Genomic DNA, 141,079 nt, shown 5'->3' with positions numbered 1-141,079 from the left:
AGACAGCAGACAGAGACATGCAAACACCGGACACACGGGTTACAGTATGAGTTAACGTGAAGGAGCTTCTCACGTTCAGGTAGGATTTATTTATTCACCTGTGTGTGTGTGTGTGTGTGTGTGTGTGAGAGAGAGTCGGTGATGATGCTCAGATCTGATGCTAAAGCTAGCACACAGGCAGTTAGGGCTAGCTAACCAGACAACCTCGCATTAAAATAACTTTTAGAACTGTAGTGTGAGATTTGAACACATAGTGAGTGTTTCAGTTCAGTAAAATAATAATAACCTTTTGTTTTTTTGTTTCTGGAGTAAGGCTTGTCAGAGATGCTAGCTTGTTAGCTTAGCAGCCTGAGGAGAGGCTGAGAGTCAGGCCGGTGCTGATGCTGAGAGCTAACTCAGCTAACTGACGAGGCTCAGACTCAGTTTCAGGTTTTAAATCAGTGGAAACATCAGAAATTAATGTTTGGACAATGTCAAAAGTCTTAGGAGTCTACTGATTAAAGACCAGGTTGGGTGATTTTTGATGTAGACCTGATTGATGTTGGCTGCAAGGCATTGATAAAGGTGTCTGACACCTGATCTGACACAGATTTAAAAGCTTTTAAGAGATATGGTCCAGGTTTAACACTTTTAACTGCTGTGGCTTTACATCTGACCTGGTCTGATGTGGTCTTGATGGCAGGGGCGTCGTAGTGGGGGGAAAGTGGGATTGACTACCTAGGGCCCAATTGGGGAGGGGGGCCCTTAATGGTCCTGAAATAAAATGTGTTTTCTACTTTTCTTTTCTTTTCTTTTGTTATATCTGCAATAAGATAACTAAAATTGGCAGAATAAATAAACAAACATTCAGAATTTCCTTTCTGGAAAGTTTGGAATTGTCATATTTTCACAGCATGAAGTGTGGCTGAATCTGATTGAAAGTTAACTGTAGGTTTTTAGAGTTTTATTTGACTTCACAAGGTTAGATTATACCAAATAATGCCCCCTTTTTGTCACTTGGCTTCAAATAATCTTGTTTAAAGAGGTGGACAGTCTGGAGGTCAATATTGTGCAGTTACATTTGGAGAAATTGTAAAATAAATACTATTGATATGTAGCTTAGATTTGAGTCAGTTAACCAGGATAGTTTTAAGCATGTATTTTTGTTTAATGCAAATAAACCAGTATTATAGCAGCAATGTTATATTTTGTAGGGTTGGCTGTGGTGATGGGGCCCACTGAGATATCTTTTCAGAGGGCCCAGGATTCCTGGTGACGCCTCTGCTTGATGGTAAACAAGCAGGGAAATGTGCTTTTTAAACCTGATAATCTTGCTTTTTAACGGCCTTTGATAGTTTAGATTAAAGGAGCAGATGTGAAGCAGCTTTTAGTCTGATGTGGTCTTGTCAGGAAAGCCATCTTTTCTAATACCTAAAAACCTAACACAATCAGGTTTCACAGATTTCAAGTCAAGTCAAGTCAACTTTATTTATATAGCACATTTGAAAACAACCAGTGTTGGCCAAAGTGCTTTACAAGGTAAAAGGTAAAACATACATGAAGACAATAAGAAACAACACAACACATCAGGATATTACTGTCCTCCTCATGAGGAGAAGGCCAAAGAGAAGAGATGGGTCTACAACAAAGATTTAAAACATTCAACAGTAGGGGCCGATCATGGAGTGGCAAGCCATTCCAGAGCTTGGGGGCCGCTGCTGCAAAGCCTCGGTCCCCCCGAGTTTTAGGCACATCCAGGATCAGCTGGTTTGTTGACCTCAGTGCTCGAGCTGGGTTGTGAACATAAAGGATATCGACCAAGCAGGATGGTGCCAATCCATTTAGGGCCTTGTACATTAAAAGTGCAATTTTAAAATCAATCCTGTGACGGACTGGGAGCCAGTGGAGAGCACGCAGCACAGGTGTGATGTGCTCCCTCTTTTTCCTGCCAGTCAGGAGGCGAGCAGCAGCGTTTTAAGCTAGTGTGTGATCGATTTAGAGCCTTTTTGTTTAATGAGACTGCGTATGTTGAGAATTAATTTCGATCTTGCCTGATGGACTCCTGGTTTGACAAAAAAGGGATTCCCCCCCCCTGCTCTTAGAAACTAAATTGATGTACCTAAAAACAGAAACGTAATCTCTCTGCAGGGTTTGGATGCCCTGATGTATTCATTACACAACGCAGATATTTGCCCTGTTGACAGACATCGGCCCATCAGCAAATAATGTGCTGTTGCATATTCATAATGGGTTTTAAATAACCATGTACCCGTGTCAGTGGAGTCCAAGTTTGATGCGATTAACTGAAGTGGTTTTGATGTAGACCCGGTCAGAGTGTTTTATGGTAGATTGTTTATGTTGCCTTAAAACATCTGTGTGCAGATGGAGAATATGCATCTCTCTACCAGAATGCTTCACCTACAGGGGGCGCTGTTGTAGAAACAAAAACATTCACGTTTCAGTGGATCAAAATAAATCTTCTAAGGCACCTTCTTGTGTCACGCACTTAAATGTTATTCCACTTATTCTCAGGTAAGATAGAAATTACAAAAAAAGGTGTTTCTTAATTTAAACATCAAAAAATGATGATGACTCATTCTGCACTTTAGATCATACACTAAGTTTGCTTTCTAAGTTTTCCCTCCAAAAAGTTCCTCCTTCATGGTTTTAGATTCACATACTCCCAGTTGATCCACATGTGTGTGTTTTCGTGTGTTTCAGGAGGATCAGGTGTGTGTGACACAGCAGCAGGATGCCCATCCCTCCCCCTCCTCCCCCTCCACCAGGGGGACCCCCACCTCCCCCCACCTTCAGCCAGGTAACACGTCACAAAGACATCACTGTCATCTCTCTCTCTCTCTCTCTCTCTCTCTCTCTCTCTCTCTCTCTCTCTCTCTCTCTCTCTCTCTCTCTCCCCCGCCTCCTCGTCCTCTTCACTGTGTGATGGTCACATGATGATGAAGAGCTGCGGGCTGAATTGTGTCGTTCTGAGTTTGTCGGTGCTCTGAGCTGAGTCCTCTGCACATAAACTGTTATTGTGAGTTCCATGGGGGGGATTCAGTCATTACAGTTGCTCCTATACACAATAAGTAAGAATACCCTCCTTTTCATTCTGTACATCCTACCCCTTGGTCACATCATTCGCCATCATGGACTCCAATTTCACTGTTACGCCGACGACACCCAACTCTACCTTTCCACCAAAACAATAATCGCTGCCACTGTTTCCACCCTCACCACCTGCCTATCTGCAATACAATCATGGATGACCACGAATTTTCTAAAACTCAATAGTAACAAATCTGAAATCATCATCATCGGCCCAAAATCCCTCCTCCCCTCCGCCCAGGACTTCAAGCTCTCCATAGACGGTCACTCAGTCACCCCCTCCCCTCAGATCAAAAACCTTGGCGTCATCATCGATCAGACTCTCTCCTTCCAACCCCACATCCGTCACATCACCAAAACTGCCTTCTTTCACCTCCGCAACATCGCCCGCCTCCGTCCCACTCTCTCCAAATCCGCTGCTGAAACCCTAATTCATGCTTTTATATCCTCACGACTCGACTACTGTAATAGCCTCCTGTATGGTCTTCCCTCCTCCCATCTACAAAAACTACAATACGTACAGAACTCTGCTGCCCGGCTACTCACCCACTCCCGCTCCAGAGACCACATCACCCCTGTCCTTCAACAGCTCCACTGGCTCCCCGTAAAACAGCGCATCCACTTCAAGATCCTGCTCACCACGTACAAATCCCTCAATAACCTGGCCCCCCCATACCTCACTGACCTTCTCCAGTACTACCACCCCTCCCGCCGCCTCCGATCCTCTGACTCCAACCTCCTCACTCCCATTACTAAATCCAAGCACCGTACCTTGGTGGACCGGGCCTTTGCCATAGCCGCCCCCACCCTCTGGAACTCTCTCCCCCCACACATCCGTGCTTCTGACTCACTTCATTCATTTAAGAAACAGTTAAAAACTTACCTTTTCAAACAGGCATTCCCCACACATTAATTATTCCACCTCTTCCCTTGTCGTCTGCTTGTCTTATATGTCTTTATTGTATTTATTTATTGTCTTGTAAAGCGTCTTTGAGTTATTGAAAAGCGCTATATAAAACTTAGGTATTATTATTATTATTATTATACCAAATATTATTAATAGACATAAGAAATAAATAAGATATATATCCAGATGCAGCCATGTTTCCATAAAGCACACCATGCAGCTTGTAAACAAAGTGGGGTTGATGGACAAAAGTAATGCAAGTAAAAGATAAAGTCGGTGATTACATTGTGGAAAAACAGTCCACAACTCTCACCAACGGCAAGCAAGAGGAAGCCACAACCCAAACAAAGTGCCAGAGAAATATCTGAAAAGTATGATGAAGAAACACGAAGAGAAGAATGAACGGACAGGAGTGACTGTGATACGGTTGACGCATGTGCACAGAAAAAAACCAAGCTTGAACACACTAGAGTGTTCGCACATGTGGATTTTGATTCACATCCCAATTCCACCAGATGTGTGTCCGATCCATCGCAGCACCATATCTGATAGGTTTCTATTCTAGTCAATGTGTTAACTCCCACTGGATCCACTCTGTTGTGTTCAGGCTGCATCTCTGATCTGGTAGGTCAGAACGCAACAGATCAGATATGCAAGACTTCTATTTTTGCTGGATGCCTGAGCACGACGCATCAATCACCAGAGAGCAGATGGAGTGGGACAGGGAGTCAGGCACCAAAACAAAATGAAAACTTCCTGTTAATTTTCAGAATAAAACACTCTGTGTTATCACCAGAACATTTTAACTGAACTATGACAAAAATGTCATAGTGAGCGGAGGCAGGCCTGGAGTCAACAGTTCAGAGGTTTTCAGAGGACGATAAAGACAACATGGATGAGGAGAGGAAGAGGAGGAGAATCCTTGATTCAGTAATTGCCGCGGGACAACCTCAGTCACATGACTCTAGTCGTCCGGCGGTCCTGTTCTGTGCTGCGTTCCGAAAACGCAACCAGTGGGTGTTGACGGACGAGAGAGAACGGAGCTGGACCGCAGCGGATCGGAAATGGTCCGGACACGGATCTGGTTGAAGTCCTGTGTCAGTCTTCATTTCTCCAAACTCAAAACCAAACCAGATACTCTCAGCTTTTTATAAAGACAGTGGTCTTCGTTATTATTTAATTTCACATTACTCACATTTTGTTCCAGCCTCTCTAATCCTCCCTGTAAAAGTACATCATATTACCTGATGGTGTTACTCCCACTCTGCTCTTCCCTTTCACTCCCCAGGCCAACACCACCCCCCCAAAGCTGAGCAGAGACGAGGCCAAAGGTCGCGGGGCTCTACTGTCGGACATCTGTCAAGGCACGCGGCTGAAGAAGGTGGCGGTGGTGAACGACCGCAGCGCTCCAATGCTCGACAGTAAGAGCCAAACACCAAAGAGCCAAACACCCCCCACAGACCACCCATACATTCGCTTATTCCAATACCTACAACAGCAGCAAGGCCAGCCCAGACAGCAGGGGGCGCCATCCGAGGAGCCGCTGAAGACTGGGGGAGAAACGAGCTCTGTTCTGTCGCTAGAGAGTAAGACCACAAATACACTGTAATGTTAGAGGACGCCTGCAGGAGGCAGCAGGGTCGCAGCCAGCCGCCAGCTTCCTGACCTCACACACGCAGAATGTTGATTAATTGATCCAAACTTTTAAAACAGCTCCAGATGAACTAAAACATCAGAACACAGCAGGTCTGAGTCGTTTCTGGTTGAGAGCTCTGAAATCAAACAGACAGAAAGTCTTAACGCATCAGTTTTCTCTCCTCTCCCCTTCTCCTTCAGGAGCCAATTGGAATGGTTCAACGTTTTTTTTAAATCAATCTAGAATTTAAATAAAACGATGGAGAAAACTGGACAAACAATGCAAAACTTACACAACCAACCAGAACATACACTACCAGTCAAAAGTTTGAAAACACCTTCTCATTCAAGGGTTTGTATTTATTTTAATTATTTGAAACACTTTAGATTAATACTGAAGACATCAAAACTATGAAAGAACATATATGGAATTATTTAATGAACAGAAAAGTGTTAAACAAAGCAGAATATGTTTTATATTTTAGATTCTGTAAAGTAGCCCCCTTTTTCCTTCATGACAGCTTTGCACACTCTTGGTATTCTCTCAGTCTGCTTCATGAAGTGGTCTCCTGGACTGGTTTCTAATTAACATGAGCCTTGTCAAGAGTTCATTTGTAGAATGACTTGCCTTCTTAATGTGTTTGAGACCATCAGTTGTGTTGTTCAGAGGTAGGGTTAGTACACAATGGATAACCCTATTTGACTACTGTTGTAATCCAGATTATGGCAAAACCAGATTATTTCCTAGTTTTGATGTCTTCGGTATTAATCTACAACGTTGAAAATAATTAAAATAAAAAAAACCATTGAATTAGAACGTGTGTCCAAACTTTTGACTGGTAGTGTACAAGTATATATTTCATGAAAACAGTTACATAAAGATGTCAATGATTAATTCCCTGAGATGAGCACAAGAACAAGCTCTTTAAAAGGAATACATCCAAGAGCTTCTCTTTCCTAGAGTAAAGCTGCAGATTCTGTGTGAAGTGTTCACAGCTGCGGACGTCTTAGTCAAGCCTAATGTTGGTGTCACTATCTGTGAGATTAGGCACAACCTTTTATCTCCTCTGTTCTCAATCAATCAACCTTTATTGGTATAGCGCCAAATCACAACAAACATTATTTCAAGACGCTTTAACAAACAGCAGGTCTAGACCACTCTGTCAAATTATAAACAGAGACCCAACATCAAGACAGGGTAAGACTCAGTATTATCTCATCTTAATCCTCCATGAGCATTGCACCTCGCAGTATTTAGATAGTTACAGTGACAAGGACAAACTTTTAACAGAAACCTCGAGCAGAACCAGACTCATGTTAGACAGACATCTGCTGAGACCGAGTTGGGGTTGGAAAGAGGGATAGAGGAGAATAAGAGAGAGAGATATGATAGTGATGAGACGAGTAGTAGTAGCTGTTTCAGCTGGAGTCTGGAACATCCACAGCAGGAGGAAGTCTACAGCTGCTCAGAGGAACCTACAAAACAAGGGAGCTCAGGGACTCCAGAAAGGTCTATGGTTAGTAACTTTAATGGGACAGGGAGAGTTAAAGTAAGTGATGAGGGGGTTGCGGGGAAGGGGATGAGATAGGATCCCAGTGTGTATTCTCATACAAAAGTCAAATTTTTGTACTGAGGTGACAAAAGGGGATTTGAAAGAGACTCACAGGCACATCACACACTGTCACCTTTTCAATGTTTTAACTGGACCAAACCTCAGGACAGGCCCTGAATCCGCTGATCTCACTGTCTGTCCATATATTTCTGTTCTGTTTATGTTCCTCTTCTTACCGTCCCACCACATCAGAACTGTTCCTGTCACAACCTTAACTTTGAAAATACTGATTTAACCCTGCTTTAACTTTCCTTCCCTCCTCCGCTCACCCCCGTACGAGGTGGAGGCGACGATGGTTTGCAGATTCAAACATCAGGGTTTAGATAACTGTTAGTTAACACAGGCTCACACAGGAACACTGGAGTCCTGTAAACAGATGGATAAAAGACGTCATCATTAAACTGTATATATAGACGCGCAGGTGACGGAGTGGCTGGTTCGATCCTGCAGCATACTGCAGAGCTCCTGTTGGACTGATGATGTTGCAGCTGTGTCAGTTATTTGATTTAAAAATGTCTGCTGTCCAGTTTAAAGTTACATTAAGTAATTAACGCACTGCACCTCGTTAGTTTTATCTGACTTCTAGAACCAATCATAGTTTGAGGCAGTGTCACATGTTGGAACTATTTTTCTTGATTCATTAATAGCTGACAACGTTAACCAACAGGACGTTAACTCAGTTATCATTATGCCAAAGGAATGTAATCCTTAAACCTTCCCCTATACAGTCAGACTGCCTTTAAAACCAGTACAGTCGCCCCCTGCTGGACACATCGAATAGCGCATACTTTCCATCTGTTTTTCAGTAACAGATTCACTCATTTCCAAGACGGCCTAAATGTTCTCATCATCTTCAGACATCGCTCTCTGTGACATCACATAACTTGGCTGTTTGACAGTGTTTAATGTCTCTTCAGTCTTTAATTGTATCACCCCAAATCACAACAAATGTTATCTCAAGACGCTTTATCAAACATAGCAGGTCTAGAGCTTACTCTATGTGAAGTTATTATCAGAGACCCAACACCAAAACAGGGTAAGACTCAGTCTGATCTCATCTTAATCCACCATGAGCATTACACCTTGCAGTATTTAGCTAGTTACGGCGACAAGGACAAACTACCTTTAACAGGCAGAAACCTCGAGCAGGACCAGACTCATGATAGACACACATCTGCTGAGACTGAGTTGGGGTTGGAGAGAGGGATAAGATTATTAAAATTATCTTAAAATCAGCATCATAACTCCTCTTTAGCTGATCTTACTTCTTACATGCTTCTTATGAGCTCCTGTGCTACAGACAATCACCATGTCTCTCCATCCCCCTGGTGCTGTGGTTGTGAGTGACAGCTGGTGATGATGTCACACTTGCTTTACAGATAAGTGATGGCAACCACTGCTGAGAAAGAATACTGGCATTGAATCACTATGGTAGTGTGTCCACTGCCGCCGTTTTTTGCACTGGGAGCGCCCATAACCTCAGTTTCATCAGCGTTTACTGTTACTAGGTAAAGGAAGTCGAAAAAAAGTCACTTCGGCGTCCCATTAGGTCTGTTTTAAAATGCTCTGTATGCCTCATACATGCTTTCATTCAACAACATTTCAACATGAAACTTTAAAACATATTGATAGAGATCGTGTCAGAGCATCAGCAGCAGCTCTAAACCAGGAAATCATATCTCGACAAAACGAGTGTGATGACTTTTCTCCTCCGCCATTGTGTTGACAAAGATGATTGCGGAAGTCCCGCCCCTTCTTGATTCTGATTGGTCGGTGATCAAGAAGTGACATTGATGAGCGCTGCGACAAAAATCAGTTGATGCTGAGAGCGTTTTTGTGCTGATGGAGCTGAGTGCTGAAAATGCTGAATCACATAATTTTGAATAGAAAACCGGCGATGCCAGCACAAAAAACGCCGGCAGTGGAGACGCCCCCTAAACCAAACCTAAATCTCAGAAAATTGGAAATATTCAGTCAAAAAAAACTGAAATTAGCCGTTAAAATATTCTCAAATGTGGAACCAGAAGTCTCAAAGAAATTGCCCGAGAGATCTCCTTGTTTGCTTGTTAGCTTTCTTGCAATCTGGATTGATGATTTTGGGCCTCAACTTCTCTGTATCCTGCTCACAGTTTTACATATTTCTCAAATAGGTAATTCCATCACCTCACATAGGGTGCACCAGGCCTTTATTTAAAGCAGCCTTGTATTAGAGAAAGACTTCCTGTTTTAGCTACACTGTAGTTAGTGTACTGTAGTGTAACACCTGGCTGGACGGCAGACATCTTTGATAGATACACTGACAGCATGTAGTTATGTAGAGCTGCACGAAATCTGACAATTCTGATTTATTCCAACTGAGGACTTGTTTTGGCCATGTTGTTCGTCAGTTGTAGACATTCAAAAAAAAATTGGCGTCATTAAGTTTGTATTTGACATCTGTGAACGCAGTGACCTCATTGAACATCTGGCACTGGACTCGTGTTGGAATAAACCACAGCTGTCTGCTCAAAGCTCCCACACAGGTGTCTTCAATCCCTCTCATTTATCAGACGACAAAGGTCTAATCTGGGATTGTAAGTGAACTCCCCTGTGAAGGTGAACTGTGGATGTGCAGGGGCTGTAAATTAACTTCCTCTCAGTGTTCAGACACAACGTGAAACTGAAGCAAAGGTGCGCAGTGGCTCCGCCCTCAGCTCACATTCACTTGCCTAGAATGGCAATGAATGGGACGCAAGCATTCACCAGTATTGATTCCACTAATGTGTGACCGTATCCTAAAATGAAATATGTTTGGTTTGCAGGCACCAGGAGTTCTACCACCCTTGTTTTCTCCCCTGGCCTTTATTTGAGACCAGGCTACTATTTGAGTATACAAATTCTGTGCATATATATCACACAAAATCACTGAAAGGCTTGCGATTGATGAAGTTAATTTCTGAAAGGACTCAGACTGTGACTGAACTGAACATAAACAAAGTGACAGTCACAGTCTGTGTCTGCAGCTAGCTTACGGCTATAGTCCGCTAATGCTGCAAAGCTAACAACCCCCTTCACTTTCTGTCTGAACACTTTGTAAAATGTACGTGAGGTGAAGTTCTGATGAATAAAATGCAGATTGTTGGATTGATTCATGATGTAGCCTCACAGTTCTGTGATGTCGTAGATTATAATTTAACGTTTTTTTCGACTGTCTGTCTGTCACTCATATTGTGCTGTCGATGATGTCATCGGAGCTGCGTGGGAGCGTAAACACTTCATTTAATTTTACCGTTCACCTCACCTCGTCTCACTTCACCTCACCTCACCTCACCTCAGTGTTCTACTTAGTCACCTGACCTCACCTGCATCCCCCCCCCCTCACCTCACCTCCACACATTAAGCCATTCAGTCTGTGATGTCATCGTAGTGTCATCGTAGTGTCAGTATAGTGTTGTTACATCACACCAGAGGCGGCAGAGCCTTCATTTACCTGTGCGATGGTTGTGGTTCTCAGAGCCCAAAGGAGGAGGTGCAGGAACGGGAGGAGCCAATGGCAGCACAGCAGGAAGTCCGTCAGGTTCTGTTCCACCAGTCGGAGGGCTGTTCACGGGTGGAGTCCCCAAACTGAGACCAGTTGGAGGTAAGGAGGGGCAGTTTTAACTCAATCTATAACTTCAGTTTTAGAAAATGTCTAATTTCTAGCGTTAAATATGAAATGTCCTTCATGTTTTTCTCAGATGGTTCCTCTGGTCGATCTCCCTCCACCCGAGCTGCAGCGCCCCGCCCACCCAGCCATCGCCACGATGACGCAGAGAGCCCCTCCCCTCAGGCGTTATCGCCGATGGAGACAAGTCGTTCCCAGCGTCCTTCTCTCCCCAACCTCTCCTCCTCCCCCTCTCCCTCCACTCCCTCCTCTGCAGCTTCTTCCCCCTCCGCCAGCATGAAGCACTCCTCCTCAGCCCCGCCTCCACCTCCACCAATCTGTCGACGTGGTAACGCCCCCTCCCCGCCCTCCTCCTCCGCTTATAACCGGGAGAAGCCCCTCCCCCCGACCCCCAACAACACCCCGCCACTGCCATCCAAACCTCCTCCATCACCTGGCAACAGCAGACGCCCTCCCACCTCAGGTGGAAACCCCACCTCCTCCTCTACTTCCTCCACTCTGGCCCCGCCCCCTCCCCCGTACCGCATCACAAATGGTCCCACAGGTGGAGGTGGAGAGTTGGCTCCGGATCTCCCACAGCGTCACAACTCCCTCAGCAACAAGAGGACTGCACCGTCACCTGGAGGCCACACCCCCACCAGAGGTCCCGCCCCTCCTCCTCCCCCTGCCTCACCCACGCCGTCTCAACAGGGAGCCAACAGGCCGCCGCCCCCCCACAGAGAGGCGCCAGGTAGAGGAGCAGGTGAGGCCTCAGCATTCGCATCTTATCATTTGATGAATATGAGGTTCAGAAGTGTTGATCTCATGATTGATCTCCTTATTGATCTCTGTCCACAGCTCCTCCTGTCCCCGCTCAGCCTTCAGCCTCTTCAAGGGCGGGGGGCAGAGAGGCTCCGCTCCCCCCTCCCTACAGGACACACGGTAGCCCCTCCCTCTCCTCTGATCCTCCTGTCAGAGGGAAACCTCCTCCCCCACCAACCCGCACCCCTGCTGCTCCTCCCCCGCCTCCCCCTCCTATCCGCAATGGCCACTCCACCTCCTCCAACACCTCCTCCTCCATCCCTCGCTCATTTGTCGGTGAGTCCCGTCCCGCCATCATCTCTGATCCAGAACAGAACAGAGTCTGTGTCACTGAAACCACATTCTAGTCCTGAGTTTACCATCAGTTAACCACCATTAAGAAATATTAGAAATAAGAAGAGCATCAGAAAGACTCGATCCCTCACAGTGTCTCTTTATTTTGATAGAAATCTTCAGAATCTGATCTTTCATATTTCAAAGTGCTGATGACTTAAAATCCACCATTCTGAGCAGACCGGTGTTTTTATTGGTCCACATGCTCTGATTTAAGAGTTCAGATTGATCAGGGATCCAATCAAATCCTTTCTCTGCTTCATTTTTTTCCTTCATCAATCTCCTCTTCGTCCTCGTTCTTCTCCTTTCTCTCTCCTCCTCCACAGTGTCAGTTTAAGTTCAGCTCTGTTTTTTTTTAGCAGAAGAAGTAAACAGACCTGATGTATCATCACACTCTCTTCTTCTGCAGATGATTTTGAGTCCAAGTATTCGTTTCATCCTCTGGACGACTTCCCTCCTCCTGACGAGTACAGACACTTCGCCAAGATCTACCCGAGCAAGGCCAACAGAGGTACGTTCAAGACTAGTACTAGACAAACTGTGTCAGTGTACTTCTATAAACATGCTCCACAGTGGCGTGTCTTTGTAATTGTTGATGTTTGTTGTCATGAACTTATGGTTTTCTTCAGCCTCTAAAGTCTCTGTTCAGATGGATTACCAGCTCAGCTTTAACAACATTGGTTTACTAGGGTGTCATCCTCAACAGAACACTGTCATTCCAGTCCCACATCAATAATGTCACTCGGTCAGCACACTTCCATCTCCGTATCATCTCTCGCCCGCGTCCGTCTCTCTCCCCCAACAGTACTTCAATTTTGGTTCACACCCTGGTCACCTCCCGCCTAGATTACAGCAACTCCCTTCTTTTTGGTTTACCTGACAAATCCATCCATAAACTTCAACTGGTGCAAAACCCCACTCACCAAAACCCCCTCCACCAGCCACATCACACCTGTCCGGCAGCAACTCCACTGGCTTCCAATCAAATACTACATCATTTTTAAGATTTGGTTCCTCACCTACAAGGCCATCAACAACTTAGCACCTCAGTACCTCAATGACCTCCTTTATACCAAAATACCAAACCTACCGTAGTCTCAGGTCCTCCTCTTCCATCCAACTCACCCTCCCACCTGCTCGCTTGACCACCATGGGGTCGAGAGCCTTCAGCCACTCGGATCCCCCCGCCTCTGGAACTCTCTCCCACCACCATCAAATCCTGCCTAAAAACTCACCTTAACCGCCAAGCCAACTCGCTTTAATCTGCCTTTATGGGACTAGAATGACTTCACTTTCATCATGACTTCACTTTCATTTTTCTAGCATTGCATTTTTATTCTGTTGTATTTATGTATTTATTTACTGTTGAGTGTTGTTTTTACTGTTGATATGTTGTAAGGTGACATTGAGTGTCCAGAAAGGTGCCTATAAATAAAATCTATTATTATTATTATTATTATTATTACTAGGATTTTGTCCCAGTTGCATGTCAGTGATCTGACTGGATTGAATCTTGAGTCTGTCTAGGATAACCAAACACAAGATGAAGATGAAACAGATGAAAAGTGGATGCAGATCAGATTTAAACATTAAAGATAACAAGCTGTTTCTGTGTTTGTTTGTTTGCTGCAGTGATGAGAGGAGCTCCCCCGCTGCCACCTGTCGGCAGGTGAACAATGATAACGGCATCACAGCTGGACCACACTCATGCACACACACACACACACACACACACACACACACACACACACACACACACACACACACACACACACACACACACACACACACACAACCCTCCATCCTGTTTCATGACATCACGTCCAGCTTTGTCATCATTGTTGCCTCCATTTCTGCCTCAACTACGCTCACAGCTGATTGACCGAGGAAAGCTCTGATCTGATTGGCTGATGCAGCGGGACAGCGTTAGACTGACTCAGGACGTCGTGCTCAGAGTGTCCAGAGCGATGGTGATGATGAAGATGATGAAGAGGAGCTTCCAGCTCTGCAAATTTATGTCAGCTTCTTCTTCTCTCAACACAGCAAAGCTGCAGTTTTTATTTTGTTTTCTGGTTTTTTTTTTTGCACTCGCACTTTTAGTTTGAAAGCAGCCGCTCCACCTGTGACCCGCTCTGAAGAGGAACGTGAAGAAGAAGACTTTGTGGAGCTGAAAGCTGCCGCAGGGACTCCTTAGACTTAAACTAACCACTGAGCAAAACACTGAGCGCAGAGTAGTTAGTCGTGGAGCTGAATCTGTATTATGAACATAACAGTTCAACATTTTTTGAAAAAAGAGAAAGATGTTTGTTATTAGATAGTTTAAACTCTCTTTTCTTAATCTTGTGCTCTCTTTCATTAATATTTGAGGACATTAACGCTTCCTCACCTGAAATCTGTCTTTCAAACGCAGCAGAAAACTTTATTTTGATATATATTCATAAATATTTTCTTAGATTTGCGCTGATGTGAAAGATGACGTATCTCTTTAAATTTAAAAGCGAAGCAGGAAGTGTGATTAATTGTTCCTATAAACCTAATGAGGATTTCTTATTTTACTAAGAAATTATTTTTTTACACAGAAATCAACTTAATATTTCTGAAACATTTACCACATGTTGAAAAATGGGAGGGAAAAAAACCCATTTGGACGTTTAACATTGTCGCTGTCAGGCAGGAACTTGTACCTCCATATTTCATCATTTTCATTTATTTCCATTTATTAATGCTATGAGAAGCTATGCTACTAAACTTCCTTTGGAAAGTCTTAAAAACAGCTTGTGGCTGAGTCTCATGCTGTTTAGTTATGTGAAAAACTTTTACTTCCTGGAAAGATTTTTGGAGATACAGGGTTTCTGCCTGACGAGGATGATATTTGGATTCCACTGATCAAATTAGACATCATGATAATAAAATAATAATGCATATAAAAATCATCAACCATCTTCTTGTTTCAGCAAAAAAAGGAACAATGATTTTGTTTTAGGTAAATTGTAAAAATTAAATCGTTAAATCAGAGAAAATAACACAAAAGGAGGAAATTCGATCTTACGCTAGTGACGACCTTTGTAATATATTTTTTTAAAACATGTGGGTACAAAGTTTTTTGCTTTTTTTTGCTTTTATTGGAAAGGACAGATGAAGAGAGACAGGAAGTGTGGTGAGTGGAGAGTGGGTGAGGACTTGCAGTAAATGGTCGAGGCTGGAATCTAGCCTGCGACCTCTGTGACGAGGTCTATACCCTCTGTATGTGCGGCGTGTGCTTAGACCGCTAGGCCAACGGTGCCCTTAAGTTTTTTTTTTAACATTAGACAGAGCCAGGTTAGCTCTTTCCTCTGTTGCTAGTCTTTACGCTAAGCTAGTGTCAATACATTTGACTCAGCGTTAAAAGGTCCTCTGTGGACTTCTTCATTCGGGTAGCATTTAGCTGTTTCCTGTGTATCTTGCACTAGCATTCACAGTCCTCCTGCTGAGTTTAAGCAAACAGTTTATTGTGGTAACATGTAAATTAATGGAAGAGAAGAATAGAGAAAGTCAATACACTTGTGGATAAAAGGCATTGACTTTATAAAGATGTGAAACAGACACTCACGGTTATGAAAAGTTCAATGACTTGTGTTAATTTTCTCCTTAATTGTGTTAAATAAATAATTATTCCCTAAGAAGAATAATGAAAACTTAAGTATACATCAGCACAAGAAGTAACTATGACAGAAAGACTTGCGAATAGTTTGTTTTTGTATATTAACCCAGCTGTTAGCATAAATGAGATGGGATTTATGACCTATACTGCAGCCGGCCAGAAGGGGGAGCTCTAAATATTTTGGCTTAATTTTGAGGGAGCTGCAATGTCAATGTTTCACAGTCTATGCAACTTTAAAATGAACGTAACAAAGGCATCAAAAGCAAAATGTTGAACTGTTTTTTCAGTGTTCAGAATTCAGTCGTCCTGCTAAACCACAAAAACAAACGTACATAGGTTCAGCTTCTACTGAGGGCTGGATCTGAATGTAGATCTGGATCAGGATCTACGTAACGTAAACAAGAGCGTCAGCGGAATAGATGTCCTCAGACAAAAAACGTTTTTAATTAATGTTCAGGATTCAGACGTCCTGATAAACCACAAAAACAAACGTACATAGGTTCAGCTCCTACTAAGGCCTGGATCTGCATTAGGATCTGCGTTAATTCAGATGTCCTGATAAACCACAAAGACGAACTCAGACTGGTGTTGGCTCCTCCTGAGAGCAGTATCTGGATGTGGATCAGGATCTAGAAGGTTCCCGAGAAAGCTTCACTCTGACACTCTGAACCAACATGTAGGATTAACAGTTTACAGACGGATGGACGTGTGACACCCCTGTAAATACTTCAGCTCACCTGCATCATATCAGCTCTATGACGCGCATTACTTTATGTCAGGGTGTGACCTGATGATCGCCAACAGACATGGATCAGTTTCTGAGGAGGTCAAGTCTCTTAAGTGCCAACATGGACAAAACAAAGTCACCTGACCCCCCCCCCCTGACTCCGCCCCCGACTCCGCCCCCTGCTGCAGGTTGTCGCGCAGGTCGTACCATGTTGGTGTGATGTGGGGGGGTTGAAAGGACAGACAATCACAGACAAAGAGGTCTTCTGCCTGCAGCAAGGACTTTTATATCCTACCTTCCTTCCTTCCTTTATTCCCTCCTTCTTTAACTCTTTCCTCCAATCTAAGCTCCACTGCTTTCTTCCTTTCATTTTCCCTTCCTTTATTTCTCTTCTTCCCTCCTTCCTTTCTGCCATCCCTTTCCTTCTTCCATTCCCTCCTTCCTCCCTTTCCTTCCTCCCTCTTCATCCTCACCAGTACCCCGTTTCACGCCGTCTTTATTTGAGTGTTTGTGAGCGTGACAAAGAGGCCTCCCCACTCTACATGCAGTGTTAAAATATTACCCAGAATTCTTAGTGTTTCATGTGACGAGAGAATATCAGAGTGACTGGTAGCTGTTATTATTTCACAGGTTTAGTGACGCTGTAATGAGGAGAAGTCTGAGTTATTGAGGATAAAATAAAAAGTCATTATTTGGAAGAACCTTTTTAATATTAATTTGAAAAAAAAAGGAATTATTTCCTGAGCTATTTTTTATTTATTTGTTTAGATTTGATAAAAAAGAGAAGAAACAAGATGAGATGAAGTTTAGTAATCATTTTATTTTACCATTAAATCTTGTGAAATTTAAATAAAGTAACAATTTCAAAAGTGAAACTTAAAATTTAATGAATTCACTTGATAAGGAAAAGGTTACGATAATAAAAACAAAGAAATTCAATTAAAAATCATTTAAAATTATCTTGAAAAAACTGTAATTGTAGTTAATTATTACAACGTTTCTTTTATGCTTATAAACTTATAATCATAAAAACTGAAACTTGTATTTTATTTTATTCCTTATTCATTGGTAGAAATATAGTGACATCATCTGCATAAAGAAGAATACCTTGGGTTCAATAATGACTTCATTATGTCTTAATTGTGACTTTTCTCATCAAATTAGAGCCGGTTCTTTTCTCTTAGTGTATCTTTGTATTCTCAAATGAAGATTTTAAACTCACTAACCAACAACCTTAGACTTATAAGTATGACTCAAAGATAATACCTTATCTTGGTGACATCATCATCTCTTCGTGTCTTAATGAACCTGAACGGAAGAAATGAATGAACGCATTTCTTCCAAGCGGCAACCTCCGGCCGTGAGAATTGAAGCCAATGCGGAGGTGTTAAAAACTGCAGTTCATCGAGTGTCCACTTGAGGCTGGCTCCGAAGTATCGGAAACCACATACACACAAATTCAAAAAAGCCGATCTTTACAGCAGAAATAAATACGTTGACATTGACAGGCGGGAACACTGCAGCTGTTGGCGAGGAGGCTGAATGCCCGCCTCTTTACCTCACACTCGCTCCACAGCAATTATATTGAGTTCAACATTTCCAATATGGCCGCCGCCAATTGGCTACAAAAGAGCGCTTCAGAAACAGATGGGTGACGTCACGGAAACTACGTCCATTATTCATACAGTCTATGATTTCTTCTCTCAGTGCCACATGACATCATTTCCTGTTAGATTCTTGTTTTTCTTCTGGATTTGTTCGGATCATGTGACCAAACTGGTTCCTGTGTTGCCGGTGTAAAATGTTCAGTTTAGTTTGAAGGCGTGTGACGTCATCACCCCCCTCGCTAATGTTACTGAGTATTTAATGATGTGATGAGGAGCTTCAGTTGCAGTTTAACATGGATCACGTCAAACGTCATTAACCTCCACCCTTCAGTCCTTCCTTAACATTTTCCAGTTAATGATACGTGATGGAGACTTCAGTTTTCTTAAAAAAAGTCTTGTTATGTTTCTCTCAAAAACACATGCACAGTGCCCTGTTATTAGCAGATCATGAAGTAGCAACATGTGAAGAAGGTTTGATGAGGAGGCTTGAGAAATGAGTTTTCCATCATATCAAAATGTGTTTTAGTGACATGATAGTCACAACATCAGACATGACATTGAATTTAAGTTAATTTTTGGAATTTCACTTCAGATTTAAACCTTGGAGAAACAAAAATAACTCATTCATTATTTTGGTACCATGGAAAAATCATTTTGCTGAAGATTTGACCATTAGATGTTGTCAGGTTTGTTTACCCTCAGCTTAAAATAATTTGTAATGACATTAGATGAGTAATTGAGCATCTTCACTGGGCGTTTTATATGTTTTTGTTGTTACCTTCAGCGGCATATTGTTAAAGTTTTCAATTGTTATTTTCAAATTTAGCTGCACTTCATGTCAGTAGGGTGTAACCTTAAAATCAAATGTCTAATTTCATCTGTTTGCCACCAGAATCCATTTAAAATTATGCTTTTTTAACCTTTTCTTCATCCTGAACAAAATACATGTTGGTGCATTGTTAGCTGCAACATGAACTCCCCTCCCCCCTCCCGCACCCCTCCTGTTTGCCTTACAAACTGTTTGCTGTAAAACTTCAGTCATAAACTGTAAAAAGCTAACATGTTAATAATGTTTAAAGTGACTTATTAGGAGGACAGACTGTCGTTCTAACCGTAGTGATGATCCTAGCTTTAGACTCAAACTGGGACTGATGGTTTGTTGGATACCCAGTTTAACAGCATGCTCTCTCTAACTGCTCTCTGTACTTTGACTGCAGCAGAAATAAACTCTCAAACATGTTTCTCTTTCTTCTCATCAGTTTCTTTTAAATTTGAAAGGATTTGCACACATTACAAGACAGAACGACGCAGAATTGTTAAAAACTGCAGTTCATCGAGTGTCCACTTGAGGCTGGCTCCGAAAGTAAAAGAAACCACATACACACCAATTAAAAAAAGCCAATCTTTACAGAAGAAATAAACATGTTTACAGCCTGGTACAAAAAATAAGTGTAGTCTGGATAGCTCATTTATTGATCAGCACACACTGTATGGGGGGTGAGTTTTTTCATAATGCAACAATTTTGAAGATATTAAGATTACGAGTTTTCCATTATGAGAGGCACAGCTGACTTGATTGACAGGCAGGAACACTGTAGCTGATGGCTAGGAGGCTCAAAGCCCGCCTCTTTACGTCACACTCGATCAATAGCAGCAATATGGCTGCCATCGACGATTGGCCTCAAAACAGCGCTTCAGAAACAGAAGATGAAACATATTTTATTAATCCCCAGGGTGGAAATTCAAATTTCTCCAGTTTCAGTTGTTTTTTTTCGGTCATGCTACACGCACAGTTTCTTTTTGGTATATATACATACAATCATGCACACACATGCAGTGGACATGCACTTTGGGAGAGATGACAGAGTGAGGATACTGCCATCAACCAGTGCACCCCAAGCAGTTGGGCATTCGGTGCCTTGCTCAAGGGCACCTCAGCAGTGCCCAGGCAAGTGAACCAGCACCTCTCTAGCCACCAGTCCACTTGCCAAACTTCATCCATACTGGGACTCGAACCGGAGACCCTTCGGTTCCCAAGCCAAGTCCCCATGGACAGAGCTACTGCCGCCCAACAGATGTGTGACGTCAAGGATACTACGTCCATATTTTATACAGTCTATGGCTCCTGCCAATCACAGCTATATCTGATTTGGAGTTTCAAAATAAAAAAAACATTGGTGTTTTGCATTTAAATGTATTCTGAAATTCAAAATCAGATACACTATGTCCTATTACAGACGTCTTTTATTTTGAAAATCATTGGTACACGACTTTTCCGTGTTTACAATGTCACAATGTGATTTAGCAGACGCTTTTATCCAAAGGGACGTACATACGAGAACAAGAACAACACAAGCAAAGATCTAGACAAGAGGAAACAAGATCAGTAAGAGTAACAAAGTGCTTCAAGTCAATTTGGGTGCAGGTACTGCCAAGCAGTGTGAAGGCAATGCACAAAAGTAAATAAGGATTTTTACAATGAAGCAACCAAACCATTTAAGACTTTTCGTTATCATCATCAACAATTAACATCACCACAATAATGACCAAAGTACCAAGTGCTGGGTCACTCAAGAGCTGAACACAGATTCCCAGAGTAGAGCAGGTTTAGTGTAATTCTGTTTTATAAAATGTAAAAATGTTTTCCAAAATATAAATTTGCCTCCAACTTTGTAAAAGTATTTCATCCTTTGTAAATTTGCATTGCACTTCTCAGCCACTGTAGGATTTAATCGAAATTCAAAATTGATGCTGCAGTTCCACCAGTCACCGCTAGGGGGCAGACTTTCATTTCTTCCACGTTCAGAGGTCATTCCCCCGGAAGTACATGAGGAAAACAGACGCGTCCACATGGGGAATGTTTAGAGCTGAATGTGGATAGCAAAATAGTTTACAGAAGAGTATTTCGCATGTCTGTTCACGAGAGGCTGACATTTCAGATTTATGTTATCAGTTTTGTTTAGTTGACTCTTTAAAAACATGGAAGATCTCAGCCTTATCAAGCTACCAGAGACCGAGGACGGAGAACCGGTAAAGACCAGCAAGAAGAGGGTCAGACCCCCGAAGATAGAGCCCGAAGAGGAGGAACGGAAGAGGCAGAAACACGTGAAGAAGCTGTCGGTGCTGGGGGAGGAGGACAGCTCTGTGAGGCTGCTGGAGGAGCTGGTGTTCGGGGCGGAGGACGAGCTGGTGGAGAGACTCGTGGAGGTATCCTCTCACCAAACCCTGTTTAGAAATCTGCTGATTTAGTGTTTCTCTGATTAAAGTTAGTGTGACATGAAACTTAGAGCAAGCTATGACTTCTACAAGCTGTTCAGTTGTTTTGGGACAATTCGGCTTGTTTTTGAAAGTTATTGAGAAGCATCTGATACAGAGCTTTGATACAAAACTTAATATTTTCAAGCACACTGGAAAAAATGTCCCCTCCAAAAACAAGAAAAAAAACCTTGTTTCAAGGTACTTTTACTTTGAAATAAAAAAAAAAATCTGCCAATAGAACAAGTGAAAATTTACTTGGTAAGATTTCTTTCTGTCCTAAAATAAGACATAATATTTAGAAAACTGTGATCTTCAAATTAGCAGGGAAGACTTATTTTAAGTTATATTCAAGTATTTTAAAGCTTAGTGTCTCAGAATAAGTCAGGAATGATAACAATTAATATTTTTTCACTCAAAAAAATATTTTTTCATGTCAACTTCTTCATTTGAGATATATTCACCTTAATTTGAGTTGTATTATAGCGGCACTTCTCTAGGGTTGAGAACATCTTGTACTTGAAATAAGATGACAAAGTTTAATTTTAACATTTTGAGATATAATGTCTTCTCATAGTGAGCTGGATGTACTAATATTCAATCATGTTGCTTTTTAGGATAAGCCAGCTATGCTCTAAAGTAGGTGTTTCATTGTGTGCATGTAGTTTGAGGATGTATATTTTTATCTGGTTTAGAAGAAATAGTGCCTGAAAACTGTAACCCACCCTTACAAATAACAACTTTTCTTTCTTTTATCAATGGAGCTGTTTTCTGATAGATTCTCCAATAAAATGCATTTACTTAAATCAAGTAAAGGGTTTGTCTTAAATCAAGATTATCCATCTTCTACAAATAAGATCTCAGCTTGAAAAATGTATGAAATGTAAAATAAACCTTGTTTCTTATAAATTACAACTCAAAACAAGATCATTTCAAGATTGTTTGACTTCACAAGATATTAAAGATGCATTGTCTTAAAACAAGTCCCTCTATCTTGCTCAAATGTTACTTTTAATTTATCTTAAATCAAGTGGGATAAGACATTTTGACTAAAAATGATGTCACTTGGTAAGATTTTGAGTTTTTGCAGTGCAAAGCTGTCGACTTCAGAGAGCTGTTTAAGTCTCTGCACTCAAATAAAATGTGAAACCGGTTCATGTTTGTCTTGAAGTTTAGACTGTTTCACTCTTCAGTGATGATCAGCCATGCAGAATAAAAAATATGAATCTTAAAATAATCTTCAGAGAGAGAACTTCAGAGATTTTTATCCGCATGTGGAAATGTTTCAGAGTTGTTTTCTTCAATATGATAAAAAGTTAGATGCAGAATCAGGGAAAAGTTATGGAAAGTCAATCTGTAATAATTCTACTTTAAAACTTAATTGAAGATTTCCAGATACTGCTTAATTCAGGTGACTTTATCCGGCTCTTCCTCTGACATCACTTCCTGTATTTCAGCAGCAGGATGAGAAGCAGAAAGGGACTCTGTTGGAGGAAGACGGAGACGAAGAATTGGATGAATCAGACACTGAGGATGAAGCTCGACGGCAGCCGAGGAGAAAAGCTCCTGCCTGGGTGGACGAGGACGATGAACTGGAGGAAGAGTGAGTGCCGAGTTGTCAGTCTCTCCATCTTCTTCTTCTTCTTGAGTGGACTCAGTTCTTTAGGCCCATTCAAAGCCCCCGTTCATAGATCCACAGGTGTGTCAGATCTCAGGTGTGTCATGTGACCGTGTGTGTTGCAGGGTGGACATGAAGCATCGGTTCCGGAGAGACCTGATCAAAGGAGAGGCAGAGTCAACCATGTCCAAACAGAAACTACAGCAGAGGATGAGAGAGCAGTGAGTACACACACACGCATGCAAACACACACACACATAATATGTACCTCTGTGCTGATCAGGTGTGTTTCAGGTTCCAGAAGTCCATGGGAGGAACGCCGTCGTGGGCGGATAACAGCGACAAGAGGAAAAAGAAGAGAGGTAGGCAGACTGCTGTGACGCCTCCTTCTTTAAAAAAAAATGGTTGTAAGTAAAAGATTATGAAGCCACTCTTACTTTTGTTTCATGAAGATGAGGAAGACGAGGACGATGAAGATGAAGAGGACGCTGAGCTGCTAAGGAGGACAGGGAACTTTGTGGCGTCGTCAGACTCTCTGCCCAGCGGCATCCTCAGGGTACGTCACCTCGACCTGGATCCAAATGAGGCCTGTGCCAGTTTGGTTCACTGCTTCATCCTAGTCAGTCGGGTCCAGGTTAAGTCCTCGGCCTGTTTGTCATCAAGTTTAACTCTGGAGAGGATCTGCAAAGCCAATACACAACTAAGAGAATGTAAAAATCAAGCATCAATCAATCAATCGTTATTCATAAAGCACCAAATCATAGCAAGGTTATCTCCATATTCTTTCCATTAGCAGCAGGTGTAGAGTGTATTCTTTGATATATTATTCCCAGAAACCAACATTAATCCACCAAGAGAAGGAAAGGTTCCATTAACAGGCAGAAACCTCAAACAGGACCAGACTGAGTGGATATTTATTTAATACGACAAAACACCAAGATATGAGCACGTTCAAATCAAGCTGCAAACTCCAGTCTCAAAATATGAAGCACATGCGGAAGTGTTAGCAGTTCATGGAGCGTCCACTTGAGACTGGCTGCAGAAACACAGGAAACCACATACACGCCCATTTAAAAAAAGACGATCTTTACAGCAGAAATAAACATGTTTACAGCCTGGTTCAAAAAGCGACATGGGTCTGAAGAGCTAATTTCTCTATCGGCACACACTGTACAGGGGTGAATATTTTTTCTAACGCAAGATTTCATAAGATATTAAGAGTTTTGCCCATTTAAGGACTTGACTGACTTGACAGGCGGGAACCATAGACTGCATAAATAATGGATGTAGTATCCGTGATGTCACCCATCTGTTTCTGAAGCGCTGTTTTGTAGCCAATTGGCGGTGGCAGCCATATTGGAAATGTTGAACTCAACATAACTTCTGTTGAGCGAGTGTGAGGTAAAGAGGCGGGCTTTGAGACTCCTCGCCAACAGTTACAGTGTTCCCGCCTGTAAATCAAGTCAGCTGTGCCTCTCATTGAAAGACCTGTAATCTCAATATCTTCGAAATTACAGCGTTATAAAAAAATTCACCCTCCGTACAGTGTGTGCCGGGAAATGAGCTATCCAGACTAGGGGTGACCCCAAATAGTCGACTATTCGACGATTCGTTCTAACGAGCCTTAGTCGACTGCCAATCTCATAGTTGAATATTTGCATATGAAATGTGGATCATTCCATTCAAACCATGGGGGTGCTCAATGTCTAATTTTACATTATTTTCCTGTTTCCCGTAAAAATAGTTTCTCGTTTAGCCTATTTTTATATAAATACAGACTTATTTAATGTAATTCTGAGAACAGCTCTTGAAGTGTTAAATCTCCTTAAAGTGGTAATTAAATCTCCCCTGGTAATTAAAGGTGGACTCTCCCATTTAATGGGGACCTGTGGAGCAGATGTACCTCAGCTGGTCTTTCAATCTTTCTACGTTCATGGCAGCTCAAAATGTCAGGAAATAAAACTTCAGTCGATCCTAAAAAATAGTGATGAAGATGAGGAGCAGCTTCATGAAGAGGGCTGTGAGATCAAGGATTACCGGACCACACAAAAACTGTACGGGGCCAAACGAACGAGGAGGGATACCCAAAGCTGTCTGAACCCTCAAAAACAATCCATAGCATCCCATCCACCTCCACGCCATCAGAGAGGATATTCTCTGTAACAGGATTTACAGTCAACAAAGCAAGGAGCGCACTTCTGCCCGTAAACACGATGGTTTTCCTCACGTACAATTTGAAAAGACTCAAGCGGACAAAGACGCAATGAAAGACTGTTTTTAAAGGTTCTGTTCAGAGATTTAAAAACCCTTTAGCTGGTTCAGGTTTGATTTTGAACATTATACAAATGTTTAGCCTTAAGTTGGACAAACTACCCTCCGCAGTGCTGCTCTCTGCTGTGCGAACACTGTTTAAATATCTGTGGCGCGTTGTTCCATGTTTAACGGTTGGTGGCCTTATTTGAGTTTTCTCTCCTTCATCACCTCGTTGTTTTTGCAATATAGATTTAAAAAATCTAAGTTTTATACTTATAATATTCTGTTGTCCCTATTACTTTAAGCTACAAGTCTCTTAATTGTTAAGGGTTATGTGTAATATTGTCATGCGGTCACCATCCTGCAGACTTTGGGTCAATAAGGAAAAATAACAAACATTCGACTATTCGTCGACTATGGGCAAAATCTGATGAATCAGTTTCGACTAAGCAAATCCTTAGTCGGGCTCACCCCTAATCCAGACTACACTCGGGGGAATTTCCGGCGGTTGGCTAGGAGGCTCAAAGCCCGCCTCTTTACCTCACAGCAGTTAGGTTGACTTCAATATTTCCAATATGGCTCCCACCAACGATTGACTTCAAAACAGCACTTCAGAAACAGATGGGTGACGTCCCGGGTACTAGGTCCATTATTTATACAGTCTATGGTTCAAACACGACACTGGACCTCAACATAAGACAGATTATTCGTCTGATATTTACATGAAAAAGAAGTTCAAACACCTGAAACATGACGCAGAGGTTTAGCTCAGTGAGTGAATTAGCTGAAGTGATTATTGTAGTTGATAATAAAGATACAGAACTTAAAGTTTAAGGCTCTAATTAGTTTTAAATTCCTGATTTTGATAGATTTAATGACACTCCCTGCCCTCATCATGTGACCTCTGCTGTCCAATCAAACACCGTCTGTTTACTTTGTGCCTCAGATGAAGAAATGTCTTCACGCTAACAACGCCCGCCCGTCAGAAGACCGACTGACCACCATCCAGTTCCACCCCTCCGCTCAGGTCGTCATGACGGCCGGCCTGGACCAATCACTCTCCCTCTTCCAGGTACACTCAGCCAGTCAAACCAATCGGATCTCTTCACATCCCACAGGAGAGGTAGAATCATGTTGACACTTTGCTGCCGTGCGTGTCTCCCCCTGCAGGTGGACGGGAAGACCAACCCCAAGATCCAGAGCATCCACCTGGAGCGTTTCCCGGTCCACCGTGCGGCGTTCACTCCCGACGGCGAGACGGTGATCGCCACCAGCCTGAAGAACAAGATGTTCTACCTGTATGACATGATGGAGGGCAGAGTCACACCTGTGCACTCCGTCAGAGGTGAGCAGGGTCACACAGAGATCTCTCTCACCTGAACAGAGGGTGGAAACGTTTCGATGAGGTGTCTGAGACGAAGATGTTGTTTGTGTTTCAGGTCTGAATGAAGCCAGAGTGAAGGAGTTCTCAGTTTGCCCTGATGGGGGCGCTCTGCTGCTAACTGGAACCAACGGATACCTGCACCTCCTCACACTCAAGGTCTTACTACTTCTGCATTGGCCTCCCTTTTCTACTCTTTCTTCCTCTTCTGCTTCTTCCTGTTTCATTTTCTTTTGCATCATCTGCTCACTTCGTACGACATCCCTTTTTCTCTCTCTGTTTCTTCCACCATCATTTTCCCCTTTTTTCTTCCTACTTCCCCTTTTCATTCTTCCCCTGTTCTCCTGACTTCTTCTTCTTTTTTTTAACTTCTACTACCTCTACTTCTCCCCGCCTTAGGTTCACATAGCCCTGTACCTAAGCCTGTGATTGGTCCATTGGGTAGCATTGTCATTTCCTACATTTAAAACCTTCACGTTATCACTGACTCAGCAGTCGTACACTACAGCAATACCAAAAGCAGTTTTTAAAGATTCATTAAAACAGGAAGTTCATAAATTGATGTTTTCTGTCGTCAGAAATGTTAAATATAATGCAAATATTGATTGTCGCAGATATTTAAAAGATGTTTTTGATTATAAAAACAACAATATGAGCAACCGAATAATGTAAATCTATAAAAATGTAATAAATATTTTTTATTTATTTTTCATAGATTTGTTTATTTGATTTTTTACATATTATATACAGAAGATCAACAATTTAGGCAAGTGATGCTTTTCTTTTAAAAGAAAACAAATAAAAGTAGTGAATAAATATGTCTGAAAATAAGTAAATGAATAATAAGAATACATTCTAATAATCATTTAAAATTAAAATAGATAAAAAGAAAAAAGAAACATAATAATAAAAAGACAATAAAAAACCACATGATTTGTATATGTTATAAAAATTAACTTGAAATGAAAATCAACAGAAAAAAATGTTTAAACTGTTAAAATATGCAGAAAAAATATTTGTTGTAATGTGTGTGTGTGTGTGTGTGTGTTAGACTAAGGAGGTTGTTCGCAGTATGAAGATTAACGGTGACGTCTGTGGCGTCGCCTTCTCTCACGATGGAAGCAAAGTCTTCGCCAACTCAGGTGAGTCAGCGTTCAGAGAGTGTGACATCACAGATCAACCTCATGTCATGTGACTAACCTGTGTGTGTGTGTGTGTGTGTGTGTGTGTGTGTGTATGTATGCGCAGAGGAGGGGGAGGTGTATGTTTGGGACATGCGCAGCAGTCGGTGCGTGAACAGGTTCACAGACGATGGCTGTGTGAAGGGAACGTCCATCGCCGCCTCACGGAACGGACGCTACCTTGCCTGCGGGTAAGACACGCCCACACACAGTCCTGCTCTCTGATTGGGCTGACAGTCTGTCAGTCATTTGTTGTATCCAGTTATGTCAGTGTTGATGGTCTCTGTGTCGCAGATCTCAGTCGGGCGTGGTCAACGTTTACTCCCAGGAGGCGTGTCTTAATTCAGCCAATCCCAAACCTCTGAAGGCCATAATGAACCTGATGACCTCAGCGACCTCCCTGGCCTTCAACCCCTCGTCTGAGATCCTCGCCATCGCCTCCCGAGCTGAAGACGAGGCTGTGCGGCTGGTAAGACGATGATGATGATGAAGATGATGATAATGTTATGATGACTTCAGCTCTGAACCTGAACATGTCTCTGTCCTGGTTTTCCCCCTCAGGTCCACATGCCCAGCCTCACCGTCTTCTCAAACTTCCCCGTCTCAAAGAGGAAGATCGTTTATCGAGCCAGCTGCCTCGACTTCTCCCCACACAGCGGCTTCTTCTCATTGGCTAACAACAAAGGACACGCCCCTCTCTTCAGGTGAGACAGCAGATCAGCTCCTCTAAAGCAAATCCGAGGTGTGATGCTCAGTCTTATGGACCAAATTTAACAAAGTGTGTGTTTGTGTTTGTGTGTATGTATTCAGGTTACTGCATTACAAAGACTTCTGAGGAGGACCCCGACCTGACTGAAGGACCAGCCCACTGTTCTTTCTCCACTCTTTCTCCCTGCCTGCTCCTCTGTAAATCTTTTTATTGCATCTGATTATTTTTCATTCATTACATGTACAAAACAAAAACAAAGTTTCAAATGTCTGAAAGTTTATTTTTATGAACTGAAATCTGCACATTTTTAAAAACGAGGAGAAGGAGCTGAACGATTACAGGATTTGTAGCTCTTGAGCTGAAACTTAAAAAATCGTGGTGGGGTTTGGTGCGGGCAGCAAGGACGTGGACGTACTGATGGACTTAGAGACAGAAGCTCAATAACCACATGAACTTCTATAACCCATATATGAGTTTATTAATGTGATGTGATTGTATAAAAAAACTTGAAACACGCCGCATGTCTTTAGCTTCTTTTATTTTTTTATAAAGAATTAAAAACACAAAGGAGGGAAATCACTAATATTAAATTGCGTCCACCAACATGGGACTTCCATCAGATCCTTGTCCGGTCCGTTTCCGATACGCTGCAGCCCGGAGCAGGACCCCGGAGAGCTGGATTCATGTGATTAAAGGTTTCCCGCGGTCATTACTGAATCCTCCTCTCCCCATCCATGTTCTCTTTATGGTCCTCTGAAAACCTCAGACTTGATGACTCTAGGCCTGCCTCCGATCAAAATGACGTTTTGTTGTCAAAGTTAAGTTAAAAACGATAACAGTGTTTTTATTCTCTTCTGGGAGGATACAGAGGCGTTCCCAGGCCAGCTGAGAGATATAATCTCGCCAGTGTGTCCTGGGCCTTCCGCGTGGGCTCCTCCCAAACGGACATGCCCGAAACACCTCCCCAAGGGAGACGTCTGGGAGACATCCTGACCAGATGCCCGAACCACCTCATCTCTAAGGCTGAGCCCAGACACCCTGCGGAGAAAGCTCATTTCGACCGCTTGTATTCACGATCTTGTTCTTTGGGTCACTACCCACAGCTTGTGACCATAGGTGAGGGTTGGAACATAGATTGACCAGTAAATTGAGAGCTTTGCCTTCTGGCTCAGCTCCCTTTTCACCACGACAGACCGGTACAGTGTCCCCATCACTGCAGACGCCGCCCCAATCCATCTGTCAATCTTGCACTCCCTCTTCCCCTCACTCGTGAACAAGACCCCAAGATACTTAAACTCCTCCGCCTGGGTCAAAGACTCTCCTTCAACCTGGAGTGGGCAAGCCACCCTTTTGCGACTGAGCACCATGGCCTCAGACTTGGAGGTGCTGATCTACCTCCCCGCTGCTTCACACTCAGCAGGTTTATCCACAACTAAAATATGAACTACTGTGAAATGATTAAATTTTAACAACAATAATTGAATATACAATACACAATATGTCATGCTGTTATATTGTAATGTGTGCATTCATGTGAAATGTACATTATATTACATGTAGGCCTATGGAGTTCAGGGTTCGTATGGGTGCTTGAAATCCTTGAAAATGCTTGAACATGAAGGTATTTTCAAGGTGGAGAACTGGTGGATTTTGGATACAGTGAATGAAAGTGCTTCATAATAAACAGAATAACATTATGAATAGTTTTCTGATGAACACATGGACAAATTAAATTAGTGGGAAAGTTTCATGTAAAACAAGCATCACTCAGTCTATCTGCAGCGTCTCCACCATGCATTAGATCAGAGATCTGAGAACCCCTCCCCATGATGGCGGCAGCGTAGATGCATCTGACTGGCCCAAAAGCGTTACATATTCATATCTATGGCTTGTCTACATGTTGACAGTGTGACCTGTCCAGGTGTAACCCCACCTTTTACCCAATGTCAGCTAGAATCCAGCACCTGAGACCCCAGAACAGGATAAGCAGTGTAGATAACAGGTGAGTGATACTGCCTGTTGCCGGAATGGAAAGTCTTTTTACATTCAAATTAAATTCACCTTGAAATCGATACTCAAACCTCACCAGCTCATTTCTCTTTTGGCTCTAACGGGCTTCCATACAGGGAAGAAGGAGGAGTTGTTTTTTTGGTCTTACATAAAGTCACAGTTAACAAAACAGGAAATTAACCAGCCAATTGTATGTCAAGAGGACGATCAGCCAAACAGGATTCACAGCCTAAGACCTGACCCACATACACACGCCTTTACTGTTTCACACACACACGCCCGTGCAGCAGGAATGTCCTCGGTCCTGTCCGTCCTCAGGTTTGTCCTCAGGTGTTTACAAGAGAAACCTGCAGCTCTCCCGGCAGTTTAACAGTATCTGAACCCTGATTCTTTAAAGTGTTGCCCATGGACAAGAAGGTTATCATCCAGGCTGTAGAGTCTACAATTCATACATTCATTTTCTTGTTTGTTTGTTTGTTCCATTGATGTGTTTTCAAAGCATTGATAGGGTTTATTTTTTGAATATTTTCTGACATGCATGATACCTCTAATCTGTCAAAATTATTCTTATTTTTTTTAAATCTAATATTAAATTGTTTTTTATTCCTAATCCAGTATATTTGAAGAGTTCATATGCAAAAACAGATCACTCACTTTAAAAAAAAAATTCAATTGTTTCAAAAAATATATTTTTTTCTATTACTAGTGCTAGGTATAATCAATCAACTGAAGTTGGGTCGCTTTGACTAAGTCAAAATGACATTGCTAATAGAGGTATCTTTGAAATGTAACTTTTTAAAATATGTATATTAAAAGAAATATGTTTTTTGAAAATTTCTAAAAACCGAGATATCTGTTTTTGCAAATTAACTCTTCATTTATTAATGTATTTAATTTATATTTATTTTAATTTTTAAGGGAAAGTTTTTTATTTAATTATTTATTTAAATATTAAAATATATACTTACTATGTAAATATATTGTATTTTTGCATTAACTTTCTTTTGAACACTTTTTTAACTGAATTTTTCCTCAAAAAAAACCAACAAGATTTCTCTCAAATAAAGTGTTCAAATGCCATAAGTACAAAAACTGAACATATGTTTTTATTTCGTTTTTTAATCTCTTTATTTAATTAATTTCTATAAACTGAAAGCCCCTGATAAGTAATATTTGTAAAATAATAACATAATGTAAAATATGATAATATATGTAATGATGAATTAGAAATGAAACAAGATCCTTGGAAAGTTAAACCAGCATAAACAAAACTCTCATCCTCCCAAAACTCACCTGACAACTTTTGGACACCAGCTGTCAATCAATGGGGAAGCCCCGCCCCCTGGTGACATCACAGGCTAACCTGAGTTTCTGCATTTCACAATCAACATCGACTGTCAGAGTGAAAGGTAAGAATCTCCTGCTGTTTGAAAGCTTCTCTTTAAAGAAAGAGTAAACTCTAAGGAATAAAATCTGGTGAGATTTGAAGTGTATCTTAAATTTACCCCAAACTTGAAATGCTTGTTGAGAGAACTTCTTCTTTCTTTGACTGAATCTCTCTACAAGTCTGTGTTCTGGTTGATTTACCTTCTTTGATCAGCTGGTTTCAGGAAAACTCCTCAAATAAATCTAACTTTATTTTTAATTCAGTGGTCTGTTCTATCTAACATTGATGTAGAATATTCCAGACTGGACTCAAACTCAGCTGCTGGGATTACCACTCACCTGAACTCTTCAGGATTTGATAGATACTTCAAACTGAACCTGTAAGCACTTAGTTAAATCTGTGTTTCTCTCACTAAGAGCTTCAGGTAAATCAGCTCACCTGCTCCAGCAGGTTCATCATGCTTGTTGTTTGATGTTGTTCCCTGTTTTCTGGTGTGTGCACATGTGTCACTTAAACTTCTGTTAGAAGGATCAGATTATCTCCAATCTTCTTTTTCCTCTTTAATCCTGACAGTGAGATGTTTCATGAGTGTGTTTATGTTGAAAAAAAAAACTGTTTTTCATGAGTTAATCAAACTTTAGTGCAGATGCATACAAACATATTTACATTTTACTTTAAGATTGCTAAACTAAGCTAAGCTAAGCTTGTTAAGCTCTTCTGATCATTCATATCCTACAAAATAAATGTTTAAATTCAATCTGCTCCAGTATCACAGAATACAGGGGCGTCGCCAAGAATTCTGGGCCCCCTGAAAAGATATCTCAGTGGGCCCCATCACCACAGCCAACTCTACAAAATATAACATCGCTGCTATAATACTGGTTTATTTGCATTAAACAAAAATACATGCTTAAAACTATCCTTGTTAACAGACTCAAGTCTATGACAATTTCCCACTTTAGGCATGAGACGTGCATCTCAAGGAGTAGATTGAACTGTGAACTGTGTAGTTGTGCCCACCTTTCTTTTGAAAGAAAGCTGTTTTCCCTCAGCTTGCTTTCTTTCTTTCACCTTTTTCTCTTCTTTTTTGAAACGCCGACCTGGCTTGGGGGGGGGGGGGGGGGGGACACATGGTGCTGCAGCACCCCTCTTTTCACTTGACTGACCGATCAATCCAGTCTACAGGAACGGGACAAACTAAACCATTCTGTGCAATCAGAAGGTGGAGGGGGCTTTGAGAGAGGCTCCCCTTTTCTGAATGTTTGTTTATTTATTCAGGCAGTTTTAGTTATCTTATTGCAGTTATAACAAAACAAAAGAAAAGCGTAGTAGAAAACACATTTTATTTCAGGCCCATTAAGGGCCCCCCTCACCACTTGGGCCCTAGGTAGTCAGTCTCACTGTTCCCCCCACTACGACGCCCCTGACAGAATATAAACACACACAGTAACTCCTGTAGTTACTGAAAATACTCCTCAGCAGAGACACGTTAGCATCATTCAGACGCTAACAGGCTGTAGCAGCTAGCTACAAACTAGCTAAAAGCACTGAGTCCTCTGTATTTTTGGTTAGAAGCTTCATTTCTGATCACTCATTTATTGTGGTTCCTGTTAATATGAGTCTATATATGTGTTTTTTTTTGTAAAGGAGACACCAAAAGCCTCTTTTTTTTTAAATGTAGCTGTTAAAAGCTCTGAGGGATGGATCACACTAGCAATGCTGCCTGTATAATAACATGTGATTCCATGCCATTTTCATGCTGTGGTCAGACTACACAATCTGTTTGTCCAATATCACGATCCTTGTGTCAGATAAGGCGATCACAGAGATGAGGATAAACAGTCATGACAGACGACATGACACGGTGGTACCCGAACAATCATGAACACTGATGTGATGACGTTGGAAAGAAGAAGGGCAACACCTGGATAGAAGACTGTTAACTCCTAACTGATGCTGTGTTCGCCGATCTAAACCTAATGATGAACGATCACTGAGTTGCTGAAGGACGTACATTTCTCGCCAGCATTTCTCTTCTTCCATGTCAGACGACAAACTTTCCCTCACTCTCACAATACAAACTTTTTCTAAGTTATGTTTTTGGGGTATTTTTGCCTTTACTGGATAGGACAGCTGGAGAGAGACAGGAAATGTGGGGAGTGGAGAGTTGGGGAAGACATGCAGCAACTGGTAGAGGTCGGGAGTCGAACCTATGACCAATGCGATGAGGACTGAAGCCTCTGTTCATTGGGCGCTTAGACCGCTAGGCAATTGGCACCCCTCTACTTACACTTTGCACTCATGACTTTTGTGCATGCAGAGTTAGTTAACGTCATCGATGTGACGGAACACATCGTAGAAAGCAGAGAGAAATCAAACATGTGAGGCGTCCCAGATGTGGCCTTGATTATCTCTATGACACACTCGATAAAACAATAGGTTTTCAGGGCTGATGGGAACCGATATGCTAAATCTGCAGGATTCAGCCCTAATTGTGTTCATAACCTGTAGTCTGACCTCATTATACAGGACGTATTTTCATTTCACCAGCTTCCACCTCCTCCTATTGTTAAAAAAGAAGAGATGCCAAAGCACAGCTGTGATGAGCGCGGGCATTCAGGTCAATGACATCATTTGGAACCAGAGTATTGATGCCCTATCCCTTTCTCCAACCAAAATACACATTAAACTTCCAGATAAAATGTCAAAGAGTCTTCAGGTCGGTCCACAGCAGGACGGATTCTTGAGTTGATTTGAAGCAGACACTCTTGGTTATGGAACGCTGGATGACTCTTGTGGTAGTATTTGTTGCAGTTCCTCCTCTTCTCTGATAGTTCGGTGCACATGGTCGTGCAGGAGTTTTCAATCACGCCCTTTTGGGTGACTAATGAAAGGAAAATAAACCTCAGACACGTAACAATGTCAACACAAACCAGCATGATGATAGCAAACTGTGATAACAGAAACCATGTTTGGGAAAAGTTTATTTGTTGTGTATTTTAGTTCCATAGATTGACCCAGGTACCATCTGTGTAGGTAGTGGGAGCTCCAACTACTTTGCCTTCACTTTTGGAGAGCTGTCTTGTTGCCTATGCTTTCATACCGTCAATGCAACTTAACATTAATGTATTAAAAGCAATTATACACATAAATGTTAAACTGTTCCTTTCCTGATATTTAGAAACTAAGTTAACTCACAGAGACAAACGTACATGTCTTTGTGCAGAAGTCAGACGTCCTTATAAACCACAAATACAAACACACACTGGTCTCTGCTCCTTCAGAGGGCAGCATCTAGATCCAGATGATTCCAGAGAAAGCTTCACTCTGACTCTCTGAACAAATGTGGAGGATTAGCTTCATCACGTATCAGTCAGTCAATGGAGCTCCAAATGTTTTGGCTTCACTTTTAGGGGGGCTGTAATGTCATGCATCTTTCTATAGGTAAATTCTGCAGCTACTTTTATTACTTGAAAGATAGTTTAATCGTCTTACATTGGTCACATTATTAAGATAAAGAACAGACCCTGTCAGCAGAAAACAGAGCAGTGGATCTGCATTCATTGACGGAAAACTCTGCCTCACTTCTCCTCAGCTGAGTGAATGTTCAGTTTACACAGACGACCAACAGAATAGCTTTATCACAGGAGGACACATTTCAAATATGTGTGAGAACAGGAAGAATAAAAAGAGAGAGACAAATGTTTGAGATGGTAGTGATAACATTTGAAACACCACACAAACTGCTTCAGACTTTAAACTCATTTTATACAAATTCTGGTTATTTTTAAAAAGCATGTAAAGCAAAAATAAAACCACGAAGAGGTGTTTCTACTAAAGAAGGGGAAATATATGATTTTTGCCTTTTCAAGCATTCCTGAAAATTAGTATCCTGAAGCTCCAATAAAAAGCAGATTAGTTTAGATTTTACGTTTTTTTAAATGAAAAATAACCTCATTAAAGGAGAGATATCTATTTGAGAGCTGTCAATTTAAAGATAACCAATAATATGAAATACTTATTGACCTCAAACTAGAGAATCTGCTGAGTCATGTCTAATCTGTTATTTTCTACAAGGTGTCACATTGTCATTCAGTACATTGAGAATTGTAGAATCTCTATTAGGCCACCTGTTAACCTGACAATGTGCTAATACTCTCCACATTGTCACATTTATGTGAATTAATCCCATGTTTATACTTAAAGTCCTAAAGTAATGGATTATTTGTATGAACCCTTGTATTAACTCTGCTGTGTTGTGTGTCTGCCCGTACACCTGTCCGTCTGATCTCAGTGACTCACCTGCATTCTGTTTTGTTATTATTGGCTCTTGGCTAAATCTTTTTGTGTCCGACTTTTGGGAGGAATGTAGTCTGGCCTGGTTCCTTTTAACACTTACAGTTTGTTTTTTTTAGCCTGTGAGGTGTGATGAATCAACATTTTCTAATCTGTTTTAATAACATTTTTTTTTGTCAGCAGTAAAATTATCTGATGAAAATTTTTGTCATCGCACCTCCAGTTTAAATAAGTGTGGATCAACTGATTAAAGCTCCTGTGAGGAACTTTTCGGATTGTGTGATTTTGGCGCCCTCTGTGGACAAGGTGTTACATCTTATCTCTTTTCTGACCTTGTCCTTCAGATCTAAGGTGCATTTTGACCAAGAGTTCTGGGGTCTTTTAGCACCCAGAACTACTTTACACAGAACTAAAAGGTTCCTGTGCCCCTATTGTTGTCTGCGTTTGGACCGCGGGCTGAAGCCCCAGGAAGATTGTGCAAATCATGCCAGTGACGTATAGAGAAAGAAAAAGTAAATGCACTACACCACCAGACCAGTAGAGGGCAGTAAAACAAAGACGAATGCCATTTATCACAGATAGCACCATAGAAGTAGACGGACAGGCAGGTATCATTATGAGCAACACAACAGTTAGCCCGTTAGCATGAAGACACTCAGCTGGCACTGTTTTAGATGGTGCTATATTTCATCACAGATGGATTCACTGAATCAACACGTGAGAGGAGATAAGTGCGAGTAGCAAAGACGTTTCAACACGGCATTAAAATCGATTTTAACTCAAAAAGCCGTGGCAGACATCGTCCGGTGTTTTGGTTTAAACCGTAACCCTGTTAACTGCCGACTTTCAGCCAGATGCATCCCTCATAAACGTCTTTAGACGATCATTAAATATCTGATGAGGATATGTTGAAATCTTTATAAAGAACTAAACTAGTTTGCATTCCCAGGAACTCCCTTTGACACTTTTCAGATTGAGTACATAGGTCTTATTATCTCTGAAGAACATCGAGAATAATTCTAACAAGAGATTGATCTTTGTTTTCTCCAGTATCAAAGTAATCCAAGGATAGTAATCTGGATATCTAAGTTACACCGCTAAAGGAGATGCTAACTGGGGTCTTTGAAGTGGATGATGTAAAAGCTGTATCATTTTCGTATCCCTCAGTGGATGAATTTTGATCAGTCAAGAAGTATGTTGTTACAGCCCGTTTCACTGCTGCAAGCTAAAGAAGTCCAGACAAGAAAGAACCTCAAAAGTGAAGAAGTTATGCAACCTTTTGCACAGAGTAGTCGTATAAATCACGATGTACCTAAAAACATTTCCCTGTCGTCTGTCCTGCAGCAGTGAAAATGGCGGAGGCCCCAGACCTGTTCTCCGAGCAGGAGATGACATGCTCCATCTGCCTGGATGTATTTGATGAGCCTGTCTCCACCCCCTGTGGACACAACTTCTGCCAGGTAACATTTAAACACACAACACCTGACTCCAAGGGTGTCCTGTTGTCCCAGATAAGACTGTGTTTCTCCCTGTTTGTCATTCAGGGAAATATTGGAAACTTCTTGACAGTTTATGTGTTATGAATCTCTGTCTTCTCCTTTTTTTTAAATTTAAAGGCATGTATTGGGGGTTACTGGGCATCCAGTGCGGTCTGTACCTGTCCGCTCTGTAAACGCCAGTTTGATGAACGACCTCACCTCAGCGTCAACAAAGTCTTCGCTCTCATCGCACTTAAATACAAAGAGGCCCAGTATAGCGCCGCAGGGATACCGATGCCTGTCAGGAATGGGACACCAGCAACCATCACAACAGCCCCCTCCAGCACCAACCCGTTTGCGACATCATCCGGCGATGACGTGGTGTGGTGCGACATCTGTACAGGTCTGAAAAAACCTGCCGTCAGCTCCTGTCTCACCTGCACCGCTTCGTACTGCACTGAGCATGTGCAGCCTCATCAGACCACACCCTTTTATTCCAAACACTCGCTAATGGACCCCCAGGAGGCTCTCAGGGGACGCACGTGCTCACTACACAACCGCCTGATGGAGGTGAGGCGTAATAGTGTTTGTTGTTTAAGTGATTTAATGATTCAAAGATCAACAACTTCTTATTTTTACAACACAGTCCATTATATGTGGCTTTGTCATATGGAGGACACATATCAGAGACAATGAGAGTAAAGTATTGAAATCATAAGATGTATATAAATAAGCAGAAAATGTGTTTGGTAAACTCAACAGGTTTTACTCCAAATTATATCACATATGGTGATCCTCAGGGCTCAATACTGGGCCCACTATTCTTCTTGTTTAACATGTTTCTAAACACAATGCAGATCAGATATTTGAAATTTGAAACCCAAAGTGATTGTTATCGCTGATTGTTACTGTTGAGTTTCTCCGGTCTGACCCCTAATGTGTCCACTTGACTAGGTGTACTGTCGGACATGCCAAAACTGCATCTGCGCCATTTGTGTCCTTGAGGAACATCGGATGCACAAAACCGTCTCCGTCCAGACTGAGAGACTCAGCAAACAGGTAGAGAGCAACAGAAATTATGGTTACTCAAAAATCATCTTTCAAAATAAGTGTTTTGTTTTTCGATTCCTCGAGAAGACATCAAACCAATGACACAGACTCTTTCTTGGGTTCAGAAACAGGTAGCGAGGACGGAGCAGGAGATCTTGAACAGGATCAAAGACAAAGCGTTTCAAGTGACTCAGCTGAAGAGGAAACTGGAAGGAGTAAAGGTCAGACTTCTTGTTTTGTGCACATTAAAGCTGGGGTTGGTAGTCAGATTTAGATACACTTTTTGTTATACTGGTTAAAATGATCTTTATGTCCCGATGGTAATCAATACATAATGTGTTCTTAAAAAAGAGTGAAAAAAAGCTGCTATCTACAGCCGGAGTAAACCTGGGAAAACACCAACCAATCCCTGCCATCAGGAGCCAAATTATGAAACCAATCAAATCCTGTCCTGCCGTTCTGCCCGCCTCCTGCTCGTACATTTCATGTTTGTTTGTGTTTTTAACTTTCACTATAATAATGTTTTGGTGTTTTCTTACTGCTGAGTGAGACACGTAGTGCAAAACAAAAACCATGTGCTGAGGACCGGTTTTGAATCAGTCACCATCATATGGTCGGGAATCAGCGTCGCTCGTGGATGTGAGCGGGGGCGTCGTTTTGTAGGAGCTCCAATGGGAGGGGTTAGACGGAGTCCTGAGGAAACGCTACATTCAAATTCATGCTAGTTTTCTGTGACTACCAACTAGGGGTGAGCTCGACTAAGGATTTGCTTAGTCGAATCTGATTCATCAGATTTTGCCCATAGTCGACGAATAGTCGAATGTTTGTTGTTTTTCCTTACTGACCCAAAGTCTGCATGATGGTGACCGCATGACAATATTACGCATAACCCTTTACAATAAAGAGACTTGTAGCTTAAAGTAAAAGGGACAACAGAATATTATAAGTATAAAACTTAGATTTTTTAAATCTATATTGCAAAAACAACGAGGTGATGGAGAGAAAACTCAAATAAGGCCACCATCCGTTAAACATGGAACAACGTACCATTATAGAGAAAGGAATCAGGAGATATTTATACAGTGTTCACACAGCAGAGAGCAGCACAGCGGAGGGTATTTGTCCAACTTAAGGCTAAACATTTGTATAATGTTCATAATCAAACCTGAACCAGCTAAAGGGTTTTTAAATCTCTTAACAGGACCTTTTAAAACAGTCTTTCATCTTTGTCCACTTGAGTCTTTTCAAACTGTACGCGAGGAAAACCATCGTGTGTATGGGCAGAAGTGCGCTCTTTGCTTTGTTGACTGTAAATCCTGTCTTTGAGAATATCCTCTCTGATGGCGTGGAGGTGGATGGGATGCTGTGGATTGTTTTTGAGGCTTCGGACAGCTTTGGGTATCCCTCCTCGTTCTTTTGGCCCCGTACAGTTTTATGTGGTCCGGTAATCCTTGATCTCACAGCCCTCTTCATGAAGCTGCTCCTCATCTTCATCACTATTTTTTAGGATCAACTGAAGTTTTATTTCCTGACATTTTGAGCTACCATGAACGTAGAAAGATTTAAAGACCAGCTGAGGTACGTCTGCTCCACAGCTCCCGCTAAATGGGAGAGTCCACCTTTAATTACCAGGGGAGATTTAATTACCACTTTGAGGAGATTTAACACTTCAAGAGCTGTTCTCAGAATTAGATTCAATAAGTTTATATTTATATCAAAATAGGCTAAATGAGACACTATTTTTACGGGAAACAGGAAAATAATGTAAAATTAGACATTTAGCACCCCCATGGTTTGAATGGAATGATCCACGTTTCATATGCAAATGTTCGACTATGAGATTGGCAGTCGACTAAGGCTCGTTAGAACGAATCGTCGAATATTCAACTATTTGGGGTCACCCCTACTACCAACCCTACCTTTAAGTTTCATATTGGATTAAAATATCAATGAGAGCGGTCTCTCTGACATCTGTTGTTTAAGTTTGCATATTTCAGACAGTTTAGGGTAATAGTAGTAAACCGTTTAATATCCTTAAGCTAACTTTTTCATTACGCTATGACTTTAACCTAGCTACTGTTAGCTTAAGTTCAAGGGTTTATCACTTTTAGCTTTTAGCTTGCTGCATAAAAAAAAAACATTTTTCTTCCGGCTTACTGATTTAACCATTTTTAGCTAACTTTTATACTCGTTATTTGCTACTGTTAGCTAACTGTATCAACTATTTATTTGTTATGTTTAGATATTGATTTAAAATGTCTATCTTCCTAACTTTTAGCTAACAATTTATACTTGTTGTTCATTTTTTCTGTCTTTTAAACCAATAATCCATTAAAAGTTAAGCAATAACAGTTAGCTAACTGTTAGCTAGCTAATTTATTCTGTATGTTTGTAATTTTTGTTCTTTCTATTTCAACTCAATAATAATTTATCAGAACATTTCGAGGCTTTTATCCTAAAACATGGTCTTAAGATGTCTGTGTTGTATAAACTGAATTATTTTAACAGTTATTTTGTTGATATTGAAAATGATATTTTATCCTCAGTCGTATGCAGATGGTGAACGAGGCGATGTGGAACACCTCCTGGACGAAGTGTCCAGCTCGTTGGACAGGATCCGGTCTCAAGTGGTTGGCGGGATCGAGAACCAGCTGGATGCCGTAATGTCAAAGGGGGAGGGGCTTGTGAACCGTCTGGAGGAGGATCTTAGCCAGCTGCAGGAAAGGAGGGCCACTCTGGAGATCCAAGCCATCAGCCAGGACCACATCGGCTTCCTCCAGGTAAGAGCTGAACATTTCTGTATTCTACATGATTTATAGTCTTACCTGTAAGTGTCGGGATCAAACTGTTAGACCTTTTAGCTTTAGCATCTGTAAATCATGATCTGTGTCCTCCTCCCCTTCAGAGCTACGAGAAGGCCACAGCCCCTCTTTCTGAGGATCAGCAGGGCAACGTGGACGAGGATGAGGAGCTGTCCCTCCAATTCCACCTGGTGGAGGTGAAGAGCTCACTGTCTGAGCTGAAGGAGAAGATGGATGACATCCAAATGGGGGAGGTCCGCTCCAGAGGTTCCAGAGGGTCCTGTGAGTCTTCTATATTAGGAATGAGATATAATCATTGATGTTTTGAGTTTGTTTTTGTGTCTTTGATACGATGTGATGTGGTACTATTTGATTCCATACTGTACAATATAATACACTTTATTGCACGTCAAAGGGAAATTTGTCTTGGACTGGAATGCTGCCTCCACGGTTGTATTCATGAACAAAAAAACATTGTTGTGTTTCAGTCTCGTCAAGTGATCTGATGTACGAGAGCACGCCCAATCTGAGGGGCAGCACCGCCAGTTTGAGGAAGAGTCAGTGGTCTCTGAAAGGTTAGTGATGATCCAAGAACAGTCATAAAAAACAGACCTATGGAGAACTCTGACTCTGGACCAGCAGATGAGAACAAAAACAACATCACGGCATCTCAATTGGATTTGATGAGTGTGGGACTTTTATTGTGAAAGAATGACTGACTGTGGTTTCCTGTCTTCCTTCAGATCACAAGAAGAACAATTCTCACAAACCAATCTCAGGTAGATGTCTGTTCAATGAATATGTTATTTGTGTTTACATTATGAATACACACTGAATCCCTGCATGCCCTCACCCCCCAATACCTGGCTGACCTCCTCCACCAACACACTCCATCCCGGAACCTAAGGTCTTTGGACCTGGGTCTCCTCTGCATCCCCCGGACTAAGCTGTGGACCTTCGGGGACAGAGCCTTCAGTGTGGCAGCCCCTACTCTGTGGAACTCTCTTCCTCCAGACATCCGCAGCGCCCCAACCCTGGACAGTTTTAAGAAAGCAGTCAAAACGCACCTTTTCCTCAAGGCCTTTCCCCATTAGATATCCCCACCTACCCCCCAGACCCCCTACCTGACCCTGTGAAGCGACCTTGGGTTTCTTGAAAGGCGCTATATAAATATCAGTTATTATTATCATTATTATTATTATTATTATTATTATTGAATAGTGACTCCACTTATGTGATTGATTTCTTCATCTGCCATTAGAATAATTTATCTTTCTGTCACAGGACACAAGAAGGCCCGAGTCTATATGGGTGAGTATACTGTAAGAGCTATTTAAAACCATGGTTAGAATATCTAGTGTCTCAGTTTGGGTATATTATAATATACATATATACATTTTTTAAGTATATTTTTGGGCATTTTTGCCTTTTAATGGAAAGGACAGCTGAGGAGAGACAGGAAATGTAAAAGTTGCCCCCTTTTTCCTTCATGGCAGCTTTGCACACTCTTATTCTCTCAGTCTGCTTCATGAAGTGGTCTCCTGGAATGGTTTCTAATTAACATGAGCCTTGTCAAGAGTTCATTTGTAGAATGACTTGCCTTCTTAATGTGTTTGAGACCATCAGTTGTGTTGTTCAGAGGTAGGTAGAAAATGTGGGGAGCAGAGAGAGGGGGAGGCCTCGCAGCAAATGGTCAAGGCTGGAATCGAACCTGCGACCTCTGCGATGGGGACTATAGCCTCTGTACATGGGGCGCACTTGGACCGCTAGGCTAATGGCGCCCCATTTTATAATATTTTTTTATAGATTTTAAAAACTTTTCTACATTTTCTACAATAAAACTCTTAATGTACTCTCCCACTTATTCTTCAAAGTTGTTTTTGATCAAGCTGATTTATTCTCTCACATTTTTCCCGTTGATTCAAGATGACGTGATGTTGAACCCGGTGACAGCGTATCCATTCCTCATCCTGTCTGAGGACAGAAAGCAGGTGAAGCGAGGAGAGAAGCTGCAGTTCTACAGGACAAGTCAGCAGCGCTTCGACGTCTGGTCCTGCGTCATCGCGAAGGAAGGATTCAGTACGGGGCGACATTACTGGGAGGTCAGATGCTGCACAAACAGCTGAAACTGATCCAGGATCCAGTGTGACATATTAACATGTGTTCTCTTCACCTGCGCAGGTGTTTGTTGGGGAGAGTAAGGACTGGAAGCTGGGAGTGGTCAGTGAGTCGGCGCAGAGGAAAGGTCTGTTCGACATGAGTCCGCCTAATGGATACCACGCCATCTGGTGGAGCGGCAGCCAACTGAGGGCACTCACATCACCACCTCTTACAAAGGTACAAATATATTTCATTTATCAACATCACCTGAAAAGATGCTGTCTTTAATCACTTAAACACCTTAATGTTAATTTATAATTTTTCCTCTTTTAATTAATAAAGGATACTTGTTCAGTTTATAGTGACTAGGAGATTCTGTGGACTGACTGCATTCCTCAAAAGTGAATTTAGCAAAATAGTTTTAAATTTAACATTTTGGAAAATGATTTAAAGGTATTATTTGAAACCACAAAGTCACCGTTTAATCAAAATCGAACTGTCACAGCTTGTTTTCTGTTATCCTTTCAATATACACTACCAGACAAAAGTTTGGAAACACCTTCTCATTCAATTGTTTTTATTTATTTGAATTATTTGAAACACTGTAGATTAAAACCAAAGACATCAAAACTATGAAAGAACATATATGGAAATATTTAATTAACAAAAAAGTGTTAAACAAAGCAGAATCTGTTTTATATTTTAGATTCTGTAAAGTAGCCCCCTTTTTCCTTCATGACAGCTTTGCACACTCTTGGTATTCTCTCAGTCTGCTTCATGAAGTGGTCTCCTGGAATGGTTTCTAATTAACATGAGCCTTGTCAAGAGTTCATTTGTAGAACGACTTGCCTTCTTAATGTGTTTGAGACCATCAGTTGTGTTGATCAGAGGTAGGGTTAGTACACAATGGATAGTCCTATTTGACGACTGTTGTAATCCAGATTATGGAAAAACCAGATTATTTCATAGTTTTCACGTCTTCAGTATTAATCTACAATGTTGAAAATAATTAAAATACATAAAAACCATTGAATGAGAAGGTGTGTCCAAACTTTTGACTGGTAGTGTATAAGTTACAGTTATTAGTCAATATTCAAATCTCTTTGTTTGGCACTTTAAAACAAGGGATAAGAATTCCTTTAGTCATATGTTGAATCCTTTATTTGTTTTAATTTCTGGCCTTAGTGGGCTTCCATAGAAAGTTGAGTCATGAGCATGTCTAACCATGTTTTTTCTGTTTGTCTGATTTGTTTACCTGCAAATACCTGAAATGCAACACATCTCAAACAGCTTCAGAAAGCAGTAATCACCAAGCTGGAGATGCTCACTCTGATTATTTCCTTACAGAGGAACTCTCAGGATTTAAATCTGGGGTAAATGTTAATTTTGTTTTCTGTTGATCACACAGATAAAGAGTCCACCGAAGCTGCGCCAGGTGGGTGTGTTTCTGGATGTGGAGGAAGGTCAGGTGTCTTTTTATAATGTTAAGACGGGCTCAGAGATCTACACCTTCAACGGATCCTCCGAGTTCACCGAGAAGATTTTTCCTCTGCTGGGCACCGGAGACAAGGAAGTCCCCCTGGTCCTTGGGACTACTCAGTAGTAGCTTGTCTGAGGAACCAGGACCCAGACAGAGTGACACAAAAGGGGGTCAAACCAGAGAAATTAAGTGGATCACAAAGTGGGAAGTAAGGCGGACAGAAGCACTGGGACAGTGACAGTTGTTGGGGGCCCATCTTGGAGGCGGTGAAACTGAATCTCGCCACAGAAGGAACCGATGCTGGTTTGATCGTCTGACGGACATGGACACAAACTGACTCGTAATGCTAACCATAAACACAGATCATCTATTTAGTTTTCCTAACAATGTTAAAAAAAGCAGTCATTGTTAGAAGTTTCATTTTTCTAGCAAGATCCTTTGTATGTTACATCAAGATTATTTCATTATACCAAGATCCTTTTGAAGTCATATCAATATCTATCTTAAACTGTAACAAGATCTTTATGTTATAACAAGATACTTTAATATCATAAGAACCATCTCCATGTTATAACAAGATCCCTATTATGTTATAACAAAATATTTAGATTTCTCAGCAAGATCATTTTTATGTTCTGGTAAAAGATTTTTCATGTTTGAGCATGATATTATTCATGTTTTGACAAGATACTTTCATTCCCTAGATAGATCCCTTTTGTATTCTAGCAAGATCCTCCATGTGCTATAACAAGAGGTTTTCCATGATACAGCAGGTTCTCTTCAGCCTTTCCTTCATCTACAAAGAAATGTTCCTGTTTGAACAAGATCCCCTTTATGTTCACGCAAGATTCTTTCATACAAAAAGGTATATTTTGTGGTAAAACAAGATGTTATTCTTAATGTAACGTATCTTTTTCATGCCTTAACAAGACAGTTTTCATGTTATTGTAAGATCCTTTCATTGTCATAACAAAACCCCTTTTATACCATCGCAAGATCCTTTTTGTGTTCCAGCAAGATTTTCTTCTTATAACAAGAAAAAGATCTTTCTCATGATCCAGACAGTTTTTTGTTATCTCAAAATAATAATTAGTTCAAAACAAGATCATTTTCACACACAAACTAAATATTTTTTTAAGGTAAAACAAGATCCTTTTCATGTTTTGCAAGATTCTTTTTTGTTCCATCAAGATTTTCTTCTTATAACAAGATCAATTTCAGGCTTTCACAAGATCTCTCTCCTGATCCAGACAGTTTTGTGTTATTTCAAAATAATAATTAGTTCAAAACAAGATCATTTGCACACGCAAACTAAATATTTTTTAAGGTAAAACAAGATCCTTTTCATGCTCGAGATATTTTTCAAAGTGAAATTGGTTCGTTTTTATGCTCTTACACAATATCGTTCATGTTCTACAACATACTTTCTACTTGTCATGTTCTGATGTGATAAGGATCTTGTTAAAACATGTGCCCTAACAAGATCCTTCTATGTCCCAGAGAAATGTGTTTCATGTTGTCATTTTCCCACACTGTCCTCCTTGATTTTTAAACACTATTCATATTTTAAAATCATATATTTCATTATCATTTTGTGTTATGTCAGGAGTTTGTTGATTTTGTCAGCTTTCTTACAATAAGGTAAAAGCTGCTTTAATCTGTGAAGCAAGAACAAGGTTTAAAAACGACTTCTTCTCTGAAACATTCAGCACGTGGTATTAAGGAGTAAACTCTCTCCTGTTTGAATGTTAAAATGATCTTGTTAAAATTAACATCATTTTCATTAAAATTAATTACATTAATCATCCAAATCTCCTGTTTGATCAAGATACTAAGCAAACTTTTGTTGCCATGTTCCGCAAAACAAGAAACATCATCTGTTTATTTCTGTTTATGCTATAAGTGATTTTTTGAAGACTGGATTCTGATGTGTTCTTTGTTTTTGAAGGCAGGAAATGAGTGAAATATTTTAACATTTTCTTGACATCGCACACAGTGAAAATATTTACTGGGGTAAATAAATACACAAAATGTTGTGAAATAAAAAACAATAAAAAGTGACATTTCTGGAAGTATATTGTGTAATACATTTCCAAAAACTCATGAAAAATCACTATAATGTACATGTAAAATACTATATACAGAGTTACCCTCCTTTAGAACCCTTTTTAAGTTCGTATTAGAAATATTTTAATTTTAAAAATGTCACAACAGTGAAATTAGATTTGGCTCTACCCCCTCATCATTCAGTCAATTGTCAGGATTATCTTACAACACCTGTGTCACCTGGTTGATTAAAGGCTGTTGATTAAAGAACACCAATGTTTGACTCATTTTGAAGAAAACCAATATATATATTTAAATCAAATATACATTTTTTTGTACAAATATTTTAGGTTTTAATTAATTTTCTAAATCTCAATGTTTCAACATTTTCATTCTCAGCACACACCAAGCTTTTATATTATTATTATATTTGGAAGTTACAAAAATATTTGAACTTTTTGAAATGTGTCGTCATTTTGTTGCAATAAAACTTCTGTAGTTCTTTGTAAAAATGTTATGTATGGTTAAAAAATGGAAAGTTAAAATAACATCATCTCAGCTTAAATGGCTAACCTTCAAAATTTTTCCTCTGGGGCGTTGGTGGCCAAGCAGTCTATGCGCCCTACAGACAGAGGCTACAGTCCTCATTGCAGAGGTCACCGGTTCGTCTCCTGGCCGTGACTTTTTGCTGCATGTCTTCCCCCACTCTCCACTCCCCAGTTTCCTGTCTCTCTTCAGCTGTCCTATCCATAAAGGGAAAAATGCCCCAAAAATATAACTTTAAAAACCAAAACATTTTCCTCTTAAATTCTCTCGTCAGAGTTGTTTGTGTTTCTATAAAACTAATATCACAACAATTATAATCATTCAAGTTCATATTTTATTTAACATAAATCATATTGCAGTCAATGTGAACAGCTGGGGTTTCAATATACACAATAGAATCATAACATTTTAAAGCCCCGCCCCTTTTGTAACCTCCCTCCCCGCAACCCCCCCGCCCACCCCCCCCCAACTGAAAACCAAAAAAGCCCCTTCCCTTCCCAAACCCCCGCCCACCCTGACTTCTTTAAACAAACACATTGATCCCCGCCCGACAACATTTCCGCCCGCCTAACAGGACGCTCCGCCCCCTAACGCTCAGTGTGTGTGTGTCCTTGTGTTTGAGATAGCAGCAAACTCCAAATCGATTCCAAAGATGAACATTTTTAGGCAAAACACTCCGCTTCACTGTCCACATCGTCTTTTGCCTGATTCCACGGAAACCCTTGCTGAAATCTTTCTTGGTCTTGCTTATGGGACCTTTTAAGGCAAACCTGATTCCGCTGTGGCTCATTAGCCCCGCCCTCATGCACATAAGCCACTCCCACAGGCCCCTCCCATATGTATCCACAAGCTCCTCCCTCCAGAGCTCGCTACTTCAAACTGTCGAGTCATCACAGGCAGAAAACTATGCTGCTGTCTAGCTTTAGGTAACTTTTAAGGCGTGCATGATCTAATTGTGACTAACAAGCTCCTCCCAGTTGAACAGGCCACTCCCCCAAACTGTAACACCTATAGCTGCGGCTAAATGCTGGCTGAGTCGATGTCACAGAGACTTTTTAAGGCTGATCTGCTCCAGTCAAAGCTCAACGCTTCTTTCACATATGTTCCTCTCTTTGTGAAATGTGCCTCCCCCTTTTCTGTCTCACAAGCTCCTCCTTCTTCAACAAGCCCCACCCACTGCAACCCCCCCCCCCCCCCTGTTAAGGATAGCTGGAAATGCCCTGCATAAAAAAATCCAGGGCGAATCCCTCGCATTCTTCGTCAACAACAAAGTTAATGAATTTGGAGTTTGCTGCCATGTCACGAGGGGGAGGGGACGTGTTCTTCTGACTACCTGTGTGACCCAGGCGTCAGCGCCACACACACACACACACACACAAAATAAAAAATAAAAGAAAATCATGTGGCTATCATCATCATCATCATTCTCATCATCAGTGTAATGGCGTTCTCTGAATCACTAATGCATCCGAGTGACATTCACTGACCACCCACACCTTTCTCCGCACTTCCTCCCCCTGCCCCCCCCCCCCCGTCCATCATCATCACCGTCGACTGCTGCTTACTGTCGGCCATCTTTTCAAGTCCAGTTTCTGTGTGTCATGTGTCAGCGTCCCTCCCCGTGGTGTGTAAACTGTCGAATGATGCATCTTGGAAGTAAAACAGAGAGAAAACTAGGAGGAGGAGAGAGGAGGAGAAGGGGGAGGTGAAGGAAGAAAGGAGGGCTGGGTTTCTTCGTCTTCATCTTTTGATTTTAAACAGAAAAGCGTCTTCTGGCGTGCTGCTTTCTGCGGCCACAGCTCCTGCTCCTGCCAACGAGCAGGGCTGAGGAGGAAAAAAGGGATGGAGGAGGAGGAGGAGGAGGAGGAGGAGGAGGAGAGTTGGTGAGGCAGAGGGGGAGGGTGTAAGGGGGAAAGGGAGGGGGAGTCTTGAGGATTATGGGACGCCGAGTTATTTAAGACACCTCTCGAAGTAGGTGGCGCCGACATAGCCACCCCTCAGAGAGCGATGGACGTTCTGCTCAAACAGCCGTCGGTTCGTCTGCAGGACTTCTGCTGCCTCCTTGTTCAACGGGTCCTCTGGGTTAGGCTCCTGCAGGGGGGGGAGGGAGGAGAGGAAGGCGAGAGAGAACACTACATTAATGTACTCAAGCTTATCTCTGAGTTACAGGATCAGTTTTTAACATCTCGTTCCACTGCAGAACAAACCCACCAAATTTAAATTCCAGAAATTGGATGAGTCAAACTGAGATTAAAAATGTTTACTTTGGTCAGAAGAACTTTTATGTTTCATATCTCTTAACTCGACAATGTTTAGAGGTTTTCTTAAAAAGTGGGTGTGGCTACCATGACATGATTCATTAGTTTATGAGCGCCCCCCGAATCCTCAAGTTCAACATTTGGCAATCTTGTTTTGTGACCATACTTGGGATACAAAGTGGATAAACGCACGCACGCACGCACGCACGCACGCACGCACGCACGCACGCACGCACGCACGCACGCACGCACGCACGCACGCACGCACGCACGCACGCACGCACCATTCATGTTGGTAGCTCATCAGGTCATAATAGTAACTATGTTTGCATCACAGGTAGCCCCACCCTGCTTTATGCTCTATTTAACTCTAAATGGGACCATAACTTACTAAATGAACACCATTGAGGACTTGATGAAACTAGAGACTGAGAACATAAACGCATTAGGAAAATGTTTACTGAGGGAATAATCAGCTGAGAAGTTGGACCATTTCCCCATAGACTTCAATACTATGGCTGTTTTAAAAATCACCTGCCACATACTACCTAGAAATTTAGTATGCAGTACTTACTTCCATACTGCGTATGAAGGTAGTATGTAGTTTGAATGTTCTGATGGATCTGTTTTGCAGTATGCTGGGTCAGGTGTCGCTGGGTTTCCGGTTTCAGAATGTGGAAGTAAACAACGGCCAAGATGACAGATAAACTGTTTCTTTAACATCATTAATCATTTCAAAAGTTAAGAAGTGGTTTGTATGGAATTAAAAAAATGTCCCAGCACCTAGAAAGGTAGTTCCCCCCGTCAAAAAAGAAGAAAAAGAAGAAGTGGAACATCCAGTGTTGCCAACTTAGTGACTTAGTCGCTATATTTAGCGAGTTTTCAGACCCCTCTTCAGCGACTCTTTTTCAAAACAAGCGACTAGCGACAAATCTAGCGACTTTTTCTGGTGCTAAATGGAGACTTTTGGAGACTGACATGAAAGCATGTTTCGTTCTTACCCTACTCAACGAGCAGTTGATGATGCTGTGAGTCTCTCCTAGCTGCATTCAGAGCAAGAGGTGTTCATCCCTCTGCAGCCAGACTGCAAATGTATCACACATGTACGAAGACACCACTGGCTGATCCCGTCTCTTATGGTCCATTTAGATACTTTATGTCGATTGTATACAATAAACATCTTGAAAATGTTACGGTTGAAAAATGTAATGTTTTACTTTGATTTGTTGTCGGCTCCTAAATGTAATTATAAACATATTTAGAGTGTTTTTTAACCTCTTTTTGTCTCTCCCTCAACGTTACACGTCTCTCCTACAGCATCCATTCTAATTTAAATTCTGCAAAATAGGGGTTGGCGTCATTTAGCGACTTCTACCGACTTTTAGAACAGCCAATAGCTACTTTCTTTACTTAGGAGTTGGCAACACTGGGAACGTTAGCGCTGTGCATTGTGGGAAACAGTACGCGAGGGAGACCGGCCTGCTGCATACAGACAAATTTTCCCTTATCAGTACGACACTCTTGCTCTTTTCCACAAACTACATACAGAATTTTTGCCACATCAGTACGTACTACTAGTGTAGTAGGCGATTTCGAAAATAGCCAATCTGACTTCTTCTTGCAATAAGTTGGCACCTGCATTAATTCCAATCACTTCTGCGTTGGCTTTTCTTCAGAAACTAGAGGCTTCATCCACTTTATATTTACAGTTTTTGACTGTAACACTTAAAATATGGGGCTTATAAAAAAGTTGTGTTTGTGTGTTTACTTACTAGAAATAGATACTGTAGACCATAGATGATGGAGTTTATTGTCAACACAGGCTTCCAGTCCTCTCTGTAGATAAGAACACACAACAGAGTGAGAAAACCACACAAAAGTGACTTCATGTTTCATGTGTTACAGATGCTGCCTGCATGGCTGGTTCATTATTAAGTGATTTAAGTTATACACTACCAGTCAAAAGTTTGGACACACCTTTTGCTAGGTGAGGGGGAAGGGGTTGAAAGGAGCCATAAACTGAGACGACGCTAACTCATCCTTATTTCTAGTCTTCATAATAAAATGATATCTTGAGTTTAAGAGCTGGATAAAAGTCATTCAGTGACCCTTGAGTTCTTTTAAGTGAAGAGTGAATCTGAGGCAGAAATGAATATAAGTTTCAGCAGCTGCTGCTGCAAACAGCTGGACTCCAGCGGCAACAGCTGCTACTACTACTACTCGTCTCATCACCATCATCTCTCTCTCTTATTCTCCTCTATCCCTCTTTCTAACTCCAACTCGGTGGAGGCAGATGTGTGTCTAACATGATTCTGGTTCTGCTTGAGGTTTCTGCCTGTTAAAGGAAGTTTGTCCTAACTGCTGTAACTTGGTAAATACTGTGAGTTGCAATGCTCATGGTGGATTAAGATGAGATCAGACTGAGTCTTATCCTGTCTTGATGTTGGATCTTTGTTAATAATTTAACAGAGAGTACGGTCTAGACCTTGTATGTTGATAAAAGTGTTTTGAAGTACTGTTGTTGTGATTTGGCGCTATACAAATAAAGATGGATTAAAACAGACCTTAAGATATTTAGGCAGACGTTTCCTTCCAGGTCGATGTTGGGGTGATACACCATCGTCTCACACTTTACCTTGGGGGGATCATGGGGGTAACCCTGTCCTACCTGAAAACACAAACACACAAACACACATTATTTGTATGTTTGTGGACACTGAAACAGAGATACAAAGTGACAGGCCGACGGTGACTCTCACCTTAAAGCTGAAGACAAATTTTCCTCCTTTGTAAAAGCCCTGTGACACAAACACACAGATGTTACACACAATTCCTTCTTTACATAAACCTCTACATCCATGCATTTATTCAATATCTTCAAATACCTTTCAAATTTAGACTTTCAAAACAAAACGTAGAAGCAGATCATCAAATATGAGATGTGATTACAGATTATACAAAAAAAAAGTTTATGAAGAACTTTAAAGAAACTCCAACTTGAGTGTTAATTACAAATCATTACACCACTAACATTCATCCAATTGTATGACAGAAGCTTCTCTGCATCGTGTGAACTTTTACTTTTATTACTAGTTTGTATGTTTGATGCTGCTGCATCCTATCACAGTTTGTCCCTCGCTGCACTTTTATGTATTCCTTTACAACATCTCTTCACTTCAATCTACTGAGCCGCATATTTATCCCCACGGACTGCACTCTACTTGATATCTTTGCAGCAGTTTTAAACTTCACTCTTCAGAGTTCTACTGTTAATATATTATAAAGTGCTTTTCATACAATGACATTGTAACACAAAGTGCTGTTCATAAAAACATCTTACAATAGAATAAATTAAAAAAGAAAGAAAGACATCAATAAAAATAAAAATAAGAAGACCCCCCCATCCTAATCCCAACCCCAGCCCTGACTCCAAACCCACCCAACACTCCTAAGGTTAAGAACACAATATATGCAACAATAATAATAATAATAACAATAAAAATAAAATAAATAAATGGAAAATAAAAAGTTGTTGAATGACCGGAAGAAACGCTATCATGATATCTTAACGAGGAACCACTGGAGGAAACATAAGATGTTAAAACTCAACACAGGAAATTAAACTCACCAAAATAAAATAAATTTCTAAGATAATAAAACCCTAAAATATTAAACTATTAAAAGAAAATAAGATGATGTACTTAAAATAAATAAATAAAAAGTGACTACAATTTGAACTAAATAAATAAATAAATAAATAAATAAATAAATAAAGTAAGTTAGGGGAAATAAAACTGTTCTAAGAATAAAGCTCAGTTAAAAGAGAGACTAGGGGGTGCTGGTGGCCTAACGGTCTAAGCACCCCTCATATAGAGGCCATGGTCCTCGTTGCAGAGGTCGCCGGCTCGACTCCCAGCTGGTCGACCAGTTGCTGCATTTCTTCCCCCACTCTCTACTTCCAACATTTCCTGTCTCTCTTCAGCTGTCCTATCAATATAGGCAAAAAAAAAGCCCCAAAATATACCTTTAAAAAAAAAGTGAGACTACAAAGGTAGATCCTGAGTTTGCTTTTAAAAATGTTGATGCTCTGTGCAGCCCTCAGATCTTCAGGTAGGGTGTTCCACAGGCGATGGCAGTAACGTTACTACTCTCTAATATGCATCTTACAGCACACTACCTCATTTCCATTGCCCTCTATTGTACTTACATTTAATTACACTGTGCTACATTTTTGTACCACCGTGCAGTGTTTCTTTAATGCATCCTTCTAAGTCTATATATTTCACTCTACTGCATTTCTCTGCTGAACAATACCGTGTTCCATTGTTGCACTCCTCAGACTTTAGTCAGTGAATTCAACACTGTTTCTTATTTGCACTCTTATGGGTTTACTTATTACACTTAAATACATTTGTGTTCCTGTTTTACTAACTTCACTGTGTTTTTCAACTGTCCTCTACTTCATATCATACTGTAGTTTACAGCAACATACAGTTTCTTAATTGCACATCATTGTGTTTACACTTTACTGCACTCTTCCCTCATCATACTTTGTCAGATTTTTCTCTGGTAGTTTGTAGAAGTTGGGACCCCTTTTGGCCTTCCATTGGTGAGAGCTGTGGGCCTGTTTTTCATAGTGAAATCACCAACTTTAACTTGCATTACTGCTGTCCGGCAAACCCCGCTTTGTTTTAGTTATTACTCATGTTCAGCTGGTTGAGTTAATAAAAGTTAACACAAATCTTTTTAATCTGCAGTTGATTCACAAACCAGCATCCTGCAGGAAAGCCGTGTTACCTAGATAGAAAGTGAACACACAAAGACACCACACACACTCAAACACACCTCGTCTGGTGAGATGATGAGTCTGAAGTTGAGGAGGTCATCGTCATCAGGAAAGTTGATCTCACACGTCTTTGGCAGGTTCAACTCATTGATATCTGCAACACAAACAAACACAACACAGAGAGCTATGGTTAAAGAGGAAAAGTATCAGATATAATCCTTTAGTGATATCAATAATCCTATTTTGGTACATATACTACTGGTCTACAGCAGGGGTTCCCAAAGTGTGGGTAGGGACCCCCTGGGGGTTCACGAGACACAAATAGGGGGATCGTGTGATGTCTTCAAGTATGTTTTTTTTTTTTTAAAGTTATCTAATAATAGTTTTCTGCCTTTCTTTTTGCCAGATGACTCCTTAGTTTAGGGTTGGTGAACAGTTCATTATCAAAGCATCAGTAGCAGCAGGTTCATTCATAAAGGCACAGGAAACACAGACACATGCTCATATAGGTAGGGTCATTTTCTGCAGACCAGCTACATGAAGCCACATTAGATCACTTTGAGGGACAGAGGGGGTCACGAGTCTATTGCAGCTTTATTTTGGGGGTCGTGGGCTGAAAAGTTTGGGAACCTCTGGTCTAAAGTGAGTGCTTCAAAGGTTTTGTTTAGTACAATCAACAGCCCAAAAAACACTGACAGTTTTAGTTCACGAGGAGAAAAACAAAGAATGTAAGACGCAGCCGAGTGTAGATGTTAACAACCAACACTTGAGAAGTTCTGATACTGATACTGTTTTTAGTAAAGACTTAAATCAGACACAAATGCAGTCGCAGGGAAAGGCGACTCCGTTGGTTGAAGCACCAATCAGACACAATCACAGCAGGCAGAGAGACTGTCAGGTGAAGTATTAGATGATTATTACACATAACCGTTTTTAAACTGAAACACTTTCTCTTGAATGTTGATTTTCTTTTGTTGTTGTTTTCGTTAACTCTGCTTTGCTTCTCTGATGGATTGATTTCTTGAGCTTGTTCATATTCTGTTTTATTACACAGCTGTGATAAATACTTGATTGTGATTGGTCAGTACTTAAACAGTCTGTTTATGGGAGTAGTGCTGATTCTGGAGGACTGACTGTAGCCTTAAAAATACACAGAAGGTAAGGTTAATGTGGCAGTGGTTTGTTTACACTGAATAGAAGTATAAGAGATAAAAACAGCAGAGACACAGGCTGTTGGATATGACAGACATATTAATCAGGCACTGTAATGATTCATACAGACCTGTTTACCTTGTTTTACTTCACTTTCACTTACTGCAATTGTGACACACTATTTTCAAAAGCATAAATATAACAACTTTTACATCCTTTACATAAATAGAATCAATTAAAATAATATTTAATAAGCAAAATAACTGATTTGTGAAGTAGTCATGTAATATGCAGGATAATGTATAGTGATCAGGATGAACTTGTTGTAGAGGAGACCCCTCTGCTTAAAGTCAGGACCATAGACTGTATAAATTATGGACGTAGTATCCGTGACGTCAACCAAGTGTTTCTGAAGAGCTGTTTTGAGGCCAATCAGCGGCGGGAGCCATAGTGCTGCTGTCGAACGATTGTGACGTAAAGAGGCGGGCTTTAAGCCTCCTCGCCAACAGCTACAGTGTTCCCGCCTGTCAATCAAGTCAGCTGCGCCTCTCATTGGAGGACTCTTAATCTAAATTTCTTCAAAATTGAAAAAAATTCACGTCCCGTACAGTGCGTGCCTATCGAGAAATGAGCTATCCAGACTACACTTGTCTTTTGAACCAGGCTGTAAACATGTTTATTTCTGCTGTAAAGATCGTCTTTTTTGAATTGGTGTGTATGTGGTTTCCGGGACTCCCAGGACCAGCCTCAAGCGGATCCTCGACGAACTGCAGTTTTTAACACTTCATATTTTTAGCCCGGAGGTTGCTGCTTAGTTAAAATGTATGTAATTCATTGGTTAATAATACATGGGTCAGTTTTTCTCATACCTGCTGTTGCTGACTATTGTTCTGTTTGAGTAATATCCCTTGATCCAGCCTTTTCTAAAATTCCATAATACAAAATAAGTATGTATGATATTGTAACGGATCGATATCGATATCGGCCAATACTCAAGGCTGCAGTATCAGTATTGTATCAGAAGTGACAAGGTTGTATCAGGGCATCCCTAATCCTGATATTAAGAATGAATGGATGACTGAGGGTAAGACGTAAGTGTTCACCTGGGTGACGCAGAGACTCTGAACCGCCTCACCAGGTGTGCCCATCGTCTGACATCACAGGAGGAGCTGCATTGTGTTCAGCCTCATACACTGAGGAGGAAGCTCCCTGCAGCTCCTCACATTAACTCAATACCTGTCAGATTTGTCATCACCTGAGTCTCTGAACAGGAAAGACACTTTTTCCTTTTTTAATATAGAGTCAATACATTTGCTGGCATTAAAGCTAGCTGGTTATCTGTCAATCAAAGTATTGTCCACTTGAATGAAACCTCATCAGATGTAAAGAAGCAGTTTGTGACCATGTAGAGAATTAAACAGAGAGCTGACACAGCAAGTTAGCCAGGTACAGCTACCTTCACTTAGCCTGAAAATTCAACCCATACGATGTGTTGATACAGAAGAATAACAGCTAGTTAGTGAAGCCCATTGTGTTCAAGGTTCAGTGTGGTCCAGAGTCGGCTGTGTGTTAATATGCCAGCCTTAAAGGATCTGATGTGGACCAGCTCCTCACTGACTGGCTGCGTTTTGTTTTCAAATATAGAACAAGCTAGCTGTGTTAGCTAACACTACTTCATGCTAATGCTATAAGCTAGCTGTTAGCCTCTTTGAGTTCTAATGTCCAGTTCTGACTCATGTATGTCGGACAGTGAAGAGGAGCCCTGTGGGTTGGGTGACTAGGACCAGCTCACTGGGTCTCACTGGGTCCTGGTGTTGTGAACTAGCCTACCTTTCTGTATTCGGAGCTGGGCCGCGCTGGCTTTCTTCCCCCCGGCTCCTGGTCTGTTTCCTCCAGCAGATTCCTCGTCTTTCTTCTGCTGCTTCAGGGAAAAGAGCTTAATCATCTTCAGTTATTGATAATGTGAAGCCTGTACTTTGTGTCCCCTTGCTGGGCGCGCTCTGTCTGTGTCGTGAGTGAGTTTAAGGGGGGTCGGTTCGGTCCTAACAGCACCGTGATGTGGATGGAGCCGGTGCGTCTCAACTAATTACACTGAGGGAAGATGCTAGCTGCTCAGCTAGCATAGCCTGTTTGGCTAGCAGGGAGGCCGGGCAGAGGGAAGGGGGAGGAGAGGAGGGGAGGAGATAGGGGGGAGGAGAGGGGGACACAGCAATGCTCCTTACTTTGTTATCATGAAAAGTGTATGTGTTTTGGTCTGTTTGCTGTCATAAATATGTAACTGCTTAATGAATAAAACATAAAATGAAACTGTAAAGTTTTTTTCATTTGATATAATATGATAATAATACATAATAATACAGATCCATACCATCCCTTCATCATCTGTCACACTCCCTCATCTCATCTCCTACTGTCTTTCTGACTGCTGATGACATTATAATGCATATTACATTATATTTTATAATTATCTTTGATATATTACATTATTATTGTTTACTGCAACTTACAGTCATATTATATACCCATATTTGTTTATTATATTGCTTAATCTGTCATAAGCAACCATAATCACACCATGTCAACCTGTCACTACCGAACATTTTTCATACTGCCTGTAATTACTTCTATTTAATCCATTTGTAACATTTGTATTTATCTAAATTCCATTGTAACATTGTATGTATCTAAATTGTATTATATCTTTACTTATTGGGTTGCTGCACTACTGAACCCCCCCCCCCCCCCCCCCCCCCCCCCCCGAGGATCAATAAAGTATTATCTTATCTTATTTTATCTTATCTTATCTTATCTTATCTTATCTTATCTTATCTTAATCTGGTATAAGAGAAAACCTGTGTGTGAGCTAACAGTGTTTATCTGTAGCAATAATCCACCAGTTAAATTATGACATCTAGTTTGCTATATTGTCTCAGGTCACATAACATCTATATTGATACGTAATATATTAAAATACATATTCATTGGGGTTAAAGTGATTTTAATCTAATTTCATTTAATTCTCATTTTAACCTTTTTTGTATTCTTGAAAGGACATTGAGGTTTCCCTCCAATACCGTAGAGATGGAGACACATTAAAACAACTACTCAACAACCACATATGCTATAATCATTCACAAAAACACTATAATCAAATAAGACAGTTATAAATTAAGAGCCATTAGCTGGAAGTCAAGCCATAAAATTTACAAGGGAGAGGAGAGGGAAGAGATATCATCTTAAGAGTTTTTGGAGGGCATTCTGTGAATGAGTGAATTCATTTTTTTTTAAGTAAACTTAAAACTTACCTTTTTAATCTAGCTTTTAATTTGGAGTAATTTATTTTTAGCCCTGGACTGCATTATTATTTGTGTTCATTTTTATTGTTTTAATTATCATTTGAATCATTGCTTTAACATTTATTTATCTTATTTAATTATTTATTTATTTACGTATTTCTTGTATTCATGTTATCTTGTTAATGCTACCTTATTTTTCAACTTTTCTTTCCACTATTACTTATTTTATTAATTTTACTGTATTGTTTTTTTTTTTTAAGTATTTTATTTATTATCATGCCTTTCACAATTTTACCATTGCTGTTGTTTTCTGTTATTTTGTGAAGCACTTTGGGCTGCATGTTCACAGTGAGAACTACAAGTCCCTCAATGCATTGCTGCACATGTTGTTGTGACGTTATCGCGCAGAGGCGGGGCGTGCCCATATTTTATTTACACATTTATTTATTTATTTAATTTTTTTCTCTCCTTCTCTCCCTCCGAGGCAAAAACCCGAGAGCGGTCTCTGAAGTCACCTGTGTGATGTAATCAATGCGGGGGGCTGAGAGAGTCACAGGCAGCTAACAGGCACACTGACAACACTGAACCAAATCACGCACAACACCGCAGCTAGCCGCCACACAATAGAAACGGAGAGAACAATAGATTTAAGAAAAAAAAATCTGTTTCAATTTTATTAAACCATCAAGGGGGGGGTCTAGTTCCTGCGGAGGGTTATTACAGTGTCGATTTAAAACACTGCGCCTCAGTTAAAATGAGCCATTTTAGGTGTTTTGAAGCCCCCCGGGAGGAAGAGGAGAACACGTTGTAACGTGCGGAGAGAGAGAGAGAGAGAGAGAGAGGAGAGAGAGAGAGAGAGAGAGAGAGAGAGAGAGAGAGAGAGAGAGAGAGAGAGAGAGAGAGAGAGAAGAGTGAGTGAATGGGCTCGGCTCGATCAGCAGCACTGCGCCCTTCACTTTATATCCATATCGATCAGTTTGGAGACATTATTAAGACCCACATCGGGTCCGTTTGGCTCGCCTGGGATCCAGCTGGAGCACCGGGAGCTGCCACGATGGGACGCCCGTGAAGGTGTGAGGCAGCCCGGGGAGCGAGCAGCAGCCTGCCGGAGAAAGAAACAAGGAAGCGGACGGCTAAACCCGAGCTAACGTGGGCTAACTGTTGGCTAATATTGTTTCTAATGAGCCACCAGGGAGCATGCGACCTGATACGGAAAGGTAAAGTGATTTATTTGTGTATTTGTAGGCAGGTTTCATTAACATGTTTGAGCAGGTGTTTGTGTTTAATGCTGCAGAGAGAGAGAGTGAAAGAGGAAGCAGCCTGCAGCCTGCTAACATGCTAGCACGCTTAACAATATCATCCAGACTCCTTTGGCATGAGGAGGGTTTTTATGTGTCCTTTCATTCATGTCTGTCTTTATTTAACAACATCTCAGCTCACATTTTTCACCAGCTTCCACTTTGTAGTTCTAACTGTGTTTGCTAACAGTGAAATGTAGGTTACTGTGACGCGCTAGTTGTTAGCTAGTAGCATCCATATCACAAGTGGAGCCAGATGCGCATCTTCATTATTCTTCATGTTAGCTAGCAGCAGCAGTGTGATCTGGTAATCTGTGCTCTCAGTCTGTTGTTAATATTATTATCAGCATGTCACTGAGGAGTTAACACAGGATTGATGAGCTACATGACGGGAGTGTGTTACTGTTTTCACACATTAGTAATAGATTGCACAATCCAGAGAGATCTCCACACTGCAACAGCTCAAAATCTTACCAAGTCAAAATGTCTCATTTTTAGTCAAAATGTCTTATCCCACTTACTTTAAAAAATATGTATCTTTATTTGGAATGAATAGGTAGATACAACAGTATTTGAATATTTTATTTTTATTTTTTTTTAGATGTAAACATAAACAGAAGATAGCCATATAAAGGACAGAAAAGAAGAGAAAGAAGCCTACTGTATGAGAGAACTTAATGTTACAGAATAAATACAGACAGTAGGTAGTTCCAAAATAACGAAAATATAAAAACAAAAATGAATCTTCACCTCAAAGGTGATATTCAAGACATTCTCAATAAAGTTTTGTTATTCAATGTCACATTCCATCATGTGAGATGGCAGGTTTTCCATGTAGTCCAGATAGTGTTTCCATATCTTATAAAATGTTTTACTCCTATCTCTCAGGCTGCAAGTTATCTTCTCTAGCGGAACACATTCATTAATGTCAGAGAGCCAGAGTCCAACAGGAATGTCCACATTTCATTTCCATTTTAAAGTGATACATTTTTTGGCAATGATCAGCAAGATTTCTGTAAGCTTGAGAACATAGCTATCTTTGAAATTAATATGAGCCTAGTTGCCCTGAAAACAAATCTCTGGATCCATTGTAAGAGTTTCATCATAAATGTTAGAAATAGTATCACATACTCCCTTCTAAAGCTGCTGAAGTTTAGAGCACTGCCAGGTAGAGTGCAGGAATGTCCCACATCTAAAACAAAGGGACAATATGTTGGGGATGTATTTGTGTAGTTTCTGTGGGGTCATGCAGAGCTGATTAAGAAAATTAAACTGTATCAATCTATATCTAGAATTCATCATATATTTTAAACTAGGTAGATACAGCAGTATAGCAACATTAGTAAAAGTAAAAACACAAGTCCTTCCAGTTTTGTTTGTTTTGAGTCCAGAAAAAAACACAACATCAGCCATCCTGGAATAAGAGTCCAAAGAAGGTCATAGACCATGGATCAGTTGTTGTTCATCCGTTATGGTGTCTACACTTCTCTGATAACTTAAATTTCCCAGCAATTGTGAAAAGGAAACAATAATAGTGGATACATGACCTCTATGGACAGACCTGATAATTTGCTTGGGGCAAACTCTGCCAGAGGAGGCTCACTTATTCACTTAAAAAGAACACTGTTACAGCTTAATTAAAGATAGAACCAGGGTGGCCAATAACCAGTCAGAAATTAAATAGTTAAATTACAAACCAATATTACCAGTGAGATCAAATCACATCTGCTTTTATGGGGGGTAACAAATATAATCCAGTTGTTCCAAAATTGGTACAATTTGTCCATTTGGATTCTTAATTGAGTGATCAATTATTCCATCCTCAATATCTCAAGAGTTATTCCAATCCAGTCATCCAGGGAAGGCTGAATTGGGCTGAAACATCTTGTAATTGTTTTCTTTCTTGCCACCAAGAGTCATTGTAGCAGCTTAATCTCGCTTCTATGTTCATCCCACTTACTTTAAGATACATTTACTTAACAAGGTAACATTTGAACAAGATAGAGGGAATTGTTTTAAGACATCTTAAATATCTTGTTCAGTCAAACAATCTTGAAATGATCTTGTTTTGGTTTATTTTACATTTCATACATTTTTTCAAGCTGAGATCTAACGTTAGCTCATTTTAGGTGATGGCTCAAACCAGAAGCTGTTTCTTTATGACTTCGTAAAAAAGTCCAAAAATAGCTATGAGAAAATGAAAATTCAAATAATGCAGGTACATAACAAAACACAGAGAATTAACATTTATAGATATAAAAGAAGAATAGCAGCCAAATAAGTGTGCATGTTGTTCAGGGGGAAAAATCAGCAGGCCATCAACAATGTCCTCTTTAAATATATAAGTAAGTTAATAAAGTAATTACTCTCCTCATAAGAGTTATATCAAAATGTATTTGAACTGATGATTTAAGCTAAATATTGATCAAAAATTTCTAACACAACCAGCTTCTGCAAACTGTCCCTCACTGAGTTTGAGACTGACACATGAAGACATTAATGTGGGCTCACGAATACTTTAACCAGCATTTACTTCCTCCTTGTGTACAACAAATATTTAATTGATTACTGATAAACACAGTTGTTTACTTCTTCTCAAACATTCTTCATAATCATAGTTTTGATCCAACCAGAGTCAGGACATAGAGATAAGATTTATGGCTCTTTGAAGGGAACCGGATCTTGATTAGCCGTTCCTGTTTAAAAGACTGACTCTTTGGCTCAGTGCTAGAAGTCAACCAGGGGTAACTTGTTTTTATCAAGGAAACAATCACTGGTTGCAGTTATAAGATAAGATTAGGATCAGAATAACTCAAACGTACACATCCCACCAATATATATACTATAGTGGTGGGAAATTTTCTGAAATATTGATTATAATTTCATTTGGCTTTGTAAACATTCCATAAGATGGTGCCTTATCCCCATGCTTCGACGGTGAGATCACTATTTTGAATTTCCCTCACCTTAAAAAACTTTGTGGCACTGTAAAAACTACGCAGGCTACAGATAACTTCCATGCAAAGCAACTTTTAAAATTACTTAAAAATACAGAAAAAATATAAAAATAAATAAATAAGAATAAATACATATGTATATAAAAAAATATAAATACAACTAGCTAAATTTTGGACATTATAAAAATGTGAATGCAAAATTGTACTACCCCACCTGGTGTTTCTACACATGAACTACTTTACAAACAGGAGCTCAGCTCCTTGAATCCACATCAAAACAATGTAAACAATAAGAAAGTGTAGACAATAAGTGTGAACAGAAGACTCATGGGGCACGCAGGTGACACGTGAAGGCAGCGTGGGCAATCTGCATATAAAAACGTCTCCCAAATGAACGGCTCACAACTGTGAATCGGTTCTTATCGTTCACATAAAAGAGCCATTCAAAGGACAGACTCGCTCGCGAACGTCACATCTCTATCAGGTAATGCATGGATGATGTTTGACTCTCTCTTAGTTAGTAAAGACATGTTAATGAACCTTTAAGTTATCTCTACTGTTGAAGTAACTGCACAGAAAACAGTGATCCATTAAATAAGGATGCACAACAATATCAGCAGATTAAAGCTTAGAGAGTTTATTATCTTATTGGCCGACATGAAGACTCCTGCCAATGTTTATGGCTGATAAGGCGATGTTCTAACTATGTGCACACAATGACAGCTTATGTGCTGCTACTACCAGCTTCCAAATGTCTGCTGTGTAAAAGAGGGTTTCTTAAAAGTAAGAGTGATAAAGCATTGGCACCAGAAAATCCCTGTCAGCAGACTCTACTTCAGTCATTTGGCTAAGAAATGCACCAGATAAAAGTAAAGGAGCCTCAGAAGAAAATGATTTAACTCATTGCTGTTAAGGAGTTCTATAATTCTGAACTTCTCAGAGTGTTATTTCATAGCTCAGTTGCACCTGTTGATGTCCCCATCAAAACAGAAGGGTCAAATCTCAATGTCCACACACACACACACACACACACACACACACACTCACTGAGATGTGTTCCTGCGTAGATCGTGAAGGTTTAGGGCTGTCCCAATGTAAAGTCTTTTAAGTGTGTAAGGGATCTCTCTCAGACTTTTTGAGCCCTTTAATGCCCCCTTTCCTTAAGTGGGCATTTTTGCAGACTTAGCGTAAGGGAATTACCCATAATTCATAGCTTTGTGACGTGAAACTCGAGAAGAACTTTTTTTTTTACACGTTTGCGTTATTAAAACCCTGAAAAATGTAAGAAAAAAATAATATATATATATCTCCAGTTTTTAAATTATTTTTTCAAGGATGTTTATTTGAATTTTTAGACAATATGTACTAAGATCAATGTAAACAATTAAAGCAAGTGATGTTTTTTTTTGCATAAGAAAATAAAGTGAATGAATGAGAAGCAAACAATAATACTAAATGATAATAATTTAAAATATTAGAGCTCCCCTCTTGTGTGTGTTTCAGTGCTTGTTTATACCCTAGATAATATAGTGTACTCTTTTAACCCATAACAATTTATTTTACTTTATTTATTGAATGTATTTATTTCAATTTATTTATTGTATTTCATATCATTTATTTTATTATTAATTATTTTTATTTTACTTTATTTTAATCCATTGACATTAAGTTGTATTCCCTCTAAATGTTATCATGTGTACGGGTGGTGGGTGATCTCAATTGATCAGTATATGTCATCACTGTGAATTATTACTGCTGTATTGGAAAAATAAATAATAATAAATTAAACTTTGTTTAAAAAAATAAAAGATGAATAAAAAAAAAGTGAAAATACAATCAAATCAATAGGTTAATATTTAATAAAAAAATAAGTGTAAATGGTAAAAAAGCAATAATAATAAAAATAAACATTAAAAATGATGCCAAAAACAAACTGAAATAAAAAATGAACACCACGTGTGATATTCACAGTTTTTAAATTTCAGGAATTGCCCTTTAAGTCTTCAAAATGACTCTTTCATCACATCTTTGTCAACTGACCCTTTATTGCAGCTCATGTGTCCTTTCCCCAAACAAAGATGGCCGCTAACATCTTTATGATCATTGTTGTTTTTGTTCAGGAGATATTAGAGATTCTCCGTTAGAGGTTCATTAACGCGTCGTCAGTGTCCTGATATATGTCTGCATTATCACAGTATTATCCATGATGTCAAAATTGTATTTAAAATTGTCTCTCGTCTCTCCCTGTGTTTCTGCAGCTGACTTGTTTGGGGATGTCGGGAAGTAAGGCGCTGGGCGGGGGGGCTGGAGGGGGCGCACGGCGCAGGCGAACACGGTGCCGGCGCTGCCAGGCCTGCATGAGGACAGAGTGCGGGGAGTGTCACTTCTGTAAGGACATGAAGAAGTTTGGAGGGCCCGGCCGGATGAAGCAGTCCTGCCTCCTGAGACAGTGCACGGCGGTAAGACACACACACAAACACACAAACACACGGACACACACACACATACACAAACAGAGCTTTGATCACAAATAAAGCAGATGACGAGAAAGTTGTCATCATCTGCTGTTAACACATGACATGTTGCTTTTAATTGGTTCATGCTGCCTGGTATTAAGAGGTCATGTGACACAGTTCCTCAACAGACTCTTCCATCAGATCCAAATCCAACGGAAGAGTCTTGGTTGAAACTGTGTTGTTAGTATCAGGATTCCCCGGACGCTCTGATGTTTCATGACAGACAAACCAAACTCCAGTAAAGAAACACACATTTCAAAGTTGTCTGCTCGTCCTCTTGCAGATAGACTTGTCAAACACCGAATTGACACTTTTTTAAAAACTCTGCACCAAGAATACGTCATTTCAGCATCTATTTCAACCTGTGAATTGCAATTAAATCACAGCAGAGTCTGTTTATTTTGGGATCACAGCCCAGTAGAGTCAGACTGACAGATGCTCCACGCCTCAAACAGAACGCCAGGGAAAAGTGTGCTTCACTTTTAGTCTGAACATCGCTTTAAGTTCTGAGTCTGAAGTGTGTTTACACTCAAAGACTGACCTCCAACAAGTGTTACAGTTTAAAGCTGGGGTTGGTAGTCAGATTTAGATCCACTTTTTGTTATACTGGTTAAAATGATCTTTATGTCCCGATGGCGATCAATACATAATGTGTTCTTAAATAAGAGCTGCTATCTACAGCCGGAGTAAACCTGGGAAAACACCAACCAATCCCTGCCATGAGGAGCCAAAATATGAAACCAATCAAATCCCGTCCTGCTGTTAAGCCCGCCTCCTGCAATGTGTTTGTTTGTGTTTTTAACTTTCACTATGAGAATGTTTTGGTGTTTTCTTACCGCTGAGTGAGACGTGAGTTGACGTAGTTCAAAACACAAACAATGTGCTGAGGACCGGTTTTGAATCAGTCACCATCATAAAGTCATGAAGCAGCGGCGCTCGTGCCTGTGAGCGGGGGGGGGGGGGGGGGATGCGTCGTTTTGGAGGAGCTCCAAGGGGAGGGGGGAGGGGTTAGACGGAGACCTGAGGAAACATTCAAATTCATGCTAGTTTTCAGTGACTACCAACCCTAGCTTTAATCAAAAGCGTTTGATTTCATTTGTCAGCTTTATTATTTTATTTCATAGCATGCCTATGTTCCCACATTTCTAAGACTTTTTTGAATCTGGTTTTGTTTGGTCGGATTCAAGGACATGAAAACGAGGTTTGGCATCTATAAAATCTGCTTCAGCCAAAACAAATGATTGTGACGATCACTGCTGCTCCTAATCGAAATAAAATTACTCATTCATTCATTCATTCATTCATTCATTCATTCATTCATTCATTTACTATAAAGTGCTTCCCAAAATTCTTGTGGGAGGATAGGGCTTAAATTGAAGGGAAATGTAGGAACACAAGACCTAATTTGAAAATATGCCCCCCCTTTTTAGCTCATATTGATATTTGGCCCGCCTTATCCTGATCTTGTGTTGATTTTCTGACCATTTCAGTCGCATTTCTATCAAAAGAAACAAAAGCGCTCTTTTGAAAGTTTTAGTAAGGAAGTGTAGTCCTTTTTGGTCATCAGAATCTGAAAGTTTGATTCATTTTTTAAAAAGATTGATCACTGAAAATACTACAAATGTACATCCCTACTCATGATGTTGTTGGGTTTTTTTTTCTCCAAGTAAATCTGTTTCTTTTTCAGTTATTCAGAGTGAAGGCTCTGTGTAACTTACTATTTACAGTGAAGCTGAGACTCACCAGAAACAGATACGCTCTTTAAGGAGATGTAATAATGAACCATGTAATGCTAATTGGACTGTGGACTTCATTGCTAACACCTGGCTGCCCAGGAAATACAAGGAAGCTGTTTTAAAGCAGTAAGATGGAGAAAATGACGGAATATAAACTCCTGTGATAGAATGAGATCAACAGATGTGTCAGTGAAGAGTCTGTTATTGATTGATTTGAGATTATAGATAACTGTTTACGTCTAATCCAGCAGATTTTAAATCCTTTGTAGGCGGATCAAATTTGATTTTACACGATCCCTGAAAGATTGCAGAGAAAAAAGAACGTTCTCACATCAGAGCAAGTCCTCACAGAGATACAAGAACCAGAGCTCACACGCACGCACGCACGCATGCACGCATGCACGCACGCACGCATGCACGCACGCACGCATGCACGCACGCATGCACACGCACACGCACACGAACACACACACACACGCGCGCTGACATCATTTCTGCTCCTCAAAAAGACATGTACACACACAGGACTCAGATTTACATGTCGACATAATCCTGTGATACACCTAACACCTACTGATTTATAACACACACACACACACACACACACACAGACACACACTCACACACAGTAAGAACAGTCTTCAAATGCTGAAGGTGTGATCTTGGCGTGTGTGCGCGTGCGTGCGTGCGTGCGTGCGCGTGTGTGCGTGTGTGTGTGTGTGTGTGTGTGTGTGTAGTCTTCAAATAGCATCAGCACAGAAAAGGAGCCCAGCAGGAGAGGATGCTGGGTTTCCGTGGCAACCAGTGATGGTTACTGGTGCTGTGAGTGAGAGTGAGTTGGCTTTGATCCATTGCTTTGGTTTGACGCACACGCACACACACACACACGCACACGCACACGCACTCACACACACATGCACACACATGCACACACACTGGGCCAGTAGAACAGTCATGTAGGGTTTTTTTGTTGCTGGTTTCTTTATTTGTTTGTGGTTTTGGGAGGAGGAGGAGGAGGGAGGAAGGGAGGGAGGGAGGGAGGAAGGTGATGGTTTCATTTCTGATCCTCCTGAAGGGGGAATAAATGAGAGTGTGTGTGTGTGTGTGTGTGTGTGTGTGTGTGTGTGTGTGTGTGTGTGTGTGTGTGTGTGTGTGTGTGTGTGTGTGTGTGTGTGTGTGTGTGTGTGTGTGTGTGTGTGTGTGTGTGTGTTGAGGGGGGCTGCTCTTATTCATCTAGCAGGTGGGGAGGGAGGGTGAAGGAGTGACGCCCTCTGCTGGTCATTATCAGAAGGAGCAGGAAGCTTCCTGATGCTTTATTTCTATTGATGGATGTGATGATACGCTCAAATCTCGTGCCTGGGGCCCCGATATGCATTTTATCCTGATTTTCTTTAAGGGCGTAAGTGACCCAGTTCATGCTCAAGCTTTAGAGAAGAGATTGCCTCATAATGCTGTAACCTTTGATGCTTTTATTCAGCCTATTAACTGCCTTACATCTTTGTTTAATCCCTGCTTTGATAACAACAGCATTTTATTTTGAAATGACGCAAAAAGACTTCCTCTAGATGGTGAAGTAAGAGGAGGAGACGACAACCGCTAACAGAGCGATCATCAGTTAAAAAGGTTGCATCATAGACTGTAAGGATAATAGTCTCCGTGACGTCACCCATCTGTTTCTGAAGCGCTGTTTTTTGAGGCCAATCGGTGGCGGCAGCCATATTGGAAATGTTGAACTCAACAGAACTAGAAGAAAAGAAAAAGAACTACTGTCGAGCGATTGTGACGTAAAGAGGTGGGCTTTAAGCCTCCTCGCCAACAGCTACAGTGTTCCTGCCTGTCAATCAAGTCAACTGTGCCTCTGATAATGGAAGACTAGTCTTAATATCTTTTAAATTACAACGTTATGAAAAAAGTCACCCCCCGTACAGTGTGTGCCGATCGAGAAATGAGCTATCCAGACTACACTCGTTTTTTGATCCAGGCTGTAAACATGTTTATTAATGCTGTAAAGATCAGCTTTTTTGAATTGGTGTGTATGTGGGTTTCTGGTGTTTCTGCAGCCAGCCTCAAGTGGACACTCGATGAACTGCAGTTTATAACACTTCCGCATGGGCTTCATATTTGAGACCGGGGGTTGCTGCTTGTAGTTATCACGATGAATATCAAATCCTTATTTCAATCAGGAGAGACACAATTTGAATATTAAAGGTTATTTATTAAAACTGAATGAATGATGGAACTTGACAGAAATATTTGGCTTAAGGACTCTATGGGGATAATGATATGAGCGTAGGATGTGTGAATTTGGCAGCTGAAGAAATCCCCCCTAGAGTCCAGACACTGGTGGTGGTTGTTGACGATCCAAGGAATTGAAGACTTGCAGAGACCAGGTGGAGACGAGGAGGTGGAGGGGTGCGCACCATCAATGCAAGAAGGAACTAGCAGGAGAGAGAGACACATTTAAAAAGACAGCAGAGAGTTGATAGGCTCATGATAAGGGCGTGCCACTGAGCTATTGGATGACGCAGCTGCTGCTTAGCCAATGACAGCTCCGGAGCGTGCAGCGGGTGAGCTATTGAATGAGGGAGAGGAGAGTTAAACAACTGCTGTGATTGCTTTATAGTCTTCCTGTCTGAACTTTCACTCGTTAGCTACATTAGATGTAAATTTAAAGGCAGACTTTTGCTCCAGAGTGAAATTTGTTGAGACGGTTTGTTTACTTGTTTCTGGGATGAGATACTCTGATGAGCTTCTTGAATCCCTCATTTTTGATGCTTCTAACAGGAAGCAGGTTTTTTGTGTAAGATGAGATTTATCATTGTGCAGTTTTAGTTTGTAGATTCTTATTTGTATCATGATTTCATTTAATTTTAAACAAAGATATATATCAAATTGTATACTGTGTATCATAGAGTATTGTTTACTAAGGGTTACAAGCGCAGCGATATTGTTTCCCACACTGCAGTGAATGCATCCCGTTATTTAGTGGTCAGGTGTACTACTGTTGCTGTGGACACAGACTGTATGGACGTAGTATCCGTGACGCCACCCATCTGTCTCTGAAGCGCTGTTTTAAAGCCAATCATTGGTGGGTGCCATATTGGAAATGCTGAACTCAACCTAATGTCTGTCAAGCTAGTGTGAGGTAAAGTGGCGGGCCTTTAGCCTCTTTGCTAACAGCTACAGGGTAGACGGAGTCCTGGGGAATTGCTACATTCAAATTCATGCTAGTTTTCCGTGACTACCAACCCCAGCTTTAAGCCTCTGGGAGCCTTTGGGGTACAGTACTCTGTAACAAGAACTCTTTTCTATGGTTTGCCATCATTTTTCAAATTGCAGGACAGCACCTAAGAAGGGGCTATCAGCTGTACTTGCATGTAGACTTGTGATTGTAACGTTTGATAAAAGCTAAATCATTGTTTGACGATTACGGATGAGATTCTAGTTTGCGTTACTGCTGATGCGTTTTGACTCTTTTGCTCTCCACACCAACTTTTCCGTGTGTACAACCAAAGCTGACCAAAACGACAGTTGAACATAGATTGAAATCGGCATGATTGTGGTTTTGGTTTATTTCTTTCTAAATGTCTTTACATCTGTTTGACTCACCTCCACCTGTTTCTCACCTGTTTTCTACCTGACTGACTCACCTGTCCCTCTCTCTCCTTACAGCCAGTGCTGCCTCACACGGCAGTGTGTTTTGCATGCGGCGAGGCAGGGAAGGAGGACACGGTGGACTCTGACGACGAGAAGTTCAGCCTCTCTCTGATGGAGTGCACCATCTGTAATGAGATCATCCACCCGAGCTGCCTGAAGGTCAGTGATGGCTTCTTTATTTCAACGTTTAACACCAGAAGAGTCTCGCTCCTCTGATCATGTGATCACAGCAGAAGTAGATTTTAGTTTCTTTTCTCTGAGATCAAACTTTAATGAAGTTTGGAATAAATTGGGTCACTGCAGCAGAATTAAAATTAGAGATGCAACATGGAGGAATTAAAGAGATCTTCATTATCAGGACTCATGGAGGAGTCCTTCACATGTACCTGCAGGGGAGGATGTGTGTGTTTGTTCTAAATGTGTGTCTGGAAACGTGTTTGTCTCCTCAGATGGGGAAAGCTGAAGGAATCATCAACGACGAGATCCCAAACTGCTGGGAGTGTCCGAAGTGCCACAAAGAGGGCAAGACCAGTAAGGTGAGTCTGAGACCAGAGCGCAGGACGACAAGGGCTTAGATTCAGACTGAAGAGCCAGACACAGACAGTCTGAAGGATCCCAAACAGGCCACCGTGTACAAAAACTGTCTTCGGCAATATTTCAGCATTGCACCATTACTGACATGACATGACTTTATTTTCCTCTTTTCACTAATACAGACTTCAGTGGGCGTAGCATGATTGACAGAAGACTAAACCGGCGCCTCAGATTCATATTTTTTATTAAGAAAATAAAGAATAATATATTCTTTTTGTCAATTTAAAAAAATCTGCAGTGAAACTCTGGATACTTCTTTGTGTACTTCTGTGTGTGGTCTTTTAGTTTCCTTTAGTTTAGATAAACCAGTGAGACAGGTGAGCAGCTCTGTAACATTCTCTGTCCCCGTTCAGGACCAGGCAGACGGCTCGGGGAAGCGCAGGCTGGATAACGGAGAGGTGGGCCGCTGGAAACTCACAGACGACCCTCCCCCTAAAAAGAAAGCCCCTCCCTCCCTGGAGGAGGGGGGGAGGATGGATGGGGGACACAAGAGGAAGAAGGAGAAGGAGCTGCCTCAGGACAGCGGGGCCAAGAAGAAGGTGAGAGAGGAGGTCAGATTAGAGGAGGTGTGGCTTGTGTTTTGAACCTGCTCACAGCTCTGACTCACTGTTTCTCTCTCTCTGTCTCTCTCTCTGTCTCTCTCACGCTCAGATGAAGGGTGCCCACGAAAAACGCCTCAAAAAGGTATGAAACTTTCATTCTGACTTCATCCTTTGTGTCCCACAAACCACTGAAGCCCTCGTTGCCTCTTATTTGCATCAGAAAAGCACAGATTTTTAAATTGAAGCCGCTTTGTCGAGTGTTTTTACAGCTTTTAATCATCTAGTCTGTTTATTTTGAAGAGTAGACCCCATGGATAGTTTGTCTCACATTCTAAATGTACAGAAATCCTCACCTTAAAGTAAGCAGAGCTCCTTTGAACACACTAAAGGTGCATTTCGACCAAGAGTTCTGGGGTCTTTCAGCCCCCAGAACTACTTTCCCTGGAACTAAAAGGTCCCTACGTTTCGACCGTGGGCTGAAGCCCTGGATGAATTGTGTAAATCAAGCCAGTGTTGTATGAAGAGAAAAAAAAGTAAATGCAATACACCACCAGACCAGTAGAGGGCAGTAAAACAAAGACAAATGCCATTCATCACAGATGACACCATAGAAGCAGGCGGACAGGCAGGTATCATTATGAGCAACACAACAGTTAGCCTGTTAGCATGAAGAGACTCAGCTTGCGCTGTTTTAGATGGTGCTATATTTCATCACAGATGGATTCACTGAATCAACACTTGAGAGGAGATAAGCGCGAGTAGCAAAGACGTTTCAACACGGCTTTAAAATCCTTTTGAACTCAAAAAGCCGTGGCAGAGATCGGCTGGTGTTCTGGTTTAAACAGCGACCCTGTTAACTGGAGACTCTCAGACGGATGCATCCCTCTTAAACGTCTTTAGACGATCATTAAATATCTGATGAGGATATTTTGAAATCTTCATAAAACTAAACTAGTTTGCATTCCCAGGAACTCCCTCTGTGTTTCAACAGCTGTATAAACTCAACAAACACTGACGCGTTCAGCTGAAGGTCACCAGTTTACAGGGTCACTTTTAAAACTGTAACACCGTAAGAGACGCATTCACGGTGGGCTGAGAGAAGACTACTACTGGGAACTTTGAAAAGTACTACCCCCTAGCAGGGGCTTTTTAGGGGGGATGGATTAACTATCCCTGAACTTAATTTAGACCCTGGTTCCACCAGTCGAAACGCACGTAGTTCCGGGGTAAAGTTCCTCTGGTCGAAAAACGCCTTTAACCAATGCCAAGTAGAGTTTTACGGCTGTATTAGAACAACGCTGGTTTCAATTCACTTAACCCAGGACACTAAGGCTGGTTCACCTGTGAGATCCAAGGCCCAGTGCTGCTGGATCTGATGTATCTAGATCTATGTGAACTGCATCTGGTTTTTAGTATCCGCTGACTCTTCTATCTCTCTCCATCAGAAACCCAAACAGGAGGCGGTGGAGTCCAATGGCCCTACCTCCTCAGCAGGAGGAGGGACAGGAGGACTACAGGGCTCCTCAAATACATCATCTTCTCAGCCTGGGGGAGGAGGAGGAGGGGGAGGTGTAGGGGGGACATCGAGTGCAGACCAGCGCTCCCACCACCGGGAGAAACTGGAGCGCTTCAAGAGGATGTGCATGTTGGAGCGCCGCCCAGAGTCCTCCTCTTCCTCATCCTCCAGCTCAGAGTCCGACTCCGAGTCGGACTCTGACGACTCCCTGAGGGGGGACCAGGGGGGAGGAGGCTCCTCACCTTCTTCCTCCTCACCCGCTCCACCTCCCCCTGTTGTCTACGGTAACAGCAGTGGAGGGCGGGCGGAGAGGGAGAGGAGTCGCACTGAGCGCGAGCGAGAGAGGGAGAGGGAGCGGCGGCTGGCCGAGCTGGGCTTCAGCGCCAGCGAGGAGTCAGAGGGTGAGGGAGGGAGGGGGGAGGAGGAGGTAAAGGAGGAGGAGATGGGAGGGGACAAGGCACGGCGGAGAGGGGGAGGAGGGGATGTGGTGTTACCTTCTCGAGGACGTAAAGGTGGACTGCTGGACGGAGATGAGGAGGACATGCCCACCTCTGACAGGACCAGGAAAAACTCTGCATCCCTCCCCCCGCCCTCGCCTCTCTCCTCCAATCAGATGCCTCCATCCTCGCAGCATGATGGCTTCACAGGGAAGCAGCGCAGCAATGGGCAGGAGGCCCGCAACGGACGGACACGAGGAGGGACGGGAGGGGGGAGGGAGGGAGGGGAGAAGGAGAATGCCAGCAGCGTTCTGACCAATCACAGACACAGTGGGGGAGGAGGGGGAGGGACCAAAGGCAGCGGAAGCAGAGGCAACAAGATCCGCAGCAACAGTAAGAACCAGACATCCAGAAACAGCATCACCTCCTCCACCTCCTCCATCCCCACCTCAAATGGGGGAGGGGGAGGCCCCGGGGGAGGCGGCATGATGATGTCAGCCATGGCGGCGTCTCCCTGCTCGCAGCCGTCCCGCCTCGCCCCGCGCTCTCAGATGATGAAGCGCAGCCCTCCCGCAGTGCCGTCGCCGCCCCGCCCCGTTCAGATGGAGAGACACCTGGTGCGTCCTCCACCCGCCTGCCCCGAGCCAAGCTGCCTGCCGCTGGACTCCGGCTCCTCCCACATCATGACACGTGACGTGTGGCTCAGAGTGTTCACGCACCTGAGCCAGAGAGAGTTGTGCGTCTGCATGAGGGTATGCCGCACCTGGAGCCGCTGGTGAGTGACGTCATCACACTTAGAAGTCCAGAAGTGAGTTTTTACTGCACAGGTAGTGGGAATACATCCTCATCGTGTGTGTGTGTGTCCCCGTGTCTGTCCTTCAGGTGCTGCGACAAACGTCTGTGGAATCAGATCGACCTGAGCCGGCAGCGCTCCATCACCCCCCCAATGCTGAGTGGTATCATCCGCCGACAGCCCGTCTCCCTGAACCTGGGTTATACCAACATCTCCAAGAAACAGTTAATGTGGCTCATCAACCGCTTACAAGGCAAGAGCCGTCACCTGACCCTCGCTCACTTCTTCTGTAAATTCAACATGCTCAGTCGAAGGGTGATCAGTAAGATTAACACAGGACTTTCACCAGATCCCGCGGTAATCACTAAATCAAGGATTCTCCTCCTCCTCTCCTCATCCATATTGTCTCTATGGTCCTCTGAAAACCTCTGACCTGTTGACTCCAGGCCTGGCTCTGCTCACTATGACGCTTTGTTGTCATAGTCAAGTTAAAAACCATCTAACGATAACAGTGTTTTATTCTGAAAATTAACCGGATGTTTTAATTATGTTTTCGGCCTGACTTCCTGTCCCGCTCCATCTGCTCTGTTGAGATTGATGCGTCGTGCTCCGGCATCCGGCAAAAATAGAAGTCTTGTGTATCTGATCCGTTGTGTTCAGATGCAGCAGGAACGCAACAAAGCGGATCCAGTGGAAGTTAACACATTGACTAGAATAGAAACCGATCAGATCCGGTGCCGTGACAGATCGGAGACAGATCTGGTGGAGTTTGGCCGTAAGAGCCTGAGGCCTGGCGTAAGAGTCGTGTCCAAGAGCCCGACTTGAGTCTTTCCCTCTACTGAGTCTGATAAGTGAGTCTCAACCCAGAGTCTGATCAGACCTCCTTGAAAGAGAGTTAGACCTTTTAACCTTAACTGTGATGAGGAGTCTGTCTCAAGTTGACTAGTGGTCTCACCTTAGAGTCCTAGACTGCCTAGTCTCTGTGGGAAGTCTAATCCAGGACTCTTTCCTGAGAACAGGTCGCACCTGTCACTTCTGCCATTAGAGTCTTGCTTTGAGTGGCCTAAGAGTCCGTCCCCAGAGTCTGACTCGAGTATAACTTGATAGTTTGACCCCAGATTTTGACCCCGCCAAGACCCAACATCAAGACAGGATAAGATCCAGTCCCATCTTATAGACAGGACTCAGTCTGATCTCATCTTCATCCACCATGAGCAGAGCACTTTGCAGAATTTAGCAAATTACAGTGGCAAGGACAAACTTCCTTTAACAGGCAGAAACCTCCAGCAGGACCAGACTCATGTTAGACACACATCTGCTGAGACCGAGTCAAACCAAGAGGCTGACTGGAGTCAGAGCCTGATTCCAAAGCCACACTAGGGAGTTTTGTCCTTGACTCTGACCCCAGTGAGAATCTGAGAGCTGAAGACTTGAAGACTGTCCGATTCTGAGAGTCTCACAAGTCTAGCCCGTGAGCCTCGCACTGGAGTCTGACCCGTCTCGTCTGTCTCTTTCAGGTCTCCTGGAGTTGAACGTTTCAGGTTGTCCGTGGTCGGCGGTCTCTGCTCTGTGTCAGGCTGTCTGTCCCTGTCTGAAGCTGCTGGACCTCAGCAGAGTGGAGGACCTCAAAGACTCACACCTGAGGGAACTGCTGGCCCCCCCACCTGACACCCGGACAGGTGAGACAACAGCGGAGTGCCTTAACGAAACCTTAAATGTTGTATTTCAAAAAAGCATCTTGTATTTTATTTGAGTGATTTTGAAATAAGACTTTCTTGAAGGGGGATATTTTCATTTTTAATAGCTAAAACCTTTGTGGTAGATTTGATAAATTTATAACTGTTCTCTGCTCTCTGATTGGTCGACCAGCTCACGGGGAAACCAGGGTAGGGCGTTTTCAGAACATGTCAGAGCTGCGATTGGCCGGTTTGGACCTGTCGGATGCGTCGTCTCGCCTGCTGGTGCGTTACGTTCCTCACCTGACCAGGTTAGACTTGAGCCACTGTGCCAACGTCACGGACCAGACGGTGCACACCCTCACCTCCCCAATCTCCCCTCTGAGAGAAAGCCTCACTCACATCAACCTGGCAGGTAATTCAAGTACAGCAGAGTGAAGATGAATGTTAACACGTCGTATTTTTGATTTATTTTGCTTCTATTGTCTCATTGTCACCGTTATTTTAATTTATTACCTACGTTTGATTTGTTTCCAGTCTTTGTAGTAGTTCTTCTGCACCAGCTGATTGTGTGTTTGTGTGTGTATGTGCGTTTCAGGTTGTGCAAAAGTGACGGAGCAGCTTGTCCCGCTACTGCGTCGCTGCACCTCCCTGCAGACGGTGGACCTTCGCTCCTGCTCCCTCCTCTCCTCCGAGACCGGACAGCTGCTCTCCTTCCCGCTACACGCCTCCTCATCTTCCTCCTCCACCTCGTCGTCCTCCTCCTCCTCTGCCACTACCACGGTCGCTGCTTCATCCTGCTCCACGTCCGCCGCCTCCTCCTCCTCTTCCTCCTCCTCCTCCTGTCCTCCCGAAGACAGAACGCTGCTAAAGAACAGCTAGAGTCCTCCTTCATGTCATTTGACACTTGAGTCCAGACGGCACACAGGCCCTGCCTCCTTCCTTGTTACACTACAGACAGGTGAGGAAGAAGAGGAGGAAGATGAGGGAGCTGTGCAACATTTCTCCTGGTGTTGGGAAAAGAAGAGGAGGAGGAGGAGGAGGGGGGAGGAGAGGGAGGAGAAACATATTTTGGGAAAGTTGTCGGTGGTAGTTAAAAAATAGAAACCCTGAGCATGTACATATTTGTTCTCTGTACAATTTTGGGTGTGTGTATATACCTGTAGTTTACTGTAAATGACCCTAAACCTTCCCCCAATACTCCTCTCCTTCCCCCCTTTCCTTCTATCCTTCCTTCCTTCAGTCCTTCCACCCTATGACCAATCATCACGCCAGACATCCACCTGCTTGTCAGTAGCTGCAGATCAGGGGAAACATGGAAATCAGTACCTGATGTTGTCCAGATTTAGTTGCTGTCGTACGAAAGGTGATGCTGCCCCCTCAGACCACACCCCCCACCCTCGCCCCACCGCCTCACCCCATCACTCAAACAAACAGTGAGAGACTCATCTTCAAGCACAGTCTGACATTCATGTTGTTTTATTCCGAATCAGTTTCAGGCTAATACTTAGTCCCTGCAGTTCCCCCTCGCTGTAGATCCATAGAGACACTCGCAGGTGTCTTCGCAGGGTTATTCCCGCCTCAAGCTTCAAAACAGAACTCATACATGTTTTAAACTCTGCACTGCATACATCATAGTTACGTTAAAGCTCCCTCATGCTTCCTCAACTACATGTTCGACAACGGAGGTAGGCAGAGAGGAAATATAGATCCACAATGTAACGTTTACAAATGTTGTGTTTTGTCCAACTTCCAAACACTCCCAGAGAAGGAAAATCATGTGGTGTTATTTTTTGTTAGTTCAAAGGTAAATAAATGAACTATCTGTCGCAGCTCACAGTGTTAGGCAACACAAGTATTAAAACTTACGTATATAACAGATGTATTGTGAGGGAGTTAGCCGCACACTTTGCCCAGAGTTCAGTCAAGTCACTGTTTTCTTTGCTGTGTAAAAGGCTTCTACTCATCCTTCAGTTTGCTGTTAGAGGGAACTTAATGAATGTAAAGAGACACCACAGTCGAATTCAACATCCAATCAGAGACAGGGCTGCAGCATCAGTGTTAGTAGTGATTGTAAGAAACCAGCGTGAACTAAACCAGTCGGCCTCCAGTCTGCCGTGTGTACAGGAGAGCAGTGCAGGGTTACATATGCAATGACAATTCACATCAGATCCAGTAGAAGTGTTAAAGACCACCTCACCAGACTGATGCAGAACCTCTGAGCCTACATAACACTCCTTCATACCCCAGCACTAAACTCCAAACAGAGTCACGATATTTTCAATTTGGGAGAATTTAATTTACAGATCAGAAGTTAACGCAGGAGGTTTTTTTTTTCTCTGTTCAAGTGCATTGTCGACCCTTCAGTCTTTCTTGGTGTTCAGACTAAAAGCAGAGTGATTTTTTTTTTAGTGTGGCCTGGTAACATCCAGAGTCCCATTAGGGATGCAAATGAAGAGAATTGAACTTCTTCACTAAGAAGGGGAATCAGCGTGACAGTTCTGTTGTCACATTATAAATGATCAAACCAAACTCCATTCAAAAATATATCAGAAATTGATTCCTTAGCGCCAGACAGATCAGACAAATCATTCATTCTGACTTGTTTACAAATCTATTTCCAGCATCCTTTCAACCTGTTTATTAAAATCAAATCACAGTCAAATCTCTTTTATCACTGCGGTATGCCAGATTTCAACTCATGCGTGACTTGTTGGATTGCTTGTCGCCAGACAGATTAGACAAATCACGACTTCTGACTTGTTTACAAATTCCAGCCAAAGAGGCTCGAGGAAAACATGAAAATATAACTGTTTGCTTTTCATCTTTTCAATACAGTCACAAATAACACAGCTCTGGCAACAAATCTCTTTTAAAATTCACATTAACTGAGAGAACAGAAAGAAGATCCAGCAGTCATCCCGCCCGAAACCAACAGGCTTGATTGTGTTCATTATTAAAGAGCGCATACTTCTGTCTAAAGAAAAGCTGCACATTAAATCCTGTTTATTGAAATCAAATCACAGTAAAATCTCACTTTTGTCACTGCGGTATGCTAGATTTCAGCTAAAATGTGACTTGTTGGATACAATGAAACTGAGACTGTGAAACTGAGACTCAGCAGCTGAAAGAGAACATCAGTACTCGGTGTCCATCTGAAAAGTCCTGGTACTGATTTTAGCTAACAGGTCATCAAGCAGGGCAGCCTCTAGCAGCTGAAAACGACAGGAAAGTCTATCCAGACACAGTTCATGGAAAAGGAGCGAACATTTAACAGGCCAGATGATATTTAAATCATCCAGTGTTCAATGTCGTTCAATAGCTCAAGATTAGAATTTGGCTTAGGTCTGAACACGGCTTACATCAGACCGCTGAAGACGATTAAAGGGGAATATTTCTTCCTTTTGATGGTACAAATCTGTCACTCGATCGGGTCAGCTTGGTATTTTCTTAAGACACTGTCCGTCTCTGTTATGACTGCAGGTGAAGGTTGTTCAGGTGTGGATTTGGTTACAGGTGTTTTCCTTCCAGTTTCCTATGTGTGTGTGTGTGTGTTTGTGTGTGTGCATGTGAGTGTGATCAGACCGACAGCACCGGGTGTGTTTGAAACTGAGCCTCAGTGTCTTCAGCATTCGCCTCAATCATTCATCTTCCCTCTTTGTGTTTGTACCTGCTGGGTTTCCCTTCATATGTTCCTCTGGGAAGTGATGATCGGCTTTTTCTCAGGAGTTTTTTTTTTGTTTTCTCTCTCTTTGAATCAGGTTTTAATTTATTTAGAATCCACTGCAGCACTCCTGTCAGCCCAAACAGACATTCCTGCAAAAGAAGAAAAGTTTGTTTTTTTATTTTTCACACTCTTTTTTTGTATGCAACAATCCTTGTTTTCTCTGTGTTTTTTTTTGTTTTTCTACATGAACATTTCATCCTGTGTTTACTGCATTATCAAACATGAATGAATTTGAATCTTTTTTTCTGCAGAGGCCCATTTCTGCCACAAAAAACAAACATGAAAAGTAAGAGGGGAAAAATACTCATGGCACGTCAAGATCACTAGATATGAAACCAGGATTTTTGATATAAACTTACTGACTCCTTATCTTCATGTTAATGCTTTATCTGAAGTGATTCCATCTCATAGTTTTTGGTTTATCTTATAATCTTGATTTAGTCTCACAGAATTCTGGTCTGTTGTTTACTATCTAAGTCTTTGCTCAAGATCTTGATTTACTATCAGTCAATGTATCATAATCATGATTTAGTCTCTCATAATCTCCCTCCATTCCTTAAAATATCACAATCCAATATTCTTTCATTCCTGTTCTCAGAATTCAAACTTGCACATCTATCTTGATTTATCTCTGGATCTTGGTTTACCATCTCATAATCTTGATTGACGATCCAGTAATCTTGCGTTAGCTTCACTTTAAGTTAATACTAGACAGTTTTTAACAATTTATATAATATCTTGCTCATATCCAAAATGTAGATCATCATCTCAATCCATATCACTGGTATTTATTTTCAAGATCTTGACTTCCTTTAAATATGTTATCTCTGTTACTATGTAGTAATTTCCAATTCTAGTTTCAGAGTCTGCCTTGGAGATCTTGTTTTAGTGTATCAACTTTATTCACCGGATGGTAATCTTGATTTGCCTTAGGATCTCATTATCCTGTGCCATTATCTTATTATGGCCATAATATTTAACATCTCATGATTCTGATTTCACAAGTCAGGACTTTTTCAAAATCTTGACTCAGTATTTCATAATATTACATAACTTATAAAGGTTTAAAAGTCAAGATCTTGACTTTCTTTAAATATCATGTTATCTCAGTTACTATGTCATAATTTCAAATTCCAGTTTCAGAATCTGCCTTGGTTGTGTGATGTTAAATAATCCTTTTTGAAGATTCTTCATAGAATAATCTTGTTCGCTGAGTTCTTGTTTTAGTGTGTCCACTTTATTCACCGGATTGTAATCTTGATTTGTCGTAGGATCTCATTTTCCTGTGCCATTACTTTACAGTAAGGTCCTAATCTTTAATATCTCATGATTCTTATTTCTAATTTGAAATCATGACTTAGTATTTTATAATATTACGGAAATTATAAAGGTTTAAATGTCAAGATCTTGACTTAAAGTTAAAAATCCTAGCAATATCTCAAAATCTGGATATTCCATGAGTATTTTTTCCCACAACTCTTCTTCGTTGGTTTAAATGGGCTTCTGTAGTTTTCTCAGGGGCTTCACTTATGAAAAATCAAATCAGTCAGATTCTGAACTTCACGACAGAATCATTGTTGAAACAAAGTTTTTGGGCTTGTGACATGTCCAAAAACTCAATGTGAGCTGCTGATTCTGGTGGTAAAGACGAACTCTTGAGATGTTTCATAAATGATGCCCAGATGTTCATATCAGCACATGCCGCTGTGACTGTCAGGTGTTTGTTTTCTATTATTGTGAACTGGCTGTCTCATCATGTGAGGCAGTGGCACTGAGGGGAGGGAGGGGAGGGGAGGGAGGGGCAGAAATATTATTGACATATTTCATATTGTTCTTTTTTTCAAATGTATAAGACAAATCAAACAGCCAAACAAATCATGGACCAGAGTTATTGTGACAAAAAGTACTGAACATCAGCCGTCAGGGTCGCATTTGAGCTAGCTTGTCAGGTTCAAGGGTTCTGTCGGTTACTGTTGCATTACCTCTGCTGCATTGTTCTCAGAGGAAAACTGTGGAACAAAGACATAAAGTAGAACCTCAATGTTTTCTTTAGCTTGAGGGATCAAGAAGAAAGACAGCCACAATCACTGTTAGCCAATGTTAGCTAGAGAGATAAACAAGATGTTATAGGAGGTGAAAGTCAATGTGATTTTATTTTTTATTTTTTGCTTACCTTTGATCTGCTACAAATTATCCATTTTTGCCTGTTAGTAACATAACGGCTCGTTAGCTAGCTAGTGTTAGCTTGTGTTAAGCAGCAGATGCTAATAACCACTCTGACAAAATAAAATGGCGGAACAAATGTGTCAAGAATCCAAAATGCTAAAAAAAATCCATTTTAAGCCAAAGGAACAATTTATGCTAACATTAGCTCAAGAGGCGCAACATTTTTTTTGTACCCCTTATAAAGACTACTTTTAATGGGCTTACTTATTTAGCAACTAATTAGCAAGTTACGCCAAAAAGCTCTGAATCATTCGCTAACTAGCACAGGTTTGCTCAAGGAAGTTTGCTAATAGGTCAAAAAACGTTAAACAAGTAACTTAAGAATAATTGAATTACTGCATGGAGACCAATCATGCTAACGGAAGTTTATCCGAAAACTTGTAATTACTTATTCATCACAAAGACATACAAGGGTTTTGAAAAAAACTTCCACACCTTTAAACTTTTTTCAATTAAAATAACTAAAAAATTGGCGAACTTATTTGCTAGTTTGTTCGCTTAAACGAAAACTAGTCAGCTAACTAGCATATGCTCACAGAAAAAGAGCATTGGATTTTGGTGGATTGGATAAGGATGTTAAAAATTATTTGACTTTTAAAGTTTAACTGTTTAAAAAAAAGTCTTAAAGAAGTTACAGAGGAAAGATAGGCTATTTTTAGCTCAGAGCTCAAGGGACAAACAAGCTAGCTCTTTCCATGTTAGCATCAGAAATGTAATCCCAAGTCAATTTAACTCTACATTAAAAACCTGAAGCAGTGACACAATTATAACCAAAACAATTTGATAAGTTTGAAGCATTTAAGAAGAAATCCACATACCCACTGCTTCTTGATGTTATTTTTTATTGAGGACTTATTCTGGGGTTTGACTCTTCAGACTAAAATTAGTATTTTTCCCTGTTAAATTGTTTTATGAGCCAGTTTTGTAGCAGTGCAGTAGAGGTAATACAACAATAAACTTAACTACATTCGCCTGTGGTTCCTGTTAGCTGCTGGAGGTTTTTCGGCCCTCTGAAATCCAGAAGTGAAAGTATTAGAAGTGAAATATTAAATTGCCATGTTGTACGCCTTGTTGTGCCATACACACACCAGATCAACGTTTTACTGTGTTCAATCTGAATGGGTCAGTTTTTACATATTTTTTTTTTATAATGCTGTTGTGATTTAGTTGTTTTTTTTACTGTGACATTGACGCCTCACTGTTCTGTTAATGATGCATATCACAGCTTCAAACTCTGCCTAGCAACAAGTGAGGAGATCAAACCTGATTGGACAATTACCTGACTCCCCTGAAAGCTCTTATCCAATCAGACGCCCAAACATATCTCACCTTTCTTCTTATCTTAGTAAAATCTCTCATGTCTTTATGGATGTTAAGATGCACTGGATCATCATCACCGTCATCATCCTCACCTTTTGCCAAATGTAGTTTTCGTTGTGAAAAGGGGCATTTTATCCCATTTTTTTTTCTTTGTTTGCTTTTTGTTCTTTTTTATACTTTGTCCATGACTCTTCCGTTGTGTTGATGAAAAAAATGAGGAAGAAGTTGGAACAAAAAGTGAAAAGACACAAAAAGACCAACTCAAGGCAGCTACGTATGAGTGACTACTGTAAAATGACTAACTAATAAAGAAGCAATGGGTTTGTTTTTACATCCTGTGAGTCTGTTTGGTCATTAAAGGGAAATTAGCTTCTGCATGTTCACAATAAATGAAACACAAAGTGAAACTAAAGAGATCTGGGTGGGGACTAAGAATGAGGAAAACAGGTTTGACAGAAGCAGAACAAATAAAGAAAAATATTTTGTACAGGTCTGTTGACATAAAATTATCTTTCAATGAAACAGATTTCACTACAGACCAAGAACAACGCCAGCTGTTTTCTGAGTAAACCTCATATTGATATGTTCAATATGCAAGAGGGAGTAAGCCTAAAATATGACGTCTTCTGCCACAAGAGTCACCATTAGTATGATTAATCTTTTTATTTTATCAGATGCCTTTGGGGGTTGTCTCTTTCAATTAAATTTGCTCTTATTGGCATGAACAAAGACGTGTTGCCAAAGCACATAAGATTCATACATATACATTACATATATATATATATTCATTACATATTATATACATTAGTACTTATTATTATATATATTATTTTTATATTCATGAGAAATGAAGGGTCAGATTAAAGCACATACTGCACACTACCAGTCAAAAGTTTGGAAAGACCTTCTAATTCAAGGGTTTGTATTTCTTTTAATTATTTGAAACACTGTAGATTCATTCTGAAGACATCAAAACTATGAAAGAACATATATGGAATTATTTAATGAACAAGAAAGTGTTAAACAAACCAGAATATGTTTTATATTTTAGATTCTGTAAAGTAGTCCCTTTTTTCCTTCATGACAGCTTTGCACACTCTTGGTATTCTCTCAGTCTGCTTCATGAAGTGGTCTCCTGGAGTGGATTCTAATTACCATGAGTCTTGTCAAGAGTTCATTTGTAGAATGACTTGCCTTCTTAATGTGTTTGAGACCATCAGTTGTGTTGTTCAGAGGTAGGGTTAGTACACAATGGATAGCCCTATTTGACTACTGTTGTAATCCAGATTATGGCAAAACCAGATTATTTCATAGTTTTGATGTCTTCAGTATTAATCTACAATGTCGAAAATAAACAAAAACTATTGAATGAGAAGGTGGTGAAGTGGTGGACAAAGTACACAGCTTTATTACTTAAGTCAAAGTATAGATACTCCATGTCAAATATTACTCCGATACAAGTGAAAGTTGCTCTGTCAAATTATTACTTGAGTTAAAGTACTGAAGTACTTGCTTTTAAAAATACTTAAGTATTCAAAAAGTTTTATTTTCAAAATACATAAGTGAAGTAAAGAATACATAAAAGTACATTCTGTTACATCATGTTTATCTAGAAACCATTCGTTGAAATCTCTAAAAACTATACCATGGAATAAAAACACACCAAGTTACTCCAAGCACAGACAACTTAGTTTGAAATGGCTCAACACGCTCTCTCAGGTTGGACGGTGAATGTTTGTATGTTTGAGCAGAGTGGGAAACAAGGAGAACATTTCAAGCGATACGTCTCATTCTTCATTTCAAAAACGTCTAACACGGGCTGAAGATATGGCCATGGGGGCTAAGGTGGGAATTATAGCCATCATTACCACCTCTACATGGACTGCCTGATCTGAGTGAAATTTGCTCTGTGTTTGCTCCACGTTTAACTGTGGGATCAGATTTCAGAAAAGAGATGGAAATTCATGAGCTGACGTCAAAGCAAAAGTAGTGAGTAACTAGAGCAGAGGTGTCAAACTCATTTCAGTTCAGGGGCCACATACAGCAGCAGTTGATCTGAAGTGGGCCAGACCAGTAAAATCATAACCTATAAATAATGACAACTCCAAATTTTCCCTTTGTTTTAGTGCAATAAAGTAAAAGTACATTCTGAAAATGAACATTAAATGAACTATTTTCCTACAAAAACAGCTGTTGTATTTTTTGCCATGATGAGTCTCATCGTAGGGCCAAATATTTTACACTTTAAGCCCTGAAACCTGCTGTGAACACACCAAACACACAGGTTACCCAGTCACCTGACACAGAGTGTAATGTTTACTGCAAAGGAACAGAGATTATGATCATGAAGAAGGTAAAGTTGATTATTTTGGACCCCTCAGCTCCAGCATGAACAGTTTGCTTGCTTGACAGTGTTGTATGCAGGGGTGTAGAGCTAGAGTTAGTATTTAGTGAATCATCTTATAGTGCTCTAAAAAGTCTTTATGAATCTTAACTGGATTATGCAAACAGAAATTAATCTATTTTCTCATGGTGAGAAAAAAAGGTCCTGGAGCACAGTTCAGGGCTGGCTCTGTCAGCACTATGATTTTATGTGACCCCCAGAAGACAAATGTTATATAGTAGTTACTTTTATTAAAAAATTGCAGTAAATGTCTTTTCTGTCATTTTTTCACTTTGCAAAGTCGTTCAGGGGCCAGATGTTTGACACCCCTGAACTAGAGCATTGATAGAAATGTAGTGGAGTAAAAAGTACAATAATTGTCTCCTGAATGTAGTGGAGTAAAAGTAATAAGTACCCCCAAAAATAATACTCAAGTAAAGTACAGATACTAAAAAATGTACTTAAGTACAGTACTCAAGTAAATTTACTCTGTTACTGTCCACCACTGGGTATCTAAAAAAACATGATGAAACAGAATGTACTCCTATGTATTCTTGACTGCACTATTGTACTGTAAAAATACATTGTTTTGAGATATTTTTAAAAGTACTTTCAATACTTAAGTATTTTTTAAAGCAAATACTCCAGTATTTTAACTCAGGTCATAATTTGACAGAGAAACTTTCACTTGTATTGGAGTAATACTTGACCTGGAGTATCTATACTTTCACTTAAGTAATAAAGACATGCACTTTGTTCACCTCTGTGTATTTATTGCGTTGTTGCGTGTTGTCTCTGCGCCAAATGCAGAGTCATCGCGTATCAGACACTCCTTGAAGGCAGCACGTCGCCTCTGTGCGTCAGTGCGTGATATCCTTCCGCGGGAGTAGAAGCGCGCGGCCCTTTCCCTCCCCGACAACACAGGATGCAAACGGGCGGAGTGTGTGAACCTACGCGACGTTACTCTGCGCCACGGCCGTTAACGATTCCCACAACATCCAAGTGAAAAACACCGGAGCCAGCATCGGGGGGGAACTGACGCCTCTTTTTAACACCGTGTGGCTTCCACCGACTGAGTCCTGTGGAAGAAATATAATCCGCTGCGAGCGAAAGTATCGAAGCTAGCGGCCGAGTGAAGAGAGGCAGCCGGTGGACGGAATGGAGCTCATCACTATCCTCGAGAAAACGGTCTCTCCAGGTAAATAACAGCCTTAAACTCTCCCCTGATATCGTGTCTGTCCTCTGAGGCAGCTCTTTGTGGTGGAAGCTGCTGAGTTAGCTCTGCGGCTGTTAAATCCAGTGAACCGGTGAAAGTTTGAAGTAAGGAGGGAAATGCTTCAAGCTAGCAAAGGTGGTGCTAATGCTACCTTAGCTAACATGTCGGCCTGATGACTTCGCAGCCCTGTCAGGCGGCTTCTTACAGTTTGTCAGTGAAAGAAACTCGCACATGATCTCTAATTACCATGTCATGTCACCAGAACACGGATGTAGCTTATAAGAAGGTAACCTGACAGCTGCGTGTAGCCGGTTAGCAGAGCCGACCCTGCCCATGCCTGATTAGCTGCTCCTGCTGCTAGCTTAAATCATTCAAACTAACTTCACACTTTCGTCACTTTAGAGCCACTGAGACGAGAGGAAAGTGTATCATAAAGCTCAAATAATGCATTTAAAGCGAGTTATTTCTGTTTTAAGATGTTTAGTGATTGTCTGGAAACTTTATTTCTGTCACCCTAAACGTGTCCAGCTAATGTTAGCATGCTAACCGCGCACGTTGGAGGCTCTCCGTGTTCCTCTGAGCAGACAGACTGTAACATCAGGGAGATTTAACAGCATTATTTTACATTAATGAAGAGTAACACTGTATTTCTGCATGTGTAGATGTGAATCCAGGTCCACTACCCTGTTAAAGCTCGTATCAGAACCTCCCTGCTGAAGTCGTGCGTTAGCTGCTACCTCTTCCTGTCAGCTAATGAGCAGCTAACATTGAATAACCTCTCCCCCTCCTCTCCTCCTCTCCTCTCTCTCTCTGCAGATCGGAATGAACTGGAGGCGGCACAGAAGTTTCTGGAGCAGGCAGCGATAGAAAACCTGGTGAGTATGGCGTTTGTGGGGTGCTGTGTTTTGGCGGGGTCAGTGTGCAGAGTGCTGCTGGGTTGGTTGGAGGGAGAGGAGCTCGGCTGCAGCATGGATGGAGCAGAGAGAGAGGAGCTCAGGACAGCTGGAGCCCGCCCGGCTTCTCCTCTGCCTCTGCTCCCCCTCCTCCTCCTCCCCCCCTCCCTTACCCTTCTCACACACATTCACACTCACACACACAGAGGCAGGCTGCTCGCGCCAGCATTTCATGGAAGCAGCTACACCCATCTGATGTGGTGGAGGCTGCAGATCATCTGGTTACATTAACAGTAATAATTTTACAGGCACTCAATGGTTAATTTCACCTAAAGTACGACCCAGTGTCTCCTCCATCTGCTCTGCTGTAACAGACACATACATAAGATTTATATTTTTGTCACAGAACTGCAAAAATAATTGTTTCAACTATCAAAGGGCATAATATGTGCATACAAAATATACATTTACAGATATACAAAATCACATTTGTACATCATAACATTAAAAAAAAACTGTAAGAGGCCACATTTACATTTTCAAATGTCAGATATGAACTCCAATCTCAAAATGCTAACTGATGGTGACTTGGTGAAATTAGATATTCAAGAACGTCACCGCAGGCTTTGGAAAGGCTAATCAACATTTACACTATTTTTTTGGGATGTAATGATTCTTTTTATCAATGATTTGAATCACGATTCGTTGTTGCCGATACGATTAAAGAACGATATTGGTTCATTTAGAACGATACGATCCGAAACGATTCAGTGACTTGAAATCGATTCAGTAACTTTTCAGTCAAAAATTAAACCAGTGTGACTGTGAAATAAATACCTTAATACTGGTCAGTCCTAGATTCCTGTTGTTTCTTGTAAGGGAATCAGGTATAAATTAATTATGGATATAAACAAACTCAGGCCTGAGGCTTCTGCAGAGCTGAGTTGGCGTTAGGTGAAATCCCATGGCGCCTGAGTAGGTGGTTGGATAGATTTGTCATGTTGCCGTGGTTCTTTACTTGACCTTTACATATCCTACAAACAGCAAGCGACTTACTTAGAGCATCTCCGTCTTTGTAAAAGCCAAAGTGTTTCCACACGTTGGACCGCAGCGGCAGCTTGATGATTTCTCGCTCGCAGGCTTCTCCTCTGCCATCCGCCATGCTATGTTTTGTTGTCTGCTGGCGCGTGGTGATGAAGTCACAGACAGGCCGCCTGAATTGAGTAACGTTTAACGTCTTTATCATTAAAAGTGCAACAAAAATGCATCCATATAAAGTCTGCTGTGCTTATATCCAATGCGTTATTTCCTAGTATCGATACAATCGATTTATACCTTTTAAAATGATGTTAGCTCGATATGTCGTCCGGAAGGCTAACTTACCGAGCACAGATCGATGTGGTCGGATCGTAGGAATATAAATCGATACATCGATGAAGTAGATGAATCGTTACTCCCCTAGTGGCCGCAATGTTGAACATCATAATATTAAGATGCACTCAGAACAAGTTAGGGACAGTTAGCATCTAAAGCTGCTTTTCTTCCTTGGTTGGCTTAATCAATGCAAACACTTAAAAATGTGAAGTCCTTTCAAAATGATAAGGCTGTGATTAGTTAAAGATTAACATATGAACTTCAAACACGGTGCTACAATGATTAGATTGCATCACAAATATGTTAATACTGTATGAAAGGAAGTCAAACAGTCTTTTCCAGGGCTGGGAGTTACATGTTTGAATTAGTGTCGTGTTGCTACATGATGACGACCAAGAAAACTCCATAAACCTAACCCAGGAGTCTCAGAAGGTCACAACATGTCGTTCTAGTTTCAACTGTAATGTCGTCACTTCTTGGATGGCCTCCTAAAAGTCTGATTCAGCATTGTTTTCAGCTCCATCATTGTTCGATTAAAAACAGCACTGCTGGTCGTAAACTTTCGTAAAATGAGTCGTCACTGTTCATTGTTCACAGAATCTGCTCAAACAGTTTCACATTAGAACCCGGGATCCTCAGATGTCCTTTATCATCATGAAAGGCTGCATGCTCAGCTGTTAACACAGCTGCTGATTACTTCAGCATCCTCATTAACAAGGTCTTTTTTATCAGGAGCCTATTTATTCATAGAGTTCTCTGTAAACCATACCTGTCACAAAACTCATAAAGACACTGAAAGAATGAAGTTTCATGTAATCAATCAGTGTTTGTCCTGTGCCTTTAGGCGGGGTTGTGGGGGCTGTAAGCTGAGGTTTGTACCTCAGGGTTCTGTCATTGTTGACAAGGATTATTACCAGGAGCTACACTATCCTCCACAGAGGTCTTTATCTAATAATTCTCATATATGTGGCTTCAGGTGCTTACCCAGTAGAGGAAGTTCTGAAATGAAGACATGAATGTAAACTTGACTGGTGTGTTTGGTCTGTGAAGAGAAATCATGCACCACTCTGACATGTGATGTACAAAACAACCACAACATCTGAGACCAACACGTCCAGCAAGTTTCTTTCCTTTCATTCACTGTCTTGTTGAAGGAGTCAGAGTGTAACAGCTGCTTCTGGTTTAAAAAAAAAAAACGTTTTCCTCCTCAAACAAAAATTCACTGTAGGGGTCCGTCCTGCAATGTTAAACACTTACAATCAGTGGTACAGAAGATCACAGTGGGTCCATGATCTGATCAGGCTGCGTGTGATCCGGGTATCAATGGAAAATTGATCGTCAACATGTACGATAAAAAGTTGTGCCTAGCTTCTGCTCTTTCTTAAACCACTCGCCTCTGCATCAAACTAATACAAGCATGAGAGAGAGAGAGATGGCTGTCTGCGTGTGTTAGCCCCGCCCATGCATGCTCTGAGTGTGTGCCAAGCATAGAGTGTAAATAAAAATGAACAGTGTTGCTCCGCCTCTTCCCGTTGTACAGTTCTGAAGCCAAAAAATCCCTCTCCTGGGCGCAGCCATTGTGCAGCCAGAGCCTGTGAAGCCTTTGTAATAAGCTCCGCCCTACAGCGTAACGTCACAACACGCGGTGTCTCCTTTGAAGTTTCGTTCTACGGCGGCTGTGAATCAAAGCAAACCCGGAAGTAAAAACCCGTTTTTTAAACTCTAATAACTAACGAAAAAGAAACTTTTCAGAAAAAAGAGGCATTGGATACAAAACACTCACATACTAACTACATATCACCACAGCATACGGATGTGAGAAACATTCGTACGACGTGTATTTATTTTTTAAAGTTTGACTGGGAGGAGACAGATTTTTTGACCTATACTGCAGCCAGCCACCAGGGGGCAGACACACTGCTGAAAGCCTCACCACCAGGGCCGTATCCGGCACCCTTGGTGCCAAGTGGCAACCTCCGGCCGCAAGAATTGAAACCAATGCAGAAGTGTTAAAAACTGCAGTTCATCAAGTGTCCACTAGAGGCTGGCTCTGGAAGTACCAGAAACCACATACACACCAATTCAAAAAAGCTGATCTTTAAAGCAGAAACAAACCTGTTTACAGCCTGGCACAAAAGACAAATGTAGTCTGGATAGCTCATTTCTCCATCGGCGGTAGCTGTTGGCTAGGTGGCTCAAAGCCCGCCTCTTTACGTCACACTAGCTCGGCAGAACTTAGGCTGTTTCCGAAATTGCCTACTATACTAGCAGTACGTACTGATATGTCCAAAATTCAGTATGTAGTAAGTAGTATGTGAACAAGAGCAAAATCTGCAGTATGCCAAAACTCCCCGGATGTCTACTGATTCGGGAAAATATCTCAGTGTGCATCGGACCAGTCTTCCTCGCCTACTGTTTCCCATAATGCACAGCGCTCGTTCTGCTTTTTCTTTTTCCTCATTTTTTGACGGGAGGAAATCTGTTTTTGGGTGCTGTGAGAGTTATCAAATTACATATAAACCACTTCATAACTTTTTAAATCATAAATGGATGCTAAATAAGCTTTTTATTTATCGGCTTCGCCGTTGTTTACTTCCGCTTTCCGAAACCGGAAATCCAGCGAAGTCTGGCTCAGCATGCTGCATGACAGATCGGACAGAACAGTCATACTACATACTAAATTCAAATGCAGTATGTAGTAGGCAATACCTACTGCCTACTACATTAGTAAGTAGTATGTAGCAGGCCGTTTCGGAAACAGCCCTAGTTTGTGTTCCGCACTTCCAATATGGCTGCCGCTGACAATCGGCTTCAAAACAGCACTTCAGAAACAGATAGGTTACGTCCATAGACTGTATAAATAATGGACGTAGTATCCGTGATGTCATCTATCTGTTTCTGAAGCGCTGTTTTGAGGCCAATCGTCGGCGGCAGCCATATTGGAAATGTTGAGGTCAACATAACTTCTGTCGAGCGACTTTGGCGTAAAGAGGCGGGCTTTGAGCCTCCTAGCCAACAGCTACAGTGTTCCCACCTGTCAATCAAGTCAGCTGTGCCTCTCATTGGAAGAATCGTAATCTCAATATCTTCATAATCACCTCATAATGACAACATTCACCCCCTTACAGTGTGTGTTGATTGAGAAATGAGCTATCCAGACTACACTCGTCTTTGCACCAGGCTGTAAACATGTTTATTTCTGCTGTAAAGATTGGCTTTTTTAAATTGATGTGTATGTGGTTTCTGGTACTTCCAGAGCCAGCCTCAAGTGGACACTCAATGAACTACAGTTTATAACACTTCCGTATTGGCCCCACATTTTTAGACTGGAGGTTGCCGCTTGGTGACGTCACATATACCACGTCCTTTATGTTATTGTAGGCCTGAAATGTTGGGTATGTGTATGACGGAGCTTCTGCCATAATGCTGTAACGCTCCTCTCAGATGTAAACGAACACAGATGGCGTCTCGTTGTGCGATGCCCTTTTGGTTTTAATCTATAAAATGGAGATAGAGTTGTATGCAGGCTGCGTTCTGCTTAAAGTGGAATATAACTACTCAGCTGGAGCAATGTGTGACCAGCACAGGCATGTGGATGTAATCCTGCACAGAGGACCAAAAGGATTGTAGAGCTTGCACCTCTAACGTTCGCCACACTGCAGCCACTTGACATAATTGACCCACAGACTCTGGTCCTGGGTTAAGTAGTGCTTTCTCTCCTGTAGACTGGTAGGTTAGTCTGAATTCAAATGTCTAATCCAGACACTTTGTAGGTTCTAATTTCATCAGCTCCTCCTCTGTATGATGAATGTGTTCATTTGAGCCAGCAGTGAGATTGCAGACAGAGTTTGGCAGCTATTGTCGTACATCCACAGTGTAACCAGATGATGCAACAATGTTCATCAACACAAAGAGTTATGACGCAAGGGCTCCAGGCTACATTAGCTGTTACCAGCACAAAAAATCCCCATCTCACTCTCGTCCATCAGGAGCCAAGGTGCACCGTGGGTAATGTGGGATCCAGGTTTTGACATGGAAAGTATGGAGTATGGTAATAAATCTGTTTAACATTAAGCCTCGGTCACTGTGGGAAATGTAGCAGCTGGAGATGACGAGAGAGAATAGAAATCTGACCACTGAATCAAAAAGCAGCAAGTTAAAAGAGAGAGAGACTCTGGAGCTGTGTAAGAGAGGAAGATGGTTATTCACGGTGCTCTGTTTGTGTTTAACAAAGATGACGTAGTTTTGTTAATTTGTGTGAAGTGTATAAAAGGAGAGCTGTGTTAAAGCCTGATTCATACTTCTCTGTTGAATATGTGCTGTAGGTTTGCCTAGCCCTGTACCCACATACGTAGCCTGATGTGATCTAGGGATGGTCAATGTTTTTCAAATATTCAAATATTCGTTCACTTGGTAAAAATCAAAGTTACTGCGAATATGTTATCATTTTAAAAGTAAAGTTCTTCACTGTTTTTACCAGTGCCTGGTTGTAATACGGTATCCCTTCCACATGGTGGCTATAAGGTGAATTTCAACCAAGACCTCCGGGGTCTTTTAGCCCCCAGAACTACTTCCCCCGGAATTAAAAGGTTCCTGTGTCCCCATTGTTGTCTGCGTGTCGACCGCGGGTTTAAGTCCCAGGTAGATTGTGCAAAGCAGGCCAGTGACATATGGAGAAAGTAAAAGTAAATGCACTACACCACCAGACCAGTAGAGGGCAGTAAGACAAAGACGAATGCCATTCATCACAGATGACACCATAGAAGCAGACGGACAGGCAGGTATCATTGTGAGCAACACAAATTCAACATTTGAATAAAACCAAACTAGTTTGCAATCCCAGGAACTCCGTCTGTGTTTTAACAGCTGTGTAAACTCCACAAACACTGTGTGATGTTATTGTGGACGGCAGGCAAAATAAAAGCACTGTAGTTAACCTACCAGTCAGACATGTTTAGCATTGCAGGCCCTGCCCCCTAAAGTCCTGGGAGCTTTGAAAAGTACTACCCCCCCCTAGCAGGGGCTTTTCAGGGGGGAGATTAACTACCCCTGAACTAGATTTAGACCCTGGTTCCTCCGGTTGAAACGCACCTAGTTCAGGGGTCAAGTCCCTAGTTCTGGGGTAAAGTTCCTGCCGCTGAAAAACACTTGTAGAGCGTCTTAAAGCTGTTTGCTACCCACATTAAGTAACAGAAGAAGAAGAATGCTTACTGCATTAAATAGCAAAAGAAGAAGAAAACATTGGTGACAGTCAAGGTGATTTTCTCTGTTTCTGAATCTCACACTACTACACACGTTTTCCCAGAGACTGAGCATGCTCGCAAAACGAAACATACACGCCACATCCCAGAAACGCCGACACCGACATTTGAATTATCGTCAAATAGAAGCCGATGATTATCGAATAGTGTTTTTGCTTTGAATGCCCATCCCTAATGTGCACCTCCTCAAAAGTATAACCTTCACTTTTAAACAATAAAGATCAGCCCTGTGATTTGGTCTTTAATAATAATAATAATTTTATTTGTAGAGCACTTTTCAAAAACCAAGCTACAAAGTGCTTCACACGGGCAGCATAATTAAACAGGCAGATCATAAAAACACAAGTCAAGATGTATAAAACAAAATTTTAAAAGAAATAAAATTCCCCTAAAAGAACTCTGAAGGAATAAAAATCTTTTAAAATATACAATTTTTAAGACTGTTAAAAAAAAATCAGATAAAATCAGGAAAGGCTCTGCGATAAGAGTTTGTTTTAAGAAGGGATTTAAAAGAGCTCACTGACTCCTGATCTCCTCAGGCAGATGGTTCCAGAGTGTCGGACCCCTAACTGCGAACGCCCTGTCCCCTTTCGTTTTCAGTTTTGTATTTAGTAGTATTTAGCTCAGAGTAAGTCCATGTAGAGCTTTAAAAGTAATCAGTAAAACATTAAATGTCTACTTGGTAGCCTCATATTTCCTGCATTAACATTGTTTCCAGTACTGCCGCGGTACGCCCCTGTCTTCTGCTGAAACCGATTCACAAACGAGCAGAGAATGTAGCGAGACCAGGAAGTGGTGATATGACTTGCATAGAGATGGAACCACCAGCCAGCTCTGAGTGTTTCAGAATGACCTGACACTTCAACACAAGTACACAAGTATGTGGCGTGGAGCGACAGCATAGTCAGAGCAGAAGTATGTGCCAGGTCTAATGGGTGGAGGTGGAGGTGGAGGTGGATGTAGAGGGAACACCTCTTTTCTGTTGTTAGTGTTGTGCAGAGTCATGCACAGAGAGCATCATGGGACATTAACTGTGGTGATGCAGCATTCCTTCCTCTGTGTGGATAATCTCAACTTTATTGATCCAAGCAAGAAGCAGACTGTGCTGTAACCCGACAGTGGAAGAGAGAGATCACATCTACAAATGATGCACGTTGTTTATCATGTAGCAGGAAGTGATTCTGTAAGAAATCAGATGTTATCAACCCCCAGACAAAAACAAACCAAGTTCCACCTGCTTTGTGTCTGATGATTGGAAGCTGCAGCTCAAACACACGGGTGTTAAAATAAATCACAGTAATGAAGCTGTCCAGGCAGATAGTTCAGGCTTTTGAGAGTCCAGGCAAAGACTCCCAAGAAATAGGTTTAGCATCAAACCTCTTATTTCTCGTCGTCCGATATTGTTGTCACTTTAACGATTAAGAGTTGCAAAAAACAGCGCCAGATTCGTTGATTTTGAAATCAATGTCTGTGTTGTCATGCCGCCTTCTTCACATTCAAGTTCTCATGAATGATTCTGGAAATTTCAAACCAGGAGACTTGGTGTGGAGGTGACAGCAGGAGTTACAGATAGAATCAAAGTCTTTGGTCATAAGTCAGCCGTAAAGTCACAGAGTAGTTTGTGTTTGAAGTGTTTGCTCTGTAACCTTACCTTCCTCTTCCTCCTCCTCCCTCAGCCCACATTCCTGGTGGAGTTGTCCAAAGTGTTGGCGAACCCGGGGAACACTCAGGTGGCTCGAGTTGCTGCCGGTCTGCAGGTGAAGAACTCGCTGACCTCCAAAGACCCCGACGTAAAGACACAGTACCAGCAGAGATGGCTGGCCATCGACGGCAACGCTCGCCGCGAGATCAAGAACTACGTAAGACCCTGAACGCATCACCCACAGTTACAGCTACTTGACTCCTATGTATGTGTGTGTATATATAATGTCTAACGTCTTGAGTGTCTCTGTTTGCAGGTTTTACAGACTCTGGGTACGGAGACATACCGGCCCAGCTCGGCGTCGCAGTGCGTCGCCGGTATCGCCTGCGCAGAGATCCCGGTTAACCAGTGGCCCGAGCTGATCCCACAGCTGGTCGCCAACGTCACCGACCCCTCCAGCACCGAACACATGAAGGAGTCCACACTGGAGGCCATCGGATACATCTGCCAGGACATCGTGAGTGGTCACACAGATACACGTGGAGCGTCTGTAGGAACTGAAGAACACCACAAAGCTTCTGTTGGTTTTACAAGAACAATGGACTCAAGTTTTCAATCTATTAAATACAAAACAGTTTACAATGAGGGATGTAGAAACGTTGAAAGTGGTAGTCTCCATCTCCTTACACAAGATCACATCATGGAAAATCAAAACTGATCACTGAAGTTGATGCACTATAATTTTTACAACACGAGTCTCAAACATGATCCTGTGATGGTGACCTTCTCTTGTAGGAAATCCTAAAGCGGTACATTGACAAAAACAGTCATCTTACCTCACAGAACACAGGAGTTACTGGTGTTATTGTTAGATCTATGTTACACCTTAACATCTCTAAAGTCACAAGACAGCACAAACCTTTTCTGTGTGTTTAAAAACTGATCCAGTTGAGGAAGTTCTTAAATGAAGGCATGAATGTAAACTTGACGTGTGTGTTTTGGTCTATGAAGAGAAATCATGCACCACTCTGACAGTGTGATGTACAAAACAACCACAACATCTGAGACCAACACGTCCAGCAAGTTTCTCTCCTCTTTACAGCTGTTTCTGGTTAAAATAAACATCTTAATTTTTAACTGATATGAACATAAGAGAGATGGGTTTCTTCATGTTAGCTCCGCCCATGCATGCTATGAGTGTGTGAGTGAAAGGAGGCGGGGACGCATGCTTCAGTGTTTGATTAGCAAGACCAGAAACAACAGCTGACAGCAACGCGCAAATAAAAGGGACAGCTTTTCAATTTCCTGATACAAACAGAAATTGATCTAGTCTGCTATTTAAAACGATTTCTAGCATTTTTTCCCCAAACTTTCAAACATTATTTGAGGTCCAGCTGGTGATCTTACTCTCATTAATCTCCTTGTGTTTCCTTCAGGACCCAGAGCAGCTGCAGGAGAATGCCAACCAGATCCTGACCGCCATCATCCAGGGCATGAGGAAAGAGGAGCCGAGCAACAACGTGAAGCTGGCCGCTACCAACGCCCTGCTCAACTCTCTGGAGTTCACTAAAGCTAACTTTGACAAGGAGGTAAACACACACACACACTCAGACGTCCTGATGTCGTCTGCTTTTTGTGAAACGCATGTGTTTATTAACTGTGTGGTGTTTTTTTTCTGTGTGTTTCAGACGGAGAGACACTTCATCATGCAGGTTGTGTGCGAGGCGACACAGTGCCCCGACACCCGAGTGAGTGATGTCAGTGTTTTATACTCAGGTTTTATTGAACATTTGAATTAAGTCGCATGTTCCCTGGATGTTCTTTAAAGGTGTGTTTGTGTGTGTGTGTCTCAGGTGCGTGTTGCAGCCTTACAGAACCTGGTGAAGATAATGTCTCTGTATTATCAGTACATGGAGACTTACATGGGACCTGCTCTGTTCGCGGTAAGAGACATTTCTCACTGCTGGACCCTTGACAGTGATAATCATTATTTATATTGATCCATTTTGATACTTATCAGGGTTTGTTATCTGATAATGCTGCTATTTAAAGACCTCAATTCTATTTGCCTTTTTAACCATTTCCAATCTTTCTCCTCCCACCGTCTTTCTCCTCCTCCACCTACTCTCAGATCACCATCGAGGCGATGAAGAGCGACATCGATGAGGTGGCCTTGCAGGGGATTGAGTTCTGGTCCAACGTCTGTGACGAGGAGATGGACCTGGCCATCGAGGCCTCCGAGGTCCGAGTCAGTTAAAGCCACCTCATCAACTGTTCACCTTTCTGTCTCATTGAATCGCTCGCTGTGTTTGACCATCCCTTCACGTGTATCTCCTGTCCAATCACAGGCCTCAGAGCAGGGACGCCCCCCGGAGCACACCAGTAAATTCTACGCGAAAGGAGCCCTGCAGTACCTAGTCCCCATTCTGACCCAGACCCTCACCAAGCAGGTACACACCTGGACTTAGATCATGTGTTTAAAGAGAGAGAACTCAACCACACACACAACATCCTGCATTTCATGATCACGCAAGAACTTCTGTGTTTCAATCTGCAGGACGAGAACGACGACGATGACGACTGGAACCCGTGCAAGGCAGCTGGCGTGTGTTTGATGCTGCTCGCTACCTGCTGTGAGGACGACGTGGTCCCTCACGTTTTGCCCTTTATCAAAGAACACATCAAAAACCCCGACTGGCGCTACAGAGACGCCTCCGTCATGGCCTTCGGATCCATCCTGGAGGGGCCTGAGCTCAACCAGCTCAAACCGCTAGTCATACAGGTCAGGGTTTTAACAGGTTGAAAACGCACTCCTCAAACAGTTTGGAAAGAAGATAAAGAAGCACCAGACCCTCCCCTCTGAATCCCTCTCTTCTCCCCTCTCCTGCAGGCGATGCCGACCCTGATCGAGCTGATGAAGGACCCCAGCGTGGTGGTGAGGGACACCACGGCATGGACAGTGGGGAGGATCTGTGAGCTGCTTCCCGAAGCCGCCATCAACGAGGTCTACCTTGCCCCCTTGCTGCAGTGCCTGATTGAGGGTCTGGGAGCTGAGCCCAGGGTGGCCTCCAACGTGTGCTGGGTGAGTGGTGGGCCCTAGACTGAGCGAGTGTGAGATCTAAAGACAGGATGGGGGAGTTTTTCTTCATGGAGAGCTTGAACACAAACTGAAGCAGGATCAGCAGAGTTAACTTCTTCTTCGTGTGTGTGTGTCAGGCATTCTCATCTCTGGCTGAAGCTGCGTATGAAGCCACGGACGCTGCAGAGGATCAGGAGGAACCAAGCACTTACTGCCTGTCCTCCTCCTTTGAGATCATCGTCCAGAAACTCCTCGAGACAACAGACAGGTAGGAAAACTACAAAGCAAGGATCTGTCATCATTAAGTTTGGAAATGTGTGTGTCCTCTTGGTCTCGTGACAAGTTTAATTTCCCCTTGGGGTTATAACGAATAATAATTCAACCATTCAAATGAAGCCCCAGTTGGCTGACCACCATTAAAATATTGGCCCAAGCGTCTTGACGTTGATATTAATCTGAAAGCTTCTTGATGTTTCCTTTTCAGGCCCGACGGTCACCAGAACAACCTCCGCTCGGCTGCATACGAGGCTCTGATGGAGATTGTGAAGAACAGCGCCAAGGACTGCTACCCCGCCGTGCAAAAAACAACGCTGGTCATCATGGAGAGGCTGCAGCAGGTCCTGCAGATGGAGGTGAGACAGAGATGGATTCATTGCTTTCTCATCAGTATTTACAGACCGTGAGAATCAAATTCAGAAGCTTGGTGGGGTATTTTCGTGAAGACTTCCTGGGTTCTTAGTGATTTCAGTGTTTGAAGCAGCTTTCTCTAGATTTAGAAAGACTCGTTTTGTTTTTTGGACTCTAAAGAGAAACTTTCTGAGGTTAACTGGCGCTAAACTGTGGATGTTATGAGTTATGGAACAATCATTTTGTGGGAAAGTCCCTTTGCTGCCAGTCTGAGAAGTGTAAGAAAAATCATATCTTGAGCTTGACTTTAAAAAGTGTCACAAAAGACAAAAATGTTGAAAATGAAAAATGCTTATCAAGGTTTCAAAAGAGGAAGATAAAATTAGTCACACAGCAGTTATAGTGCTTTGTTGGTTTCCTGACTAAAGGCGTTAGTAGTTTCGTCTTAGATCTGAAATGGCGACAACTTTTGAGCGAGATGAACATAAACACCTCGGCTGTCACTATAATTCTTCGACACGAGTCACAAACGCACATCCTGTGATAGTGACCTTCTCCTGTGGGAAATCCGAAAGTGGTACATTGACAAAAACAGTCATCTTACTTCACAGAAGACAGGAGTTACTGATTCACTGCTGCATCAATGTGTCTGTTTTTTTGTTATTGTGTTAGATCCATGCTACACCTTAACATCTCCAAAGTCACAAGACAGCACAAACCTCTTCTGTGTTTTTAAAAACATAGTGACCCAGTTGAGGAAGTTCTGAAATGAAGACATGAATGTAAACTTGACTGGTGTGTTTGTCTATGAAGAGAAATCATGCACCACTCTGACAGCGTGATGTACAAAACAACCACAACATCTGAGACCAACACGTCCAGCAAGTTTCTTTCCTTTCATTCACTGTCATGTGAAGGAGTCACAGTGTAACAGCAGTTTCTGGTGACAGCAACGTTTTTTGTTTAGTTTAGTCTTAGATCTGACATTGCAGCAACTTGTAATCAAACAAACAAAAAAACGCCATGTCTTCAACTGCATAATGATGTCACTTCCTGTGTCTCCAGTCCCACATCCAGAGCACCTCAGACAGAATCCAGTTCAACGACCTGCAGTCACTGCTGTGTGCCACTCTACAGGTGAGCCCAACACATCTGCCCGACACTTCCCTGACTCTGCGTGGTGTCTGCGCTCTTATTGTGACAGCTTCCTGTGTGTGTCGTTGCAGAATGTCCTGCGTAAGGTGCAGCATCAGGATGCGCTGCAGATCTCGGACGTGGTGATGGCGTCTCTGCTGCGGATGTTCCAGAGCACGGCCGGCTCCGGAGGCGTTCAAGAGGACGCTCTGATGGCTGTGTCCACGCTGGTCGAAGGTACACACAAACACGCACAACAAGGGCGCGTGCTGTTCTCAGGTTGGTGGAAGAGGTGTGTGTGTGCTTTGAGGCTGAGTTTTCTTGTTTTTTGTGTTGTTTTTCAGTTCTGGGCAGTGACTTCCAGAAGTACATGGAACCTTTCAAGCCCTTCCTGGCAATCGGATTGAAGAACTACGCAGAGTATCAGGCGAGTCTACCTTCTGTTAGCAGCTCCCAAAATCTGCTCTCTAGTTAATCTGCTGGCATCAGACTTTCCTGTTTTTAGCAGCTTTCTCTCTTCAGGTTCCAATCAGGAACGGCAAACGATGTTGTACTATTAAGAACATAAACCTTGTTGGCATGCTGGCTCAATTAAAAAGACTCCTCAGTGTAAGACATTAAGCGTCCATTGGAAGTTAGTGGCACAACTCACAGCTATCAGTTACCAAAGGCTGAGCTCATCACGGTTTTTTTCTCACAAAGGTAACAAACCACGCCAAATGAGTATGAAAACATACATGTTGCCGCTTTTTCATCACTGTTAACTTTCTTTCTAAAACACCTTTTTAAAGATAAAGTGCGTTCACTCCCTACAAAGAAGCCCTTAAGTAGACTGCTGTGTTTTGGTCTGTGAAGAGAAATCATGCACCACTCTGACAGTGTGATGTACAAAACAACCACAACATCTGAGACCAACACAGACATCCATCAAAAGACTGGAGCTGCACATCCTCCAGTGTCTCTGCTTGAAGCCTTTAAAACCCATTTCAGGGATTGAGTCTTGATAGTTCTCCTCCAGCTGGGAGAAAAGAAAAAACAGTATTCTGTGTTTTATAACGTCATAGAAAAGAAAGATCCAAATGACAAGTGGACAAGGTGGATTTTGGTATTTGAAAACCGTACTCTTTTAGACCTGAAAAGGTTAAAACCAGGGCTAACTGGTGTGAAAGAAGTTTTTAAAAGTCTCCAGTAGATCATTTCAGTCTGCAGCAGTGAGACAGGCGATAATGACGGCGACATAATCCTAAATTTGATCAAAGTGTGTCCACTAAAAGTTAACGAGATGTTATTGTCAATGGAGTCCGGTGCGTTTTAAGAAAGAGGCTTTTACTGGGCTACGAAAAAATCATTCCATTTAGTAGGGATGTAAACTATTAATCGAGTATCGCTTGATTGATTGATTGGTTGATTGATTGGTTGGTAAGAACTCACAAAACAACCACAACATGAGACCAACACAGACATCCATCAAACGCCTGGAGCTGCACATCCTCCAGTGTCTCTGCTTGAAGCCTTTAAAACCCACTTCAGGGGCGCTAGTGGCCTAGCGGTCTAAGCGCCCCAGTACAGAGGCTACAGTCCTCATCGCAGGGGTCGCAGGTTTGATTCCTGACCGGTCGACCTTTTCCTGCATGTCTCCCCCCCCCTCTCTACTCCCCACATTTAAGATAAGATATTACTTTATTGATCCCCTGGGGGGAAATTCAGTTGTAACAGCAACCCAGACATAAGTACAATCAAGAAGTTTCAATAAGTAAAAATGAAATAAAATAAAAATAGATAAATAAAGATAAAATACAATTTAGATATATAAAATGTTACGAATGGATTTCCTGTATCTTTTCAGCTGTCCTATATAATAAAGGCAAAAAAAACAAAAAATATAACTTTAAAAAAAAAAATCAGGGATGGAGTCTTGATAGTTCTCCAGCTGGGAGAAAAGAAAAAACAGTATTCCGTGTTTTATAACGTCATAGAAAAAAAAAGATCTGAATAAGTGGCCGAGGTGGATTTTGGTATTTGAAAACTTTATCCGTTTAGACCTGAAATGTTAAAACCAGGGCTCACGGCTGGTTTATACTTCTGCGTCGCCCCTAGGGGCTAATACGGACATGAGCACCATGTGATGGCATCATAAGTTAAGAAGTCACAGTACCTCCTAGTGGTGAGACGCAGAACCGCAGCTAAAGTCAGCCCTTCCCTTATTGGTCAGTGTGATCACATGGTTTGGTTAAAGGCTGAGATCAGCCATATTGTTTGAGGAACACACTGAAGAGCATGGCCAACTCAATCCTTCGCATCCACCCATGTGGAGCCGCTGAGAAGCTTTGTTTGTGAGTTTATATTACTTCTTTGATATGTTTGAACAAGTATGGGAATATATTTTGTTGTTTGTTTGAACATTCATACATTTAAAGGATATTTGCTGCATACCAGATCAAACTACATAGAAATAAGTGTTCTAGACAGATGTAGCCAGTTTTGATACTGTATTTAATGCTGTGCATGTTTTAGTTTCACAGAGTGGGTCTGGATCACATTGTAAGGCAGCTGTTAAGATAGGGACACAGCCTGAACTTAACTTCTACATCTGAGTCTTCATTCAATCCTTTCAATGCCCAGGGCATCTGTTTAGCTATCTGTCACGTAGTTCAGCTTTATGGACAAAGGGGACAGAATACACTACATACTTGTGCGTAGATGTGTGTGTGTGTGTGTGTAATACTCAAAAGCAAAACTCAGCCAAAACGCCTGATGGCATTGTGGTCTCTCTGATAGTCCAGTCCCCTGTTTCTGGGCCAGCTATGATCTCTGTTTCCTTTTCCACAGCGATTCAGAGCGTGTTTTGTTAATCTACAGCTGACACATGTTGCTGTATATCACACAGACATGATTGCAGGGAAGAAAATGCCGGAAATACAATGCAGCCGAGCCGACCAATCACTGGGTTTGCGTAATAACATTTTGGAGGAGGTGCACTGCGTAGGTCGATTCGATGCAGAGGTATAAATCAGGCTTAACGGGTATGAAACAAGTTTTTCAATGACTCCTTTTAGATTTGTTCAGCCTGCAGCAGTGAGGCAGGCGATAACGACGGCAACATAATCCAAAATTTGATAAAAGTTTGTCCACTGAAAGTTTACCAGATGTTATTGTGGTTGGAGACTGGTGTATTTTAAGAAAGAGGCTTTCACAGGGCCACGATAAAAACATTCTATTCAGACTGGAGTGATCCCCTGGAGGGATCACCCAGCTGGATTGCAAACTCAACAAGGTGAAACAGATGGTACGAGAAAGAGCTGCACAGAAACTGAGATGTCAACTTTAACAAACTTGATGGAAATCATCACACAAGACAGTTTGACCTTTACCCTCTGAAAGACCTCCTAATACAGACGGTCATATACAGATCCACAGACTATACGTTTCTACATCGTTTTTTGCTTCCTGAACTTCTGTGAATATTTGGACATCACAGAGATGCTGTTCTTTTAATTTGGCTGTTTCATTAAATCACTCAGCAGCATTAGTCCAGACTGTTCATGAAGTCATATTAATGTTGAATATGTTCTAATAATGATGCTGATGTGTTTCCAGGTGTGTCTGGCAGCAGTGGGTCTGGTGTGCGACCTGTGCAGAGCCCTGATGACCAACATCTTGCCTTACTGTGACGAGATCATGCAGCTGCTGCTGGAGAACCTTGGGGTGAGGGAGACGTCTATGCTGTCTCTGCTAACTGTGCTAACGACATGCTGTCTGTGCTAACGCGTTCAGCCGCTCTAACGTGGCTCTGTGTCTGTGTTCAGAACGAGAACGTCCATCGGTCTGTGAAGCCGCAGATCCTCTCTGCGTTCGGCGACATCGCTCTGGCTATCGGAGGAGAGTTCAAGAAGTACCTGGAGATCGTCTTAGACACCCTGCAGCAGGCGTCACAGGCACAAGTTGACAAGGTAAATACACACACACACACACACACACACACACACACACTCGCAGGTAAGAATGGAGTGATGCACCTTTGTTGATGATTGTGGTGATAAATGTTTCCTGCCTCATGCCTTTGGTCTGTGAAGAGAAATCATGCACCACTCTGACAATGTGATGTACAAAACAACCACAACATCTGAGACCAACACAGAAATCTATCAAATGACTGGAGTTACATGTCCTCCAGTGTCTTTGCTTAGGTGCATTTCGACCAAGAGTTCTGGAGCCTTTTAGCCCCCAGAACTACTTTCCCCAGAATTAAAAGGTTCCTGTGCCCCCATGCACTACACCACCAGACCAGTAGAGGGCAGTAAAACAAAGACGAGTGCCATTCATCACAGATGACACCAGAGCACTGTTTTAGATGGTGCTATATTTCATCACAGATGGATTCACTGAATCAACATGTGAGAGGAGATAAGTGCGAGTAGCAAAGATGTTTCAACACGGCTTTAAAATCCTTTTGAACTCAAAAAGCCGAGGCAGAGATCGCCCTGTGTTTTGGTTTAAACAGCGACCCTGTTAACTGCAGACTTTCAGCCGGATGCATCCCTCATAAACGTCTTTAGACGATCATTAAATATCTGATGAGGATATTTTGAAATCTTAATAAACTAGTTTGCATTCCCAGGAACTCCCTCTGTGTTTCAATAGCTGTATAAACTCCACAAACACTGACACCTTCAGCTGAAGGTCTCCAGTTTACAGGGTCACTTTTAAAACCGTAACACCCAGAGAGATGCATTCACGGTGGGTTGAGAGAAGACTACTGTTCCAAGCTGCTAAATCAAGGGAATCACAGCTTCTTCTTTTGGAAAGTACACACACATACAAAAAAGATAGAACAAATAAAAACTAATGAAAGAAAGAGAAATCAAGTTAATCACAGATGTGTGTGATGTTATTGTGGACGGCGGGCGGAATAAAAACACTGCGGTTAATCTACCAATCAGACACGTTCAGCATTGCAGGCCCTGCCCCCTGAAAGTCCCAGGACTTTTGAAAAGTACTACCCCCCTAGCAGGGGCTTTTCATGGGGGAGATAACTACCCCTGAACTAAATTTAGACTGGTTCCTCTGGTGGTCGAAACGTACGTAGTTCCGGGGTAAAGTTCCTCTGGTCGAAAAACGCCCTAACCATCACACCACATCATGTAAAGAATCAGAGCTGAATTGTGTGTGTGTGTTTTTTATTTGTGCAGACGGACTACGACATGGTGGACTACCTGAACGAGTTGAGGGAGGGCTGTTTGGAGGCGTACACTGGGATCATTCAGGGCCTGAAAGGGGACCAGGAGAACGTGCATCGTAAGTACACACCACACACACACACACACACACACACTGTCACGTGACGTCGGTTCCTCTTCCTGTTTAAAGTTCTTCAGGAGGATTTTACGATGTCGCAGAGAATCGTGGGTCTTTTTCACCCAGAGAGTTTCAGCTGCAAACCAGCTACTCACAACTTCCTGGTTTTGCAAGACCCGACAATATAAGCTAAAAATAAAAACTTAGTCACTGTTTGATTTTATGTTGTGTGATTTTAAGATTTTTACATATTTATCTTACTCTGCTCTTATGTCACCTTCTCTTCCTCACCTCCTTCCCTCTGTCCTTTCTTACACCCTTTCTTTCTCACCTTCTTTGTGTCTCGTTTCCTTAATTCCACATGTCTAATTATTGTCTTGTCTTTTTCCCTTTCCTTACTTCCTTGCATCCTTCTTTCTCACTCCTTTTCCTCAACTTCTGTCTTTCTTTACTTACCCTTCCTTCTTTTTTCATCCCTTCCTTCCCCCATTTCCATCCCTTGGTTCTTTTTCCTTGTTTCCTTCCCTTCTTCCCCTTGCTTTACTTTCTGTTCTTTTTCATCCCGTTCTTCCCTTCCCACCTGTCCTTCCCTTCTTTCTTTTTCATCTTTCACATCTCACCTGTTTGCTCTCCCCCTCACCTTTTTGCTCTACTACCTGTTATACCTGTGTGCCCTCCCTTCCTCCCTCCCTGCAGCTGACGTGATGTTGGTTCAGCCCCGGGTGGAGTTCATTCTCTCCTTCATCCACCACATAGCCGAGGACGAGGATCACTCTGATGGAGTCGTGGCCAACGCTGCTGGACTCATCGGGTAAGAAGGGGGACGTTTGATTGACAGGTTTTGTGTGAGTGTTCGTGTGTTCGTGTGTGTGTTTGGTCTGTGAAGAGAAATCATGCACCACTCTGACAGTGTGATGTACAAAACAACCACAACATCTGAGACCAACACAGAAACTGAAACTCAATCATGATCAGCAGGAGATCAATTATTTTTGATAATTGATCTCATTGGGACACGGTTTGATGCTAACTTATTGAAACCTTCAAAATAAAATACCTTTTTTTTGTACCAGTTCATTGGCTCGTGCACACAGCTGTGCCTGAAGATTCAATAATGTTGAAGAGAAACAAAATATTTTAAGTATAGATATGATAGATAGCCTCAAGTGGAGTCTCGATGAACTGCAGTTTATAACACTTCCACATTGGCTTCAATTCTCAGGGTTGGAGGCTGCTGCTTGTAAACAAAACAGAATTCTAAAACATAACATATCATGGATCTCAGAACAGAAAGGATCAGTCAAAACATCTACAAGCTGATGCATCTTCCTCAAATGCCTTCAGTCTGCTTTAAATACATTTAAAGAGACAAGCTCACTCAAACCCAGGCTCTCCTGCAGCAGGAGCAGCGTATCTAAAACTCTTTTTACCCATTTCAAGACGCACTCTGGGGGCTGAAAGCGAAAACTAGTTTTGTGACTGGGTCACAGAGCGGAGAATGAAGCTTCCAGTATTTTTTAAAGTGACAAAGTCGCATAAATATGAGGGAAGCAAGTTAAGAATTGCCTTAAATCAAGGACATGTCAGTGATGTAGTCTAAAGGGAGACAATGCAGTTCAGCCAACTCCAGCATACAGGAGGAGTGATGAGTTAGAGACTTAAGACTTGAAATGAACCTCAGAGCTCCAGAGAGTGAACACACTGAGCTGATACATACATACATGCATATATATATATCCTATGTTCATTTTTCTATTTTGTGTGTGTGTGTGTGTGTGTGTGTTCAGTGACCTGTGCACAGCGTTCGGTAAAGACGTGATGAAGCTGGTGGAGGTTCGTCCACTCATCAACGACCTGCTGACGGAGGGTCGACGCTCCAAAACCACCAAGACCAAGACACTCGCCACCTGGGCCACTAAGGAGCTCCGCAAGCTCAAGAGCCAGGCCTGGTACGATATCACACACACACATATATTTATCCACAAACACACACATACTCAGGGCAGTATTTAAGCTGTTGAAGTTGGAACATAAGAGCTATAAACCTAAAGCTGTCTATTTAGATAATTTAAGCCACTACTTGAATTGTCATTTAAAAAAACAGAACTGTTTCATCAGCTGCTCTAAGAAGCAACTCATTTTAAAGGGTCAGAAGGTGGCCGTATACATTTATTTATTTATTTATTTAAAGGGACAGTGCATATTAATGAACATTTCAGTGTTGCATCAATGTAAATATGCAGTTAGCCATAAGGCTAATTTTTATCTGTAGTCCCTTGCAGGTCAAAACAGAGTTCATAACAAACGATCAAGATGAATACCAGATGGAAACAACAAATCATGATAGGATGACAATGAAAACAACAACAATACATCACAAGAGCATATATAAGTTATACAAAAGTGCAAGTTAGCTCATTAAAGTGCCATTCAGCATAATCGAGAGATATGTCAAATAAACATGGACCAACATATCAGAGTATCACACAAGTAAAAATGCATACATTAAACCTGTAGAATAACACACACACACACACACACACACACACACACACACACACACACACACACACACACACACACACACACAGAGGAAGAGAGAGAGACAGGGAAATCTATCTTCGCTAGTAAACAATAGAAGTTTAAGCCACAAATCCTCGATCTCCTCAGAAGCTTTAGTCTAAAGTTTGTTCTCCATGTTGGCCATGAGAGGTAAACGTCAGACATGTAGCAGGTAGCATCGAGTTGTTTTTCCACAAACGTAACAGATCACCCCAAATGAGTATGAGAACATACATGTTGTCACTTTTTCATCAGCGTTAACTTTATCTTTAAAAGGTGTTTGTAGTGAGTGAACGCACTTTTATAAAAGAAGCCCTTACGTACGTAGACTTCTGTGTTTTGGTCTGTGAAGAGAAATCATGCACCACTCTGACAGTGTGATGTACAAAACAACCACAACATCTGAGACCAACACAGACATCCATCAAACGACTGGAGCTGCTCATCCTCCAGCGTCTCTGCTTGAAGCCTTTAAAACCCATCTCAGGGATGGAGTCTTGATAGCTCTCCTCCTGCTGGGAGAAAAGAAAAAAACTGTATTCAGTTTTTTTAGAACGTCATAGAAAAAAAGATGTGAGGACAATAAGTTAAAACCAGTGCTAACCGGTATGAAAGAAGTTTTGAATGTCAGCCTGCAGCAGTGAAACAGGTTATAATGACTGCAACATAATCCTCAATTTGATCAAAGTGTGTCCACTAAAGTTTTTTTTACACCACTCTACCGGACGTTATTGTCAAAGGAGTCTGGTGTCTTTGATGAATGCGATGTAACAGCTTTCACTGGGTTACAAAAACACTGTCTCTTTAAGAAAAAGGTCGGTCCTTTTCAGGGTAAAAACCTGAGCCTATCAGTGACACAAAAAACAACTTTTAGATCAAGGATTGTGTTGCTGCTATTGGAGCGTGTTTCCAGCTGTAGGTTGAGGAAGTCTTAAGCAGTGGCGCTTCAAAACTTTTTGTACTTATGAGTCGTGTATAGAGTAGGACTCAAGTCTAAAAACATCTAAATGAACCTTTTAATTTGTGGCTTTGTCATCTCAAGTTGAGCCTTTAACGTGTTTACATCCTGAAGTGAGTGAGCGGTGATGTGAGAGGTTATATTCATAAAGGTCTGACTGCTGACTCTATTTCTCCCTTCAGATTGTTGCCGGTCGGGGAAAAGAGAGAGATTTTTGAGAGTTGGACATCAGTGAACAATGAGGACAAACTGCCCCACTGGAATAAACTCTTCTGTCTTTGTGTCGAGCGTCCGGTCGAAGCAGAAGTGAGACGAAGTGTGAGCTGAGTGAGTGTCTGTGTGTGAGAGAGAAAGAGAGAGAGAGAGACGTGTGAGCGAGCGAGAGACCATGACATCACACCACCTTCAGTTCCAGCAGGCAACAACCCCACCACCCTTCCCCATCCCCCTTCTCCCATCGACGGCCTGTGGACTGGACTCTGACTCCCCCCCTCCTCCCCAAAAATCAAAACAAACAAAAACTCCCACCTCCTCCTCCCACAATCCACCTCTCTCGCTGTAGCCGGGCTCTCCTGCGACATCACGATGACGTCACCGACCCGCCACCGCCCCCCGAGCCGGGGGGAGGGGGGGAGGAGGGAAAACAGATAAAAACATGACGAGAAAATAAAAAGACTTTTGTGGAATCAGCGCTTCAAAGCGAGCGGACTCTGTGGAAACCTTAGATTTTTGTTGCTCTTATTTTTCTTTTTCTTCCTGCGAGCACTCAAACGGCGGCGGAGAGCTGACGGACACCTCCACCTGCTCAGCCTCTGCCGCTCAACGCTCTTATACAAAACAACAACAGCACTAAATTCCTTCAAAATAAAAGTCAAAAGCCGACGAGGAATCCTCCAAGGAGCGAGTGCCAAATGGAAATAGTTTAGTGGAAATAAAGCGCGTGGTGTGAGCTGCTGGTGAAGCGTTTCAGTTTTTATTTCCCGCTGCACTTGGTTTGGGAACGGGTCACTCACCATTTTGCTTGTTTAAAAAAAAATTCAGAGAATTGAAGACGTTTGTATGAGGTTATATTTTTCCATTGCTATGATGAAAATAAAGTAAAAAACAATAAAATGATATGAAACATTCCCCAAGCAGTTCTGGTGATTTGGCTCTTCTTGTCTGTCGGACTGAAACCTTTTGGACTCTTCTGATTGGAAGCTGAACTTTGGCCGCCGCCCACTGATGGGTTGTTTACGCTACAAAGAACCTTGATTTTTCTTTTTTTTTTTTTGTTCTTTTTTAACTCACTTCCTGGCTGTTTTGGTTGCAGCAGCTCAGCTCCTTGCTGACTGGGAGCTCTGTTGGGACACCGAGTTTGTAGTTTGGGTGAAAATCACAGAAAGCTGTGAGCACGCTCAGTACCGTCTGTCGCCTTCACTCCCGGGTCGGATCACTTCACCTCTACTCAACAAAAAGTCTCATCAGGAAAACAAAACTCAGAAATGATTTTTCTCTTAAAGTGAAGTGTTTCCCACCTCTGAGGGCTTTTATTTTGTAGAGGTGCGGCAGCCGTTGGGAGGACATACTTCCTGTGTTGAACTGGCTTCTCGATTATTCTGAATTGTGAATCATTTAAAGCCAATCTGCTTTTTATTTCATATTCAACTTTAGTGAACTAATAAAGTCTATATTGTACTGAACCATCTGCGGCTGCTTCTTCTGACAGAACAGATACTCACACCTGAACACTACACAATTACACACCTGAGGGTCAGAACATGAACACACTGTGGATCTGTGGGCTGATGGTTAGATGGAGGAGGGAGATAGTTTATGACAGATATTCATCATGCTCTGAAAACAGACTGAAGCACACAATGTTCTTAGAAAGAGGAAATGTAACACTTTGTTTTTGTGTTGAGTTAATTTCTCTTTGCTCTGTTGAACTCATCAAACTGCAGCTCAGAGTGAAACAAAGTGTCATACAGGATAATGAAAAACAAGAAATGTCATTAAAAAACAATTACAGTCAGAACTAATAACAGCAGTGATGTAACCTTTCTCACACATTCATACAGTGCTGCCCTCTTTAGTCTCAATTGTTGACTAGATAAATATGGATGGTGCACCTCCACGCTCAGTGAGATGTGAAGCCAAAAAAAGCCGCCATGTGGGCTGACATTTAAATTAGATATCTAAATATCTAAACTGAGATTAAAGTCAGAATTCTGAGAAGAGTCAAAATTCTGAGATTAAGGTCAAAATTCTGAGAATAAATTCTGAGATTAAAGTCAGAATTCAGAGAAAAAAGTCAAAATTCTGAGATTAAATTATGAGATTAAAATCAGAATTATGAGAAAAAGTCAAAATTTTGAGAATAAATTCTGAGATTAAAGTCAAAATTCTGAGATGAAAGTCAGAATTATGAGAAAAAGTCAAAATTCTGATGTTAAAGTCAGAATTTAGAGAAAAAAAAGTCAAATTCTGAGAATAAATTCTGAGATGAAAATCAGAATTCTTTAATCTCAGAATTCTGACTTTTCTCATAATAATAATAATAATAATAAGTAAAAATTGAATTGAATTGTTTTCTCAGTGGCTCTTATCCTCTTCCGTAGTTTATCAATCAGCTCTAATCGATAATTGATGCCTCCGCTGCGCATCCTCCTCGCGCCCCTCCATCATCATCATCACATCCGTGTTTCTCACCGGAGGAAGAGTCGGTCGGAGGCTAACATCGAGCTAACGTCACTAACGGCGGCACCGGGCGGTTCTCTCATGTCTCTTCATGTTCTGACGTCGTTCCGCGGAGCCGTTACCTTCACGAGCCGGCAGAGTCCGGCTCCGGGTCCGCGCTCGGTGGGGGGTCCGGTCTGCGGGGAGGATGCAGCAGCTGGTCCCCGTTAGCCCCGTTAGCTCCTGTTTGTTATGTAAGAGCTAACGTTAGCCTGGCAGCATGAGTGACGCGGACCTGTCCCCAGACTTCGTCCTGATGCGGCTCGTCTCCGCGGCCGAGTACGACCGGCTGGACGAGCCGGACGACCTGATGTCCGGAGGCTTCGGGCCCGGGAAGTCTGTGCTGGGTCACCACGGCGGCGGCTTTGATCTGGACCCCAGCGGCCCCTCTCCAGGCCTCGGCTCGGCCTCCCCGCACTACAGCTCGCCTCTTCCCGGGAAAGGAGAGCTGGACGGCGGACTGATGCTGACGCAGGCCCCGCCGGGATCCGAGGCTCCTCTGTCTCCACCGCCGCCGGAGGACTTCGCCATAGCGGCCCAAAGGTTTGTTGACTACCCGGTGCAGGGGGGGCACGGGTCGAGGGCGCAGCTGATGGTGTTTCAGAACCTGCTGCGGTCCGGAGACCGGATCCTAGAGTGCGGATTGGAGCAGCCGCCTCCAGGGTTCCTTCAGGAGGATGCTGAGAAACAGAGACAGCAACTGGACTGTGGATCAGGTCCTGGTCCTGGTAGCACAACAACTGGTCCTGGGCCTGGAGGCGGGAGGGACCAGAACTCACACTGCAACCCCTCTGCAGAGGAAAATCTGCAGCCACAGCCACAGCTTCTCCAGTGGCACCCGGTCCTCAGACTATCTAAGGGGTCTGACGGATCACAGACCCCCCAGCAGGGCATTCCTGCACTGGACTCAGAACCTGGGTCAGTTCTGTGCCACAGACACCGCCTGCTGACAGACCGACTGGCTAAATGGCCCCCAGGCCTGCTGGAACAAGCCCTGCGTCTGGGCCTGCTGGAGCCCAGGAAAACTTGCTCCTCTGGGGGGGAGGACCCAGTTCTGGCTCTGGCGCGGAGGCTGGGCCAGCTGAGTGATGGGAGGGAGGGAGGAGGAGAGGGAGGTGGGGGGTGCTCATGTCACAGTGTGCTGACCTCGGGGACAGGAAGTGAGGACCCAAGTGAGACCAGTGATGCCTTGCTGGTCCTTGAAGGTCTGGGATCTGAAGAGGTGGGTGGACTGGAGGAGGATGGGGACAGGGACATGGGGGACACTGAGAAAGTAGACGGGATGGGGGGTGGAGGGGGGACGCCTGGGGGGGCTGGGCCTGTGTTCTCGAGCGGGACTCTGAGCGGTTTGATGCGGCAGGTCCACAGGCTGGCGGAGGAGGCGGGGGTCTGCACTGATCAGTCCTGCCGGTCCTCTTTGGCGGTCCTGGGTGCTGCAGTATCCCTAACCCCCTGTGTAGACCCCCGGCCCTCCATCGGCACCACCACCCCACCCCACTCATACCCTTCAGTCCGCACGCAGCCCACCCAGACTGGAGCAGGACTCAGCAGCTTCCAGGTGTCCCCTGACTCACTCCTATCCACCCCTCCTGCCCCAAGTCCCCGTCCCACTCACCAGCACCAGTCCCGCTCTCAGCCCCAGAGCCGCGCCACTACCCCTAAACTTGGTGTGGCCTCAGGGGGCATGGGGCGCTGCGCCTCCCCCCTGGTGGTCCTGGAGGGGGAGTTGGGAGTAGCAGGGGGGAGAGAGGGAGAGAAGACACCGCGGGGGAAGTCCAGAAAAGGAGGGTCCCTCAAGGTCCGTCTCAGTAAGCTGTTCAGGACCAAGAGCTCTAGTGGGGGGTCCGGGGGACTGCTGGACAAGAGGCCATCCCTTGCGTCGTCCACATCGTCGGGAGGGAGTCTGCTGGACGTGTGGGGGTCTACCTGCAGCACGGCGGAGCAGGACGGCAGCAGGTACATCAGTGATCCTTTATGAATTGATTGATGGTGCAGGTGGGACATCGGTCCTCTGAAGTCTGTTGTGGGTCAGACTGATCAGCAGGGGGGGGTGTGTGGCATAAAAACATCAGGAACAGGTCAACAGATCAAACAGGTGTCAGACTTCAGACATGAATTATTCTTATTATTGAGTGATTACATCTAACCCCATCACAGAGCTTCAGCTGATCATTAAAACATTCTGAATCAGAGGGAGGGAGTTTGATATGAAACAAGTTACGCTCGGTCACTTTATGAGTACCTGACCTATAGGTGGATCTGGTCTACAGTGAGTGAGTCACGGTGAACAACACAAGACAAGATGTGACCGACAAAGTGACAATAAAAAAGTGGAACCCCTTTAGAGAAGATAAAAAGGTTCTTTGTGTGCAGACAGATTAAGCTGAAATTCTCTTTTTAAAGGATGAGAGTCATTATTCAAATTGGAGTCAGCCGTCCTCTAACAGTCGGGGGGGTGTACAGGGATTCTGGTTTATACTGGGACTCTCTGATCAGCCTGCTGGACTATGTCTCAGTCTGACTAGGTGAGTTCTAGAATCAACAAACAGCCGCTCTAAAAACACCTGATATAAACGTACCTGTTTGCAGGTTTGAGCACCTAAACTCAAGTGTTCTCCACAGAATAAAAAGAGTCTTTTGAGAAGCTTTGATTCAGATCATTTGATGATGTATATATCTCCAAATTGCAACAAAAGTTATCTGAGTACACTCTCCTTGAAGGGCAGGTCTAGAGAGTTCTCTCTGTTTTATTATTTCCCAAAATCCTTCATCTCTGATGAGTAAGAGAAACGTCTTGTAACAGGCAGACACCTCAAACTGAACCAGATTCATTCATTGGTGGACAGACATCTGCTTAGACTAAGTGGCAACCTCCGGTCTCAAACTATGAAGCAGAATTTTTTGCAGAAGATATTAAGATTATTAATTTTTGCAGAAATACGGACATCACTGACTTGATTGACAGGCGGGAACACTGTAACTGTTGGCTAGGAGGTTCAAGCCCCGCCTCTTCACCTCACACTAAGTTTGGTTGAGTTCAACATTTCCAATATGGCTCCTGCCGATGATTGGCTTAAAAGTTTTGGACAAACACAAACATTTAGTCTGAAGCGGTGTTTTAAGCCCATTTAAAATCCACATGGTCTAAGTCTAAGTGATGTCACTCATTGGCTCCTGAAGACGGCTTTTGAAGCCCATCATACAGCGGTAGCCATATTGGAAACGCAGACTCAACCCAGTTTTTGGTCTACCTAGCAAATGCCAAAGAAACAGAGTTAAGGCGGGCCTTTTGCCTTCTGGACAACAGACACAGAGTGCCTGCCTGTCAAGTCAGCTTTGCCCCTAACTTTGTATAGATGGGCTTTTTAGAATGAGTGTGTATGTGGCTTCAGATGCTTCAAGTGGACACTCATGGAACTGCAGTTGTAGCGCTTCTTTTCATGTCTGCAGTGCTTCTTCTTCATTTCCTTAGACTGGAGGTTGCCTTCTTGGTTTTAATCCAAGCAGCAACAGCCAGTCTTAAAAATATGAAGCCCATGTGAAAGTGTTATAAACTACAGTTCATCAAGGGTGCGCTTGAGGCTGGCTGCAGAGACACCACAAACCACATACACACCCATTCAAAGAAGACAACCTTTACAGCAATTAAAAACATATTTACAGCCTGGTTCAAAAACGGTTAAGACTGTTTAAACTAGGACGTAGAACCCGTGACTTCACCCGCCTGTTTCTGAAGAGCTGTTTCGAAGTCTATTGTTGGCGTTAGCCATATTTGAAATGCTGAACACAACCAAACTTTGTCCAAGCTAGCTACAGGGTGCTTGCCTGTCAATCAAGTCAGCCATGCCCTTATATGGGCAAACCTCCTACACAGACCTAAACCGTTTTTTGAACCAGGCTGTAAACATGTTTATTCCTGCTGTAAAGATCGTCTTTTTTGAATGGGTTTGTATGTGGTTTCTGGTGTTTCTGCAGCCAGCCTCTAGTGGCCGCTCCATGAACTACAGTTTTTAGCACTTCCGCATGAGCTTCATATTTTGAGACCTGAGGCTGCCACTCGGTTAGAAAGAGCCGTCAGTCAAATTGAAACTGACTGGTGTAATCGTTGCCATGTCCACCGGTACAGGACGAAGGTAGTCAAACTTTCTTTCATACTTTTGAATACCACGTGCTTTCAAATAATATGATGTTTTTACATTCAATAGAGGCTAAAAGTTTGTGAAAACACAGATTTAGATTTGTGTTTTTTAATGCTGAGAGCAACAGAAAGATAGAGAGAACAACAGTGGTCATTCAAGTTAAAGAGGAAGTGAAGAGAGATTTGCTTTGGGTGAAACTGAGAAGTAAGATGTTATTCTATAATCTTAGAAGCTTTAATGCTCGAATCTACAAATTCACATAGATAGTAAATAGATAAATAGATAAATAGATAGATAGTTAAATATATGTGGTACCCCAGAGTTAATCTTCATTAGACGGGTATTGATATAGTTTGATTTGTGTTAGTTTTGTATCAAAGTTTAGAAACAGGATTTCTGACAACCTGTACAGGCTGGTTGGAATGTGTGTTTTGCTCCTGTTGTCAGCTTTTAAGAGCAAAATAATAAAAAACTATCATTACAAAAAAATCAATTTTACACTACTCAAACAATAACAGTGTTTAAAAGGAGAGCCTGTTTTAAAAAAAAATGTTTTGTGAAATTTGCTTATTGGAACTTTTTTTGACATAATTTGACGGTTGTGTTGAACACTTGTAATTAACATTCATAAAACAATAATAAGTCAACAAAATCCTTAAACAATAACAAGACAATTAAAACAACTAAATAAATACATTAAAATAAATAAATAAATGAAAGTGAATAAATCACAAAAATAAAACAAAATAATTTTAATGATGATAAAAATAAAAGTAAATAAAATCCTTAAATAATAATAAGAAAATACAAATAAATAAATAAATACATTTAAAAAAATAAATAAAAACTCAATGATAATAACAATAATTGTCTTTTTTATTAGAATTACAACATTAATTATTACTAAATTAATCACAATAATAGCAGTAATGGAAAAAGCAAACAAATTATTACACATTTATATGTACACAAATTTACACACACATCTATAAAAAAATAAAAAACAATTGTGATAATTTGTATATTACATGAGGAAATAGATTCCAACAAGGTAGGAAAAATAATAACAATAAAAAATGTAAATGTATTTTTTAAATGGTGTCAATGATAAAAGGAGACCCTGTTCAACACAGTAAAGAAATGTTTTATGTTGGATGCTGAGAATTCAGCACACTTGTTTTACATTATCGTATTCCTTTAAGAAAAGTCAAAGTAGCCTCAATGATTTCTTTAAAAGTGTTGATTTAATGAATATTTCTGTGCAGCTGAACAGACTTCCCTTCCATCACCCGCTCAAACAAACAATCTCACAGTTCCTTCTTTTTTTTACACGACACGCAAAAATCCTCGCTTACACTTCTGCATCGTCTGTTACCAACTGGAAGTCAGATCTCTGTTTTTCTATCTTCCTCTTTTCCTGCACTTTATTAATTTATACCATCTTTAATCCCTCTCATTTTTCTTCCTCCTCCTTTCTTTTATCGTATTTTTCAACTCCTTTGTTTGCTCTTTGTCATTTTCCCTCTTCTCCTTTCACTAAATGAATATTCTCTCTTTTTTTTATTTTAATCCGTAAGAACTTGTCATCCGTGATTAACAAGTTGGACAACAAAGGACAATAAAATATGAAATAGGCTAAACAGGGGCCGGAAAGGTGGCGTGATATAGATTGATAAAAATACGCCTCCCTTCGCTGCACCGTCAGGGGGACACCGTCATTCTGAGGGGTCCATTCAGCCTCAGGTGTTCTCCTGGCACTCTGATTGGTGTAGGCTCAGAAACTGCTGCTACTGGTGGTGATGATGATGATGATGATGATGATGATGATGAAGAGGTTTTTGTTTGTCTCCATCAGGCTGCAGGTCAGACCTCACAGTGCCTTCTCTCCGGTGCCCTTCACTCCTGCGTTCACCGGTAAGAGCGAAACCGAACACTGTTACATATTCTTTCAAACACTTCCTACACCTTTGAGTTTATCTGAACACCTGAACGGGGACAAGCAGGGGATCACAACCTCCAGACTTCTTCTTCTTCTTCTGTGGTTTCCTACTAAACACTAACATTTCACTTTTTCACTTCTCTGCCCTAACACCTGTGTATGTGTGTGTATGTTGTATGTGTGTCTCCAGGTGAGACGGTGTCTCTGGTTGATGTGGATATCTCTCGAAGGGGGTTGAACTCGCTTCATCCCCCAACGCCTCCTCCCCCACCCCGACGGAGCCTAAGTCTGCTCGGTACTTTTCTTCTTCTCTGCTTTTCCTCCTCTTTACTACCTTTCCTGGCTGTTGTCACTTCACCTTTAACCCCCCCTCAGCTCCTCAGGTGTGTTTAGGGTGTGATCATTCTCTCTCTCTCTCTCTCTCTCTCTCTCTCTCTCTCTCTCTCTCTCTCTCTCTCCTTCTCTCCCTCCTGTAGATGATTTCAGCGGTCCTCCTCAGCAGCAGGGTCCCTTCAGTGAGCGCAGTGTAGGTGCGTCCATGCAGTCTCTACCCCCCCGACCGATGGCCCTGCCTCCCACCCTCAGCACCATCCAACACAGCCTGAGCCTAAACGGTGAGACACACACACACACACACACACACACACACACACACACACACACACACACACACACACACACACATACACATGGTGAGACACACACACACACACACACGCACACGCACACGCACACGCACACGCACACACACACAGGATGTCCGATGAAGGTAGGGCCTGTAAAGGGTGGATGGGTGGTGTGTTCAGGTGTGTACAGCTTCTGGGCGCTCACACTGACGTAGGTCTCAAATGTGTTCTTCAGACACCTTCCTCAGAGGTTTACCCAGACCCATCCCTCTACGCCCCGATGGACAGCACCCCCCACCAAGACTCGTTCCCCGCTGCCCCCTCAGCCGACCGGACACAGGCAGCTTCGCCACCAGCCTCAGAGAGCTGGAGAAGGTGAGTGAGGCCAAAGTCTGGGGCTGTTTAGTCTTCATTGAACTATTGTATGAACTAATGTAATCTGTTTAAGAGGAGGGGGCTCATCTGTGTGTGTGTGTGTGTGTGTGTGTGTGTGTGTGTTTGTGTGTATCACAGTGCGGATGGTACTGGGGTCCAATGAACTGGGAGGATGCAGAGATGAAGCTGAAGGGGAAACCTGACGGGTCGTTTTTGGTCCGGGACAGTTCGGACCCGCGGTACATCCTGAGTCTGAGCTTCAGGTCACAGGGAGTCACACACCACACACGCATGGAGCACTACAGAGGTAACACACACACACACACACACACACACACACACACACACACACACACGGTGAGACACACACACACACACACACACACACACACACACACACACACACACACACACACACACACACACACACACACACTCACATGATGTATAAACGGATTCATTTTGTTAACTATCTGTCTTAATGGTTTACCTTTTAAAAAGATTCAGGGAAACAAAAGTAAGGTCTTCAGGTGAAGTTTGACTCAGTGGAGACATGAGTATATTGTTTTCCCTGTGAATACTACATTACCCATGAACCTTAGCTTCCAGTGCATGGACTGTATAAAATATGGACGTAGTATCCATGACATCACCCATCTGTTTCTGAAGCGCTGTTTTGAGGCCAATCATCGGCAGGGGCCATATTGCTGCTGTCGAGCGATTGTGACGTAAAGAGGCGGGCTTTGAGCCTCCTAGCCAACAGCTACAGTGTTCCCGCCTGTCAATCAAGTCAGCTGTGCCTCTCATTGAAAGACTTGTAATCTCAGTATCTTCGAAATTGTGTTAGAAAAAAAATTCACCCCCGGTACAGTGTGTGCCGAATACAAATGAGCTATCCAGACTACACTCGTTTTTTTGTACCAGGCTGTAAACATGTTTATTTCTGCTGTGTTTTACACCAAGGGAAGAAATGCACACCGACAGATTAAATAACATTGAAAGCATGGAAAAAATGAGGTGTAGGACCTGAGCTGTTAAAAGTACAAAATATAATATGAGCTCTCTCTCTCTCTCTCTCTCTCTCTCACACCTGCAGGGACATTCAGTCTGTGGTGTCACCCAAAGTTTGAGGATCGATGTCATTCTGTGGTGGAGTTCATAGAGCGAGCCATCATGCACTCAAAGAACGGAAAGTTCCTCTACTTCCTGCGCTCCAGAGTCCCAGGTACCCACCTGCCTGTCCTCACCCCCACCTGCTGTCTTGATCTTTACCTTGACTTGTTTGTCTCTGCACCAACTTGTCTAACTCCACCTGTCTGTGTCCATCTCCACCCATGTGTCTGCACCTGTGTGTGCCGTCTTTCTCCACCTACGCCTGTGTTAGCACTTTAACCTGTCTGTGTTCACCTACACTTGTCTGCAAGCACCTTTGAGTCTGTCTGTCTGTCTGTCTGTCTCAACCTGTCTGCATCTGCACCTGTATGTCTGCCTTTTACGAGCCTTAACATGCCGGCCTCCACCTCCACCTCTCCCTCTGCCCTTGTATCTATCTTTCTGTCTTCCCACCAACGTTTCGTCCCCACCTGTCCATCTCCACCTGTCCATCTCCACTTTCACCTTTCTGTCTCCGCCCCCTTTGTCTCATCTGTCTCCCTAAACCCCACATCTATTGTCTCCACTTGATTGACTTCACCTGTCTGTCTCCACTTCTTTCTGTCTGGCACAAGGCCTCCTCTGCCTGTCTGTCTCTGCTTTTGGACTGCACCTCTTACCTGCCTTCACCTCCACCTGTATGTCCCCAGCTTTGTATCTGCCTCCACCTTCACCTTATTGTATTTGTTCCTCCACCTGTTGAAACCCTACCCCGCTGAAAGCAAATCCCCTGTCTGCACCTCCGATCCTCCGCCTCTCCTTCGTTCAGTCTGTACACACAGGTTGTATAAATACAGTTTTGTTGCTGGTCCTCAGGTCTGCCCCCAACCCCGGTCCAGCTCCTGTACCCTGTCTCCAGGTTCAGCAGTGTCAAGTCTCTGCAGCATCTGTGTCGCTTCTGCATCCGACAGCTGGTCCGCATCGACCACATCCAGGAGCTGCCGCTGCCCACGTGAGTGTCTGGTCAAACTTCTGAGGACACTTCAGCAGGACAGCAGGATGACAAACAGTCGCAGAAACAACATTTCAAAGTGTTTTTAAATACGTTTTATGAGTTCTTGACACATTCAGGAAACTATCAGAGGCTTCACATCACTGCACTTCATCTCCTGTCCTCCTGATTCAGACCACACATGTGCTACCTGTGATCTACTCACACATTACACACACATTACAGGTTTACCAAGCAGCTTTGTTAAACAGTCTGTGGCCTCTTTTTCTCTCCCTTAGGCCTCTCATCTCTTACCTGAGGAAGTTTTACTACTACGACCCCGAGGAGGAGATCAGCCCCCCCCTGAAGGAGAGGGGATCAGAGCCAAGCAGCCAGCCGGGGGTCCCGTCTCAAACGTAGCACTGGAGGCTCAGAGGACCAGGTGAGTCACTTTGAAAACAACTTTTACATCACTCTCGAGTAAGATAAGTGAGGCATATGTGAAAATCTTGCACTCACAAAGAAGGAGAGAATAAGAATGAGAGATTTCCCGCTGGAGAAAAAAATGTGATGTTTAAAGTTTTGGATATTAAAACTTGTTCCCTATCTCTTTCTTTCCAGTTATTTTCTTTTCTCTGATTTTTCTCCGTTTTTTTTGGGACACTCGATCACTGAAGGATGATCAAACATCCAAACTGGACTCACAGAGCTCGGCCAATCAGCTCACTCCGCTCCGTCCTATATCCAGGCGGGTTTCAGATGATCCTCCCTCCCCCTGAGCGCTCTGATTGGTTCCCGGCGAGTCGACAGGGGAGGGACAGGGGATGTGGAGACTCTGCCTCTCTAATGATGTCATCACTGAGCAGCTGTACTAAATAAAACGACACATGACATCACTGATAGCAAAGATGCTATACATCTCTTAAAAAAACAAAACAAAAACAAAAAACCTCGGCGAGAGGAGAGAAACTTTTTGTCGCCTCTGGGATCCTTTGACCTCCAACTCACCTGAAAATGTAAGACATGCTGCGATCTACGTTGTAACATCACACTGTAACACTGGAGGTCTTTCTCAACACAGAGTTAAGGTTGAACTTTTTACATCCCAACAAGTCGGATTGAGTCCAGAGGTCAGGTGGATAAATGACGATGAAGTTAACGCAAAAGATTAAATGAGCAGGTTCTATCTTAAAAAAAAGCACTGTCTACGAAGTCTTATCCCGCCAAGCAAAACACAATCAGCTCCCAAATATGAATTCAACAGTTCCTCACAAAATAGAAACAAATCGGTACGCTTAAGGGACGGCAAAATCTGTGAGGTGAAAAGTTAATATTTATGGCAGAGCCTGAAGAACAAAGTTTTATGACGTGGTATAAATAAAGACCTTTAGAGCGACACTAACATCTTTATGAATCCAAATGATTCTTTTTTTCTAAGTTATATTTTGGGGCTTTTTCGCTTTTATTGACAAGACAGCGGAAGAGAGACAGGAAATGTGGGGGAAGACATGCAGCAAATGGTCGACTGGCTGGGAATCGAACTGGTGACCTCTGCAACTAGGACTATAGCCTCTATACTTGAGGCGTTTAAACCGTTAGGCCACCAGGGCCCCATCCAAATGATGTTTACTTTAGTTTGCAAAGTCAGAGTTTGAGTTTAAAGAGGTTTCACTTTGTTTAAAAACAGGTCATGTTAGCCCATAGACTGTATGAGTAATAGACGTAGTATCCGTGACGTCACCCGCTGAAGCCATAATGGAAATGCTGAACTAAACCGGTCTTAGTGTGAGGTAAAGAGGCGGGGTTTGATCCTCCTAGCCAACAGCTATGTGTTCCCGCCTGTCAGTCAAGTCATTCATGTCCTTATTTGGGCAAAAACTCGTAATCTTAATATCTTCTGAACCATTGCGTTAGAACAAAAAATTCACCCTCTGTACAGTGTGTGCCGATAGAGAAATTTGCTACGTAGAGTCAAGCCGGTTTTTTGAACCAGGCTGTAAACATGTTTATTAATGCTGCAAAGATCATCTTCTTTGAATTGGTGTGTATGTGATTTCTGTTACTGCAGTAAGCCTCAAGTGGACGCTCGATAAATTGCAGTTTATAACACTTCCGCATGGGCTTCTAATTTTAGACCTGAGGTTGCCTTTTGAGTTAACCAAAAGGTTAAAGCGTACATTGGCTACATTCCTCGTCGCAGCTGTCTTCTGGCCACGCCCCCTTGCTGCATGTCATCCCCATAGACTGTATAAAATATGGACGTAGTGTCAGTGACGTCACCCATCTGTTTCTGAAGCGCTGTTTTGAGACCAATCGGCGGCGGCAGCCATATTGCTTCTGTCGAGCCAGTGTGACGTAAAGAGGCGGAGTTTGACTGTCTGAGGCAACAGCTACAGTGTTCCCACAGTCAGCTGTGCCTCTCATTGGAAGACTCCTAATCTCAATATCTTAGAAATTGCCGCATTAGAAAAAATTCACCCCCCTCACAGTGAGAGGACATCGTGAAATGAACTATTCAGACGACACTCATCTTCTGTACCAGGCTGTAAACGGGTTTATTTCTGCTGTAAAGATCGGCTTTTTTGAATTGGTGTGTATGTGACTTCCGGTACTTCGGGAGCCAGCCTCAAGCGGATCCTCGATGAACTGCAGCTTTTAACACTTCCGTATTGGACTCATATTTTTAGACCGGAGTTTGCTGCTTGGCCCTCACTCTCTACTCTCCACATCTCTCGTCTCTCTTCAGCGGCCAAAACTTAAAAAAGGGTCGGTAGAGATGTCTTACATCTTACAACCAAAAACTAATCTTTGAATCTGCAAAGAAAACGTTTTGTTGTTGCTGAATGTTTGATTTCTAAAATCAGTTTTTAATTATGTTTACACGTCAGAATATATTTAACTAGTTTTAGGTTTTTCCGTGAACAACCTGTAGTGACTATCCTGACCTGATTTTAGTCACTGTCTGGGTGTGGGAGTGAGGTGTTTTTGATGCGCTTCTAAAGGAATCCAATGTCCAATCCAAGGTTATTGTTATTGTTGGTTATTGTTCCAAAAGATAAACAGGTAAAAAACTTACTTTGATGGTGATAGGCGTGATGAAATCAACTTTGTGGTCTAAGACGAGTGGTGAAAACCGTGTACTCTTTCCGTTCCCAAGATCACTACTTCACCTGTGCCCCTTTTGTAGCATTTACCTGCCTGTTTACCTGAAGTGCCCCTTGTGGCGATTGCGAGTAACAAAACAAAAAACAAAAACAACATAGGTAAAAATGGCTCATACACAACTGATGATTCATCAGCCTGAGAAAGACCTCGTCAGTGCAAACAGCTGATGCAAATGTTGGGAACTCTGTTTAATCTACTTTGAAGTCTTTTTATGTAAATTGTTATTTGTTGTCATGCCAGGGGAACACATGGTTAAAGGTACTTTCACATTATTTACAGCTGAGTTTGTTACACTGGAACAGACATGAATGAGATTTATAAGATGTTTAATTCAGTCTAATGTGTTTGAGGTAGACACAGCAGAGTTTTTATAGAGACGGCGGTTCCAGTGTAAGACCTGTGGGGACTGAAGTTCAGTGTCTGCTGGAAACCTAATCCGCCGAGTTAGTCCAACTTTGGTCCTAACTTTTGTTGAGAACAAAAGCTAAGCCAAACTTTTGCACTTTAAGAATGCTAATGAAGCTTGAATTGGCATCGAGCAAGAATGTCAGCACTGAGATTTTCCTGGTGTTTCATCAGGAATGTACAAACCAAACTCCATTTGAAAAAACAAACAGCATTTGAAGTTGTTTTCTTGCAGACAAACCTTACAAATCACAATTCAGACAGTTTACAAATCTGCATCATGATGTAGTTCTTTCAGCATCCTGTCAACACGTTCATCTGTTTCATTCTGCTGCAGCAAGACTCGACTGGGACTTGCTGGATACAGTGAAACTGAGACTCAGCGGAGATGTGGACAGGTGCTCTGTAGCTGATATGAAATGCTGTTGGTCGGTTTCCATCAGAGAACTCCTGGTACTGATTCATGGAGAGAGAGAGAGGGGACATTAACCCAGCTGTGTGCAGCTTTGGGTGTACGATGTATCCGACGACCAATAATCAGTCGAGACGAGAATTTGTTTTGCTTTGGTCCGAACGTAACTTCACAGCTGCTGGTTCAGTCTGGGTTTGTGTCTTCTACAGAACTTGAAGCTTTGCTCTGATATTTCAGTTTTTATGCTAAAAATATAAACTAACAAAAACACGGTCTGTGTATTTTTGTCAGGAGTTCTTGTAATAAGTTAAATGAAGCAGAGCAGCCATTTGTTTTGAAGATATATTTATTGATTTTTAACGATAAGTAACGAAGAGTACACAGATCAGCCACAGATTTACGAGTTTCACTGATGTTTTTGTTTCTGTTTCCTTTCCTGAAGTTTTGTGACGTCGTACTATAAAAAACACTTTACTGTCAAACCAACCCCACAAACAGAAAAATGTCTTTGTTGGAGACAAACGCAGGATCCCAGAGGCGACCGGCCGCACTGACTGCTGTGGCGACATTACCAAAAAATGAAAAACAGTAGAAGAAGAAAGCTTACGGCGAAGACTACTGAACTTTGTTTCACTGGAAAGAGCTGGTGTTTGGATTAACTGGACTTTTACTGATTCAGACACTGAGGGAGTTCTGTCCCGGCAGAGACTGGGATTACTGGGAACACTGGAGCTGGGACCTGAGCGCCCTGTGGGGACACTTCCATGATGTCAAAACAGAGAGCGGGGGAGGGGGACAGGGCACAAATACGTCTGAATTCTGCACACTGAAGGACTGATGAAGAGAAAATGTGTGTTTGGAGGAACAATGGAGTCGTAATCTGTCATTTTTGTGCAGTCACCTGTTAATAAACAGTGTGGGCGGGGCTTATGTTGGTCCTTTCTATTTGTTAAGGTCCTAAAATAGAAACATCATCATTAAGTTGACCTTTTCTTTGATACCACACTTCCTGATTTGAATGATCACTTCTTGGTTTTGCACAATTTTGAAAGCATTTCAACATTTTTGAAAATCCTGTTTATATATTCTCCAACATTAAATTTATGAAGGATCATAGCTAAGGATCATTGGTTTACGGCATAGCTTGATGGACTTTGGAAGTAGCTGCAGCCAAAGCCTGGACTAGTGGTGGGTGGCTGCGCTACATCTAAGGTAGGTCTGGTCCGGCTCTGTGCTCTCTTGTCAACACCCACCGGTTGCGTTTTCGGATACGCAGAACCACCGGACAGCTAGAGTCATGTGACCGAGGTTTTCCCGCAGCGATCACTGAATCAAGGATTCTCCTCCTCCTCTCCTCATCCATGTTGTCTTTCTGGTCCTCTGAAAACCTCTGACCTGTTGACTCCAGGCCTGGCTCCGCTCATCATGACGATTTGTTGTTGTAGTTAAGGTAAAAACGATCTGACGATAACACTGTCTTATTCTGAAAATCCAAAGCTTGATCCGTAAGGCAACTGGACTGGTAGAAATTTGCCTTACGGATCAAACTTGGGATTAGCATGACTTGGATGACTGAGAACCTTCACAGACTTATTCTGAAAATGAACAGGGTGTTTTCATTTTGTTTTGGTGCCTGACTTCCTGTCCCGCTCCATCTTCTCTGTTGAGATTGATGCGTCGTGCTTCGGCATCCAGCAAAAATAGAAGTCTTGCGTATCTGATCCGTTGCGTTCCGACCTGCCGGATCAGAGATGAAGCTGGAAAGCAACGGAGTGGATCCAGTGGGAGTTAACACATTGACTAGAATACAAACCTATCAGATCTGGTGCCGTGACGGATCGGAGATGGACAGGACACGGATCTGTTGGAATTTTGGTTAGTCAACAAAATGAGAATGCTAACTCTAACTTTCTGTCACTCTAGGAACAAAGAGGTGGAGCTAAGGCAGGCCTGAGGTCTCATAGCCAAAAGACACTGGACCCACTAGTCCAGGCATGTTCAAACTACGGCCCGGGGGCCAATTGCGGCCCAAGGTCCATTCATTTATGGCCCCAAGCTTCCATCTTAAATTGTGTTATTAATAGCAAAGAAATTAATCACCTTCTGAATTATGTGTACATTTGCAGTTTCTATGAAGTGCAAAAACAAAACTAAAGTCAAACCAGAAACGTCTCAAAAAGCTTCATATGGACTGCCTGTCTAAAGCCAAAGCAGTGGGAATTCTGCAAGACGGCATTAAAGAAGAAACACAAGAACTCTTAAAGCTGTCAGGTTTTAAAATTTAAGTTTTTATTATGATGTGAAAATGTTCTTGATGAACACAAAAGGTCAGAAGACACAAAAGAGGACACAAGACATCATCAAAATTATGAAATTGTTCAGAAAATGCAGAATTTGGTGCATAAAAAATGTTCAGAACGCAACAAAAAAAAAATATTTGTTCTTAAAATGTTGTCTGCTAGAAGAAGATAACGTTTGCTAATGTTAACGTGGCTTGTGGAGAACCGAGGACTTCCTAGTTACTGTTTTATTGAGAAAAAAAATTAAAATCATTGTTATTAAATAGATATTTCATATATAACTTTTAGGATTCCAAAGTCTCAGTAGGAGCCCCTGGCCCTGAAGTATTCTGACAACATCGTATGTGGCCCTCTTTGAAAAAAGTTTGGACACCCCTGCACTAGTCTCACCCTAACTATGCAAATGTATGCATAACTTTAACCCTTATGTGACCTCAATGAAAAGGTATAAAAAATGTCCCTCTGCTTTTAAACACATTTTTAGAAATAAAGAAATGAGCCACCACTCGGTTTCTGAAGCAGAGCTGGAAATGCCGAATCAACTTTCAGTTAACCTCACATGAAGAAAGGAGGTGGAGTTGAGGTGGGCCTTTTGCCTCCTGGCTAACAGCTACAGTGTGCCCGCCTGTCAGTGAGGTCAGCCACGCCCCTAATTATGCAAAACTCATTGCCTCAATAACTACACACTAATTATTAAAAAAAACTCACCCCCTGCACAAGTGAAGTGAGCTATTCAGACCGAAATGTTTTTTTTAAATCAGGCTGTGAACGTCTTTATTTCAGGATGGACTTTTTAGAAAGGATGTGTATGTGGCTTTTGGAGCTTTTGCAGCCAGCCCCAAGTGGACACTCGAGGAACTGCCGTTTGTAGCGCTTCTGCATTGGCTTCACTTCTCAAGACCAGGGTATCTATTGATGAGGATTCCTCGCGGACAACCTCCCCTCTCTCAGAAGACAAGTGTGTGTTTATATGTGTGTGTATGAGAGAAAGAGCAAGCAAGAGGAGTCAAGCAACAAAAGCATTATTTATTTTTTTATGTATTTTTTAGAAACACTTGTTGCATTAAAAAAAAAAGCAAGTTTTAAAGAACACAAACTTTGATTGTTCTACTTGCAGCGTTAATGTTCTGTACTTTATTTCATGGATTAGAATAAAATGACACCACTGTTTGTGTTTAGGAGATTTGTGGAACTGAATTTAAGTTTTAAATTCAGTATGCAGTGCGAAGTGTTCATTAGAGTCCAGCTCTGGAAATGCAGAACATTCAGTGTTACTCAATTCCTTGGTGAGTGTGTTACTGGCATGTTTCATAGGTGTAAGCTCATTGGGACGGTGTTGTGTTGGTGATTGTTTCATTATTAAGTGAGGGTGTTAAAGTCATCAGTTTTCAGGGCAGGCAGGAACGTTCACACAGGCCTGACGTTGATACTTCTCTCCGCTATCGGGCACAGCGCCGCAGTCAGCCAGAGGTTTCCCAAAGAATGTTGCCCCCATCCTCTGACGACCAATGGTGGGACTGAAAAAAAAACAGACACACAAGGTTCACTCCCTGTCAGGTCATTTTTCCACTGAAACCATGGCACTCTGCTGATCCAGGTGTCCCTCCCTCAGGTGCAGAGTTGGTGGACTCACCGGTAATCGCTGTAGTCCGGTTTGCAGCGCCTCATCCTGACGCGTTTGGAATTTCCTCCACAAGAGGGTCTACACAAACTCCACGACTCCCAGCCATCCCAGGTACCCTTTACTGTGACACACAACAAGCTCTTTTATATCTTTCTATGTTGCCTTTTGTTTACTGTGATCGTTATGTTGTTAATAAAGTTTTAGCTCCACCCACTGTAACAGTTGGTAACATCGTAGCAGACCCGTCTCTCCGTCAGCTCTATCCCGCTGCAGATGGACCCGTTGTGGGCGTGATAGAGACACTCGTGCTCCCGGATCTGACTGCCGCCAATCTGCTTACATTTGATGTCTTTGTCACCATATGGGTATCTACACTGTTTCCACTCTGACCACTCTGACCACACCCCGTCCACTGGAAAAACACAGAACTCAAACTCAAACTCAAAACGGACAAATTGAATTGGTGAATATTTTAGTACGCATGAAGATCAAAGATGAAGCACTGAATGAATACGAGATTCTTGTGTACCTGGACAGTGGACATTGGTTTTACAGATGCTGGTGCGACTTCTTTCTCCGTAACATGGCAGCCCACCGTGTTTTGGGGCGGGGCTTTCACATCTCCTGACGGACACTTGAAGCCCCACACCACAAGTAACAGGACAGGAGGAGAAGGGAGACCAAGCCCCCCAACCTCCATCCACTGTTAGAGAGACATGGGAAACAGAGAGGAGACAAGATCAGCTAGGACTTACAGAAAAACCTGCAGGCTGTTAATGTCTCTATTTGAAAACCTGTGAATGGTTATCCTCTCTGATAGGACAGGTGGGAGATATATCGTCTTTACCAGCAGCCTACAGAGTAACTCTACAGAGACACCTTGTTAGACACCATGACAGCTCTGCTCCTCTCTGCCTGCTGGCCACTCCCACAATAACAATATTCAACAGTACTCATTCCTGTCTTGCTCACCCACTCTTTTCCAGATTGTTCTTTGCCATCCCAGACTGACCAGCGCTCTTACTCAAACTGATTCCCCATCGCCTTGATGTGGTCCAGGCCTTTAGTCCCCGTTTTGGTTTCTTTCTGCCTTTCCTCTGGCTGTTCTGTGTCTCTCCTCACAACCCCACTGAGTGAGTTTTTCTGTACACCAACCTGTGGCGTCTTGTGGCTCAGAAACTCAGAAAGGTACAATCCTTGCCTTTCTGTAAATATAAAAGCTGAGGTGTTGTATTGCTTTAGATTCCACACGTGGTCATACTGTTGATCAGTGTTTATCTAGGCCTTATGTGAATTATATTTTCACAATCAGAAGAAAAAAAACCTTGAGTTAAGGAATCGACTCTTAGCCCTGCTTTCACTGCGTGAGAAGATGCAGACAGCTGTCCAAGATTTCTGACATACCAGGCATTCTTGGTTGGAGCAGCTCGTCAGGCCATGATCAGCCTCAGTTTGCTTTGTGTACACCCTGCCTTAACTCCTGGCTCCTTGAAACTCCCTGCCCTGACGTACCTTCCACTTACTCTGACTACTGCAACTCTCTACTGGCAGGCCTCCCTGCATTCACAGTTAAACCTCTGCAAATGATCCAGAACGCAGCAGCACGTCTGGTCTTCAACCAGCCTAAGACGGCTCATGTCACTCCCCTGCTCATCTCACTACACTGGCTTCCAGTTGCAGCTCGCATCAGATACAAAACTCTAATCATGACTTACAAAGCAGGAACCAAAACTGACCTGGAACCCCTCATCCAGGTCTACTGCCCTTCTCGCCCGCTACGCTCAGCCTCTGAAAAGCGCCTACTGCTTCCAGCACACAAGGCCTCAAAATCACTAGCTGGACTCTTCTCTTCTGTTGCCCCTAAATGGTGGAATGAATTGGCCAACTCCATTCGATCTGCAGAGTCCCTCTCTACTTTCAAAAGACAGCTAAAGACCCAGCTCTTTAGGAAGCACTATGCACTTAGCTAGACTGTTCTCCACTGTTGTCCCCAGTGGCAGATCATGTCTTCCAGCTACGATTGACTCGCACTGTCCTGCTTTACTCTGGGAATCTGTGTTCAGCTCTTGAGTGACCCAGCACTTGGTACTTTGGTCATTATTGTGGTGATGTTAATTGTTGATGATGATAATGGAAGGTCTTAAATTGTTTGGTTGCTTCATTGTAGATGTTCCTTATTTCGGGAAAAAAAAAAAATCCTTACTTACTTTAGTGCATTGCCTTTACACTGCTTGGCAGTACCTGCACCCAAATTGACTTGAAGCACTTTGTTACTCTTACTGATCTTGTTTCCTCTTGTCTAGATCTTTGCTTGTGTTGTTCTTGTTCTCGTATGTACGTCGCTTTGGATAAAAGCGTCTGCTAAATGACATTGTAACATTGTAACATTGTAACCTACTCCCTACTGGTGTGTCAGCTTGTACTTTGAGTTAACATGGCGCTGCTGCACTGGCTTCTTCCTCGACCACATCTCCTGCCTGCATCCTCAAGGCCCCGTTGCCCATATATGAACCGTTGTGTGGGTGTTTGTTAGCCTCCACCTTTCTACACTCACCTCCCTCCTGGCTCAGCCCAGCCAGTCCAGACCCCTGGTTTCAGTCCAAGAGACTCTTACAGCTCTGCCTGATATCTGAACTCAACTGTGTTAGAAGTTAAATTGAAAAGCCAGCGGTCCCAATACTGCATTTGTGTCAATACACAATCCTTTACACACCAGGGAGTTGCCTCTTCAAGGACACCTGAGAGGATTCTTCATGGTGGTCTGTACATGGACTTTAGGGAGCTGTTGTCTTATCTGCAGGTGAGCCATAGCGGTCTAGTACGCATTATTCAATAAGAGAGAAAGAAATTAATCTGTATTTAGTGGACAAGTGGTCAGACGGACAGGTGTACCTGGGCAGTGAGGCAGGTGGTTGCAGATGTCTGCCTGCTTGTCCTCCCCCTCACAACTCCTCCCAGGTGGGTTGGATGAAGGGGCGGGGTTAGAACAGGTGCGTTGGCGAGTCCTGGTGGGGACAGAGCTTTGTGGGATGCAGGAAGAAGAACATTCCCCCCAGTTGGACCAACCAGACCAAAACCCGTCCACTACAAGAGACACACAGACAGATTTTAACTTCATGGAGAGACATGGAGGGAGATATTTTATGATGATCTCAAGAAGCTTTTCCAAGATTGGTGGCCATTTTCCAAAAAACTGGTTAAAACTGTTAAAAACTGCAGTTTCTCGAGTGTCCACTTGAGGCTGACTCCGGAAGTATCGGAAACCACATACACACCAATTCAAAAAAGCTAATCTTTACAGCAGAATAATAATGATAATGATAATACACAAGATACAGTGAGAGATTCGTTCAAAGCCAAATGTAGGAAAATCTGGAAGAAACTAAAAGACTGATTAAAGGTGGAGTGTGTTACCTGGACAGGGACTCTGACAGATGCTGCTCTGAGTGCTTGGTCCCTCACAGAATTTGCCACCATATTTTGGGGCGGGTTGATCACAGCTTCTGATTGCCAGCTGAAGCCCCTCCCCACAAGGGACCGAGCATGGCCCTGCTGGAGACCACGCCCCCCAGCTTCCATGCACTGTACAAACAATCCGTCAGCACATGTTGGTTTTCGTTCAAACATTTGAAGATTTATCCGATCAGTTTTTCGCTCACCTTGACAGTTTGGGAGTTCGCTGCAGTCCTGTATCTGGGAGTTTTCTCCAGGGCATCCATTACCAGGTGGGACGGTGTCAGAGGAGGGGGCGGGGTCAGTGCAGGTTCGCGATCGCCATCTTACTGGGGCGTCCTGGACGCTGATACATGATCCAGAACAAGGAGACCAATCAAACCAGCCTGTCCAAGCTCCGTGAACTGAGAGACAGACAGACAGACAGGTGGGTGTGTGCTCAGAGTTAACAGATAGACAGACAGACAGACAGACAGACAGACAGACAGACAGACAGATAGGTTACCTGGACAGGTATCTTGTGGGGGACATGCCTCTGTCTCCTCTGAAGGACCGTTGCAGGCAGAGCGACACTCAGGAGGACTTGAACAGACTCTTTCTCTCTTCCTGACTCCGCCCTCTCCACAGGACACCGAGCAAGGTGACCAGGGGAGCCACAAGGTCCACCCCTCAGCTTCAAACACACACACACACACACACACACACACACACACACACACACACACACACACACACACACACACACACACACACACACACACACACACAAAGTGATTAACCAAATCCAGTTTAATGTTAATGATACATCTCGACATGTATGTATGCGTACTATTGCAGCAGGTGCCGACGCAGGGTACCGTCTCCATCTCCAGTTTGTCTGCAGAGTTCTCACACTCGCCTCTGCCGAAACACTTCCTTCTTCTCTGCGTCACTCCGTCCCCACAGAGGACATTACAGTGTGACCATGATGACCAGGGAGACCATGCAGGCGGCCTGGAAACACAACAAGAACCAGAACCTCACTTTAAACCTCCACGTCTGTTTGTGCAGTCATGGAAAGGTGTAACAGTCCTTTCTTGAATGGTTGTCCTAAGCTGATTTCATACATGCACTGCACTCTGGAAAATTTTGAGGCATCGTCTCAGAGAGATGTATTCATGAACACACATGCTGGGATCGGTTCACCAGGACTTTCAGGTGACTTTTTCCTGCAGCCCCTGCAGAAATGTCAGTGTGGAGTCAGAGGTCAAAAGGAGTGTTTCCAGAGAATCTCCAGAAAATGTAGGCCCTGAATGTTGGACAGCTGTCTAGAAAATGTCAGGAGTTCATGTGTGAAAGCTAAATAACAGTGTAAGGGCCTCTAATGGTTTAAAGAGTTCAGTGTCAAAGCACAGAGCTCAGAGTTATTAGAGTGTTCGTGTGTGTGTGTGTGTGTGTGTGTGTGTGTATTCATGCACTGACCCACAGAGGCGGCACACTCCGTCTTCTGCCTTGTAACCATACAGAGGGTTCTGACAACAGTCATCTTCATCCACCTCACCGACCTCTTCATCACACTGACCCAGGAGCAGGTTGAAACGTTCAAAGCAGCGCACACACTCTGCACACACATCAGAACAGGATAACAGATGACTATGTTTTCACTTTTGTGTTTGTGTGTGTGTTTGTGTGTGTTTGTGTGTGTGTGTTCCAGAGGGCGGTTTCCATGATTTCAACACAGGGGAAAGTTTGTTCTCCATTCTCAAGGAGAGTTGCACAATATAAGGCATTTTTCCAGAAACTTCTTCACCAATGATTAATATGTTTGTTTCGTTTTTGTAGAAACTACTGCAAGAACTTCTTCTTCTGCTCCGGCCAACTTCCCCTGCTGCTCTCATAAGTCTGGTATTTTCTTCTAAACACACTCATGGTGTTTTATTTTTCACTGATTTGTTGGTTTTGACTGTGTTATGCAAGTTTCTGTCTAACTTTCAGCTTTGATGGAATCATAACAGATGTGTTAAATAATATGTTTAAGAAATCAACCCCATACTGTGCATACAAACAGATAAATGAGCTACATACCTAAAAAAAACTTTGAGTACCAGGATGTAGTTTTGTTGAAAAATGGGCTTTTTAGAATCAGAACTAAGGGCGTCTCCTTTGCTTTGCAGCCAGCCTCAAGTGGACACTTAAGGAACTGCAGTTTTTTGCACTTCCCCACTGGCTTGATTTCTCAACACCAGAGGTTGCAACTTGGTGTTAACTTTAGCATTATTAACATTTGCTAACTCTTCATACCCTCTAGCTCCACCCTCCAGAAGCTTCATATAAACAGTCGAGAAACCAACGGGTGATATCACGGTTTCTACGGCCATTCCCTCCACAGTCTGAGAGTAAAACACACCGTGGACACTCTTTAATATCTATGATATCTCAGGCTGTTTGTTGTGTTCATATTGTGCACAAACAGGTGACTGTCAGCCAGCTCACAGAGTGGTAACATCAATATCACAACAATATGTAAATCACCAACAGCCTGGTGCAAAATCAGTGTAAGCTTCTCTACATTAGCTCCCCATAAAATCTAGACTAGAATTTAAAATCCTTCTTCTGACCTACAAAGTTCTTAATGATCAGACACCTTTGTATCTTAAAGAGCTCATAGTGCCCTATCACCTCTCTAGAACGCTAATTTCCCAACATGCAGGCCTGCTTGTCGTACCTAAAGTCTCTAAAAGTAGTATGGGAGGTAGAACCTTCAACTATCAAGCCCTTGTCCTTGGAACCATCTACCAGTCTAGTGTGGGAGGCAGACACCCTCTCTACTTTTAAGAGTAGGCTCCAAACTTTCCTTTTTGATAAAGCTTATAGTTAGAGTTGGCTCAGGCTTGGGACCAGCTCTTGGTTATGCTGCTATAGGCTTAGCCTGCTAGTTGTGTAGTGGCAAACTGACACACTGGGATCCTACCCCTCAGGCTTGGGATCAGCTCTTAGTTATGCTGCCATAGACGTAGACTGCCAGGGGTACTGGCACACTGACACACTGGGATCCTACCCCTGAGGCTTTGGACCAGCTCTTAGTTATGCTGCTATAAGCTTAGCCTGCTGGTTGTGTAGTGGCAAACTGACACACTTGGATCCTACCCCTTAGGCTTGGGATCAGCTCTTAGTTATGCTGCCATAGACGTAGACTGCCAGGGGTACTGGCACACTGACACACTGGGTGCCCCCCCCCCACACTGGGTGCCCCCCCATCACTTGCTTTAACTCTCCCTGTCCCATTAAAGTTACTAACCATAGACCTTTCTGGAGTCCCTGAGCTCAACAACTACTACTATCCATCTTACCACTATCATCTCTCTCTCTCTCTCTCTCTCTCTCTCTCTCTCTCTCTCTCTCCCTCTCTCTCTCTCTCTCTCTCTCTCTCTCTCTCTTCTTCTTCTCCCTTCTATCCCTCTCTCCAACACGGTCTCAGCAGATATGTGTCTAACATGAGTCTGGTCCTGCTGGAGGTTTCCGCCTGTTAAAGGAAGTTTGTCCTTGCCACTGTAACTTGCTAAATGCTGCAAAGTGCTCTGCTCATGATGGGATGGTCAAGATGAGATCAGACTGAGTCCTGTCTGTAAGATGGGACTAGATCTTATCCTGTGTTGATGTTGGGTCTTTGTTAATAATAGAACATAGAGTACGGTCTAGACCTGCTCTGTTTGTGAAAGCGTCTTCAGATAACATTTGTTGTGATTTGGCTCTATATAAATGAAGATTGATTGATTGATAAATTGTTCATAACTAACATCTATAGATCACTTTATCATTATGTGAACACATTCATGTAAATGAAAGCACACCGCTTTGTTGATTTTAGTGGCATTTTGTAACCTGCAGAGGGAGCAGTTTCACCTGTATTTAATCTGCATCTGCTGTAAAACAGCCAGAAATACATCAAATTCTCATTAAGAGGGCATGATAGAAAAATGTATCAGAGCTGGCAGTCCGTCAAAAACCACTCACTATTTTATCTTTACTTTACACTTTACATTTCTTCATATGTTATGAATTAATTGTATCATTGAATATTATATATATCATTTAAATGACAGGATAAACCAGCCTGGCCTGTAAAGATAGAACAATCTGTGAAGTTTGTTTTATTTTAGTATTCTATCCTTTTATTTTTGTTCGTTTTATTACACTTTTTCTGTATACTTGAACTAATTACTAATCACTAAAACGTTTGAACTAATTTTAACTGCAGGCTTAGCTCTTAAAACACAACTAACAAGACGCAAATAATAGGTGGAGGCTTTTATAAGAGACCTTCTCATTTGAATTGGAACAAAAGTTCAAAAGGTAAAATGTCCTAAAACTGAAACCTGCTCTGAAGTTTATTATATTATATCACACAAATAAACAACACAGTGATAAGAAATGACTCAGACTGACCAGAACGCTCCACAGAAACCAGCACCAGCTCCACGGTCAGCAAAACCCTCAGAATCGGCAGAACCTGCATCCTGCTTCTGCTGCACAGACCTGGACTGAGAGAGTTCAGTGTGTCTTCTCTGCTCGCTGTGTGGACAAACAGGAGCGCCCATATAAGGTAAACAGGCCTGCTCCAACCAGAGCACTTCCTGTTCTTGGGTCAGTGTTCTGAGACAGAAAGAAGCTGTTAGACATCTTCCATTAGCATGCCTTCAAATTACTGTTCCAACTCTGTCTAATGCTGCACATGGGAACAATTCACACAGATATCATTATTATTATCATTTTTTAAAGAATAAGTCATTTTTCACAATAAAGCTAGTTAGTCATTACTCAAATGTTTGGTGACTTTCAAACAGCAAATAAACTGAGGGTGTATTTCTAATCTGTTTATAAAGTCAACATTTCCCGTATGTGTTGCACAATCCAACAAAGCATTTCACAGCACAGGTAGGGTTCTCTGCAGAAAACTACTTATCATGAAGACCTGGTAAATTAAGAAAGTTGACAACACCAGTGACCCCCGTTGTCTCTGTGGTTGAAGATAAGTAATGATAACTGAAACCTGCTGTATTTCTCTGATGTTGATTTTTATATGTTCCAAGTTAAAACCAGTCCACTCTTCTCCTCCATCATACAGTTCATACAACTCTATTTTAATCAACAGGAAGAAGACAACCTGCATTAATGAAGTCTTGAACTTTAAATCTTGATTTGTACACATTTTAAAAAGGAGGTCAGGAATATTTCAGCCTGCAGATGAAACGTTTATTCAAGACAGCTTTGTCATGAGTTGATCTGTTGTTCTTGTTCTTGTATGTACGTTGCTTTGGATAAGAGCGTCTGCTAAATGACATTGTAACATTGTAACATCTTGTTTGGGTTTGGATTTTCCTTTTGTTTTCGTCTTTGTTCCTTGCCTCGGTTCCTCCCCGTGTTTATTCTGTGTTATAAATTATCCCACATGTTCCTCGCATTTAGTGATCCATGCCTCATGTTTTATTCTTGTGTTTCTTAATCTAGTCGTGTGTTTCCTGTTTTTATTTTGTAGTTCTTGATCCCTGTGTTCCTGTTGTTTCCCTCCTTTTTTGACGACCCTGATTAGTTTCACCTGTGTCCTGTGCTCACACCTGTGTTAATCAATGGCTGTTTTCGAAACCGCCTGCTATAATAGTAGTACGTACTGATTTGGCAAAACTTCAGTATGTAGTAAGTGAACAAGAGCAAAATCTGCAGTATGCCTAAACCTCCCGGATGTCTACTGATTTGGGAAAATTTCACAGTATGGCCTAATCTCAATGGCTTTTCCGAAACGGCCTGCTACATACTACTTACTAATGTAGTAGACAGTAGGTATTGCCTATAGACTGTAAATAAAAATGGACAGCGTTGCTCTTCCCGTTGTACGGTTCTGAAGCCAAAAAATCCTTCTCCTGGGTGCCGCCATTGTGCAGCCAGAGCCTGTGAAGCCACTGTAATAAGCTCCACCCTACAGCATAGCGTCACAAGACGCTGTGTGTCCTTTGAAGTTTCCCTCTACGGCCGCTGTGAATCAAAGGAAACCAGGAAGTAAAACCCCGTTTTTTAAACTCTAATAACTAACGAAAAAGAAACTTTTCAGGAAAAAGAGGCCTTGAACACAAAACAGTCAAATACTAACTACATATCACCACAGCATACGGATGTGAGAAACATTCGTACAACGTGTATTTATTTTTTTAAGTGTGACTGCTCCCCCATTCAAATGAATGGGGGAGACAGATTTTTTTACCTATACTGCAGCCAGCCACCAGGGGGCAGACACACTGCTGAAAGCTTCACCTCCAGGGGAGCATCCGGCTCGCTTGGTATTGACTACCACATTGCTTTTGAATTTAGTACATAGTATGAGTGTTCGATTCGATCTGTGTTGCAGTACGCTGGGTCAGACGTCACTGGATTTCCGGTTTTGGAATGCGGAAGTAAATGACGACCAAGCTGATTGCAAAAAAAAGCTTCTTTAGCATCCGCTAATGATTTAAAAAGTTAGGAAGTGTTTTATATGGAATTCAATAATTGTCACAGCACACGAAACTGAGTGCTCCCCTCAAAAAAAAAAAGAGGAGGAAAGAAAAAGCGGAACGAGCGCTGTGCATTGTGGGAAAGAGTACATGAAGCAGACTGGCCTGATGCATACTGGGGGATTTTCCCTCATCAGTAGACATCTGGGGAGTTTGGGCTTACTGCAGATTTTGCACTTTTTCATATACTACTTATTACATACAAGATTTTGGCCAAATCAGTACATACTGCTAGTATAGTAGGTGGTTTCGAAAACAGTCAATGTCCTCCCTCAAGCACTCACTGGATGTTTCCAAAACGGCCTGCTACATACTACTTACTAATGTAGTAGGCAGTAGGTATTGCCTACTAGATACTGTGTTTGAATTTAGTATGTAGTGTGACTGTTCTGTTGGATCTGTGCTGCAGTACGCTGAGCCAGACTTCCCTGGATTTCCGGTTTCGGAAAGCGGAAGTAAACAACGGCGAAGCCGATAAATAAAATGCTTATTTAGCATCCATTTATGATTTAAAAAGTTAGGAAGTGGTTTATATGTAATTCAATAACCTTCACAGCACCCAAAAACAGATTTCCTCCCATCAAAAAACAAAGAAAAAGAAAAAGCAGAATGAGCGCTGTGCATTATGGGAAACAGTACGTGAGGCCGACTGGTACGATGCATACTGGGAGATTTTCCCAAATCAGTAGACATCTGGGGAGTTTTGGCATACTGCAGATTTTCCTCTTGTTCACATACTACTTACTACATACTGAATTTTGACCAAATCAGTACGTACTGCTAGTATAGTAGGCGGTTTCGAAGACAGTCAATGTCCACTC

General features: G+C 42.3%; 8 protein-coding genes and 1 non-coding gene across 18 annotated transcripts in view; 7 read left to right on the top strand and 2 right to left on the bottom strand.

The window, feature by feature from the left end:
- LOC117832779 (WAS/WASL-interacting protein family member 2-like) overlaps positions 1-19,232 on the top strand; it is a 19,425-nt gene extending 193 nt beyond the window's left edge. Inside the window, exons 1-9 of one of the 2 annotated variants that reach the window (XM_034712043.1) lie at positions 1-79; positions 2,701-2,797; positions 5,283-5,415; positions 10,736-10,861; positions 10,959-11,627; positions 11,723-11,962; positions 12,429-12,530; positions 13,652-13,688; positions 13,894-19,232. The exon at positions 1-79 is cut by the window's left edge and continues 190 nt beyond it. In XM_034712043.1, coding sequence (XP_034567934.1) covers positions 2,732-2,797; positions 5,283-5,415; positions 10,736-10,861; positions 10,959-11,627; positions 11,723-11,962; positions 12,429-12,530; positions 13,652-13,688; positions 13,894-13,897 — 1,377 coding nt within the window. In that variant the 5' untranslated portion in view covers positions 1-79; positions 2,701-2,731 and the 3' untranslated portion in view covers positions 13,898-19,232. Of the gene's footprint in view, positions 80-2,700; positions 2,798-5,282; positions 5,581-10,735; positions 10,862-10,958; positions 11,628-11,722; positions 11,963-12,428; positions 12,531-13,651 lie in introns of both variants that reach the window. The other variant, XM_034712042.1, reaches the window with a different exon arrangement.
- A 1,548-nt stretch (positions 19,233-20,780) lies between these two features.
- On the top strand, positions 20,781-28,907 carry utp18 (UTP18 small subunit processome component). 2 transcript variants are annotated; one of them, XM_034711790.1, is made up of 13 exons: positions 20,781-21,200; positions 22,709-22,851; positions 22,992-23,087; positions 23,161-23,228; positions 23,319-23,422; positions 26,066-26,191; positions 26,290-26,464; positions 26,559-26,659; positions 27,552-27,642; positions 27,749-27,872; positions 27,976-28,150; positions 28,243-28,385; positions 28,492-28,907. In XM_034711790.1, exons 1-13 carry the CDS (start codon positions 20,973-20,975, stop codon positions 28,514-28,516), a joined length of 1,599 nt encoding a protein of 532 aa, XP_034567681.1. In that variant the 5' UTR covers positions 20,781-20,972; the 3' UTR covers positions 28,517-28,907. The 2 variants fall into 2 exon arrangements, with proteins under 2 accessions (XP_034567681.1, XP_034567680.1); XM_034711789.1 differs by having other exon boundaries at positions 20,782-21,200; positions 22,706-22,851.
- Positions 28,908-31,706: 2,799 nt separating this feature from the next.
- Positions 31,707-47,064, top strand: LOC117832274 (E3 ubiquitin-protein ligase TRIM39). 2 transcript variants are annotated; one of them, XM_034711330.1, is made up of 13 exons: positions 31,707-31,809; positions 37,428-37,543; positions 37,700-38,131; positions 38,516-38,620; positions 38,737-38,832; positions 41,158-41,391; positions 41,517-41,694; positions 41,901-41,987; positions 42,156-42,191; positions 42,697-42,723; positions 43,339-43,514; positions 43,594-43,749; positions 44,921-47,064. In XM_034711330.1, the coding sequence occupies exons 1-13, from the start codon at positions 31,725-31,727 to the stop codon at positions 45,113-45,115; spliced, it is 1,923 nt and encodes a 640-aa protein (XP_034567221.1). In that variant the 5' UTR covers positions 31,707-31,724; the 3' UTR covers positions 45,116-47,064. The 2 variants fall into 2 exon arrangements, with proteins under 2 accessions (XP_034567221.1, XP_034567222.1); XM_034711331.1 differs by lacking the exon at positions 31,707-31,809 and adding an exon at positions 31,815-31,876.
- Positions 47,065-48,094: 1,030 nt separating this feature from the next.
- ube2m (ubiquitin conjugating enzyme E2 M) lies at positions 48,095-57,908 on the bottom strand. Its single transcript, XM_034711763.1, has 6 exons — positions 57,611-57,908; positions 54,688-54,782; positions 52,602-52,640; positions 52,407-52,510; positions 51,615-51,678; positions 48,095-49,675 (listed from the first exon to the last, which is right to left on the bottom strand). Exons 1-6 carry the CDS (start codon positions 57,723-57,725, stop codon positions 49,535-49,537), a joined length of 558 nt encoding a protein of 185 aa, XP_034567654.1. The 5' UTR covers positions 57,726-57,908; the 3' UTR covers positions 48,095-49,534.
- Positions 57,909-59,590: 1,682 nt separating this feature from the next.
- zgc:158376 (uncharacterized protein LOC100101643 homolog) lies at positions 59,591-84,404 on the top strand. The gene is made up of 12 exons (XM_034711425.1): positions 59,591-60,293; positions 65,590-65,790; positions 71,256-71,399; positions 71,690-71,776; positions 72,188-72,373; positions 72,486-72,518; positions 73,822-74,293; positions 74,336-75,104; positions 75,212-75,375; positions 76,640-76,801; positions 76,992-77,213; positions 77,397-84,404. Exons 2-12 carry the CDS (start codon positions 65,605-65,607, stop codon positions 77,678-77,680), a joined length of 2,709 nt encoding a protein of 902 aa, XP_034567316.1. The 5' UTR covers positions 59,591-60,293; positions 65,590-65,604; the 3' UTR covers positions 77,681-84,404.
- A 2,848-nt stretch (positions 84,405-87,252) lies between these two features.
- kpnb1 (karyopherin (importin) beta 1) lies at positions 87,253-111,623 on the top strand. 4 transcript variants are annotated; one of them, XM_034710958.1, is made up of 22 exons: positions 87,253-87,652; positions 88,487-88,545; positions 96,875-97,057; positions 97,157-97,357; positions 98,277-98,429; positions 98,529-98,588; positions 98,694-98,783; positions 98,972-99,082; positions 99,189-99,290; positions 99,398-99,622; positions 99,731-99,922; positions 100,057-100,187; positions 100,404-100,551; positions 101,612-101,683; positions 101,773-101,917; positions 102,025-102,107; positions 105,278-105,385; positions 105,487-105,630; positions 106,870-106,975; positions 107,672-107,786; positions 108,763-108,924; positions 110,678-111,623. In XM_034710958.1, coding segments are annotated over exons 1-22 (2,631 nt in total). In that variant the 5' UTR covers positions 87,253-87,612; the 3' UTR covers positions 110,679-111,623. The 4 variants fall into 4 exon arrangements, with proteins under 4 accessions (XP_034566849.1, XP_034566845.1, XP_034566847.1 ...); XM_034710954.1 differs by having other exon boundaries at positions 87,290-87,652; positions 98,529-98,597; positions 98,972-99,088; positions 110,678-111,613; XM_034710956.1 differs by having other exon boundaries at positions 87,291-87,652; positions 98,972-99,088.
- LOC117804630 lies at positions 107,020-107,160 on the top strand. The gene has a single exon (XR_004629203.1). It is a non-coding gene; the product is annotated as a small nucleolar RNA SNORA79 (small nucleolar RNA).
- A 1,512-nt stretch (positions 111,624-113,135) lies between the features above and the next one.
- LOC117832009 (suppressor of cytokine signaling 7-like) lies at positions 113,136-127,283 on the top strand. 4 transcript variants are annotated; one of them, XR_004635124.1, is made up of 11 exons: positions 113,137-115,169; positions 119,208-119,266; positions 119,482-119,586; positions 119,768-119,905; positions 120,153-120,292; positions 120,431-120,599; positions 121,389-121,517; positions 122,261-122,396; positions 122,675-122,817; positions 122,997-123,391; positions 126,283-127,283. XR_004635124.1 is itself a non-coding variant. In XM_034710952.1 (10 exons), the coding sequence occupies exons 1-9, from the start codon at positions 113,434-113,436 to the stop codon at positions 122,793-122,795; spliced, it is 2,733 nt and encodes a 910-aa protein (XP_034566843.1). In that variant the 5' UTR covers positions 113,136-113,433; the 3' UTR covers positions 122,796-122,817; positions 123,053-127,283. The 4 variants fall into 4 exon arrangements, 3 of the variants coding, with proteins under 3 accessions (XP_034566843.1, XP_034566842.1, XP_034566844.1); XM_034710952.1 differs by having other exon boundaries at positions 113,136-115,169; positions 123,053-127,283; XM_034710951.1 differs by having other exon boundaries at positions 122,997-127,283.
- A 2,380-nt stretch (positions 127,284-129,663) lies between these two features.
- On the bottom strand, positions 129,664-138,291 carry LOC117832012 (properdin-like). Its single transcript, XM_034710959.1, has 11 exons — positions 138,160-138,291; positions 135,196-135,334; positions 134,564-134,727; positions 134,240-134,407; positions 133,941-134,138; positions 133,696-133,863; positions 133,174-133,365; positions 130,811-130,984; positions 130,496-130,693; positions 130,291-130,402; positions 129,664-130,174 (listed from the first exon to the last, which is right to left on the bottom strand). Exons 1-11 carry the CDS (start codon positions 138,227-138,229, stop codon positions 130,039-130,041), a joined length of 1,719 nt encoding a protein of 572 aa, XP_034566850.1. The 5' UTR covers positions 138,230-138,291; the 3' UTR covers positions 129,664-130,038.
- Between the last annotated feature and the right edge of the window lie 2,788 nt (positions 138,292-141,079).

Source organism: Notolabrus celidotus, chromosome 20 (genome assembly GCF_009762535.1).
Source record: "Notolabrus celidotus isolate fNotCel1 chromosome 20, fNotCel1.pri, whole genome shotgun sequence".
Lineage (NCBI taxonomy): Eukaryota > Metazoa > Chordata > Actinopteri > Labriformes > Labridae > Notolabrus > Notolabrus celidotus.
This window is presented reverse-complemented; position numbering and strand designations above follow the sequence as displayed.

Excerpts from the sequence above, each read along its gene's own strand:
- utp18 (XM_034711789.1), top strand. The coding sequence starts at position 20,973 with ATGGAAGATCTCAGCCTTATCAAGCTACCAGAGACCGAGGACGGAGAA. Across the intron at positions 23,088-23,160 it reads CAGCAGAGGATGAGAGAGCA|GTTCCAGAAGTCCATGGGAG; the intron begins GTGAGTACACAC and ends GGTGTGTTTCAG. Across the intron at positions 26,465-26,558 it reads ACCTGTGCACTCCGTCAGAG|GTCTGAATGAAGCCAGAGTG; the intron begins GTGAGCAGGGTC and ends TTTGTGTTTCAG.
- LOC117832274 (XM_034711330.1), top strand. The coding sequence starts at position 31,725 with ATGGGGAAGCCCCGCCCCCTGGTGACATCACAGGCTAACCTGAGTTTC. Across the intron at positions 31,810-37,427 it reads ATCGACTGTCAGAGTGAAAG|CAGTGAAAATGGCGGAGGCC; the intron begins GTAAGAATCTCC and ends TCTGTCCTGCAG. Across the intron at positions 38,621-38,736 it reads CTGAGAGACTCAGCAAACAG|AAACAGGTAGCGAGGACGGA; the intron begins GTAGAGAGCAAC and ends TCTTGGGTTCAG.
- ube2m (XM_034711763.1), bottom strand. The coding sequence starts at position 57,725 with ATGATTAAGCTCTTTTCCCTGAAGCAGCAGAAGAAAGACGAGGAATCT. Across the intron at positions 52,511-52,601 it reads AATTTGTCTTCAGCTTTAAG|GTAGGACAGGGTTACCCCCA; the intron begins GTGAGAGTCACC and ends TTGTGTTTTCAG. Across the intron at positions 51,679-52,406 it reads GTCTGCCTAAATATCTTAAG|AGAGGACTGGAAGCCTGTGT; the intron begins GTCTGTTTTAAT and ends TCTTATCTACAG.
- zgc:158376 (XM_034711425.1), top strand. The coding sequence starts at position 65,605 with ATGTCGGGAAGTAAGGCGCTGGGCGGGGGGGCTGGAGGGGGCGCACGG. Across the intron at positions 72,374-72,485 it reads ACAGCGGGGCCAAGAAGAAG|ATGAAGGGTGCCCACGAAAA; the intron begins GTGAGAGAGGAG and ends TCTCACGCTCAG. Across the intron at positions 75,105-75,211 it reads TGCCGCACCTGGAGCCGCTG|GTGCTGCGACAAACGTCTGT; the intron begins GTGAGTGACGTC and ends TCTGTCCTTCAG.
- kpnb1 (XM_034710954.1), top strand. The coding sequence starts at position 87,613 with ATGGAGCTCATCACTATCCTCGAGAAAACGGTCTCTCCAG. Across the intron at positions 101,918-102,024 it reads TGTGTCCACGCTGGTCGAAG|TTCTGGGCAGTGACTTCCAG; the intron begins GTACACACAAAC and ends GTTGTTTTTCAG. Across the intron at positions 102,108-105,277 it reads AGAACTACGCAGAGTATCAG|GTGTGTCTGGCAGCAGTGGG; the intron begins GCGAGTCTACCT and ends ATGTGTTTCCAG.
- LOC117832009 (XM_034710952.1), top strand. The coding sequence starts at position 113,434 with ATGAGTGACGCGGACCTGTCCCCAGACTTCGTCCTGATGCGGCTCGTC. Across the intron at positions 119,267-119,481 it reads CTTCACTCCTGCGTTCACCG|GTGAGACGGTGTCTCTGGTT; the intron begins GTAAGAGCGAAA and ends GTGTGTCTCCAG. Across the intron at positions 121,518-122,260 it reads CCTGCGCTCCAGAGTCCCAG|GTCTGCCCCCAACCCCGGTC; the intron begins GTACCCACCTGC and ends GCTGGTCCTCAG.
- LOC117832012 (XM_034710959.1), bottom strand. The coding sequence starts at position 138,229 with ATGCAGGTTCTGCCGATTCTGAGGGTTTTGCTGACCGTGGAGCTGGTG. Across the intron at positions 133,864-133,940 it reads CGAACTCCCAAACTGTCAAG|TGCATGGAAGCTGGGGGGCG; the intron begins GTGAGCGAAAAA and ends TTGTTTGTACAG. Across the intron at positions 130,175-130,290 it reads CCGGACTACAGCGATTACCG|TCCCACCATTGGTCGTCAGA; the intron begins GTGAGTCCACCA and ends TTTTTTTTTCAG.